We start from the raw sequence: 137,213 nt of genomic DNA, 5'->3' as shown, positions 1-137,213 counted from the left end.
CACAAAGTTAAAATCAAGTTTGTGGTAACGTGATCCGTACGACGGAGTTGGATGACTAAATTGGAAAAAGTGGTCACTAGTTAATTAAAAAAAGCTAATGATCATTGAAAATAAGGACATTGTGAAGTCACTATAATGTAAAAATATAAGATAATTGCGAATAGTGACTAGTATTCTATTAACTTCACTTTAATTGCGGGTGTGAGTATTCTTCGGGTTGTACTTTTGGGTTTTGTGTTTTTCGGGTTGGGTTCCAGGTTTTGAAAATTTTATATCTAAAACCAAAACCAAACCCGAATCTCTCCCAGGTTTTTCGGGTTATTTAGGTTCGGGTTTAATCAGGTTGACAAGTAAAACAAATAATAATAATAATAATAATAATAATACTTGACCGAGTATTGAGAACGGAGATGGATACGATCGAACAAAAACTTGTAGAATTCAACAAAAACTTGTAGTATTGTTGAAGATAAATTGAAAAGTGTAAAGTTCGTAGAATTAGTAGAATAGATTAGCAATTAGAAGTATAATAGTTAACAAACTTAAATCAATTGAATGCCAATTGATGCAACCAATGAGTCGAATGAATCTATGATGAAATTCTAAGCGTATGAGCGCGCACTACTAGGGTATAAAACACATAATGGGTTTTTTCCTGTTGACGCAAAACTCATAAACATTTAACGAATAACTGAACCGAATTAGAACAGCTTGGGTTGCGGGTAGCGTGAATGCAGGTTTGGGTTCCATTAACACGAGTACTTTCAAGTTTGGGTAAATTGTTTTCTCGAGTTGCGTTTCTAGTTTTGGATAAAAGTTAAAAGACATAATTGTGGACATCAAACGTTCAGCATCAAAGGGTATTTGATGTAGCGTATCAAAGTGTTTAACTTTATATTCTCAAATGATGAAGATTGTAGTCTATAAATTATTTAAGTTAAAATCCAGTTTGCCAACTTTGTATTGTATAAAGGCTACTCGAGTTTGTTCAATTAATTTAAAAAAAATTCTGTAATAAATTATTCTGATTAAAGTTAGATGTTTCAACCTAAATCTTTTAAAATGATATTAAATCTCAACTTTTTTCTTCAAATAAAAGGTTGATCAATATAAAGTCTTAGTTATGAATTGAATGTTTTTTCAAGACACACAACAACCATGACAAACATGCTTACAACATTTTTCAAACAAATACCAAACTGTGTTGGAGAAAAATTAAACCAATATAAACACACAACTTTTAGTTAAATAAATTAAATTTCGTAACTGATGTTGAATTAGAAAAAAATCAAATAATAAAGAACTTAACAGAAAGCATAATGTTGGATTACAAATAGAGATATATAGTAAAAGTATTATTAGTTGAACCAAGTGACTTAAATTTTTTTTCTTTTATAATTGTTTTTATTTTCCATTAAAAGGATAATTATAATAAAATGATTCAATTACGATAGAGAGGCAGGTAAGCGGGCAACAAGTTGCGTCTGTTTTGAATGGCAAAATCGATCCTACTGAAAACAAAGTTGTTGTTCTTCGGCACCATTGAGTTACTATGCACGACCTGCTGAACTTTTTTCATAAACGTAGCCGCATCGGGGGCAAGAGACCCAAAAGTATCGAAAGCAAAAAGAATGAAGGCGTGTTGCTTCTCAACATACGTCTTCTCATGCTAAGCAATTTTTCCTGATTCTACTTTTAGCACGGCCTGTCTAGCAATAAACTTGGTGTTCCTAAGCCCGACAAGATGGGACACCCCATTAAGGTCCACACAAGCATGCCGCCCATCCAAACACAAGAATGTCCGCTGGTTGGAGAGTAGACATTCCTTCAAACAGATTCGACAAGAAATTTATCGAAGCCTCTTTTTTGTCGAGATTCCCAACAGTTTTAATACATAACAAAGAACATCCATGACCAAATCATATCTATATTTAAACCTCGGGAATTCTTTGCAATGAACCACATGTCTATATTTAACTGTTTTGTTTTTGTTGCTAGCTTTTGCTAGTTTTGCTTCAATAAAAGCCGAAAAAAACAGAAAACATAATGTTTATTTTTTATATTACATTCTCTAAAATTTGTAGTAAAAACAGAAAATAAAATGGTGTAATTAATAAAACGCGTTTAAAAGTTTGTCACGTTTCATTAATTCTCAACAAATAAAAAGAGAAAAATAAAAAATAAAATTGGATTCTGAATGTGATTGATTTTTAGGTATGACCAACACTAGAGACACCCATGTGCACATGCCGTGTTACATTACATTTATTAGAAGGTGTCTTCTTGTCGAAAAATAGTTTTCATATACAAAAGCCACCCACATAACACGTTACAAGAAAGGAAAAAGAATACAGAAAATGAACGGCTGATTTTATGTTTTCATGTTACTTCCAAGTTTTTTTTTTCATATGTTTGGTACAAGATAATGCATTAACATGTTTTGTGCTTAATATCTTTCGACATATAAATGTAGCGTCAATGTCTGGTATTATTGTTACATATGATTAGTTAACAATCTATTCACTCTTGTGATTATATGCTTGTGAGAGAATATTTGGCTATTTGAAAGGCGTATAGGTGTATCATATGATATTAAGATATGATATGAAATGATATAGTTTATTTTATGGCCTAATCACATAGTGTTATCTATACCTTTCGATTTTGGATGCACTAGGAGGTGTATATCTAGTGTGTCGTTTTGTATATGTGATGTTTTGGCATTATGTGTGTACACTTAAAATCTTTTGTTTGTAAGGTACTAGATACGATATAACCACAACCTCTTGGTGCTTCATCTAGCATCTTTGTTTCTATTCAAATGTTACAATGTTAGTGGCGAAGTTTCAAGAAAATTTCTGAATATCAATATACTCACAAATTTTTCGAATGCGACTCAAATTTAGCATTGTTTTATTAAATTTATTTATTGTTATTAATATTACGAGCGCACTGAGCAACACCTCATTCTTCTTCGCAATATGTAATCAAGTTGAAGTAGTGATGATAAGAGTAGTGTACAAAGTATAAATTTTGTGCATTAAAGATATAGTTTTTGTTTCAGTTAGCTTCATTTTGATGCATGGATATACTTTATTGGCAAAGCTTGGTTTGTTTTTATACTTCACCAATTGAACACTTTATTTTAAGCTAGTCTTATTGGTGTTTAATGTCACCTTCCATTGCACTAAAAGAGTAATAAATTACAAAAAGTTTCAAAGTTTATGTCATGACTTTATATACCACTAACTACCTCTCTAGTTGAAATAAGTTTCACATTAACTACCTACTTTTTAATCTTTAGTAGCAACTAACCAAATAATATTTTGAAACATATATATTTTATACAGTTATGCCAAACGGTATTCATGAACATGTGACAAACCATTACATATAGTCATGTAGCATAGTGTTTTAATATCCTATAGAAAAAGAAGAAAAGCATCATAAAGATCACCAAGTAGTAACTTTTATTGAAAATAAAAATTAGTGTCACATTATATATCCATTGTGAATTGAAACAAGACATCCACCTATGTATTATGTCATGTTCTTAGGGGTTGTATGAAACCCACCACCTTAGCTGATTCAAAGGCTCTTTTCAACATGTTTCTTTTAGTAAACCAATTAAACACACTTTTGTGATGACAGATTCAAAGATAGCATCATAATAAACAACCCTTTATACAATCATGTTCGTTTTGTGTTTTAGATGCGACATTGCGTTAAGCGATATATCACATATGTAAATACGCAAGTATCAGCTAAAACTACGTAAAAGCTTGTAAGCAGTACTAACTAAATGTAATACCAAAAAAAAAAAATAATAAGTAAACTTAAAAGCAAAAGAAACAACTAGCAAACAAATTATCAATTTGTAATTTAATAAATAAAAGTGATATTACAAACTTTATAAGTACAATATGAGACGCCTTTCGCAAGGGTAAAACGGTAATAACACTATCTTCAAATATATAGTTCTAAGCGGGTGCTTACTAGTCACCTCAGCAATAGAGCAAGTGCTCATACCACCATCACAAACCATACAATAAAAACCATATACAAATTACAAAATTATAAAAGTTTTAGTTCTTTTAAACTTTAATTCTAAATTTGGGCTCTCTCTTTTTTTTTTTAATAAAAAGGAGAATTTAAAATTGCCCCCCTTGAAACGTCTGACCAAACTGCCAACCAGACGGTGCCACGTTATAGCTAGTGATGGTCCTTCCGTCACTGGTCGTGACTTGAAAAGATAGACTTTGACCGTTAAGGTACGAATTGCTTTGCTAATTTTGACCCCAGTTTCTTGACATGGGTTGCCACCCTGTTTTCGACCCTTTAATAGAAACCGAGTGGACATCCCCTACACCTCCTACGTTTGTGATCAAAACCAAGTTGAAGTATGAATGACCATTTATTGTAAACCGCACTCCCCCTTTCTTTACACAAGGCACCCTATATAAAAGAAAACCAATTTAACAACTTTTAATTGAATATGTTACAGAATTTGACTTTTAGTTACATTAATAATTAATAATCAGACGATAAGTTTTATACGCTACCTTTGAAATGAAACCGGTACAATTCCAGCTCGATATTGTGCAATTTGCAAGAAAGCAGGCTCAGCCAGATCAAAATGTTGTAGAGGAGGGTTACACCACCCGCCATTGTCATTAGACAAGCTAGGGTTAGGCGGACAAAAGTTGGTCGCGGTCACTACTATTGAACCGGGCAAGCACCATCTAGGGTCATCATTGCATCTCATTTCATAACAAGACCCACAACTCAATCCATTATTGAAAAGAGCCGTACTCAATGCAGCAGTGTTTGTATCGTATCCTTGGCTATACAAATTTCCATATCCACAAGCAAGGCCTACAAGACAAAATAAAAATATTTTAAAACAATTATAAACGCGTCTATTTTTTCTTTTTTTTTCTTTTTTGTGTGTGTGCTGAATTTATCGTGCATACCCATTGTTCCGGAGGCGTCTCCACCGCCGTAAAAGGTAGCATGGGCATTTTCCCAACCTCCAAAGACAACATTGGAGGAGCATATACAAGTAGAGAAACAATGATAAAGGATGAAAGAGCCATTGAAAGAAAGATGTGGAGTGGATAGATGCTGAGGACTTAACTACCTTATATTTATAGGGAAGTTACAAAAGAATTGGGACCATTTGCACTAGAAAGTGACAAATTCAGCATATGTTGAAGATACCATATCTACAGGACTGATCAGTATAAAAACAAATGTAATCATTTATTCTAGTTGAATACATAATTTATCAGTATATAATAAAATATAATAAATCAATTAAATTTATTAAAATATAATATCATTTTAAAGAATATTTAAACAAACTATAAAATATGAAACAACAACAGATAAATATCTTCTTAGTAGATTAAATAAATTATAATTTTTTTAGGTAGTATTGGTGAGTGTATTTAATATTTTATGACTTTTTAAGAGATATGAATACAAGTTGAACACATGCTATTGTTCCTATTGAACGACCAAATTGATTGGGCCCACCAGCACATGCGATTCTTCTAACTGTTTCTTTCATTTTTCCTTTTATGTTCTTTGTTTTCTATATTTTTATTTGTTATTAATTTGTTTTGAATAAGGTTGGTTGTTATAGATGAGCTTTAGGTTCTATTTATTTTTGCTTAAAAAGTCTGTAATGAGCTTTTGTTTATGGGCACGTAGACATAAGTCTATAGACACACAGACATAAACCTATGAAGACAATTTGTTTTTATTTTTAAAAAGACATGAAAAGTATTTTTATGATCTTAAAAAATAAGCCAGCATCCAACTAATTCAAACCTATTTACACACTAACACCCACTGTCCACCACCACCGCCCTCAGTCCGCCACCACCGTCCACCCATTGTCCGCCACCACCACCACCACCCACCATCTATTACCACCACCACCACCACCTACCACCACTACCGCTGACCACCACCATCCATCACCACCTACCACCATCTTCTACCACCAATCGTCCACCACCGTTATCATTGTCCACCACCACCACTCACTACCATAGTTCGTGCACCACCACAAATTATTTTAGCATTCTAAAAAAAAACAAATAGTCTTCTTTTTGCATACTATAGAGGTTTGGTCTATTCTTCTTCTACAGATATCTGCAAACATTTTACATCTGAAAAAACAAATAACACCTAAAAGTTAAAGCGTCATGTTACGTTAAGGGCGTGTTTCTTTAACATCGTGTTATGGTTTAAAGTTCCGTTACTACGTTAAAGCCCCACCATTTTCTTAGTAGAACATTTGGGCTTCACCAGTTTCTTCTTTTTCTCCTTAGTCATCTTGTTAACGTGCTGAAACCACGAGTCGCCTAATAATAACATGCTTACTTCAAATATTTATTACATAGTTTTATTAACAATCTTTTTTTACGGCTTAACATTAAATTTAGCAAACTCTAATAAAGTCTAATAAACATAAGAAAATATTTTAGGTTGCGTTTGGTTTAAGAGATTAAAATTTGCCAATTTCAGATCTCCTTTTTATTTCATTTTTATTTTTAATGTGTTTAATAAAGCAAGTATCATTAACTTATATTAACATTTTTTACAGTTTCCATAACATTAACAACGTCTCATAAACATGTAATAATACTTAGGGTGTTTAATTCAAGAATTGTTTTTTTTCCTTTAAGGAAATTAAATATTATTTAATGAATTGAAATTAAATATCATTAACTTATATCAAAGAATTTCAATTGGTAATGCATTTGGTTTATAAAACAATGATGCAATTTATCACTGTAGTCACCACTCACCATCACCACTAGCGTTGCCTACCATCGACGCTGCCCCACACTATTGTCGCCACCTTCTATATGTCGTTGCCACCTCCAATCTATCGGGTGCCACTGTCATCATGCTTACCAATCGTTATGTTAAAATTCTCTCAGATATTTCATAGTAAGTTTTGTTGAAAACAAAGTTGTATTAATAATAAAAAGATTGTTTTAGTATCGTATGATATACGAATATCAACATCCTTTTGGGCATTCACGACTTTATATTTCGGTTTTATCTTTCATTTTCTCTAGCATGTGCCGGTATTGTAACGAACCGAACCGATAATGCCTGAATTAGTAAACACATTAAAAATAAAATTCAGATTTTAATTTCAAATGTTTTACCAAGCACACACATTTAAAGATAGACTTCATATTAGCTCCACTTTAATTCATGAACCAATGCCACCCTTAAATCATAATATTCAACAAATGTTCATCAAGAACTCCATTAACAACAAAATAGATAAGTTATAACCTGGCTAATATAATGATATTATTTAATTATTGGTTGCTCATCATCTTTTTATCTATAATATATATAAACGAAAATCCAAAAATCCTACGTATCGTGATGTGGTCACTCCCCCCTTTTATAGAAGCCACCAGATTGCTTGATTTTTAAATGAATGTCTCTCATTGATTTAACCCAAATTTATGGGTATGGGTCTTACCAAAACCAGATAACTCTTAAACGGGTTATAACATTTCATTAAATTAAAAATTAATCTTACCAATTATTTGATATGAAAATTCTATAAAATAGGGATATACTAAAATTTAAAATTCAATTTAAAAAGAAAAAGATATTTAAGTATATTATTAACTTTTTTAAAATAAAAAAAATTAAAATCCTCATATTACATGAGATAAAACCTAGTTATCACGTAATCCTACTTGATATAACCAAGCGTCCTTTCTTATCTGGTGACAGTGTATTCACCTAAAATATTTTACAACTTTTATTGTAAGCTATTTATAAATGGAGATATATATTGCTAAAATAACGTTATATTAATTTCTTTGTATCAAGAAAAACGTGCAATTCTTCCACCGTTTTTTTTTTAATTTTTTATATTTGGTGCAGCAGTTGAAGATTGACTACCAAACATGAAGATTCAAGAAGATGATTCAAAATTTTAAAAAAAGTAAAAATTGAAAACAGTAATTAAAAAACTCCTGGTTGTTTGATGATGTTATGTATTTTTCTTTCTATTGGTTTTTGAGTAGAAATAATAGGTGTAAGGTTTTTTAGAAAGAGTGGATGAAAGTTTCCATGCTTTTCTTGTAGTTTTTTTTCCTTGCTCGTCTAGCTTATGGCTAGTCTGTGCTTTATAAAATTTCGCCGTTAAAAAAAATTAGATGATCATTATAGGGACGGTGGTGAAATCTTAAGCAAATCTTATATTTATTATTATTTTTTTTCAAACGGGATACTAGGACACAAGTCATACTCTATCTTAAATTTAATTAGCAAGTTTTGAAAAATTAACTAAGGAGGAAAGAATAATTTCACACTTAAGTGTAATAATTGGATTAAGAATTGAAATTATTTGACCTCTAGAGAAGTGTCATCTACAAATTTAAAGATAGTTTCAACAAAATATACCTATGTTAATTATGTTAATGAAAGTTTTAGCGTGAGCAGGCTCTCTATCTCAGATATAATAAGAGTCAAGGTTTGCCCGTATCACATCTTTTTAAGACCTTTAACATTAGCTTATTGCTTATGCCATGAGTGGGATTATACTTTGTATGTATGTTTGTTTACACCCATGCTTACGAATAAATGGAAGTTGTTTAGTTGGTTGTATAATTTTTGTAGTCAATAAGTACGGTCGCCTCTGAAAATCATGAAAATTTTTTGGGTCGAAGACGAAAAAAATTTGGGCCATAAATGAGTTGAGTAGGGTTTAAAAATTGAGAATACATATTTTTTTTCCAAAAATTATATATATTATTTAAAAACACAAAAATTCGGGCATATCGAAGTGTCGAGCCGGGGTCCGTTGACCACCCCGCCCTGCCTCATAGCCGGCTCTGACAATAAGCTAACCTCAATTTGTTATATTTTATACCCAAATAAACACAAAATAGATTTAGAGTAAACTGCGGTTTTCATCTCTGTGTTCTTTCCAAATTTGCGGGTTCAGCCAAATAGTTTCAGATTTGCGATTTTTGTCCATGTGATGTCATTTCACTTACAATTAAACTCGAATTCACCAATCCCGTTAAATCTGATCGTTAAACCCATCAGCATATACTTTATGTGAGGATTGTCCTTTCTTTCTCCCCCAAAATCTAAGTCTATAGGCCACAAAAGTCCAAGAAAATTAGCGGTGGGGTGCCGTAAAACTGGTGGCGGGAAACAGTGCTTCTCATACTTTCTTTTTCACACTTTATTGTTGAAGGATAATATATTAAACTATCTTTAAACTCGTGTGTTAAACAGGTGAGAAGTATGAAAAACATATAATTCACAAGTCATGTATTCTGTATAAGATATTAAGAGGTTGTTTGACAACTTTGTTCCTAGTCATTAAAAGGTTGATCCGTTAAGAACTAAATTTTAAATCGCTCAACATGCTTCCAAAACTTATCCACTACGAGATTTACGAACTAGTAAGCAGTAAAAGGTGCTGTTTAAATAAACCAAACATATTTTAACCCTGACCAAATCAGAGGGAGTCTAATGCATAAAAGCTACCAACCCGTAGTAATGTTTTTTTTTTGAACGACTAATTTAACCCGTAGTAATGTTAAAGAAAACTTTACGATGATCATTTACAAATACGAAATGACTTATTTATAATTCATATACAATGATGAGCTTTCAAATTTGAAAATACTTATTCAGTTATTTTATTTGAATATAACATTTGACGTAATATTAAATTTCATAGGTATATATCTATCTATCTATATAATTGCCTACATAAAAATCTTATATGTCACGATGTGGTTGCTCCACACTCACTCTCGGGCCACTAGATTGCTTCATTCCTGAATGGTGGCTTCTTATGCGTTTGATCCGAATTCGCGGGTATGGGTCTTACCAAACCCGGATAATCCTTAAACAGGTTATAACATCTCATTTATTTATAAAACATTTCATCATCAAACAATAATTTTCACAGGCCATCATGAAACCCAGATAATCCTTAAACGGGTTATAACATCTTATTTATTTATAAAACCTTTCATCATCAAACAATAATTTCCGCGGGTCATGGGTCTCACCAAGAATAATTCTTAAATGGGTTATAAGATCTCTTTTATTTGTGAAACCATTTTAACATCAAACCTTAATAAAATTTTTCTCATCTATATATTCTCGGTCGCCGGTCTATCCTCTCAATCACCGGTTTACTTATGATTACCACCCGCCGTCATCAACCTCCCTTCTCATGCATCAACCACCATCGTAACCTACATTAAGTGACCTTTTTTCATAAGACACATATTTGTGGTTATGTTTGTTCGTTTTAAAAAAAATCAGCATATTCGTTTTCATTTATGTTGGTTCATTAAAAATCCAAGAAATGTACACATCTCAATTGAAAGAGCCCTAACGTTAAATAAATATAATTAATGTAACAAATTAATATATACGTATTAAATTAAAACAAAGCTACATGATTAAAAAATAAAACAAATCAGTACAAAATATATAAATAAAACGATTAAAAACAAAAGCCTAAAACAACCATGTAACACCGGGGCTAAAACCTAGTTATATATAAAAAAGTTAATAAATTGAACACTCTAATGCATAAAAGTGGATACAAATAAAATGAAAAATTATGTTGGATTTTAGTTTTAACCCTAAAATAAATATTATATTTAATAAAATTAAAACACGTATATTTTGCACCAAACATGTTTTAATTTGGTTATGTTACAAAAATCTATGGATGATGACTGTTTTAACTTTAAACTAACAAACTAATACTGAAAGGTATGAGGTATCAAATGTTTGAGAAGATCACCCTCTAGTGTTTGTGTTTTTTTTTAAATAACAATTTAAATTTCATTCTGGATACATAAAGTATATTATTAATAGTTTTCTTTAAGAAAAACAACGGTCTCTTATATGCATCCAGACCATTTACAAATTTATGTTGCAACTAAATTGTTTGCATAATATGTCTAGGTTGTCAGGTCCCTTCACATCTACACTCTAGCCATTAACCCGTTCATCCAGCATTGCGTCTTTGCTTAGCCTATGCGTCCAAGTAGTGATTTTGATCCATATGCAAGTCCAAGAAACTGTGTATCTAAGACATACATGCGTTATGTACCTTCATGTTCACGTAATTAGATGGACGAAACATCCCTTGCCCTAAAATACATACCACCAGCCATCGTTTTAAATTGTTTCTCGTGTTTTTTAAGAATAATCATTTCACATATACATATAAATTATATAATGTAGCACATGACATTGTTGTAACATGTTATTCTAAAATAAACACTCTAAAGCGAAATGACATTCTCATACTCCTTTTCAAAGTGTCATTCCCTTTCAAAAAGCTTTAGAGTAACATGTATATAAGTTTTATTAAAAATAAATATTTACATATATTTTTAAACATAATAAAAACACTCTCACACACACATATTTAATAACTTCTCTAAGAGGACTTGAACCTATAGGCATTTAGATCATTTGAATATAACTAGACCAAAAGCTTGTTGGTAATTTTGCACATAGTTTAGGGCAGTGTTGCAAAAATCATGACTAGGCATCGATTAATCACCGATTAATCGCTAGTCCCCACTTTACTGATTAATTTTGGGCTAGTCGGCTAATTAATCGGTCACCGATCAAATCCGGTGAGATTCTGACCAAAATCAGCGGTTTCCGGCGAGATTCCTACCAAAATCAGCGGTTTCTAGCAAAAAACTAACAGTTTCCAGCGAGAATCTAACCAATTTCCGGCCATAATATGTTTGTGTATATATAAAACTAAAAATTACATATAAAAATGTGTACGTGCATATATAAAGCTGAAAAATATACATTAAAGTCGATCAAATTAATCCCGATTAATCGCCAACCCCCCCCCCACCGCCCAACTACCGACTAGTGATTTTTACAACACTGGTTTAGAGTAAGTCTGGTTTTAATATTTCTTTATATAAATATTACGAGCTTTTTCAAAGGAACCTTTATGTTACATAATAAAGGCTCCTTGAGCTATCAATCCGAGATTTAATTTAGCCTTAATGTTGAATTAGCTTGTACTGGAGCTATGATTGACTTATTTGGAACTCTAGTTGACTTCAATTTTCAATTATTAAGTTAAGTAATTAAGCCATGAGTTATGTATCTACATTAATAAAGTCTATAGGTAGTCTTGAGCATTACACTAAAATTTTGAATTAAGTTTTATTCTATCTTCATGTTGCAAAAACCAATCCAAGATATCATTTTTAACATAACTAATATACATTATACTTGTGTAGGTGATTGTAAAAGTTTGAGAACTAAATTATAAAAAAAATAATAAAAAAATAAAAAAAACAAATAAATAAATTGAACAATGTTTGGAACCCTTAATTCTTTTTGAGATAGGTTGTCAGCCATTCATACTGATTTTGACGCTTCAAGTCCGACTCACCCAGAAACACCATTAAGAAGGAAATCCAGCATTATGGAGAAACTCCTTAAGTCAGGTTTCAAACCTAAGACCAAAAAGAACCCATACTTCAACCGTCAACCCCACATCATTGAATCAGAAACCAATTACTAATTAATATGTATCTCAAAATGTGTATTATCTGTCAACCTCCCCATAACAAGTTAATATGAAGGAAACCAAATAATTTAATTTTCCAGCAATATGTCTACTTTAAGCTTTTGATCAAATACTAATTACATAATAATCTTATGTGACAATGAGATACCACTCAGCACCTCTATTTGTTGACATTTAACAATTGGTATATTGATTTTTATTAATTTCAACTATCGTTTTTTGGTCACTATCGGTTCCAACTTACGGATTCGCTGCTCACGGCCCCAACTTTTAACGTATTTGTTCCTAACGGTCGCGACTAACAGAATCCTAACGTCGTTAGTTTCAAGTCGCTGGAAAAACGCTTTTGGCCCGAAAACTCAATTTTTTCCCGAAACTCAACATTTTCGTCCCAAACATCTTGGTAACTTTGTATCGGACCTTTAGGAACCTTTTTCTAGTAAAATCCCCAATTATTAAAAAGAAAAAAAATCGGTTTCTATTCAGGTTGAGTGGTCAAAATTATCATTCGATTGGAAGCCTTCAACCTGAACCCGGATGCAAACCAAAATTTTCACAGTTGTACATATGACACCGACAACGAGCTTACTAACCGACAACAAATATTTGGGTATGCACTCACATTTAAAAGTACATAACAGAATATCTTTCTTTTAGTACCACATCACTTTGATACGCATGTGATGTTACATCCATTTTGTTATGTACTCATATTTTTTATTTCATGTTATTTTTCTGCGACTCTAAAAATATGTAAACTGATGCTGCAAATGCAATGGATCTTCAGATTATTCAGCGTTTGAAGGAAATGTTAGATTCACAAAATGTTTTAGTTAAGGCATACAGAATGGCCAGAGATTCATTTCAAGAAAACCCTCACAATGATTTGAAATTACGTCTTATCGCAAACCGACAAAAAGATGGAAGAACTTACAACCTACCAACAACATCTGAAGTTACAGCATTAATTGTGGGAGACATTTCTGACTCCCTTCAGCCTCGTGATGTTCTTGTAACTACTATGGGCGGGAAAATTATACTTATAAGTGAACTACATCCCTTATATGTCCCTTTTCAATATCCAATCATATTTATCCACAGTGAAGATGGCTACCGAGTTGACATATATCATAGAGGTGTTAGCGAGGGTGATGGCAGCAAACGTCCTTTTACTACAATGAGGGAATGGTTCGCCTTTAGGATTCAAGATAGGCTCAATTGGTTATTAATTCTTTTAAACTCAAGGAGGTTGTTACAACAGTTTTTAGTTGACGTGTATATGATGATTGAAAGCGAAAGACTTTTTTATATACGTAGTAAACAAACAAAACTAAGATCATCAACATATGAGAATCTCATGAATCTAAGAGATCAGGGAACATCCAGTGTTTCAAAAGTGGGACGTATCGTGATATTGTCTTCATCGTTTACAGGAGGTGCTCGGTATATGACTCAAAACTACTTGGATGCTATGACACTTTGCAAATGGTTTGGATACCCTGATTTTTTTATAACAATAACGTGCAATCCAAAGTGGCCCGAAGTGACAAGATTTCTCAAAGACACCACTCTAAAATCAGAAGATAGGCCTGACAATTTGTGCAGATTGTTTAAAATCAAGCTTGATGCACTGTTAAAAGACTTGAAAGATAAAAAGGTCCTCGGCAAAGTACAAGCAGGTATGAATACTTTACATATGCGTCTTTCATCATATTTTATAATATATGATTATTAAGTTTTTGATAAAAACATATAGCTTAAACCTGTTAATGCTTTTACTTATAAATAAAACTTTTCATGCAGTTGTTTATACAATCGAATTTCAAAAGCGTGGTTTGCCCCATGCTCATATGTGCTTATTTATGCATGCCGATCATAGGTTTCCCGATGTAGAACACGTTGATCCTTTTATTTCTGCGGAGATACCTGATAAGAATGAAGACCCTGAATTATATAACCTTGTAAGTGAATTGATGATTCACGGTTCATGTGGTGCCCACAATCCTACCTGCTCGTGCAGGTTTGACAACAAATGTTCAAAAAATTTTCCAAAGAGCTTTCGTGACTCCACATCTGTCGATTCACAAGGTTATCCCCTGTATAGAAGACGCGATTCTGGTCAGTATGTTCAAAAAGGAGACATTCAGCTAGATAACAGAAGTGTGGTCCCCTACAACAAATACCTATTAAAAAGATATCAGACACACATTAATGTTGAATGGTGCAATCAGGCGACATCTATAAAGTATTTGTTTAAATACATCAACAAAGGACCGGATCGAGCTACTGTTTTTTTCAAATAACGACACAGAAGCAGGCGCCGAGCAGCGAGAAGTTGACGAGATAAAACAATTTTATGACTGTCGGTATTTATCAGCTTCTGAGGCCGCACCGCGTATTTTCGGGTATGATGTTCATTACAGAATACCTTGTGTTACCCGACTGCCTTTCCATCTTCCAGGACAAGAACATGTAGTTTATGGTGCGGACGATGATCTTGATAATGTCTTGGACAAAGCTGAAAGTGTCTCCCCTTCCATGTTTAATGGTTGGATGCAGTGCAACAAAGATCATGCTAAAGCGCGTAAATTAACTTATGTTGAATTCCCTACTGAATTTGTTTGGCATCTAAATACTCGTTGTTGGGAACCAAGGAAGTCGGGATTTTCCATAGGTAGAATTCATGCCGTGTCTCCTGCTGCTGGAGAAGCGTACTTCTTACGAATTCTTTTGAACAGAGTTAAAGGTCCTAAATCCTTTGAAGAAATTCGCACTGTTAACGGTCGTGTTCAACCTTCGTTTAGAGACGCTTGCTATGCTCTTGGATTATTAGAAGACGATCAGGAATACATTGAGGCAATTGAAGAGGCAAGACAATCATTGTTGGGTCACGCACTGCGCACGTTGTTCGCTATAATGTTGTCAACTGATAGCCTTTCTAGACCAGATCATGTCTGGATAAATACTTGGAAATGACTTTCTGATGACATTCTGTACAACCAACGACGTCTTTTAAAGTCGCCAGGTATCAGTATATTTCAAGTTAGTTTTACAATCTGTATATTTATATATATAGTGAATAATATTACCCTATTTTTTTTCAACTTTCACAGTGTTATCGCTAACTGAAGATCAAATCAAGCAGCTCACTCTATTTGAGATTGAAAAAATCTTGCTGCGCAACAACTCAAGCTTAAGAAAGTATACGACCATACCTTTTCCTGACGACGAGTACATATCTATTGCATCTAATAGTTTGATTCACGAAGAGTTGTCATACGATCAAAACTTGCTAAAAGTAGAGTTCCAAACTCTATTTGATTCAATTACTCATGAGCAGAAAAATATTTTTGATCGTATAATGATGGCTGTTCAGCAGAATAAAGGGGGTGTGTTCTTCGTATATGGTTATGGTGGAACAGGGAAAACGTACTTATGGAAGACCTTGTCAACTGCCATAAGATCAAAAGGCGAAATCGTCCTAACTGTTGCTTCAAGTGGAACTGCTTTGTTATTGTTAACCAGAGGTCGCACAACACATTCTAGGTTTCATATTCCTATAAATCTGAACGAGGATTCTACTTGCTACATGGATCCAGGCACAGACGGGGCATAATTATTAGAAAAAACCAGATTAATAATCTGGGACGAAGCTCCAATGGCTCACAAACATGGCTTCCAGGCTCTTGACAGGTCTTTAAAAGATGTCTTATCTTCTAATTTGCTATTTGGCGGAAAAGTTGTTGTATTTGGTGGAGACTTTGACAAATCCTACCCGTAGTTCAAAAAGGCACTAGACAAGACATAGTAAACGCCTCTCTATGTTCTTCTTACATTTGGAGTGAATGCAGTGTCTTGAGATTAACAAAAAACCTAAGGTTAAGTATGGGTAGGCTAGGGTCTGATGTTGAAGAAACCAAATCATTTGCAAAATGACTTTTAGATATAGGTGAAGGTAATGTTGGAGGTCCTAATGATGGTGTTGCAACTATAGATATACCTGACGATCTACTTATAAAAGATTCTGTTGATCCTCTATCTAAACTTTTTGACTTTGTGTATCCTGATATTCTACAGAACTACAAGAAACAACATTACTTTCAGGATAGAGCCATACTTGCACCAACAACCGAAATTGTTGATGAGATTAATGACAGTTTGCTCAAGTTTTTTCCAGGTGATGAAGTCGAGTACTTAAGTTCAGATACCATATGTAGTTCAGAATATATCAATGACACGGTTGATGCGGCTTTATACTCGCCTGAACTGCTTAATGGTCTAAGAATATCCGGACTACCAAACCACAAGCTTGTGCTAAAAGTTGGTGTTCCTGTTATGCTCCTTAGAAATCTTAACCAGAAAGAAGGCTTATGTAACGGCACTCGACTACAAATTATATCTTTAGGTACTCGTGTAGTTGAAGCAAAAATGATTTCTGGAACTAACATTGGACTTACAGTTTTGATCCATAGATCACACTGACTCCAACAGACAACAAAATAGCATATAAATTTCAAAGACGACAGTTTCCCCTTGCAGTATGTTTTGCGATGACCATAAACAAAAGCCAAGGTCAATCATTATCTATGGGTTGGTTTGTCCTTGAAAGAACCCGTGTTCTCACATGGACAGCTCTACGCCGCCTTGTCAAGAGTTACAAGCAGGTTTGGAGTCAAGATTCTGATTCTTGATAAACAAGGTAATCTGACCAATACAACCACACATGTAGTGTACAAAGAAATTTTTTCTTATTTGTAAACTCATTGCGTAATGTTTTTCTTTCTAATTCCTATAATTTTAATGAAAGTTGTAATTGTATTAACAATATATGATAATTGTGTTATTAATTGTATTTTGTTTAACGTTTAAATATTGTAATTTTCATTAATTCCCCGTGTAATAGACGGGTCTCCAAACTAGTTACTAATTAATATGTATCTCAAAATGTGTATTATCTGTCAACCTCCCCATAACAAGTTAATATTTTGAAGGAAACCAAATAATTTAATTTTCCAGCAATATGTCTGCTTTAAGCTTTTGATCAAATACTTCCTAATTACATAATAATCTTATGTGACAATGAGATACCACTCAGCATCTCTATTTGTTTACATTTAACAATTGGTATATTGATTTTTATTAATTTTCAACTATCGTTTTTTGGTCACTATCGGTTCCAACTAACGGATTCGCTGCTCACGGCCCAACTTTTAACGTATTTGTTTCTAACGGTCGCGACTAACAGAATCCTAACGTCGTTAGTTTCAGGTCGCTGGAAAAACGCTTTTGGCCCGAAAACTCAATTTTTTCCCGAAACTCAACTTTTTCGTCCCAAACATCTTGGTAACTTTGTATCAGACCTTTAGGAACCTTTTGACTTTTCCAGCGACTTGAAACAGATGGCGTTAGGATTCTGTTAGTTGCGGACCATTAGGAACAAATATATTAAAAATTAAGACCGTCAGTAGCCAATTCATTAGTTGGGAACGGCACTAACCAAAAGACATTGGTTAAAATTAATAGAAACCAATATACCTTTAACAATTTTACATTAATGAAAATCTTGTGAACATTCCTACTAATTTCACTATAATTACCACATGAAGCTTTATTTTCTTGAAAAGGACAATTCATAATTTCATACGATAAGGTTTTAATATTTATAAGTTATTTTAACGTGTTGGTTACTTAATTTTGAACATGGGCTTGCAGGTTCATAAAAAGGTCGTTGGTACACAAATGGAATAGTTGGTAGATAACGATTCTTTTCTCATTTGCCTGTTCTTAAAAAAGAATTCATGATACACTTGTTATTTTTGCAGGATTATTATTATTATTATTATTATTATTATTATTATTATTATTATTTGAAGAAAAATTATTCAAATTAGATAAGTTAATCATTTACAACTCCAAAATATATATCAAAATTCATATTTCAATACTAGGCGCATCCAATGAGAAAGCGACACATACCCCTCTAGGGCATGTGCAGTTATGCAAGCTAATGGACCAAGTTAAAATATCACTTCAGTGTCATATAAGCAGTAAGGCTTTAACTCATAATTTAATTTAACAATGGTACAATGGTTTTAACTTGAGTTGTTTAAGTCTCCACACCCCACCCTAACCTACTGCATTTTATTCACCTTGACGCTCAATAAGGGCTTTGCGAGAGGAAGACGGTGCCCTAGGTTTTGCGACTATGTAATGGGGGTGGTACCCATACATTGATGCTACTTGACACCACCATAAAGTGATATGTGTCACACATAAGCTATAGGAGAAACTAAAAAGATTGATAAGGGAGCCAAAAACGATGTCTATGTGCTGAATTGTAACACCGATTCGCTGCCTACACGCTAGAAAATATGTTCCTTTAAAGTCGACCAAAGTAGACATCATAGCTGACAGCACACTAAAAAGAGGCGCTTGTCTATTTAAAAGTGTGTGTGTGTTTCTTTAATCTACTTGTGTATTTTGAATATTTTCCCTTGTATTTATTTATGTAGAGTCGTGTTTTAAATATACTTAATAATAAAACTATTGGTTAGCACACGTGATCTTCATCATAACAATAAAAATAAAATTTGTTCCTATGTTTTTAGCGTATGAAGAAGATTGTCCTTTAGTTCAAAAAATGTAACATCGTTTTTAGGTTTCGTGGGTCGATTATATTATTAAATGATTTTGTTAACGTATTCCAAATCCAATGATTAGGAATTTTGATTATGAATCTGTGTTGTGAGTAATTGTCAAAAATAAAGTGTCCTACCACGTTACTAGCACATGCAACTTCCAGTTATCGCGGCAGTATTTCTTAAATACTATTTAATAATTCATTGACTCACTAATAAATTAGTTTTATGTTGGACTTGGACTTGCATAATAAACTTTTTGATTTATAAAAAAACGGGTAAGATGTTTAATTTTAATATTCATTTTCAAAATAAAGATGTTTAATTTTAATCCAATATTTAAGTTCTATATTTTTCAGATAATTGCGAGATTCAAACTCTTACCATTCAAACTCTTAATAGCGCTAGGCCAAAGGCCTTTTGACGTTATTTTGAATATTAAATACAAATTTATTGTTGTAAAACTAATATACAATTTCTTAGTTATTTACATATCTTTCATTGCTTTTAAAAAAAAAAAAACAGTGTAGACTTTATAAGATACAAATTATTGGGTTTACATGTAATTAAAGAAGGTTGTTTAGGTGTGAACCGTGTGATACAACGGAAAACCCATATATTACTTTAATACACAAAAATTTACATAAAAAGATATAAAAATGAAATATATATATATATATATGTCATAAAATGCTAAAATATTGTCAAAAAACAGCCATGGAAATAAGAATAAAATCGGTAACGAACTGGCGAAAATGAACAAGTGAGGGCATGCAAATAAATACGGTCGTTTATCACTAGAAATTGGAATACATGGAATTTATAAAATGAATCATTGAAATAAATATCAATGAAATTGTAAATTAAATTACGTGTAACTTGGGCTGGGCTTGATTTCTGCTCCCAGTAGTTAGTTTCAGATGCATCAGGGTGATGATGAGAGACTAGGCGAGTATGCGACTTTCACTAGTTGGATCTTTGAACTGAACGTGTTTTATCTTACCACACAGTCGCGCATTCGTGTAAGTGTTCATGGGCGTTGGCATTATGTGAGGTTTTTTCCAGATCAAAAGACGAGTATATCCTGATTTGATGAATTTAGTCAATAACCTATTTGAAGGATACGTTAGCCGTTCGGAAAAAAATTTACATTTTCCATAACATATAAATATGTGGCTTGTTATTTGGGATATTTTAATGGATGGACAATAAACGTTATTCCATATCTTTAAAGAATATATTTGTGACGAAAAATATATTGAGACAATGTGAGAAAAATTGCAGCCACAAAGGAAAAAGAAAAAGAAAAAAAAAAGTAACCGAATTGTGCATGTTCAGTTGTATTGAGGGTCCAATGAAAGCCTCTTGTCAGCTTTTGGAATATTGCATCCATTTGAAGAAAGTGAACTCATTTTCCTTTTTTATTTTTCATGTTGATACACCCCTTGAATGTTTTAGGTACAATGCATATATATATTAATATATCTATAATATATATAAACGAAAACTTTAAAATCCCATGTGTCGTGATGTGGTCGCTCCCCCCTTTTATGAAAGCCATCAGATTTCTTGATCTTTAAATGGAGACCTCTTATTGATTTACCCAAATTCATATGTATGGGTCTTACCTTACCAAAACCAGATAGCTCTTAAACGGGTTATAACATCTCATTAAATTAAAAATTAATCTAACCAATTATTTGATATGAAAATATCCAATTTAAAAAGAAAAAGATATCATTTGTAATTAATAAACAATTTTATAGTAAAAAAACCTAAGCGGGTCATGGGTCACCAAATCCAGATAGCTTTTAAACGAGTTATAATATATCATTTATTTATGAAACTCTTTCATCATCAAACCCTAAGTATATTATTAACTTTCTTATAATAAAGAAAATTAAAATCCAAAAAATAAATATTAAAAAACGAAAAAATGTAAAACAACCATTCTCTCAAGCCATCAGATTGCTTTATTTGTAAATGAAGGTTTCTCACGCTTTTGACCCGAATTCACGGGTAAACGTCTCACCAAACCCAGATACTTCTTAAACGGGTTATAACATCTCATTATATTAAAAAATAATCTAATCAAATATTTGATATGAAAATCCTATAAAATAGGAATATACTTAAAATTAATATCCTTTTTTATTTAAAAAAAAAATTATTTATAGTTAAGAAACAATTTTATAATTAAATAAAATAAACGGGTAATGGGTATCACCAAACTCAGATAGCTTTTAAACCGGATTATGACATATAATTTATTTGTGAAACCATTTCATCATCAAACCTCAAGTATATTAATTATTAACCTTCTTATAATAAATAAAATTAAAATCAAAATATACATATATAAATATTAAAACAAATAACGTAAAACAACCCTCATAATACGGGGGATAAAATCTAGTATAGTATAAATGCATAATTTATATGTTTTATAACCTATGTATAAATAAGGTTGTGTGGGATTAGTTCTTTATGAGAGCTTTTTAACAAGCAAATATGTGTTTAAATTGGACCTAGATTTCAATACAATCCTACGTTTGATATCTGATGTGAGAGCTTTAGTATTAAATAAAGAGTAAATATGCATAATCCTATGTTGGTAGTAAATATGCAATCGAGAATGTTTAAATTCTAGGTTAATCAATAAGAGTTGGTTCTCATACTTCGGTATTTTGAGTAGTTTATTTATCTGGTAAACAAACATATATATGGGCGCTTGTATCAAATTAAACAACTGTGATTTGTGTTATATTAACATGGTATTATTATTATTATTATTATTATTGTAAGGTTCCCTAATGATTTTTTAGAGGTGACTAGCTTTAGTGACAAAAAGAAGTTTATCTTAGTTATATTTTAATTAGATTAAAATGTAAAATAATTGTTTAAAATTATTTTTTCCATATATTTAAATTTCATATATATTCCATTATACTCAATATATATTGATAATCCAACAAAATAAATAAATAAATAATTACTCTTTTGTCGATACTCAAACCACCCATTTTGTCTTCTTGTTATATTCCTTTCACATAAATTTCCAAATTATCCAACTTTAACTTTTAGAGCAACAAACGATCAGTGTTTTTATTTTACGTTTTTGCTTTAGCTTGTGAAAATCGTGGCTTATCCAAAATACTCATTTCGAGGATGAATCTAACCAACCAATTGTTAATTTAGCGGGATAAACGAGCTAAGCCGAACTCAACTAGGCTCGAGCTCAAGTCATTTTGACTTACATGGGCTCAAGCATAGCGCGTTTCAATCTCTTTTTCAAAAGGTCGAGTTTTGCTCGTAAATTTATCTTTCAAGCTCGGGCTCGATAACTAAACAAGCTTTAACTGAAGCTCGGTCTCAACTCGAGTTCGAAAAAGCACAGCGCGTTTAATTCTTTATCGATCCAAGTACGTGCACACCTTGTTCGCACCCCTAACTGTTACTGTTGTTTTAAATAAAATAAAAGATAATTCATTTCAAATTAAAATAATATAAAGTAAATAAAGCGTTTTGGTTTCATTAAATTAAATATAAAAAGGGTCCAATAAAGTTTACATAACAATAATAATAATAGTCATTTCCAATGTGGTGTAATATTAGAGAGAATAGGTTTCTCAATGGAAACTTAAGTTCAATTCTCACTTACAAACATGGATGGCTCAATAAAGAAAAACTAAAATCTTTGTGATTTTCATTTCAATCATGAGTCCATCCAGGTATTACTACCAGTGGGCCTTCAGGCGAGTGAGTTTTTCTTGGAACCGGAGATTACTTGGAGGCGCTTAAGGGCTCCGTATGGCTTGGTTGGGCCAACTGACGGTGGCCTTTTGCTATTGGGTCACCCCGTACGGAGTACCTAGGCATTCTATGTTTGCTGGCAATTCAATAACAATAATAATAAAGTAGCAACATGGTGGGGAAACAAGAAACAGTAGCCATCAGACCATCTAAGAGGGGTAGGGTAGTTAATAACATGGCCTTGCTTGTATACTAACCACACCCAAGACACCAACAGCCCAGCCCCCACATGATCTTTCTATGAAGGTTCACCCTTCACATCACTCTTGGATGGTTTGTGTTGGTGTGCCATGTGCATTTAAAAGGTCTGTTTTCTCACCCTCATATGGTCCATGTCATGTGTATCAAGTAACTGTCAGTTTGGGATTCAAACACTTTCCTAATATTATTAACAAAAAGTTTATAGATAATTATGTTTTAATGAAAACATTCCAAACATTTTGGCTCTTTTTTAAAGCCAAAACCTTAGCTCTGTAAATGAATTGAACGAAAACGAATAAGGAAATGCTTGTGTTCGTTCATTTAACGTTAAACGAACACGAAAACTTAATCGGACAAACATTTTTGCTCATGTTCGTTTATGTCCGTCAATTTAAAATCTAAACGAATCGTTCACGAATATAAACAAACATAAATTGAGCAATGATAAACGAGCATATATGAACTAACGTAAGTGAACACAAACGAACCAAAATGAAGCATTAAGTAGATGATTAATCCAAAGTTTCATCCAAATATGAATATTAAACAAACATAACCGAACGTTCACGAACATAAATGAGCGAATGAAACATGTGTTCATGCTCATTCGTTTAAATGTTTAATTAAATACACACAAACTTTTTATTCATATTTGTTTGTTTATTATATGAACAAACATAAACAAACTTTCCGCCGAACGGTTCACAATAGTTCACCTACGTTCGGTACGTTTACAGGCCTAAAAAAACAGTTTTGTTTAGAATGTAAAGAAAAAAATAACTAAGTAATTATGAATTTATGACATTAAAATACCCGGCCACCGGATGGATATAAAACTAGTTTAAATGGTCGATTTTCGACCCTCATATGGACCATGTCATGGGAATCAAGTAACTGTCATTTCGGGCACCCTCAGTTCTAGATTGTAACGCTTTCCTAACATTATTATCAACAAAAGTTAATAGCTAAATAAGTTTTAAAATCAGGATTACAGGATAATAAATAACAATGTAATTTTGGTTACTAACAAGGTGTTAGTCTATGAAAAATTTCAAAGAATTTGGTGAAACAGAATATGATAAATATAAAAACAATGTGAATTAAAATGTACTGCTGGTTTTACCCGCGGAGATTGATGGGCCTTCGGATTTGATATGAAGATTGCCTCGGGAGCTGATACCGAGCCCTTGAAAGTGGCCAAGCGGGTCTTGTTGTAGTGTTTCAGAATACGCTGCAAGTAGATTGTGGTGGTGGTTTGACATGTTGGACTGGTGGAGATGGTATTGTGGTGGCTCGGGTTGTTGATGGTTTGCGAAGAAGTTTGATTGGTTGTAGGGGACATTGTGCATTCCCAAATTGTAGCCATCGGAGGAGGTGGTTATTTCTCCAGTTGCCATTCGGAGTCTTTCAACTTCCTGCTTCAGTGCCTCATTTAAAGCTGTAATTAAAAGAATGTTTTATAAGAATTTAGACATTTAAAAAGTCGTATATAAAATGAAGGTTTAAAAATGTTACCATCGTGTAACTGAGCTTGTTGTTCCATAGCTTGTAATCGAAGCTTGAGTTCAGTGTTTTCAGAAGATAAACCGGTTGTATCTCTCTGTTTAAGGAAAACCGACACGTCAATTTATTAAGTTTCATTGTCTTTGTTGCATAAAACTGTAATTTGATAGTCACCTGAAAAAGAGTTAATTGTGCTGAAAGGGTGGTTGCTTCTGTTTGCAAGGTCTGAGCTTTTCTTTCAAGCTCAGACATATAACGGGCCTTCCTCTCCTTAGAACGAGCTGCAGACTGTCGGTTAGCCAAAATCCTGTATACTACAAAGCATAAGATTTACGGAATATACAATTTCTCAATGGGTGGATAACTGATAACCGACTACATAGAGTACTAAACCACCAAGATGTTACACAAAATGCTCTATCTCAATTCTCAAGCACTAGAATCTTATGCTTCAACTGCACTATTGTGTCAACTGTCAATATTCAACTTATGATGAGACTTGCAGACATAATTGAGTTCCATGATAATTAATTAATTACCACAAAGTCTTTGCTTACATAATGCATTATTAACTATTAGTACAAAAGTGTTCATGTTCAATGATAACATATTGTCTTGGCAGCCAAGTAATACAAAAAATTAAAATTCAGATATGCATTTCTAATCCATTCATACAGAATTCAAATCATAATCACTAATATTGAGGTGAGCAATAATCTAACCGAAAAGACGAAAACAGATAAAACTGAACCGCAACTAACCGAATTAACCAAAAATCAGTTCTCGGTTTTTCTGTACCCTCGGTTAACCAAAACTAACCAAACCATTTATATTTTCATATATTTCTAGATACCTCTATTTCATGTATTTATAGTATAAATTTTATACCTCCGCTTTCTAGTTTTTCTAATTTCTTCCCTAGCTGAGTGTGAACGACCTTTTGATATAATAGATTGAGTGATTGACCGATGACTTCGGCTTCAGTTACTGCTTAGGCTAATAACTGAACCAAATTGTGCACACCTCTAACTAACAACTATGTCATGAGTTATTATTTCGCATCGATTTATGCTCTTAGCTCGTTTCAGATTAGCTTCCTACATTATGATACATTTGATTGCACACCTCAATTATACTCAACCAAATCATTAGATTTGGAATATCCACATCAAATTAGCTTCCTACTAATAATACAGTAAACCTAATCATCCATATCTTAAAACAGTTCTACTAATTACTAATTGCAAATACTTCATCATAAGTCAAAAATAAAATAAAATAAATATGATAATACTACCTCTTAGCTCGTTTCGGATCCAGCGTCCACAATTCAGCCAGCTTCTCAGGCGCCATAGCCTTCTTAGCTTCAATACTCTCACTCAGCACATCAAAACTCGAACCATCAACCGAATTACTATGCCGATGCCTAGGCCTAGTATTATTATTATTATCATCAACATTATTATTATTATTATCCAGAACAGCAGCAACGGTATCAGTATCAGTTAGGTTAGATCCGAGCTTCTCAATGTCCATATACGTGTTAAACAAATGATGATCCTCTTCAGATCCTAACTCCTCGAAGCTTTCGGACGGATCTGAAGCGAGATCCAGGTCGTCCGGCAGCCGGAAGTGCATCTCGGAGTGTGCTCGCCGGTGGTGAGATGGCCGGAATGAAAACGGTGATCCATTGGAATTTGGATTGGATGGATCTTGCATTTTGAATAATGAATACAGTTAGCGTGTAGACTATAGAGTATAGGTTATGTGTGGTTGGATCTGGTTTTGTAATTCGGGTTGACGCGTTATTCCTGTTTCCTTCTGGTGGGTATGGTTTAGTTGGATTTGATATTGTGAAGCGGGTTCGGGTCAGTCTGGAAAAATATAATTGGGCTTTTATTATTATTGGGCTTTTGGGACAATGTTCTGGGCTAGCGTATATTTTGGAAGGAAAAGATTTTGAGTTTACAAGGCGATTGTGGTCAGGGGTGTTCAAGAAATCCGAGATTCGAAAAAAACCGAAATCCAAACCAAAAAAGAAATAAACTGATCTGAATTCTTATTCGGATATTCAGATCGGATCAATCCGAATATCAGAATAACTAATTCAGATTCGGTGTGGTATATTTACCAGGCTACTATTTGAAGTTTGAACTTTAAATTTGTGTTCAATAGTAATCCGTATTTTCCAGTTTGTATATTTATTGTGATTCTAAACTATTAAATGCTAGAAAAAAAACATTAGGAAAATCTTTTAGGTTTATTTCGGATTATTCGGATTGGATAGGAATATTCATCGAATCAGATTTTGGATAGGGTCCTAAAATTTTCAAATCCGAATAACTCGAACCGAATAAACCAAATAATCCGTTATCCGATCCGATGAATACCCCTAGTTGTGGTCACATAAAATGAAACTATAGTGAGGAAAATCAAAAAATCAAATTATACACTTAATAGACTGAAATAACAAGTTTAAACAAACCACGTGAACAAAAACCGCACCTTTGCGCTATAGACAATGTTTTGGAAGAAAAAAATTTATAGTTTACAAGGAGATTATGATCGCATAAAGAAAAAAGTGGCGATAACTTTTGCCGTTGTGGGTAATATATGTAAATCGACAAAACATAGAAGGAAATATCTTATGAAGACTATTTGAGCATATTTAAGAGTTTGTTGAACTGAAGGAGGTACAGCTATTGTTGCAAGCCATGGCGGCATAGAGGCTAGAGCTCTCAATGAAAGCATCATTGATAGTAGCCGAATTCAAGATTCGGAGTCTGCCAAAGAATTCAGACAAGGAAACGAGAACCATTTTTCATTTATACCAAAACAATAACTCAGAAAAGGAAACGAGAACCGTTTTTCTAATTTTTCATTCATACCACAACAATAACTCTAATTTTTCATTCATACCACAACAATAACTCATGGCCGAATATATAGACTCGCTTATATAAAGACCGACTACTAGCACTCACCCGCAGAACCAATAATATACTAACTTAACATCTAATAATAACTAAGCAGATATATAAACATTAAGAAATATAGCGTGTGCAGTAAACCAAATCTCTAGTAAAGAAACAACGGCGATGCAAAGGTTTATGTGGGTATGTATCAACAATCCGTTAGATATATACAGCGAGACTTCGGTCAGAAGTAATATTAATAAAAATCAATCAAATTACTACATATGAATCGTATTCACTTTCCATACATTTATACACTTCACACGCCGCATAGCATAACGATCGATTGATTGACAAACACACACCATCACTAACATAACCTCTCACAATATCAAATTTTGATATTTCAGAACCTACAAATTCATCTCTAAGCATATATAACACTGATATGCACACCAAGGCAAGGGTCAAGATCCTTTACGAGCTACAGCCAGTTTGGTGGTGTGATCTTACTTGAAGCTAAGTTCACGGCCCGGGAATCAGGAATCTTGGATAGAGACCGATACTGCAACTTAACACTCTCTGCGTTATCGAGTGTCTTCACAACATACCTGCATTTTAACTGCTTTTTATACGATTTACTTGAACAATGTATCAAATGACGTGTATCATGCAACATATGGAATAATAAAAGAAAGCATAATGATATGTTAGTACGTGACTGACCATCCGTTTAAGCACTGAGTTGTTACAACAGCTTCTCGACCAACAAACCGTGGAGGTGTCCTTTTATTTCCCTAAGAAAAATATTTTAAGTTAGAAACTATATGCACGTAACCAGGGAGGTAGGGACTACACTATAAATAAGTAGAAAGCAGATTTAACGGATAACCTTGATAATAACGCGTTCGGCCACACAAAATGGAAACGGAACCCCCCTGCCGAGTGCTGAATCGCCATAATTAGTTTTATCCTGCAGAAATTGACAACTTATTTTTAAGAAAATGATCTTTGAATAAATCCATAAATTAAAAGGAAAAAAAAAGACCTGATATAATCTATTTCTTCTTTTGGATGCACAGTGAGTTCGTAACTCTTCTTCTCTAAGAAATGCCTGAACTGCAGATTGCAGAGCTACACAAGTAGACAAAAATAAAACAAATTACAGATATAAAAAGTTATTAAACTTGAAAAGATCACATACAGCATCAAAGAGATAGAAAGCAAATCTTACATAAATTTGGAGCAGCCGAGCCCTCTGATACAGGGTGTGAACAAGTGTAGCATGCTTTCTAGAAAACCGTTACCGTTAAAACACACATTATCACCCATAAAATCAGGAAAAAAGTTATGTAAAAAGTTGTATTCTCATTCATTAAAGAATACATAATTGTGGACTTCTATATATATATACAACGATAGAATCCAAGTGCAACTAACAAACTCAACCAACTAATATAACTGAATGTAAACTGCGATAGCAAACTATAAGAGCTACTTACCATCCTCATAACATGCTGCATTCCATTGCTACCAAAAGAATGCCCACAAGGCAATATCATAGCATCATCCATCAGAGCTCCTCTGTATAAACATAAAAATAACAAAATGATATTTTATCGCGCATAAACTACAGTAAATTGTCATGAAATATAGCTCATAGTCGCATATGCAAGAACTCACGTCAAAGGATCGGATAGTATCCTCCTTAATGACTCCCCTGAACCACCTGCATTTGAAATATCCTTTCTTCCGCTGAACCCGCAACCATTTTCACCCAACATATCTTTAAACCTTGCATCCGAACCCTCCGCACCGTTACGGTATTGAGAGTAGTATAATTCACTGTTAGGGTCCGCAATGGCGAGAGCATTCTGGTACTGGCATAATTGCCCTTGTTTATGACTCTCAATTGGACTCGATCTTACATCATTCATATCATTTCCTGGTATCATAATTGAACCTAAAATCCAACAAATAATATTCAATCACACATGGAAATAGGAATGAGCATTTTTTTACCAAATACTGGTACCGACCAAACACAATCGGTACCGGTACTCAATTTTCATGTTTTCAGTATCGGAATTTTTAATGATACTGATACTGATTTGTATCGAACAGCAAAAATCAGTACGGTATTCAGTACATGGTTCCACTCGTTTTTGGTATGGGTGCAAACGAGCCAAGCTGCTCGCAAGCTACTCGAGATAGGATCGATAAAAAGCTCGAAATGAACAGGGACTTGACAAGCCCGAGCCGAGCCAAGCTGCTAGCGAGCTACTCTAGATAGGATCGATAAAAATCTCGAAACGAACCGGTACTTGACAAGCCCGAGTCGAGCCTCAAATCAAGCTTGTTTAGTGATCGAACTCGAGCTTGAGGGTTGTATGGTAAGATTGTTTAGCCTCGTCGAGCCTTATCGAGCTTACTGTATTAAAAAAATTTTACTCTTTGTAGACATCTATATATTGGTTTCACACTGCACTGCGAGCTCAAGCCAAGCTTAGGCTCTTTAAGGTTTTTCTCAAAATAAATTAGAAATAATTAAGACCATATATAAATTAATTAATAAACAATAAACAAGTTGAGCCCGAGCAGAACCCAAACTTAAAAAAAACGACTCCCCAGTCGAGCTTTAAAAAAAGAGCTCGAAATGAGCTGAACTTGAGCTCAAGCTCAAGCTCGAGCCTAGTCAAGCTCGGCTCATTTACACCCCTAGTTTTCGTTATCGGTATATTTATTAGTTATCAAACCCGAGCTCAAGCATTGTATGGGAAGATTGTTTACACACCCCTACTCTTGTAGACTTCTATATATTAGTTTCACACCGCACTGAAGCCGAGCTTAGGATCTTTAAGGTTTTTCTCAAAAATAAATTAAAAATAACTAAAAACGTATATAAATTAATTAATAAATAATAATAAACGCGCTAAACCCAAGCGGAGCCCAAACATAAAACAAATAACTCACGAACCGAACTTTAAAAAAAAAGAGCTCGAAATGAGCCAAGCTCAAGCTCCGGTAAGTCAAAACGAGCCGAGCTCAAGCCTAGTCAAGCTTGGCTCATTTACACCCCTAGTTTTCGTTATTGGTATATTTATTAGTTATCAAACCCGACCTCAAGCATTGTATGGGAATATTATTTAGGCTCGTCAGTCGTCAATCCTTAATGAGCCTACTGTATCATTAAGTTTTCACTCTTGCAGATTTCTATATATTAGTTTCACACACTGACTGCAAAACGAGCTCAAAGCCGAGCTTAGGCTCTATAAGGTTTTCCTCAAAATATATACAAAATAACTAAAAACGTATATAAATTAATTAAATAATTAATTAATAATAAATTAAAAATAAAAAAAATAAAACAAAAGCTCGAAATGAGCCGAGCTCGAGCCTACTTTAGTTTTCAATATCGGTATAACGAATAATCGCTTCAGTACTTACCAATGGAAGCCGGATGATTCCTCTTGCCATTACAATTCTTCTCACTAATCTCCAATTCAGCATCCTCATCATCATCCATGACGTCATCCGACCCATCATCGCTTGGGGAGCTAGTAGTTTGGTGGTGATAGTGGCGGTGGTTTTGGTGTTCGATAAAGCCGGTGAGTTCACGAGTAGTTTTGTTGTGGTTGTTGTTACTGAATGTGTGATCGGACGGGTGGTGGTGGTGGTGGTGTAGTGGAGTGCAGCGGAATGGTAGGTGTTGGTGGTGGTGGGAGAGGACTAGAGATATGTCGTCGGAAGACATGGTTGTGGACAGACAACGGTAAAAAAAACCCTAAATTTTGGGCTAATTGTGTGATTTTGGGGATTACAAATTTTGAGTTTGAAGGTGTTTGACTATGGCACATAAGAGGGTCACAACCCGGTTTAAAACTCAAAATCTATTCATGATCGATTTCGTTTGTGGTTTAAACCGGTTTTTTACCACGGTATGATAGGTTTTGGTCGGGTTTTGATCGGTTTCGGATAGGGTTTTGACCGGTTTTTGCTCTGTTTTGGCTGGTTTCGGTTCGGTTAACCGGTTTTGGTTTTGGTGAAGAAAATTACAAAACGTTCCGAACCTACGATTTTAGTCGGTTTCAAACCGGTTTCTACATAATCGGTTTTAAACCGTTTTGGTTTTGGTTTAGTTTTCGGATCGCCTTGGTTAACTAGTTTATTTGCCCTTATCTATGGTAGAGGTGGCCAAATAAACCGATTAACTGGTTTATTCATTGTCTTATTTTATGACAATTAGGGAGAAGTTTTCTGATAAATTTATATGAGAGATCATTTAAATCACATATTGAACAACTTGACACACATAGAGGTGCACAAATAGGTTAACCGGCTAACCAATAACCGGTTAGACCGGTTAATCGGGTTGGGTACTGATCAGTTTTGATAAAATAATTTTAGAAAGTTGGTTAACTGATCGGGTACTAACCGGTTAAAAACCGGTTTTTAATAAAATAATAATAAAAAACCGGTTAACCGGTTTGATTAACTGGTTTGTAACCGTTTTTGAAATCAATAATATAAAAGTTACTAACCGGCAGATAGGATCAGTTAGTAACTGGCTAGGATTGGACCGGTTGGACTTTCGGGTACGAACCGGTTAGAAACCAGTTAACTAGTTCTGTGTGCACCTCTAGACACATACAAATAATAGAAAAGATTATTATCAAACAACAAACTGTGTGGGTGGCCTTGTTTGAATAAATAAGTGACACATTTCTATTTGAGTATAGAAAATATTAAGTAGATTTATCATTTATCCACTTTACAAAGAAAGTTATCCTCATGTTTGAATGTGTTGGTTCAGACTTCAGACCCATTTATTGGGCTTGAACACTTAAACCCATTATGTTTATTGGGCTTGAATATTAGACCCACTGACATCATCAGCAGACCAGACACGTTGTCTTTTTAAGGTTTGTAAATTTGAAGGAAGTTGTATACCAGACTACAAGTTGTCTAATACTTCAAGTTCTCTCAGCCCCCCTTTAGAATTACCATTTACCCCAACTGATGTGAAATTTCAGTTTTAAATCATTTCTTAGGCTCTTATTTAAACTATAGTTTTATTTTTCTTGCCTAACTTATATTGTTTTATATGCATCTAAATGCATCATTGCAATGTGTTTATTTTATCTATATTTTGATATAAATTTGTAAAATAAACTTAATCATATTTAGTTTCTAAATTTTTATCGAACATGACTCAAAAATTATATCAACAAATAGATAAAAATAAATATATTTCAACGACATATTTGAATCTATATGTTTAAGGTGGTAAATCCCTAAATAGTTAATATTGGTGCTGCTAAAAACCAGCCACAATCTTTCACATGATCCCTTCAACTATTAGATAATTACAATTCTTGCTAGTAATTCATGATTGAAAGAAAGTAAGGTTGTGTTAAACAAATAAATTAAAATGGTTGGAGAATAAAGAATACCATAATTACCCTTGGATACTCTGTCTTTGGTTGTATCCATAATCATGAAGTGGGGGGTTTATGGACTGTTGGAAAAATCCCGACTAGGCGTCGATTAATCCACGATTAATCGCTAGTCTCCACCCCATCAACTTGTGGCCAATTAATCCTCATTTGTCCAAAATCGATCAAAATTGAGAATTTTATACATAAAATTAGGAATATATATGTATATTTGAAAACTTACATATAAATTCCAATACGATTAATCCCGACTAATCCCTAGTAATCCTGATTAATCACTGGTCCCTACTCTACCGCCCGACTAACCTCTAGTGATTTTTACAACACTTGTTTTATGTAATGAAATAAAAAATTGTCCTTCCAAGAACAAAGCAAATCCAGATTCCACTACAAAAAGTGAAAGAAAGAAAGAAAGAAAGAAAGAAAATGGTGGTGTCCAAAGAAAAGTAAAAGCAAGCATGAAGGTGAAGGGATCATGTTTCTTTGCATACTTTCTCTTCATTACATCATATTTCATGCATTTTATATTCTTTTCTTCTACCTTTTATATATGTATTCCATAAAATCCAGCTTTTGTTTCTTTTTATAACAATTAGATTTTGACTCATGTAACAAGATAACTAGTTGATACTTCATAGAGAACATTTTTACAATAACAATTTTAAATTACTAGACCGCAACATTTTAACCATTTATTTTTATGAATGAGCATACTTAGGTTGTTTACTATGGAGGGGCTTCGTCACGTAGGAAACGAGGCTTCGAAGATCTTTTACATAACGTCACGCTATGGTTTAAAGTCCTTTTAACGTCCCATTATATATACATATACCTGCGTGTGTATGAGAGGGAGAGATAGAGAGGGCCCACGATCTCCCACTATGGCGCCGGTCTTGGTGAGGCCGCCCCCTAGACGCCCCCTTCGGGAGTGCCCCTCGGCGGTGTACCAACCTGAAGGCGCCCCAACGCCGTCCCCAAACCTGCCCATAGCGGCCTGTCTTATATGCATACATTATCCGGGAAAATTCTCATAATAACCCTTTTAAAGAGAGAAAATTCCAAAATAGCATAAAAAAATTCAAAATCCAGAAATAACCCTTCACGTCTCGTCTGGGGCGACGCTTAGGTAATCGAGCCGACAAGATTCAAAAATGATTTGAATCACGTCGGCTCTGTCCAAATTTCAAGTTATCTTGTTTCCCTCGACCAAATTTTAAGCAATCTTGCTGCTTCGTCCAAATTTTTTGATAAAATATTTTGTCATTTTCTTTAACATTTTTTGCTCTTCTCTAACCTCTTTCGTCCCACACTTGCTCCATTGTCATTATATCCCTAAACCCCTTCGCATTTTTGGCCACTTTTGATTCACTGTTTTTGTTATGTCATCTAGCTCTAAATCAACTGATATTATAATTTTTATGTTATAAAGATATTGTTTTCTAAGAAACTTCGATGCGAACAAATAATATCAACTATATATATTCAAATACAGAACAAATGATATCAACTATATATATTCAAGTATTGTAGACGGGAAATATAATTTTATATTAACACAATTTTGCCAATCCAGCCTTAAGAATGGTAAAGGCCATTGTAAAGTGGAGATCAAGGTTCAAATCCTAACATGGGTAGATCGGTACGTAAGTTATCGTTAAAAGAAAAGATTTAACACAATTTTATTTAGGGGTTTTCAAGAGACCCCTTTTTTTACTAAAACATCCCCCAATAAGTCCCGTATAGCCCTATACATGACGTATTAGTCCCCCATATACCCCGTAATATGCCCCGTATAATTCTATGTGGGACATATTGACATGTGTTTAGATGTCCATAGTATAACCCATTTATTTATTTTACCAACCGAAATCAGTGTCAGCTTTTAACTTCATAACCTAGGCATATTTGCATGGGCAAAACTAGCCACAAACTTCAAAAAAAGCTGGATTATTCCACTCATGTCCATTGGAGCAATTGATTGTTGCTTCCATCAATGTCCATGGCCATTAATGGCGGAAACAAGCAATTTACCCCATTTAAAATTCAAATCTTCACAACCCAAAATAAAATATTTTCTAATGTTTTTTTTTTTACAACTATCATTATCAATATCTCATGCAAATGTTCATATGGTCTTTGTACGTAAATTCATTGTAATGTAGAATAGAAATGATAAAATAATAGAGAATATTAACATATCTCTCATTTTAGTCTTTAAAGTTTTTTACTAGAATGTGCTTTAGTATATTGAAAGTATTACAACTTACAAATGCACTTATTCTATCATGAATTATATAAAAAAATATGTAATATACTAATCTATACTAATTAATTTATACTCAATTAACTCGCTAAGGATGAGGAGTGAAAGTCGTTGAGGTGGTCGTTAGTTGGCAAGGCGGTATCGCCAGGGTCACCGTCCCCACCTCTATATAACACAAAACTACACCGATGTGGTATCTTTTATGTTAGTCAGTGATAAGCACAAATGAAAACGTATAGCAAGGGCGAAGTATAGTTGGGGCCAGTGGTGCCCCCCACCCTCTTGTTTTTTTGCCAATTAGTGTAAATTTATCTGTTTTCGTCCGAAAATTATAAGTCTGATCCCCTCTGTTATTAAGATTTTTATACGTACTAAGTCCCCTGGGCGTTTTTGTCCAAGCTTGACGTGTAGTAAGAGGAACACCGCCTTATCCATATTGTATTTACGGAACACTTCTACACTACTAAGGTTGTTCGTAGGGTAAACGACAATGGGACAAAAGCATGCTTCTTTCTTTTTTCTCAATTTGATAAGAGAATTGGTAGTGGTAGTTTCACTAGGATTTTAAAGCTGATGATGTGAAATTGCATCTTTGTACCTTCCAATTATAAATGATGATCAAATATTAATGGGACCTGCATACCTCACTTTTAGTAATCAACTTTTCATCATATTTTTTTTTGAAATATTAATGTTTTCAAATATTGGTTTTATTGTTATTGTTATGTTATACGTCTTTTACATGCTTTTATTTTTGAAACTTTGTTTTAATTTTATGGAATTGTTTAAAGAGTGAATTGCGGTTCTCGTTTATGTGGTTTGTCCAAATATGCGGTTTTAGTCTAATAGTTTCAAATTTGCGATTTTTGTCCATCTGGTTTCATTTCACTTGCACTTAAACCCGAATTCACTAATCCCGTTAAGTTTGGTCGTTAAGCCCATCAGCGTGTCCTTCACGTGAGGGACAGTTTTGTCTTCTTTTTCCTCAAAATATACCCCAGCCCCTCACGTGAGGGGGCTTGTGAATTTGGACTGAGATTTATTTGGGGAGAAAAATGATAAAATTACCTCTCACATGAAGGGCACGCCGATTGGTTTAACGACCAGACTTAACGAGATTAGTGAATTCGGGTTTAATTGCAGTAAAACGAAACCACATGGACGAAAATCACAAATTTGAAAAAACTGGACTAAAACAGCAGATTTGGATAAACCACATGAAAAAAACCGCAGTTACTCTTGTTTAAATTATATATTTATATCGATAAATGTTTGTTTATACTTATAAACTTTTAATAATTTAGTTTACAAGATGGTTTTAATGTTACACTTGTTATTTGTCATGTTATAGCAAATTTAGTTAAAGCAATTTTAATTGAACAAATAAATTAAATAATAGTATACAAAACAAAATCAAGAAATGTGAATGAGGTTTCTGATGTAGAATAACAGATACATTTTTTGTTTATTTATTTCTTTAAATTTTGAGTATAGATATAACAATGGGGTTTATGACGTGAATGCTCTTACATATGACTAAACTAAAGTTGCGCTATTGATTTATAAGGTCAAATTATTCCAACATTTTAATTAACATGCATACCCTGTAATATTTTTATAAATATTTCATCATCAACCATTCATATTATATGCTATCAACACCATTAAAAGATTCAACTCAATTTTATCTTATATTATATGTGCTGTAATTCAAATCTTTCCCACAATTAGTGCAATAAAAGATATTGTATTAGTTAAGATAATTGGAACAATAAACATATTTAATTTGTAATTTTGGAGGGTTTTGTGCATAGATGTTGTGTTGGGTTGTCTATCTAATGATAGTGAAACTCTAGGGTGGCTCACATCTGGTCACCGAAAAGATAATACAAATTTATGAAGCACACATGTGGTGGGTGATAATGAAAATGACTATACACACCTTCTTCTTCATCCTTTAGTAAGTGTATATTAATTCATGGCCAAACAAGATATGGAGTGAAGGACAACTCATTTTTACTAACTTTTGCACATGGTTTAATAATAATAATAATAATAATACCACATATTTGCCATTATTTTAGTTTTTTTATTTCCATAGTCAATCATATTGTTAATATTTAATGCATGATATATATGTTGTTAATAATGAATTTTAAAATATTGACTTGAAACTAGGATATAACCCGTGTAATACACGGGTGGTTAAAAAAATACAGCAAAAAAATTAAATATTACACGGGTGGTTAAAAAAATACAGCAAAAAAATTAAATTTTATAATATACATAATAGCATATCTTATGAATCATAAAATAAAAATAATGATAAATAAAATTTAATAATTCATAAATATTTAAAGCCTCATTTAACACAATATTTAAAGTTATATTTGTTACTTTATTATTAATTCTATAAATGGTAATAGTAGTAATTGGCATCGTAGTTGCCTACTCTAATTAAGTGACATGTGGAAGAACGTTTTGCTTTAATAGTATAAGTAGATGACATGGTTAGATAGTTAAGGTTTCAAGCATAAAACCTGACTAAATAGGGTTTTCTTACAGTGATGGATTTCTTTTTTAATGACGTTTCTGAACAAATCTTGATTGAAGCTTCATAATCATAAACAATTTTCATCCCGTTAGACTTACTTGAATTTCAGAAATAGCTACACTAGTTTAGAGAAAACATAGATTTGAAAAAAGAAATCAACTTTTTATGTACTCAAGTTTCCACTTTGTTTTATCATGTCTTGGGCCAGTTTATTAGGGGGTGGGGGTGGTTTAGTGATGATCACTTGCATGGACCAATCACGGTGTACCACCTCATTCCATCACTAATGATGAATTTTGGTGGGGTGGTGGTGTGATGGAATTTTTTTTAACTCCTCAATGTTAACACGAAAAGAGTTGTTTTGCGTGATGGCCATCACGGCCGGCCCCCCATCACGCGTGATGGGAGGACCGGCGGCGGTGTTCGTGATGGTGGCCTATCACGGACCACCCCGTCCCCTCTTACTTTATACACCCCACTTGGATCATATTTGCTTCAAAGTGGGTGCCAGGAATCTTAGACCCCTCTACATCTACCAATTTCACTTTTTGACTTCTAATCTTAAAATAATAAAGTTCACCTGTCTTTTTTTTTATTTTTTATATTTCACTCTCAAATTAGCATTAACCTCATTACTTTAATTTATTGTTTAACAATTATTCGCATTTTCCAAAAATAATTATAAACAATTTAATCTTCTATACTGACTCATTTTCTTCACCGAAACCTCATTACTATTTACTAATCATATAATTAAATATTATATAATTAAATATTTGTGTTAATTAAAAGACAAACTAACAACAAACTGCGCCGCTTTTTTTTTAATAGCAAAACAACGTTTTTAAAAACTACGCTCGTAGATCTGCTAATTAGTATACTAATAATACAAAAACAAAAAAACATAAGCATAACAACAAAAGGAAGAAAGATAGTTTTTTTAAGTTAATAATAACAGGACGACCCGAACCGGACCCGGTGAAAACGAATCCGGTAACTTAACACCACAGGCAAAAATAATAACCAAAAACCAACATGAGCAAAAGAATATTCTCTCTGCCTGAGAAACAAAACATTAAACTGGATTCATTTTCACCAGAATTCTTGGATACGGTCCTGAAAACCAATACCTAAATAATATTATCCGATTCCTCTTGGCTTTCCGACGGGCATTTGATAAGACTCAAAATATTTATCACCTTGGCCATATCAGGCCGGTTCGAAGGCACCTGCGACGTGCATATTAACCCGAGTTTCATAACCGGAACCACTTCCTCGGCCGCAAACTTCCCTTGCATCCGCTCATCGATACACTCATCCACCCGCCCTTCTTCCAACGCGCCACGCACCATGTCGCAAAGGATCACCACATCATCCTCCATATACTCCACGGGCCGTCTACCGGTCACAATCTCAAGAACCAATATCCCAAACCCATACACATCACATTTTTCGGTTATCTTAACCGTCTTGCACGCAAACTCTGGCGCCATGTAACCGAGTGCACTTTGTATTTTGCTGCTGAGAACGTACCGATCCAGCATTGGTAAAAGCCTAGCTAGCCCGAAATCTGCTACCTTCGGCTCGCCCAAACCGTCGATTAACACATTGCTAGACTTCAGATTGTAATGTATGATTCCAAGAGTATGCAAATGAGCTAAACTTTTAGCTATGCCAATAATAATATTAAACCTTTCATTCCAAGTGAGTGAGCCTTCAGTTTCATGCAAATGCTTGTATACATTGCCACCAGAAACATATTCATATATTAATAGCTGCAAAGATGGAGTCCAATAATACCCTTCAAGAGGTACCAAATTCTGGTGATGAATCTTGCCCAGTTTCTTAACCTCGCGTTCGAAGTCTTCTTGAGACTTAACCAAACTCGAAACAGTAAGCTTCTTAATCGCTACAGACCGACCGTCTCCAAGCACGGTCCTGTACACCGTCCCGAACCCCCCACGACCGAGCTCACAATCCTTGTTTAACAACGCGTGTGCGCCAGTACTGAAGTCGGGCTCACCCGAAAACATAACGAGTTTGCCAGAATTCGTATCGGTGGTGTGCGAGCTGCTGAAGTAGCCTGCAGACAATGCCACTCCAGCTGCTGACCTGGACATAGTGGACCGGACTCGAATGTTTAAAACCGTGATGAATATAATGCCGATAACGATCACTGCAGCTGCACCGATGGCGACAAGAGCTGAAACGCTGAGAAGTATCTTTTTATGAGTTATGGTTTGAGGGACCGAGTCGGGGTCTGAACCGGGTGAGTTCGGGTTTAGGACAATCGGTTTGGGTAGGACGACTGCGCAGCTTTGGTTAACGGCTGCACCGCAAAGACTCGGGTTGTTGGATACAGAATATGGTGATATGGTGTTAAAGAATGCACCTGCAGGCAGTTCACCTTGAAGTTGATTATGTGACACATTAAATGTTTTAAGATGTACAAGGTTTGCTAAGGGTTTTGGTAAGGTTCCATTGAGTTTGTTAAATGACAAATCTGCATATTCAAGAGCTGCAAGTTTTGACATTGTTGCAGGAACTTGACCCGATAGATTGTTTAACGATAATATCCTGCGAAAAGGGTAAATCAGATCATGAAATAACAAGAAAGTAATTAGGTGTGTGTGTGGTGTGATTCGGTGCGGTTTTTGGCTAAAACCAAACCGAAAACCAAAACTCGGTTTTTGGAGTTTTTGAAACCGTTCGATTTCGGTTTTTGTTTTGGTTACGGTTCGATTTCAGTTTTTGCCATTTGAGCTTGAAAATTTTAGGCCGAAAAAAAAGTTTGCAAAAAATAATAATAATGAATTAGGTATAAATAATTTTGTTAATTGTAAAATAAAAGAATATTATACATTTAACCAAAAATATTTGAGTTGCATATTTATTAAATTCTTATAAATTACTTAATATAAAATATAAAAAAAAACAAAAATTTAGGAATCCGGTTCGGTTTTTCAGTTTTTTCGGTTTTTATTACATGCAAAACCAAAACCAAAACTTGATTTTTGCACACCCCTAAAAGTAATTAAAGATTGAAACTTTTAAACATTGTCAATAAATAAGAAACTTACATAGACGTTAAAGATGAACACGCTCCGACCGAGCTTGGAATGCTTCCATTTAACCGGTTTTCACTCAAATCAAGACTCGTTAAAGCGTGTAACTTTCCAACAGCTTCCGGGATTTCACCAGTTAGCGAGTTCCCAGACATGTTTAACAATCTCAAGCTGCAAAATTTTTCAATATCAGACGGGATTTGGCCCGTTAACTCGTTGTGTGACACATCAAGAACTTGAAGATTCTGGTGTGACACACCACTAGCAGAAGTAACAACATCATTAACACTTCCAGTCAGCTTATTTTCTGCAAACCGAACGGTTTGCAGCCCTAACTGGAACACCCAAGTAGGAACAAACCCTGTTAACGAGTTTCGACTCGCATCCAATATCTGAATATTTTTGCAGTTAACAATGGATGCTGGTAAGCTCCCGGTGAAGCCATTGTCGGAAATATCCAATATTTTCAACGATTTGATATTACCAAGCGCGTCTGGCACCGCACCAGAGAGCATATTCTTCGAAAAATCAACAGTTTCGAGTCTTCCCAATTCTCCAATCCATTCGGGTACCTCACCAGTAAGCAAATTACCACGAAAATTTAACTCATTACATAATGAAAGCTTCTGCAACGCGGTAGGCAACCTTCCAGTAAACGAATTCTCACTAAAATCAACCGCTCTCAACAACAAACATGCTCCAATCTCTTCAGGAACCGAGCCCGTAAACTTATTCCTACTCAAATTAATCTCTCTCAAATTAAACAACCCTTCAACTTCCTTCGGGATCTCACCTTCCAAACGGTTATCCGACACATCAAACACTCTAAGCCCATTCAACGACCACACACCCGACGGCACCACGCCCGAAAACCCATTACCCGAAAAGTTCACAACCCCAAGCGACGAACAGGACACCAACCCATCCGGAATCCGACCCGAAAACCCATTCCTAGCTAACGAAACCGACCTCAACGACGCCCCACATTCGTCAAAAACCCCATCCGGAATCACCCCACTAAACCCATTTTCACTCAAATCAATAATCCTAAGACTACTCAACTCACCAACACTAACCCCAACACTCCCACTAATATTATTCCTAGCCAAAGACAACTTCCTTAACAACTTCAACTGCATCAACCCGCGGCCCATCTTACCCGATAACCCGAAGCCATCAAGCACAACCTCACTAACTCTATTGGACCTTGGGTTACACCTAACACCAGTCCAATTACAAGGACTATCATCATCTTCGTTCCATGAGGATAACTTCCCATAAGGATCCACTAAGTCTGCTTTAAACACTATTAAACCCAACACATCGTCATCTAGTGTTGGGTTCAAGGAGTTTGTTACCGTGACGTGTAGGACTAATAATAATAATAATAATAGTAACAAACAGGTAAATGAGATAATATAAGTCTTTCTCATCTTAGTGTTTATCTTTTACTCAAAATAAACCATTAATTTTTTAATAAAGTTAGTTGTAACAAACTAATAACAAACTCACACGAGTTTAACTAAATGTAGCAAGTATAAAATTGAAATGAAGTTATTTGGAGTGTGTATTTGGGTTACCAGAAAAGTGACCGGTGACGGAGGAAGTGAGGATTCCGGTGGGTGTGAGAGAGTGTTAATTTTTTTTTTTTTTTTTTATGTTGTAAGACTGGTTGGTGTTGTCTTGGACAGAGAATATATACAGGCTTTATTTGGGAAGGAGGTTAAAGAGGTTGGGTGTGGGACCCACATGGGTGACACGTGGATGTGGGTTAGTGGGTGAGTGTTAGTTGTCGTACACGTTGGAGTAAATGGTGTTTTGTGGTGTCATGGTTTGAGGGGGTTTGGTAAGTTTAGTAAAGATGAGGGGTTGGGTTGTTGTAAGAATGTAAGTTGGGTGTAAAAGTTGGTGTTTTGTCAGGTTTTGGAAAAGATAAGTTGTTTTGAGTAAACTAGAGGTTGCAAATAAATCGGTAATCAAATCGATCAAAAAAATCGAATCGAAATTGATTATGAAGAAATCAGTTTGGAACTGATTGAAACCAAAAGTTTAAAATATGTTTGTATTTTCTCCATCAAAACCGGTTTACCAGTCAAAAGCTGAACCAAAACCGATTAGACTCCGAATCGAAACCAATCGTAACCTAGTCAAAAAATTGGTTTCAACCCGAGCAGAAACTGATCGTAAACCGGTGTTGACTTTTGTTGACCAAACCGAACCGGTTTCAATTAAAATTATTTTGAGTTTTAAACTGGTTTGTGCACTTCTAGAGCAAACTACCATGTTTGAAAGCAGTTATTTTTAAGTTTTAAACTTTTAATTAGTGAGCTGATGTTTGTTTAGTGAAATAGAAGCGTCTCCGCGTGATGTGGTCGAGAATGCAAACACTAATACTCTTGTAATATGATTATAAATGTATCACTTGTTTTTTGTTTGGGAAAATCCCCAAAATGATATATTTGTTTGGTTTTAACTATATATTTGTTATGCTTTTTTTTCTTTTAAATGAGTTTGAGCTCAAATATTTCTTTAATTTATATGTGTTTTGTTCTTTGAAAGGTATCCTTTCTTTTATAAAGTCGTCCCCTCTTTATAAAGTCGACATATCTTTTATATGTCGTCCGGCAAGAAATAAGGTGGGGCCGACAGTAATTGCATGGATATTGTTGAATTTTTTTGTAGTCTTGAATATTTCTTTTTAAGTGACTTGTAAGGAATGGATATTTTGAGAATTTTCTCCATTTGTTTTCTTCATATGATTTGTGGCCAGTGTAAGAAGATCATTAAATGAGATAAGATGGGAAGATGGAGGGGTAGGTAGTAATTTAATAAAAAGGTATACGATAAGCATTAAGATAGATAGACTTTTTGGTATTTTGCTTTCTGAACCTTTATATTCTTCAATATTTGCAGTCAGTGGTCCCTACACTCTTCTTCTCTGTGCTTTTAAACCTTTCTTGTTGTTTTTATCAAAAAAAAAATGAAAATAAAAATTTAAGCTTTATCAAATATGTGCAAACTTTATAATGTCTTATCATCATGTGACTTCATTGTATTGTCCAAAATCCCAGTTTCAGTTCATAAACTTTTATTTTGCTTATGATTCTATGTGGTTTTATGATCTATATGGTTTTCAATTTATGTAACCTTGGTCCGTGACGCTGATTTCGTTATATTTTGTCATTCATTTTTTTGTAAGCTTATCAAAATATCATGTTTCTTATAAGGCAAAAACGCCCACACATTCCGTTATGTTGACGCCACCAAATTTTCACCACCACACCGTCATCTCATCCCTCGCTAACCAACACCATCGTTGTCCGTGGAAGACCACCTAGGTAGTTGAACGTGAAAACTACTTCAATCTATTTGTAAGCATAGAACAACGAAATGAGCCAATTTCATAAATGAAAAACTGTAGATGAACAATTAGGATACAAAAAGAGTATAAACATAATGGAGATTGGAGAAATGTATGTTATCACAAATAAACTAACACAAGAAACCTTTTGGGATCTTTGAGGTCTCGGGTTCGATACCTGATTCAGTGGGTTCTCCTACAGTGGTGTGTTTTCTCCCTGATGGTGTTTTCAGGTGAGTCAGGCCTGAAGCGTCAAAAAGATTTAGTTTCGTCAAACAAAAGCTATGCAGCTAGTGACATTTGATTACGCAAGCAGATCATAAATACAACTATGTTGTAACTTCGTATATTTCTTTATGTGCTTTTGGATGGAGATAAGCAAAACGGGCACTGGTACCGATATTTCCCGAATTTTGCCTTCAATACCGGTATGGAACTGAACATTTCGGTAACGTTACCAAGACTTTGGAAAATCGGTATCGATACCCGTTCATCCTACTTTTGGATATGAAGAGACTGTTTTCTTTCTTTCTTTTTTTTAATCTTTTTTTATGTTTACGGACTATCATTTTTATAATTTATAACATGTGTTGTTAAGTTTACAATGATATAATTCGTTTTTAACTCTTTTTTCGTCGTTATATATTTATTTTCAATTATGAACATTATTACACTAGTAATGTATAAATACTGTAACTCGCAATAGTAATATGTTGTATCTAAACGGACCCACCCTACACCAAGCATACATAAACTCTTAACGTTAAATCACAGACCATGGATCCTATCTCAAACTATGATTTTTTTAAGAAACATGCTACACAAGTATGTGAACGACATCTTATTATAAAAATTATCTAGTAGGAACCGGTTCCGAGTCAGATACACCGGATAAAGGTGCACAAATCGGTTAACCGGTTAATTTTCTACCCATTTTTTTTTTGGGCAGGAAATAACCTGTTAGACCGGTTAATCGGGTCGGGTACTAACAACTAATAAAAAAATCGGTTAACCGATCGGGTAATAACTGGTTAAAAAACCGGTTTTTAATAAAATAATAATAAAAAAATCGGTTAACCGGTTAGTAACCGATTTTGAAATCAATAATATAAACCCTAATCTAACGCTGGCCTTATAAGGAGCAGCTTGTATCGGCCCAGGCCCATGAAATAAATAAATCTAAGCCCTAAATCTCAAAACAACTGACTAACTGACTTGCTAAACAACTAAACTCTCAGCTCTCGAGTCTAACAATGGCGTCTGCTAACGGAGGCGTGCCTTTGGAACGGAAACGAGCAATCGTATCTGCTCTATGCAAATCGCGATCTCTCGACGCCGTAAGCTAGCTTCAATTCAACCTTCTTAATTTCATTTCAATTCAGTTCATTCATTTCCGATTACAGTTTTGATTACTTGTTAGTATAATTGAAGAAACACTAATCGACCCCGGCAGATTACGAATAATCTGGGGGTTAAGTAGATGTTTCCCACGAGGGTTAGGTCCGGCAAGATGGTTATTCTTCTGATGACCTGCAAAACAGACACCGTGAGCTCGTCACTGAGAAGGGGGGGTACTTCCTTGTGACCACCCTCAGGCGTGAGAATCAGACTAGATTGCTCTGAATATAAGTGTATATTAAGAGAAATAGCTAGAGCAGATATCAGATAATATATGAAGATATAAGATAAGATAATGATACCGTTCCAAGGTGTTGGAGTATTTATAGCCGAAGGTAGGTTTCCAAGCAGGTACAGCCAGCTGTATAATATTCCTTTTCTACCAACTGTGGGCTACGCACGTGCCATGCTGGTGGTTGGTGGGTAGGCAGCGGCTGATAGTGACATGGCCGGCTGTGTACTATTCCTTTTCCACCAACTGCAGGCTATGTACGTGCCACGACAAGGGTTAGTGAGTAGGCAGCGGCTGATAGTGACATTAAGTACTAGAGCGTGCTCCTCGTCGTACTGTTGTCAGTGAGCTGTCGCTGCTTTGATCAGATCTTGTCTATTTTGTCCATACATTGGCAGGTATAGTACAAAAGATCCTCCAGAAGCGTACGGACTGGCTCATTTGGGCGGGAGTAATCCCGGCTTGCTCATTCCTTCTTCAGGTGACATTACTGAATTATTGAGAGTTAGTACCTTGTGCGTGTAGCCTTGCTATTAGTGCGGGTAGCCTTCCCTGATGACTAGTATCCGCAGCTGCGGGAACAGGCGGGGTACGTCACCATTGGGAGGCTTTTCCTGCGGGAACAGCTGGTCGTACTGCGCGTAAGGTCGTCATCTCTCTGAGCATGGTGGGTCCTGCGGAACCAGTTGGTCTTTGCGCAGACGTCCCTCTTCAAGGTGAGTCTTGCGGGTCTTTGCGCAGACGTCCCTCTTCAAGGTGAGTCTTGCGGGTCCAACTGGGCTCTGCTGGGACCTACCTCTTCAAGTCCCCCCAGTCCAATGTTCTTCTCATGAATTGTTAATAAGTGAGGTGAACTTTTGGACTTAAGCAAGGGGTTTTGAAAAGGGTTTTTAGTTTTAAGGTTGTCCGTGGGGATTCTTCCCGCGGTTTCCCTAATGTCACGTGCAAAAATTCTCGACTTTTCTGCTTGATCTTTGGGTATGATGCGGGCAGGTGTGTAACCTCCTCGCAAGTCAGGAGCGTTGAGTTTCACTTGTGTAGATTCTCCACGAGGTTTTGGTAGTTTTAGACATAGTGATCAATTATGTTAAACAACCAATTTCATCTTGGAGCTTCAAACAATCTAGTTCTCAACGTTCCCGCTATGCGGGGATGTTATATCCCTTTCCACAAGCATGACCCAGAAGATCCTTCTTGGTTTTAATTCCCTGCGAGTGCTAAGTATGTGAAGGGTTTCGGCTTGACACTGTACCCGCACTCGTCTTATAGTTACTTGACTTCCAAGGTATTCTTGGCTTCAATTCCCTGCGGGTGCTAAGTATGTGAAGGGTTTTGCCTTGACACTGTACCCGCACCCGTCTTATAGTTACTTGGTTACCAAGGTAAGGGGGTGTAGTCCCTCTTATTTTGAATCTTTGTTTCACGCATATTTCTGTTTCCTGCAGGTGCTAAGTATGTGAAGAGTTTCGCCTTGACACTGTACCCGCACTTGTCTTACGGTTTCTTGGTTACCAAGGTATTCTTGGCTTCAATTCCCTGCAGGTTCTAGATATGTGAAGGGTTTTGCCTTGACACTGTACCCGCACCCGTCTTATAGTTACTTGGTTACCAAGGTAAGGGGGTGTAGTCCCTCTTATTTTTGAATCTTTTTGAATCTTTTTGACTTGCGTTATAAACGTTATATGACTTGCTCATGCATATTATAGTTTAATTTGGCACTTGTTTTGCCTTATAAACAATATATGATTCGCTCATGCATACTTTAGTTTTAATTAGCAATTTTCCAGGTGTTTTGAATAAGTTAACCTTTCGACGCGTGGTTGTTAATAGGTTAGTGTTTAGTTTCCTCTATCATGATTGTGCGGGTAAGACCGTCACTTTCATTTAGTGGGATGACCAAACTTTACCTATAACTGACCTGCGCGAAGGTTTTCCTCATCTTTTCCTTAGAAATTTTTACCGTTTTTTGTGTTTATGCGGGTTTTGCCGCCTTCCACACGCGACGACTTACTTCTTCCCATACTTATTTATGCGGTGAATACCGGCATATCAGTGTGTAAAGTTCATAAGTATAAAGGTAGGGCTATCAGCGTCAATGTGATAAGGAGAATCATTTCCATTAGAAGTGGCTCTAGGCCTTTTCTTTACAAGTTTTGAATTGATCTACATGCAGCCTGTGTAATTGAGCTCCCTTCCATGTTCTTGGGATGGGAGTGTCATCGAGCCTTTCGAGCCGATATGCACCTGGTTCGGAATCTCGTTGTTTACGCAGTATGTAGTCTCCAACATTGAAGCTGTAGTTTCATTCGTGTTTTCCCCAACTGGGGTTCTACACGCATTAGTCTGCTTAGCATTCATTACGCCACGAGGTGTGTGAGCTTCCCATCTCTGACAAATGCTTCGACGACGTCCTTCAAGTCTATGCATTCCTCCGTGGTGTGGCCTTTTGTCTTGTGGAAGTCACAGGATTTGCTCTGATCAGCGTTGTGACGCTATCGGATTATTGGAGCCTTTGGCCATGGGAGCCTCTCGGTGGCAAATATTTCGGTGACGCTTTTGGTGAGTGGCGTCCATCTGGAATTCCGGTTCGACGACTGCATGTTATCCTTTCCGCCTAACCGAGGGTGCGAGCCGGATGAGGTGTCAAAGTTTACCCTTGACTGCCAAATACCAAGCTTCCTCTTTTTGTTTTGTCGGGCGGTAAGGACGTTGTTTTCTCTTGTTTTCTGAGTGTAGAGGTTTGTGTTCTGGGGAAGGTCTCTACCCAGTTGCTTTTCCGTTTCCGCGAAGCGTTTAGCTGCTGTCATGATGGCATCCCATGTGGATGGCATGCCGTCTTTACCCGTCAATGTGCGGATAAGCTCTGGGTATTCGGCGCCTTGGATGAAAGCTGCGCGAACAAGATCTTCGCTTATGGTGCCCAGACTCAGTTTCTTTGAGTTGAAGCGCGTGATGAAGTCTAGTAAAGACTCATCTTCCTCTCGGATGCAGTTGAGGATCGTCCATTGCTCTTCGGTATACTTTCTTTGTTGACTGAAGTGTTGGCTGAACTTTTACTGGAAGTCAGCCCAATCGTAAATGTGGTGGACCGGTAGACTGTCGAACCACGCTCTGGCTGCCCCAACAAGCGTCATTTGGAACATATAACACCACGTGGGTTCCGTCCAATTGCTGACGGTTGCCTTCGCTATGAATCTGTTCAAATGATCGTCTGGGTCAGATATACCATCATAAGTGCCGATGTTGGACATCTGTTTAGCACTCTTCGGGGCGATTGCTTCCGCAATGTCCCTTGCAAACTTGGACGTTCCCGCATTTGCAACAGTTGGTCTGAAGGTTTTAGAGAAGTCACGTGGGTTTCCACCCGCGTTTTTTGGTTTGAAGGTTTCTCCAAAATTCCTTCTCGGTTGGAAGTCCGTTTCTTTGCGCTTCCCTTTCGTCCTATGATGAGGGTTTGCGTCGCTGTCGGACTCCTCCCGATCATCGTCCCAGTACTCGCACTCATTGCTCATGTTGAGCTGTTGTCGAGTGCTTCCGAATTCGTCAGCCTGTTGGAGTGAACGCGAGCGTTCATCCAGCTCGGCTTGGAATTCCTTCTGACGTGCTTCCGCCCACGCTTTAACTTGATCAAGTGTTTGGCGGGGGAGCCTCGTCTGTTCTCTCTCCAACTGGGTATCGGTGAATCCCAGTGAAGGATTGTTTACTGCACTTGCCCCGGCTTGGGTAACCGGGGTAGTGTTCGTAAAAATTGTGTATTCGCCGGTGTTCCCCCCAGTAGCTGGGGTTGTGGTTACCGGAGTTTCTTGGTCACTCGTTGGCCTTGGCAACGGAATAACCTTAACCATCTTTCCAGAAGTTTTGAAAAAACTGAAAAAGAATTAGTTCTAGCTTTTATGCACGAATGGCGCCAATGAAGAAACACTAATCGACCCCGGCAGATTACGAATAATCTGGGGGTTAAGTAGATGTTTCCCACGAGGGTTAGGTCCGGCAAGATGGTTATTCTTCTGATGACCTGCAAAACAGACACCGTGAGCTCGTCACTGAGAAGGGGGGGGTACTTCCTTGTGACCACCCTCAGGCGTGAGAATCAGACTAGATTGCTCTGAATATAAGTGTATATTAAGAGAAATAGCTAGAGCAGATATCAGATAATATATGAAGATATAAGATAAGATAATGATACCGTTCCAAGGTGTTGGAGTATTTATAGCCGAAGGTAGGTTTCCAAGCAGGTACAGCCAGCTGTATAATATTCCTTTTCTACCAACTGTGGGCTACGCACGTGCCATGCTGGTGGTTGGTGGGTAGGCAGCGGCTGATAGTGACATGGCCGGCTGTGTACTATTCCTTTTCCACCAACTGCAGGCTATGTACGTGCCACGACAAGGGTTAGTGAGTAGGCAGCGGCTGATAGTGACATTAAGTACTAGAGCGTGTTCCTCGTCGTACTGTTGTCAGTGAGCTGTCGCTGCTTTGGTCAGATCTTGTCTATTTTGTCCATACCTTGGCAGGTATAGTACAAAAGATCCTCCAGAAGCGTACGGACTGGCTCATTTGGGCGGGAGTATTCCCGGCTTTGGGCGGGAGTATTCCCGGCTTGCTCATTCCTTCTTCAGGTGACATTACTGAATTATTGAGAGTTAGTACCTTGTGCGTGTAGCCTTGCTATTAGTGCGGGTAGCCTTCCCTGATGGCTAGTATCCGCAGCTGCGGGAACAGGCGAGGTACGTCACCATTGGGAGGCTTTTCATGCGGGAACAGCTGGTCGTACTGCGCGTAAGGTCGTCATCTCTCTTAGCATGGTGGGTCCTGCGGAACCAGTTGGTCTTTGCGCAGACGTCCCTCTTCAAGGTGAGTCTTGCGGGTCTTTGCGCAGACGTCCCTCTTCAAGGTGAGTCTTGCGGGTCCAACTGGGCTCTGCTGGGACCTACCTCTTCAATAATCAATCAATTGTTTATTATAGTGTCTACATATTATAAACCGTATCAGCAAGTCTATGTTCAATTGATATTTATAGTTTATTTGTGACTTGTAACCTAACCTAACCTTCTGCATGCATTCAGCTCAGTCAAGTAATATCTGATTTAGTTTTTGCTGATTGATTTTGCTATCGGTTGATTCAGTTCTGGTGATTATTCTCTTAAGTATTTGCTTGGTAACTTGTACAATGTATCTGGTTTATGAACTTACTAGCTTTTGAACCCGTGTATTACACGTGATTTGTCAAATAACAAAAAAAAGTGGTTCAGTTCGTTTGTTTTTGCTAAAAAAAGTGGCTCGGTATTTTTGTTAAAAAAGGTGGTTCAGTTCGTTTATTTTTGTTAAAAAAAAGTACTTCGGTTCGTTTATTTTGTTAAAAACTGGTTCAGATCGTTTACTTTTGTTAAAAAAAATAGTTCGGTCCATTTAATTTTGTTATAAAAGTAGCTCGGCTCATTTATTTTTGACCACAAAACTAAGTAAATGGGAAATAAAAAAATTATTATTTTACCCCAGCTTAATGGAAAAAACAATCAGAGTTAACGAAAAGTACTAAAATATCATGATTTTGGAAAAGTCAGGTGCTGATTTGCAAGAAATTTTAAAAAAATGTACTAAAGTTGCATAGTTGGTCAAACCTTAGGTATAAAATGACACTTAAGTCAATAAGGAATAAAATCCACGTTATGTTATAACCCAATTGACAAAATGGTTTTGACCCATGGATAGCTAGAATGAATGAGATAAGAGATTAGGAATTAGGAGAAATGTAGGCTTGACACCTAAGTTTCAACATTTTCTTTTATTAGTACGGTAAGATGTTTAGTTGAAGAAACAAGTGCCTGTGCTACTGTTTAGTATTTCTTTTCTTCAGCAGATACACACATAGACTGGATGCATAATTAAATATTAATTGTAGTATTTAACTATCTTTTGATTTTGTCTACATTCGTTGTTGCATCAGCATATATAACTAATCATGGCTGCACTTTTGCTTGTGGTGCTTGATTAGGATTTTGATAGTTATTGTTCTAAGTATTTGATTGATTACTTGTTTGTATAACATTTGTTTTGCTATCTACAAATTGTAAACAGTATGCATTTCATTTTAACTTTGATTCGTTGCATCAGCAATTCTATGATCAATTGATATTTTTTATTTGTTTATAATCTGTAACCTGACCTTATACATTTCAGCTCAGTCAAATAGCAATGGAATGCCAATCCCCGGGTTTTATTTATATATGATTTAAATTTTTGCTACTTGATCTTCCTATCAGTTCTGGTGATTAACTGATTATCATTTAGGTAATTGCTTGGTAATTTCAATAACTCGTAGTTGTACAATGAACCTGGTGTGTGACCTTGTGTTTGTTGAAGAAGTAAGTGCTGGTAGTGCTATGCTAATATTTAGGATTTCTTATCATCAGCGACGCACACGTTGGTTTGGTGCATAATTAATTTTAACCGTGGAATCTAACTATATATGTATTGTAACTTTCTGCATTTGTTACCTATGGCTTTTGCTAATTTGCTATGACGAGTAGTTGCCTCGGCATATAGTAGTAATCGCCACAGCATTATTACTAGTTGAGCTGGCTTATTACGATATGCACTTCAGCAAGTTTGTGTTATTCTATTATAGCTTTAGCTTGTTCATAACATAGTTTATGTCATAGTATGAAGTTGGAGGTTTTTATTTAGCTTTTGATTTTCTGCATTGGGTTTTATAATCAACACATAATATCAACTGTGCTGTAAGTTTTATAACTTATGCAAATTTGGTCTCTTAGACTTCTATGTTCATTTCAATCTTTCATATAAAATGGCTCGTGAATTGTTCCTTCTTGAATATTCATATATCAAGTGTATTCTGAAGTCTGAACACTTATTTTACTTCTTGTACACAGACAAAATTCTTGGATGACGCAGGGAATGACATCAAAAGCTTGAGTGTTAACATCATGAAGACTGCTTATGAGAACAATGAGGAGGTTAGTGAATATCAGTTTTCAGAATGTGATATTGCATTTATAAGCTAAAAGTAAGAGCAAACATGCGGAATGTGCTGCTTATTTTGGATAGCTTATATGGCTGTTTTCAGTGTAATCTGCGTTGTGAAATAAAATAGCATTTATGATGACTTAATACTCGCTTTTGGCAGTTCAACAAGCGGGTGGCGTTTGCAGAGAAATTCCCTTCAGATTCTGAGGCATGCTTAAAGAGTCTAAGCCAATTAAATGAATACTTGACTGATTATTCTGTTCTCGTTGGTGGTGGATCCCGACCTTCTGATGCTGATATAATCGTTTTCTCAACTGTTCATCAATATGTGGTATGCAATACTCATTTTACAGCTCAGTTTTTACATGTAATACATTTAGAGCATGGGCTGAAATCCTTCATATTATCTAGTGGGATATTCTATTAATTTGTGGCATAAGTCGAGTTAGTTTGAGTGGTTTAATATGTGTACCATACATGGTTTTTTTATGTGTACGATACACGAGCTAGTTAAGATTGTTTATCATGATGTCTTCTGTTATCTTTAATTTGCTTAGTTTTTATTGTCTTTTTCGCCATGAACTTTGTAAAGTTATTCTTTTCTTATGCTTTATTCATATCATTATCTAATATTTGATGTTTATTGATGGCAGGCTAATCTTCCAAACACAGACAGGAATAAACTGCCAAATCTGTTGAGATGGGTGGATTACATCCAGGTAATGGATTTTATTTTTCTTGAGCCATCATGTACTTTTTAACTTTAGTTTTTAGCACCCATTTTTTTTAACTCTATAAGTTACAACTTAAGAAGCTAGCTTAATAAGATGACTTAAGTTAGCATCCTTATTTTTCACCAATTTATCATTATTCATCTTGCAGAGTACCCATGACTTTGGCGAGCTATTTGAAAGGATTGTGCTGGAGAAGGCCCCTTTTGATCCTCCAGTGAGTAGAATCTATATAACTTTTACTTTTTAAATACTTGTGTTTCTTAACTGTTCTATAAAATTTTCATTCTACTTATGCTGAAAGGTAGTAACGGATACATGGTATTATGACAATGAGGCTGATAATATACTATTGTACTCTATGCATCTTCAGTGATGTGTCTCATATTTTTATTATCGTGTTCGCATAGAGTCACTTAATCATGGCACATAACCAAAGTGCAAGAAATTTTAAGCCCTTAGAACGATGGTTTACTGTCTCATATATTTTCTTTCTCTTTACAGTTGGCCAAACAGACAGCAAAGGTGAACGCTGAGTCAAGTACAAAAAAGGGTGAGTCAAGCACAAAAAAAGCTGCCCCGAATGGAAAAGCAGCAAATTCAGGAGCTGACTCAGAGAAAAAAACCGACTCGGTATGATCTCTTTAGGTTCTGATGCATAGCATAGCAACATAGTTTGGTTGGTGATCCATTTTGGTAATTATACTTACATAATATTCTGTGTTGGTAACTATACACTTCTTTTTTATATAGGATAATTTGGTAGTTATGTAATTTTTGATAGTTACTAATTGTTTTGCTTTTTAAACCTTTAAAAAGTACTTTTATAACCAAATAAGAACTCTGTTAGGATTGTTACAAATTGACACATATAGGAACAAAATTTGATTACACAAGTTATTAAGCTTGTTACTGTAGTAAACTTACATCACACTTTTTCTTGAAGTCGAAGAAACAGGCATCAGGAAAACCAGAAGCCGCCACAGAGAAGAAAAAAGTGCCTGAAAAGGTACCAGATGACAAAGAAAAATTGAATTAAGTGTCAGTTTATTAAAAATCCAGGTTGGACTAATTCGTAAGGCTTCCAAACATCCCTCGGCTGATAGGTAACTAACTGACTTCTTTCATTCCATCTTTTCTATTTGGTCCAAACTCACTTCTTACACCAACAAGTACCACATGCTTAGCACATGGTTCAACACCAACTAAACAATGTGGTGTACAAATCACCTCCCATATGTAGTAGCACCTTCAGTTCTGTATATAAAAGGCGGCAATGTGGTTGCGAGCATGGTCAAAACGGGCTAGGTCGGGTTGTGTTGATCCGCAAACACTTGTTTTTTATTTAAGATTTTTTTTACAAGTTTTACGTGTTAATTATGATTACAAAAACAGTATTATTGTTATTGTTATTGTTATTGTTATTGTTATTATTACTATTACTATTATTATTATTATTATTTTATTATTATCTAAATGATCTAAACCTAGTATATGATTTAGGAGGTTGACTTGTTCCTCCTTTAACTAAATTTTATATTTGACCCATTTGAGATAAAACACAACCCAAAACCAACCCATTTGCAAAAACAATATTATTGCAATAACGATCTTCGATTTAATGTTTCAGTTTATTGGTTGAGGAAATAGATGTCGGTGAGGGCAAATGCCGGCAGGTGGTCAGTGGTCTAGCAAAGTTTTGCAGTACAGAAGAGTTGACTGTAAGGACATTTTATAAAATTTATATCTTTTCATTCATAATTTTCAAATATTTAACACTTGTTTTTATGCTCTCTTTAACCTTGCAGAACCGTCTTGTAGCATTAATCACAAATGTGAAACCTGGAAAGCTAAGAGATGTTGTTTCAGGACTGGCAAGTGATAACCAACTAATTTGGGGATATTTTCTATTTTAAATAAATTTTTAAGGTTTCGTTAGGTAATTGTTGGTTATGTACGTGTACATTTTATTTTTAATGTTTTTACTTTGTTATCTTGCAGGTGCTATGTGCTTCAAATGCAGATCATACAGTTGTAGAGCCATTGATCGTTCCCGAAGGGGCCAAATTTGGTGAAATTATTACATTCGCTGGGTATGTATGTATATTGTATTAAATAACATATAATATCTGTCTGTTTATGGTCAATAATATTTTAATCACGATAACGACCACACAACTTTTCATATGCAGGCATGAAGGAAAGCCAGAAGATGTTTTGAACCCGAAAAAGAAACAACTTGACAAGATAACACCGGTAATAATCTTTAAAAAAAACCATATATTGATCCTTAGTTTTCAAGCATTTAAAGTTGCATATGACTGATAACGGGGCCATGGCATGCATGCCATGTTATTTTGTTTTGTTGTTATATTGATTTATTATGTGTGAATGTCATATACCATGGTGCATGAATCTAACTCAAGTTGTTGATGGATGCAGAATCTTTTTACAGATGATAAAGGTGTGGCTACATTCAAGGGTGTCCCATTTATGACATCTGCTGGTCCATGCACATCTACCATACCGAATGCGGGTATCAAATGATGCGCGTGATGATGGTGATGCCCATTGAGATTCACATCTTTTTAACATTGTCATACATTAATTTATGTTGATGTTTAAGATGATGATCGTTGGCGGTTTTGTATGTGTAATCGTACTTTTCTTTCATATCAAGGACCAAAAAAATACGTAATATTGTTGAACCTAGACGAGGATATCCAGAAAAAAAAGATACAAATGTGTGTGCAAAACCGAGTCTAGGTTAACAACATTGAAATACGTAATATTGTTGAACCCGACGAGGATATCCGGAAAAAAAGATACAAATGTGTGTGCAAAACCGAGTCTAGGTTAACAACATTGAAATACGTAATATTGTTGAACCCGACGAGGATATCCGAAAAAAAAGATACAAATGTGTGTGCAAAACCGAGTCTAGATTAACAACATTGAACTATTTAATTAGGTTTACCTTATGGCTTCTGACCGATGGGTTATGTTTTTCTTGCACTATTTAGTTAGGGTTTTGCTTGATTAGTTGCCGGTAAAAGAAGTTGATAGAAGACACCAATGGAGGTGTGCAAATCGGGTTTTTTTTAAATAACCGGTTTTGGAGAGAATTGGTTCCGGGTTTGCTCAACGAAGTCAAAGAACTGGGTCAGGTAGGAACAGGTTACGTGTATGGCCAGGTTTTGGCCGGTTTGGCAGGGTTATTATCAGTTTTTTGGCTGGGGTGGGCCTGGATTTTACCACGCAGAGGTGGAATTGGTTCTAGTGGTTCAGGGTATGATTTCTCTGAAAAACTGGAACATGGTTTGTAGCCGTGAATTGGGAAGGACGGGTTGGGTTTGCCAGGTCGGGTCTGGAACCCGGGTTTTATGCTATGTCTAGACACCCATAGTGCTTTAGGAAACTTCAACTAACACACTCATATAATGGTACATTAGTACGGTCTAGAATGCATCATGTGTTCAAACTATAGATTATGGATTGTGGTAGATTGTGCATCATGGGCTTGTACCTGGTTGTGGAGACAGTACCCATGTGGGAAGTAGATAATATTGAAATATTGAAATCCAATCTCTATTGTAGTTTAAAGAAATGTGAGACTATCCATCTCCATGTTCTATGAAAGCCCACCACTTTGTCAATCATTTAAGAGTAAATTTTGGTTTACGTTCTTATGGTTTGTTCAAAGCTGCGGTTTTAATCCAATAGTTTTAAATTTGCGATTTTTTGTCCCTGTGGTTTCATTTCACTTGCAATTAAACCCGACCCCCCCATCAGAGTGACCCTCACGTGAGGTACCGTTTTGTCCTTTTTCCCCAAATACACCCCAGCCCCTTACATGAGGGGGCTTGCGAATTAGGGTTGGGGCTTATTTAGGGAGAAAAAGGACAAACTGCCCCTCACGTGAGGAGACGCTGATGGTGTTAACGACCAGAGTTAACGAGATTAGTGAGGTCAGGTTTAATTGCAAGTGAAATGAAACCAAAGAGACGAAAATCACAATTTTGAAACTACTAGACTCATCATTTAATATGATCTCTATCCAACCATCCAAGAGATTTTGTTTCCCATGAGTGCACAATTATTTTCACATTTTTTTCAAAGATTTGAAAGATTTTGTCCATTCTAGATTATTTAGATTTTGTGTCATATTGTCTGTAGATATGAGATTTTCATATTTTTGTCCTTGTTTTCAAAGAAAGAGGCCTTTGTTGGTGACATATTTTACACATTGGTCACAGTTTTTGAAGCCTCATCAGCGGGTCCCCCCCCAGGTTCTGTTGTCGACCACTATCTTGCTCTCTCGTCTCATTTACGTTTCTCTTCATGTCAGTTGTCTCTCTTCCACTTCAGCCTTCTCTATTCCACATATGTGGTCGATGTAGCTCAAAACATGTATTGCATGTGTTCATAAAAATCATGGTTTTTTACATTGTTGTAAAAATCGCTATTAGTCGGGCGGTGGGCCGAAACTAGCGATTAATCGGGATTAGTCGGGATTAATCGGATTAGAATTTTATGTAAATATTAAAATATACTTATATATTCCAAATTTTATGTATAAAATTCTCAATTTTGACCGATTTTGGACAAATGGGGACTAATCTGCGACAAGTCGGTGGTTTATTTATAACACATTTAAATAGATTGATTTGTCTTTATTTATGACACATCAAATCAAAATGCTAACAAAGAAAAATATGTTAAGCGTGTTCAGATTTATTTGTTTGTCTTTATTTCATCAAGACATTAATTTAAAATGGCCTAAGTAACTATCAAACGTGCAACAAATGGAACACATTGAAGTTCATCTCAGTCACCACTGATGACCAGTAACAACTTACTACTGATGTTTTAATAATAACTAATGATTATTTCCATGCAATTTGGACCCGTAGGGCTATTGTTCCTTGGAACCCATCAGGGCCTTGTTCCAATTTCCGAAACAACTGAAAGAACTAAATAAATCACATTTCATATATTTTAAGTGACCATTTCTCGTCATTCTCAAAGTAAATTGCTTTGTAGATATAAATACATATAATGCTAAATGACTATACTTCTCTCTACTTCAAATCAATAGAAGCCATCAAGATTTTAAGTGAATACTTATTATGACAAGTCTAGTGATCATTATAATATTTTTTCATAATGTACATAAAAACAAATGACCGACATTGTATGTTTTTTAATAATGTTGTGTTTTGGTTCTTTTGAGTGTTTAAATCAATTCATTCGTACAATTCAAATCAATGCTTGAGGCCTGGAGTCTTCACGGGTATAACCTGACTTTGACTTAAAACGTAATAAGGCATAATCAATAAATGAGAGTAAATGTGAAGAGTATTGAATAAATGTATATATGTGAGTTATTATTATTTAAAGAATCACTATATTGGTTGTGAATGATATAATCTTAATTTAAAAAATAAACGAGGTTAGATATGAATAACCGAGAAGTAGACTGGGTGAATCAAATAAATAGTTTAGAGACAAAAGAAGATTAAGATTAGAGAATAAATTAAATGATTAATATATTGTTATGAGATAATTGCCTAGTTAGAGTTAGAGATAATATATAAAGCTTATTATATTATGTGCTTAATTATATACATAACATTAATAATTAAACAAATATATATTAACATAAAAATTATATAAACTTGCACCATAAGTAAAGTCTACGCTCATTGACTAAACGAGTTTATTTTTAAGCTCGATCTCATTTAAACTCGACTTGATGCAAGTTTTTTTTTAAAACTGATTTCAAGCAGCTTATTTCGTTTACACCCGTATGACACCTTGATATAGCTGGATAACAATACGTTTGGTTGAGTATACGAGTATATCCATTCTTTCAAAATATATATGTTCTAGAATTTAAGACATAGTTAAGAGATCCCAAAATATAAATTCTTACAATTTGAGATAAGCTAAAATCTCATTGGAAATTAAACAAATTCCAAAGGATTCCAACAAAATCTTTTGCTCTAGAATCGATATGCACAAATATATGTTATAAATAAACCATAGAGAGAGAATAATAATAATAATAATAATAATAATAATAATAAAGAATCATATGAATTGGATATGTGTGGGCCAGTGCATCGAACCAAGATAAACCAAAAGAAGATACGCAATATTTGTGACTTTGTATTTGATCCTCTATATATACACACATATATTCTATTGTCCTCATGCTCATATTCATATTACAAATCATTGGTTTAAAATTTGTACCAAGTCTCAATTTATTTTGTTTAGCCTTTTATTATGTCAATGGAGTATTATGAAGAAGATGTGCCTCATGTGCTTGCGGTCGATGATAATATCATCGATCGTAAGCTCATTGAGAGGTTGCTCAAGACGTCGTCATGTCGAGGTAATATAACGTGCATGCGCGTTTTTTTTTTGGCTGTTAATCTTTATGTGATTATGTTATATTATATTATAGTACTTGTATAGTTTTATTAGATATGCATGTGGTTGGTGTTAATGTTTTGTTGTTGAAATTGGTTGTAGTGACAGTAGCAGAAAATGCAATAAGAGCTTTGGAGTATTTAGGATTGAAGGAAAATCAACAACAAAGTCAGTTTAATGGCAAGGTAAGCCCAAAGTTACAAGCAGAGCAAGCTTAGGCTCGAGCTCGAACTTAAATGAGCTGGATCGGGTTTGGCTTGTTTATTTTATCGAGATGAAAAATCGAGCCCATGCTTGGCTTGTTAGAAGCTTGAGGCTAACTCGTTAATTTTTTTAATTTTATTTTTTTTACAAATGTTGATATATTAAAGATAAGAAAAGAATATAATTTTTAACATATATGATATATCTGGTACAAATTTTATAAATAAGGGAATTTATAACAATATGTCTATTGTTTTTGTTTTTCCTTTATAAATTTTTTAAAGCCAACGACCCAAGCAAACCTCAGCCGAGCTTGGCTTGTTAGAAGCCACTAGCCGGCTCTTTTTAATTATTTTGACAGCTATTGATATATTAAAGACAAAAGTATAAATTTTAAAATTTTAAAATACATTTAATACAGCATTTATAAACAAGAGAATTATTTATAACAATATATCGTTATTTTTGTATATATATTCCAAGCTCGGCTTATTTAAATACGAGTTTTTTTCAAGCGAAGTTTGAGCAAGCCACGAACCTTTTAAGCAACTCTGCTATTTGTTTGTTTTGTAATTTTTTCACTAGTTGGTGTTCAAAACTGGATGGCTAAAATTGAAAACGTTGAATTGTGGCAGGGTGCAAAAGTAAATATGATAATTACAGATTACTGCATGCCGGGAATGACAGGATATGAGCTTCTTCAGAAAATCAAGGTAATATTTTATTAATGTAAATAATTTTTTTTGTAAAATATATGAAAAATATGTTTTTTTAAAACAAATTTATTTGACAATTCTAAACAGGAATCATCCATGTTGAAGGATGTTCCCGTGGTGATTATGTCTTCCGAAAATATACCTAATCGAATAAACGAGTAGGTTTCTTTTTTTCGTTATTTTTATAATTTTGTATAATGTAATATGTTATAATAATAATAATAATAATAATGTATCTTTTATGAATGATTAGATGTTTAGAGAAAGGAGCAGAAAGGTTCATTTTGAAGCCATTGAAGTTAGCAGATGTGAAGATGTTGAGATGCCAATTAACAAAATGCTAAAGTTTAAGAAGGATATGATGATTTGGGTGTAAATAGTTTTGGGTTTATGTTGGTTGGGTTTTATTTTTATATTTTTGACTGGATCTTTGTTTAGCATTTTGTAAGACTATTATTTTAAATAGTTATTTATTTATTTTTATAACAAATTTTGCCTCCTCTTTTAAGTGTTGAAGATTAACTGAATATATTTATTATTTATCATATCTTTTAAATTTATAATTAGTATGTAAATCACAAAACAATAAAACAATAAGCTATATTTTTATAAAATTCTATTTTTATTTGGAATATGATATGATTGTGTGCATACAACTCGAATAAATAAATGTTTAAAGTTTAAACAATTTTAGGCTTAGATCCGGACATTATTCTTGAAGTTTAAACAACTATCGCACTCGTTATTCTGCTCAAATCTTCGCGATTCTCACATATATCTCTATTTTTTCTAAAATTGTCTTTTTAAATCGAATTAGCTTAATCATTGGAGAGCGGATTTTGTTTATAATTAATTGAATAATCTTTACATATTCATTATTATTGTGGACAGTTCATACGATATCAGCTGGTTTGAAAATATAACTATTAAATTTGAAATACTCAATTACATGCATCTGTTCCGCCTAAAATGCGGACATACATCCATGCCACAATTTAACAAGATGGAAACATCCCAAAGCTTGTAAACCACCCTTGACTTGTGCTAAATATGATTGGGATCGAGCGTATCCAAGAGTTGTTAATACCTTTAATAAAGTTGGATAGCGGAAAAACATGACCGGAAAAAAAGGGCTAAAACTTCAAACATGCATAACTTAAGCTACAACCAAAGCTACAAGGACTATAACCTAGACTGAAAGGTTTTGACGTGTCGATAATTGACAGACTACTAAAAGTTAGCACAACTGTCAATTAAGTATAGTCAAGTATCAATTAACAAAATACAAAACTTTATGATTATTTTATATGGTTTGTTTTTTATTTTAAGTCCAGGCTCGTTTACTAAACGGGCTTGTTTTTAAGCGCGTTCTCATTTAAACTCGACTTGATTCAAGTATTATTATTATTATTAAACTGATCTCAAGCAGCTTATCTTGTTTACACCCATATGACACCTCAATACAGCTGGATAACAATACGTTTGATTGATTATATGAGTATATCCATTCTTACAAAATATATATTCTAGAACTTATAATATAATTAAGACAGATCCCAAAATATAAATTCTTACAATTTAATTTTGAGATAAGCTAAAATCTCTTTGGAAATTAAATTCCAACAAAATCTTTTGCTCTAGAATAGATACGCACATATATATATATAAATAAATCCTGTAGATAATAATAATAATAATAATAATAATAATAATAATAATAATAATAATATGAATATGAATATGAATTGGTTATGTGTGGGCCTGTGGATCGAATCAAGTTAAACCTAAAGAAGATATCAGGACATATTTGTGACTTTGTATATATACATATATTCTATTGTGCTCATATATTGCTCACATTATAAATCGTTGCTTTAAAAGTTTAAGAGTATGTTTGGCAAAACTAGCTGGTGGCTGGAAGCTGGTAGCTGGTACTGGAAGGTGTAGTTTTTAGATATATTTAGGTGTTTGGTAGAGTAGCTGAAGCTTTTAATAAATGTATAAAATGACCAAAATGGGCATAACTAAAAAAAATAATATTAAATATACTTATTTTGAAAGGTTATTTAAGTAATTAAAATACTAAAAGCTTGTAACTCTTTCTAAACACTACTAGTTGGAGCTTTAAGCTTTTTCTCATTACCTAAAAGCTTCAAGCTCCTTCCAACAAAACAAGGCTTTTAATAGAGTATGAGCTTTTTCTTAAAAGCTTGAAGCCCCTAAAAGCTCCTTGCCAAACTTACCCTAAGTCTTAATTGATTTTGTTAGCCTTTTATTATGTCAATGGAGTATTGTGAAGAAGATGTGCCTCATGTGCTTGTGGTCGATGATAATATTATCGACCGTAAGCTCGTTGAGATGTTGCTCAAGAAGTTGTCGTGTCGAGGTAATATGATGTGCATGCGTGCTTTTTTTTTTTTTGTAATTATATTGTATTAATTTGCATGTTGATGGTGGTGTTGATTTTTAGTTGCAGTGACATTAGCAGAAAATGCAATGAGAGCTTTGGAGTATTTAGGATTGAAGGAAAATCAACATCAGAGTCAGTTCAATGGCAAGGTAAGCGCAAAGTTACGAGCGGAGCGAGCTTGGGCTCGAGCTCGAACTTGAATAAGCTTGATCGGGTTAGGCTCTTTTATTTTATCGAGCTGAAAAATCGAGCCCATGCTTGGCTTGTTAGAAGCTTGAGCCTGATTCGCTAAATTTTTTGGTTTTATATTTTTGCAAATATTGATGTATTAAAGATAATAAAATAATATAATTTTTAACATATATGATATGTCTCAGCCGAGCTTGGCATGTTAGAAGCCACGAGCCAGCTCTTTTTAATTTTTTTGACAACTATTGATATATTAAAGACAAAAGTATAAATTTAAAAATACATTTAATACGGAATTTATAAACAAGAGAATTATTTATAACAATATATTACTTTTGTTATTTTTGAATATATATTCCTAATATTATTATTTTCTTTATATATGTCTGCTGTTATTTTTCAAGCTCGGCTTATTTAAATAGGAGTTTTTTTCAAGCGAATTTTGAGCAAGCCGCGAACTTTTTAAGCAACTCTACTATTTGTTTGTTTTGCAATTTTTTCACTAATTGGTGTTCGAAACCGGATGGGCTAAAATTGAAAATTTCGAATTGTGGCAGGGTGCAAAAGTGAATATGATAATTGTACTGTATGCCAGGAATAACAGGATATGAGCTTCTTCAGAAAGTCAAGGCAATATTTTATTTTTGTAAATAATTTTTTTATAAAATATATGAAAAAAATATTTTTTTAAAACAAATTTATTTGACAATTGTGAACAGGAATCATCCATGTTGAAGGATATTCCCGTGGTGATAATGTCGTCGGAAAATATCCCGAATCGAATAAACGAGTAGGTTTCTTGTTTTCACTATTGCTATAATTTTGTATAATGTTATTAACTAAATGCTGAAGTTTATAAAGGATATGATAACTTTGTATATTGCATTATAACATTGTTATAATAATAATAATATATCTGTTTATGAATGATTAGATGTTTGGAGAAAGGAGCAGAAAGGTTCATTTTAAAGCCATTGAAGTTAGCAGATATGATGATGTTAAGACGCCAATTAACAAAATACTAAAGTTTATGAAGGATATGATGATTTGGGAGTAAATGCTTTTGGGTTTATGTTGGTTGGGCTTTATTTTTATATTTATTTTAACTGGATCTTTGTTTACCATTTTGTAGGACTATTATTTTAAATTGTTATTTATTTATTATTATTATTAGTTATTTTTATAACAAATTTTGCCTCCTCTTTTAATGTTGATAAATACAAATAGTATTTACATAGATGAAGATTAACTGAATATGTTTATTATTTATCATATCTTTTAAATTTATAATTAGTATGTAAATCACAAAATAGTATGCTGTATTTTTATAAAATTCAATTTTTATTTGCAATATGATATAATTATGTGCATACAACTCGAATAAATAGATATTTAAAAACAAATTTCACCTCCTCTTTTAAGTGGTGATAAATACAAATAGTATTACATGGATGAAGTTAATTGAATATATTTTTTATTTATCATATCTTTTAATTTATAATTAGTATGTAAATCACAAAACAGAATGCTATACTTTTATAAAATTCTATTTTTATTTGGAATATGATATGATTATGTGCATACAACTCGAATAAATAGATGTTTAAAGTTTAAACAATTTTAGACCCAGATCTGGACATTATCCTTGAAGTTTAAACAACTACCACACTCATTTTTCTGCTAAAATCTTCACGATTCTCACATATTTTTCTATTAATTCTAATAAATCAAGCAATTAGCTTAGTCATTGGGGAGCGGATTCTGTTTATAAGCATTAATTAAATATATTCATAGTTATTTTGGACGGTTCGTACGATATCATCTGATTGAAAACATAGCCATTAAATTTGAGATGTTCGATTGCATACATCTGCTCCGCCTAAAATGTGGACATGCATCCATGCCACAATTTAAAAAGATGGCAACATCCCAAAGCTTGTAAACAACCCTTGACTTGTGCTAAACATGATTGGGATCGACTATCGAGTGTATCCAAAAGTTGTTAATACTTTCAATAAAGTTGGATAGCAGGAAAATGATCGAAAAAGAAGGGCTAAAACTTAAAACATGCATAACTTAAGCTACAATACTTTTAATAAAGTTGGATAGCAGGAAAATGATCGAAAAAGAAGGGCTAAAACTTGATGCATAACTTAAGCTACAACCGAAGCTACAAGAACCATAACCTAGACTGAAAGGTTTTGACGTGTCGATAATTAACAGATCACTAAAAGTGAACACAGTGAACACACCTTTCAAACAAGTATAGTCGAGTATCAATTAACAAAATACGTTATAACATATGTAACTTGACGTGACCCCGTTATCCACATGACCCGCCATCTACATTACATATCACATACGTGATTTAACATCACATTTCACACCTCCACAACACCATAACAAATTAACATGTCGCATTTCACACCTCCACAACACCATAACAAATTAACATGTCACGTTTCACACGACTCATTTAATTATTGTTAAATTTGTTACAAGTCATAACATCTAATATATGAATATTTACCATATCTTCTAATTCTATAACTAGCTATGTAAATCTGTAAAAATTGAAACAAAAACTTAACCCTATTTGATCTCATTTGGTCACCCAAATCTTCATGATTGTCACATATATGTTTGCTCCACTATTTCATAGCATAACCATTAAGATTCAAAAGTCTTAATTATTTCCACAATTATCAACACAACACCTTAAGTAAATCAAACAAAACATCCTTAACTTCTGCTAACACATAAACAATGAACATCTTTGGTTCGGTCGATGGCTATCAGTAACGGCGATAATGTGGCGGGGGAGGAGGATAATGACGATCCAAACCGAAACAACGAAGAACGGGATAACAAAAACACGAAATGCAACCGCCCAATATGGACGTCACCGTCATGCAAGGCCAGCAACAAAACATACATATATTATCATGTGGACCTTCATGATGATGGGGATAATAACCCGGAGGTGGTGGTGGAGGCGGACGGCCGTGGTTGTACATCTTCAATTCCTCTTTAGTTAGTTAAACCTCAAGACTGAAAATGAATTACAATAAGTAATAAGTGAAGAGCAGATTTTACTCTCTATTCGTTAATTGAGAATAACGTACGACTGGCAAACGAGTCGACTATAGGTTCGGGTCACAGGTCAGAACGGGTTTGGGTCAAACCCGGGATCGTTTAGTCCGAATGGGTCAACTCAAAAAGAGTTATTTTCGTACCGGGGCTGGGAAATGCATGCCCACAAGGCCGGCCATGAGCAGGGCCAGGTGGTCGACCGACCCGGTCCGACACCCCGATAGGGGTGAATGTCTAAATTTTAAAAAATTATATATATATATTTTATTGAAGAAAAATGTATTTTATTTTTTTAAGTTTAAACACATTAAGGCCCAATTTTTTTCTTCTCCCAAAAAAATTTTTACGACTCTCAAAGATGGCCCCGGTACACAATTAACCCAAAATTCCGCAAAAAAGTAACTAGTATCGTTTAATCGCGTACCAGAACGAAGGTACACGCTTACTGGCACTGGTTACGATAATTCGGGTTACACACGTACCGACACCGGTTAGTTACGTGCTTACCGGGTGCCGGTATGTGCATAACAGTTTTAGGTTGGTGTTATTTTTCTAACGCGCCGATATGAGACATGGCATTTGAAAAATAACACCAACCTATTCTAACCAGTTTCATTAAAATGGATTGATATGGGACATCATGGTCTCAATTAACCGACTGTCATATATGAGAAATAGCAACCCACAACAACCCAGAAATTTTGAAAACTACTAATATTAACACAACACAGTATTTAAATGACTAGTCAAAATTGCTAGACTTAATACCTAGCATCAAATTGATCAAATCAAAACTAGAATAAAATAAAAGGGCAACTTCATAGAATAGTAACCAACTTTTAAAAGTGTTCCAATTAGGTCACTTAACTTTAAAAAATGTTCCAATTAGGTCACTCAACTTTCGTGTTTGATTAAATTAAAAGTTTTAACATAGTTTTTTAGCCAATTTATTTTCTGTTTCACATAGGAAATCTTTTTATCTTTTTTTTGAAGTTGACGTTGAGTGGCGACGTGAATTTTATTTTTTATTTTTAAATTTTAATATAATTAACGTTTTTTAAAAATTTTTAAATTTAACTACATGTATTGCAAATTCTGACACCCACATCTTATCATCCATTTCTTTCTTGACGTACACAAAAATCGGTGAGACTTGATTTGAAGATTTAGTGACCCGATTTGGGGAAAATATGCATCAGTGACCTAATTGGAACACTTTTGAAAGTTGGTTACTATGAGATTTTCCCTAAAATAAAATACTAGCTCAAATTAACATAAATTTAGTTAAAACTAATAGTTTTATTGAATTTTAATAATCCTGTTGAATGGTATCGACTGATAATAATAATCCCTATTTATTTTATCGCCGTTGACGGTCCCAAATTTAAAAAAGTTGGTCCCTAGTCCCTCGTTAAAAATGACTTAACGTCGTTATATATATATTTTGATCGGAAGGAAAATACGAAGGGACTATGTAAAACTTAGTTCAAAACTGTGGTTCAAAACGACGAACAATTCTTCAATTCGGGTATTTGAAGTTACAATTAACAAAAATCAAGTAGTTTGAATCAAAGTTTCGAGCTAAGTTTTACATGAATCGACTCGTATCCTCCTTTCGATCAAAAAGACTAAAACATTAATTTGAAATTCGAAAAAAAAGTAGTCGTTTTTAACAAGGGACCATTGGTGTCAACTTTTTAAAATTTGGGACCGCCAGTGATGATAAAATAAATAGTGATTATTATCGGTCAATACCATTCAACACAGAAATTATTAAAATCCAATAAACCAAACTAATAACCGAAATCATTAACACCTAATTGCAAAAAGAAATGATGAGGGTGATGAAAGTACTTACCGGTAGTTTTGCTTTGCATGAATCTAATGGAGTGTGGAGATGAAGAAAAATAAAACTTAAAATGGGAAGCAAATGTTAGGATGATCAGCATGACCGTCTGGAATGTGATCTAGATACATACGTGGCACTGATATCAGCCGTTGAGATGCGTCCTCATTAAGTTAATGTTACTCAATAGTCATACGTGTTGGTCATGTAGAAACCTTAGCTCATGACTTTTGTACCTACTCTTTTATCTGTTTGACTTTTATAATATAATATAAAAAGTGGTGTCTTTTGGTAATTCTTTTTTTATTTATATATATTACAAATTTAGATAAAAGACAAAATACAATAATCTTTATGACAACATACGTTTACGATTTCAAAAACACACGATGGCATAATTGTAAATGCATTCAATTTCGTTTTCATCCTAATTAAGCATATGCGTGAATCAGTTTGATTTAGAACGTGTTAAATCAAACCTCGACTCCGAATTACCTACCAAAATATGTTGAATCTGAAATTAGTAAATCTAACTGATTAATTGGAGTAGTTGAAGCTTGCGAATTTGATTAATTGATCAATTGGAGATAACAAGCACTACATTTGATTCGGAAAGATATATCAGATCATCTGCAAACTGAACGAAAATTTGAGCGTAGGACTCTGAACCCCAATTAGAGTGAGCGTTTTATTTGAGTGTTTATTTTATTTGAGCGTTTTATTTAAGTGTTTTGAACACAACTTTATCAGTAAATTAATATTTGAGTTGAACCAAGTGTAATTCATTGTTGAAAAAAAAATCACTAACTGTGTGATCGAGGCTACACAAATAATTAATATGAATATGTGAATCAAATTCAATAAGTGAGTTATGACAAATTTAAAAGCCTGCAGACATTTGAGCGTAATTGAATTCCTTTCACGCTCAATTATTTGAGCGTAATTCATTGAATTATTTGATTCCATTGAATAACACCAATGAGTGTGATTTCAATATGTATGTATGAAATTAAACACCAATCGGTTAATGGGATGGATATGAATTAAATAATTTGTTTCTAAGTAATTCAATTAGCTAATTGAGCATAAAGGACATAAAAAGCTCTGTTGTAACTAGAAATAGAAGATCGATTACACACATCGATGTGTAATTTATATGGCATCTGTTCAATTGAAATTGGATAATAAGGATCTGAATGTTCAATTGATTTGTTACACTCCTAATTTTTGTCGATTGTAATTTTAATTGGCACAAATCAATCGTATTTAGCCAATTTGCAGGTTTGAATTACGGTTGATTTTGATATGCAATTTGTATTATGCTCGATTAATTAGTTGAATCAATGAATTAGATAGCGAAGAGATTTTAAGTTATTTACGTTAATGCCACAGCACGGTTTGAGCGTGATTCACGCACAATTTTATACGTTAAGAATTATTGTATAATAAATTAACTCTACAAATTTATATGGACTTTTATAGTTCACTGATGGATTAAGCTCTACAATATCTTCTATCAACTTGTATTTTTGAAAGTTGAAAGGCTTAAAACACTACTTTGAATTCTATTATAACTGAAACTTATGATATACAACTTGAATATCAGTGGTTTGACTATAAAAAAAGACTTGTAATATCACGTTATGGTTTAACTAAAAAAAACAGGTGATTAACTGAGACTCGGGAACACAACGTAAGGGGGTGGCGCCTCTATGTTTTGACCCTTCTTTACTCCACACGTTTTAGTGTTCCAAGGACGTTAAAGGCTGATTTGATTTGGCTTTGACGATGGTGGGTTTAACGCTCACAACAGGCGGTCTAAAGAATCTAGTATTATTATGGTGTACAATAAAATTAGCATCAAAGTCACACCACCCAAAATTAAAAAGAAAAAAAAAACTTTCGTCGAAGAGTCATGACAAATGATGATTGAGACGAGATTTTGCATGATTGAGACGAGATTTTGCATTTTTGAACCACGAAACGCTCGGATTCCATTTCAGTTGTAGGTGTAGCCAGCCCGCTTACATAACTAAATCAGTAGCCGAGTCTCCATCATTGGTTCTTGATACATGAAACATACAACTGTGTTACAAGCATGAGATCTAACTTGTATTCATGTTGAATACTTGTGTTAATCGCGTCGTCTCTGACGTGTTAACACATTGAGAATGTGGTGTTTGGTTTTAACCCATTCAACTTATATTTGTTCGTTTCACGGCAAACATCTTTTAATCACTCGCATAAAATAATTCCGATTTTCAAATAGTGAAGTTGGATGAGAAAAAAATGCAAGGATACACACATTATTTTCCACAAATATACAACTATGCAACCTAAATGTTCAAATAAATTTCAACTATAGATAAAAGTATCACTTTCCTGTCTCAAAACTTCTGAGTCGAAGACGCCCGGTTTATCCTCTGAGCTCCCAATTTCAGACCAGTAGGTTTAGATCCCCGGCCTCGACCAGCTGATAAAGGCTTAGCCTTAGTGGTTGGTGCAGGTGCTGCAATAGCAGCCCATGGATCATCATCATCAATAGTAGTTGCACTCGCGTTCCCATTTAGAGGCTTTGCATCCACTTTTGGAGGCGGTGCTGCAATTGAACCCCATAAATCATCATCTGCATCTTTCCCGACATTTGATGAAGGCCTTGGCCGCGGAATTGAAGCTGTTGCAAAATAATAATAATAATAACAACAAAAAATAAATAAATAAAATAATAATAATAGATAATTGTGGTTTTTGTTTGTATACTTACAAAGGAGAATTATGGTTTTGATATTATTATTAGCATTACCTGGTGGTTTTGACTGTATGACGGGCCGTTTTTGAGCAGCTTGAATGTTGGCAAGAGCGGGTGCGGGCTTTTCGTCTTCTAGTGGCAACATATCATCCCACCCGTCCTTTTCACTTTCGTGATCTTGAATACCATTCTCGAGTTCACCCCAACCGTCAGTTGAGGTAGGTGAAGCGGGTGCGGGTTGATCATCCATGTCTTGATAAACAGTATCAATACCTGAACTTGCCCTACTGACTAGTGTTGTAGTTTGGATATCCGATACTACTATTATCATCATAATGAAAGAAACCAGTAATCGGTTATATGAGAAAATACAAGATAAAAAATAAATGCATAAAGTGATGTCACGAGATGTTAGTCTGTTACCAGAGCTGGCATCGGAGGCAGCAGAAACGAGAGGTGAGGTTGATTTCGGGGGTGCGTGTGCAGCTTGTTCAGAAGGTTTGCCTTTCATTGTCAAAGAGCTCATAGCCCATCTGCGTAAGGTGATATTTAAAGTTTTTAGAAATTAAACAAATATTCTTGATCTATGTAAAAATAGGCGTACGGCGTACCCAAGTATACTGGAATTTCCTGGAAGTGATGTACTTCCTGAAGCTGTAGCCTCGGTGCCATCCCCTGCGTATGTCTACAACGTATTCGACACGTCGGTTTAAGTACTTTAAAACATGAGGAACTTATAAGAGATTGTTGAAACATATACAAACCTTTTCATGGTACTGCTTAACTATCTGCAAAAACTGTTCAACTGCTTGAAAGGCCTTTGATCTAACGTCACTGCAGTACAGAGGCAAAACAAAATTAGTCATTTCCAACAGATGTTACACTAAAATAAATGTTTTTCCGTTTTTTGCTTTCTGAAAATATCCATGATAAAAGAATTATAGCTACACATTTTGATAACAAAAGCCCAAAACTAGAACCATCATAATATAAGATATATGTTCATAAGATATTGCACATGCACTCATGCAGATGAATAAATTCACATACTGAAGTAAGAATAATAACCTGTCGGGATCAATAGTAAGCACAACAACGTTTGGCAGTATGCGAGCTGCGATCTCTTGGGCATCATAATAAGAACTGGTTGCACAAAGAGCCATTATACCTGCCACAACAGAACTTATGTTCATTTATGGCCATTAAGAAAAAGATGAGAGCATAAAAAAGTTTCTAAAAATTAAACTGTCAACTGTTTCAGCAAAAGAATCAGAAAATAGAAGTTAATGATTTCACCTGCTCCTCGTGCTGAAGGAAATGTATCACGCAAAGCACGAACCGTGAACGCATTAATCAGAACTCTCTTTCGTGTCTGCAATGAACCATAAAATGCATTCATTTCCAGTTATATACTTATATTACTTATCAAGTGTAACTAAAAAAAGATGGAAAAAAATGCAAACAGGTTTACTAACCCCTTCATTAAGGTGGCTGGCAATATTCCCAAGTAAGATTGTCGTATTTGTTCTGATTGCTGGTTCTTCATCCACCTTCAGTCATTAAAAGAAACATAAAAAAACAGAGGAAAGTTACATGCTGAATAAATGGACATAATTTATAACAGAAATGCTATTATTAAGATGAGCAAAATATCAGCAAAATAAGAGTGCTACCTGGAGCTTTGAAAGATATTTTAAAAGTGAGCCAGACAAAGTACGCTGAGACAACTGCAAGTCAATAGTAAACACATACATTTAGTAAGACACTTAACAAAACAAGCTCAGATATTCATATACATAGAGAGAGAGAGAGAGAGAGTAAAATACCTTTGGAGCAAGAACAAGCATGGATTTTAGAGTCAACTCACGCAGAAAAGCAGATGTATCTGAAAAACCGGTAGCGACATGTGGATAGACCTAATCACAAGCATTAACAGTTAAATTTAAATAACGAAAACAGGGTGAGATCATTCATCTTTTTGCCAGTGAATATGTACAGCTAGAATAAATAATTCTTACTTGCTCATCAACAACTTGAGCTGAAAAAGACTCCCCATATTGATCAATATGCTGCAGGAGACCAACTCGTATAGCTCGATCATTGGAAGCAAAAAGTTTCACAATTGTTGGTAGGACCTACATTAACAACCAAAATTCAAGATAATCAATATATGAAAACAATCACAGAAGCATGTCACAACATCAAACACCAAGTGTAACAGAAGACAACCTTTTTATTGAAGTCCTCTGATGAAAGCCAAGCACCCATTTTTAAAAATGCAGTCAAAGCAGGCGCGGCAGCTGAGCCAAATTCTAAGGCAGAGGCTAGCAAAGGAAGTAACTGCCAACCCAAAAGATAAACAGCATATTGAGAGATGGCATTGCAGCGTTGTAGTAAAGCATATATAGCATTAATTATTATAAAAATACCTTCTTAAGAACAATCTCACGAGGTAGCTGCTCTGCTAGAGTTGGAAGCTTGCGGAAGAATGTATCCTTCTCGACACTGTCCTTTAAATTAAGTATTTCCATAAAATGAATCGTATCCACCAACTTGTTCTGAAAATACTCTGCCATAACAAGTTTGAAATTTAAGTATTATATTTACAATCTGTAGTTTGAATAAAAACTTTTCATTTACAATAAAGTTCAAGATGAGCAATAGAACTAACCACAGTTCTCAGCAAGCTTTGATGAATTCAACCTGCGAGAAGGCATAGAACTCAAGAGTCGCTGATAATCTGGAAGTAGAGACTGTGAGACAGGAAATAGAGAACCCAAGATGAAAATGAATATTAAAATTGCCAAAATCTTAAAACAGACAAGGTGTAAGCAAACACAGACTCATAGTGTCACACATTCACAGGAAGAAGAGAGCATCTAAAAGATACTCTCATCAACGATGATGGCATACTGACCTTTGGTATTGAACCTGTATTCCTCAGCTCCTCAGTCTTGCTCAGTTTCAAACCCGCAAAAATCTCATATATGAGACAGCCTGGCAACAAACCCCACATCAATAGTAAATTATATGCGCATATTATTCAGTTTCCAATAATATACTCCCTAAAGTTTATATCTCACATATAACAAATCGATCCAACAAGAGGTGGCAATAAGTTCATGAAAAGAAAGTCATCTTTAAAAAGAAATGAGGCACTAAAAGCATACCTAAACCCCAAGAATCAATTGCCCACGGTGGAGATTTCCTGATTGTTGCCCAGTCTGATTTTGCCAACTCCATTGGTTTGTATTGTGAGCTAACAATCCATTCATATTGCTGGATTCACAAATGAAATATGGTTCAGAAATCAGAATATAAAGTATGCATTTGCTATGCTCTATTTGCCCATTTAAAAAAAAAGGAGCCGAAAAGCTCATCTAAATAAAAAGAAGAGCCCACTTCCACTTTAAGCAGGATGCTTCTAAAAGGTATTTTAGTGTTATGTTGTATTTTAAAACAAGGATTCCATCACACAAAGCAATGCGTACGTAGAAGATGAATATATGTGAGTCAAGGCATACCAACATAGGTCCTGTAGAGACTTCATTGTTCCCATCAAACTCTGAAAGAGCGTCAAAAGCATGCAATTTCCAGTCTAAAGTTGGAGTAACCACCACACTTTCCAAACAAACGTTACCATGCACCTAGATGGAAACAGGAAACAAGAGAGGTGTAAGTTCTTCAGGCATCTTAAACAATGTTTTTGCGAGAAACCATAAAGTTCCAAACAACATAGATTATGTCCATATCTTGATCAATTTTAAAATGCAGGGACTTCTAAGTATGCTCAAACAAACAAAGACATGCCATCTTAATAATGAATAAAGAAACTATGCATATCCAATTAAGCTGACATCATGAAGCATCAATCTGGCAATCTGCTTAATATATCATTAAGAATAACCATACTTACAAGTTTGCAATCATTATTAAGAAAGCTCACAGCCTTTGCTATGCGATACAGGCCCCAAGCATAATATTCATTCCTGTTGTAAAAAAAAACAGTAAAATTAGAGGCAGCTGAATGCACAACAATAGCGGAGGCCACAAAAAGGCATAAAGATGACTAAGAAGATGTAATAGCAGTCTAGCTTATGACAAATATGTGCTTTGGATAGCACAACTGAGTGGTTAGATTTCATGTGAGCAAGTTCAGTAACTGACTATATTTGAAGTAGATTAAACCGAACCACAGTCAAAAGATGACAGAACATAGAGTCATGGATGAATATGAACGAAAGAGACAACATGTGAGCATCTGCAACAATGCATATCAGATGGAATTGAAGGCTTAATTACTATATTCATGGTAGACCTCAAATGTTAATGTTCCGATCCTCCCCTTAAGGCTATATAACTATAAAGCTGTTATATGTCTATATTAAGCAAAATGAAATAATACAAGAGCGTTAACAACACGATCACATAATAATCCACACCGCACCTTACAAATAAAAGATTTAGAATAAGAGAAAAAATTAAAAAAGATGAAATATATCCAAACTATCAAAAATTAAAATGAGGTGAACCAATCCTAGGACTTAAGAACAAGAGTAAAGATACAAAAACCAAGAATCCAGCTGAAAAATAAGACTGTGTACCTTTGTGTGCCTTTTAATCCTAGTTCCTTAATCTTTTCCGCCAGTGGCATAACAGGTTCAGTCACGATATAAATAACAACCTTTATGGATGACCCATCAGATATCTCGGTCTCCGTACTATGAAGAAATGACAATATATTTGGGTGTCTGACCTGAAACATAAAAAAGTTTACAGGTTTACTTAGGCAAAGAGAAAACAATTACAAGAGTTGCAACGAAAGTATTCAGCCCCCCACCCACCGTTTTCAACAATAGCTTTTCAGTAAAAAAAAAAAAAAAAAAAGCTCGGCTATGAATTGCAAAATTTTATAATTTGACCCAAACATACAAACCAAACAACTCAGATTAAAAGCAAATTAAAATAATGATACGTGAAAAAAAGCATTGATGCAGTTGAAATGATTAAAATTCATATATACACCTCCATAATGATAATTAATAAGATATAAGGAACTTGATATTGGACTTTTATGCTGGAGCTAAAATATGTAACTCATCAGATAACCCAGTGAACCTCAAAAATAGATCTCGAGTACAAATGAACATGAAAAAAATCTATATGATTGCACCATGGTGTCAAATTACCAAAATATCAAAAATTCTCACGAAAAATAAATGATTAATTAGCATTATCTTCAATGACCCTCAAAATTATGATAGCATTACTGATAAGAGTTAACAATGAAACTCTATGATATGACTCCAAAAAAAGGTTCACGCCCAACTACGAGCCAACACAAATTTCATAAAAATTAACTTGTGACAGGTAACTTACTGTTCGAAGCCGTTTGACACCATTACGTGCAGCAGCTAAATGCCCATCATTGGCACTGCTTCCTGTAATAGAAAATATTGATACCGGTGATCCATCATCCTGGAGAAACAAACACCAAACAATAACATTAGAATACATGCTTATGTTATGATCCATATCAGTTAATCTCATTCATATCAGTGTGCAATTGTTAATCAATATATATGTCAGACAAGTTCAATCGAGCATTTGTAGTTTGGTGAAATTAAATGTAGTGTTTACCGTTTACTCCTTCAGTGATTGTGAACTTATCATTTAAGTAGAATGGCCGAATGAGTAGAATGTTCTTTTCAGTTGGTATTTAGTAAAGCCAAGTAATTAATGAGACGTGACAGAACTATCTTAAAAAAATAAAAGCAGATTATTGTCTTAAACAACATTAGAATGCTAGCTTTCTTCTATTTTAACCTTAAACACGTTACTAACATAAACTCAATGCTTAATTTTACTCCATAAACCTACACACCATGTCCTAAACAACATTATAATACTTTAATATATACTACCACCAAAGCCCTAAGAAACTTTCAAATCTCACATTTATAATGCAACATCGTCCCTCATACCACCAATATTGTCCGCTTTGCCCCGGGCCCCAATAGGCTGCCCATCCAGAAACTCACGAATTTGTTATTGGTTGCCCCAGTGGAGACTTCCCAGGAGATCAACCATCCTAGTACTACTCCTACCTGAGCGCGCTTAGCCATGACATTTTCATATGCTCCTCAACCAACATAGCCCATAGCGCGTTGGTTAGATTTAAAGTGAAGTTACATATATGTTCAGAAAATTCTAATCAAGTCCATAATATATGCTAATCCTATAAAACTTCTGCCCCATATCTATGCTTGAGAAGAGATCCAATTGCATAACAATTAATATAAATTATATAATCTTAATATCCTATCATTATCATGATTCCTTGTTCCTACTGTCTTAAGATCTCTTTGAGCTACATAAATATGCAAAAAAAACCTTTATAATCAGTAATCACATATTTCCTATCACTAAATTTCAATCTAATCCAGCAACTAACTAACTCTAAAATCAGCTACACTGACATAAATCACAAAAGCAAAAACCTAATCCTAACTAATCACCTCACTCCACAAACCTACAGACTAAACAGTAAACACTAATAAGCAATATAATCTTAATATCTTATCATGAATCATGATTCATCTCTTGGAGCTACTACAAAACAGTTATATGCAAAAAATTTCTAATCAGCAAACACATATTTCTTTTATCACTAAATTTCAATCTAATCCAACAACTAACTCTAAAATCAACTACACTAACATAAATCATAAAAGCAAAAACCTAACCCTAACTAATCACCTCACTCCACAAGCCTACACACTAAACAGTATAAACACTACACAGATTCAATACAAATCAACTAATTCAATAATAACTTCAGCAACACAATTAAATCCGTTACGCAATCGATACACGTAATATCATACACTCATCCACAATTACAATTACGCGCATACAGATCAATATAATAGATGTGAGATGTTACTTTCGATGTGCCGCGAGAGTGCGTCCAGGAGCCCCAGGCAGATGAATACGGTTCGCCAATGGTGTACGGCAAATCCTTCACTCCGGCACCAGATCCAGACACCACATCCTTCAGGAATTTGAACATTTAGACTGATTCGATTCGAAGATCAATCGATCTGAAGCTGTAAGAGTGAATTGATTGATTCGTTACAGAGTAGACACGAGCAAGTGGAGACGAAATGGAATGGAAATCGTAGTATTATTATTATTATTATTATTATTATTATTATTCGGTTAATAACTTGGTTTTCGGTTAAACTATTGCGCGTTTGGGTTCGTGTCTAACGTAACAATGAAAAAAGTTAGTTACGGGTTAGATTAGAGCTCTTGTGCCTACGTGACACTGATATGACATGACATGACGCGTTTGGGTTCGTGTCTACGTGACAATGACGTAATTGAAAAGTTAGTTACAGGTTAGATTAGAGCTCTTGTGCCTACGTGACAGTGATATAGCATGGCATGACGCGTTTGAGTTTGTGTCTACATGACAATGACGTAACTAAAAAGTTAGTAATAGGTTAGAGTAGAGTTCTTGTGCCTACGTGACAGTGATGTGACATGACATTACGCGTTTGGGTTTGTGTTTACGTGACAATGACGTAAATGAAAAGTTAGTTACATGTAAGATTAGAGCTCTTGTGCCTACGTGACAGTTATGTGACATGGCATGACGCGTTTGGGTTCGTGTCTACGTGACAATGACGTAACTGAAAACTTAGTTACATGTTAGATTAGAGCTCTTGTGCCTATGTGACAGTTATGTGACATGACATGATGTGTTTGGCTTCGTGTCTACATGACAATGACGTAAGTGAAAAATTAGGTACAGGTTAGATTAGAGCTCTTGTGCCCATGTGACAATAATGTGACATGACATGACGCGTTTGGGTTGGTGTCTACGTGACAATTACGTAATTGAAAAGTTAGTTATATGTTAGATTAGAGCTCTTGTGCCTACGTGATAGTGATGTGACATGACAATTGACATATGATGTGTTTGGGTTCGTGTCTACGTGACAATGACGTAACTGAAAAGTTAGTACAAGTTACATTAGAGCTCTTGTGCCTACATGACAGTGATGTGACATGACATGACATGACGCGTTTGGGTTCGTGTCTACGTGACAATGACGTAACTGAAAAATTAGTTACATGTTAGATGAGCTATTGTGCCTACGTGACAGTGATGTGACATGACATGACGTTTTTTAATTTTTAGTTAAATCATTGTGCATGGTTTTATGTAGGTCTGTAAATGAACACGAACGCTTAATCGAACACGTATTTTGTGCTCGTGTTTGTTTATTTAAACAATGAAAATGCTCGTGTTCATTTATGTTTGTTCGTCTAATTAAGCGTACACAAATTTTTTATTCATGTTTGTTCATTTATTAAATTAACGAACTTCCTATTGAACTGTTCACGAACAATTCACCGATTTTTGGTTCATTTATATGCCTAGTTTTATGGTTATTAGTTAGGTAGTAAAGTTAGATAAGTGCGTAGTTATTTAGTTAGTTAGATATATGAAATGTATAAATACTAAGTTAGTGATGAACCTATCATCATGATCATGAAGGAATTTCATGGCTTAATTAGTAAAAACTTTCGGATATTGGATATTTTGAATATTCTAAAATTTTTAAAATCACTATTAAAATTTGAACCAAAGATTCAAATAACCGAATTTTCAGATAGTTTGTGAGGAGGATAGAAAACTCTTTGTATATAGACTATGGTTAGTGAAGTATCCTTTTAATATTTAGTGTAATTTATAGGTTTGTGAGAAAAAAAAATGTAGTTACTTATAATGACATTGAGGATATAAAAGTAAATTCAACTTTTTTTCAAAAAATTCCATAACTTCTAACAATTTATTATTTGATTGATAACGTAAAACATTTTACTATTTATTATGAACGTGTGGATGAAGATATGCATGTGTATGACACCAAATTTTAACTCCAATTATATGGCATTGTATCCTAAATAGTATTCTAGTAGTGTGTATATATATGTAACAACGTGAAATGCACATCAACAAAAAAATTACATATTTTCGTGTCTTTTTTCATTATCCTTTCTTCAAAATTCAAAGATTATATTATTAATCTTGTAATAATTGTTGTAAAATCATAACACCATTGTAATACTCAGAACTTTGCTATTATTAGTATATCACACATCTATACAGTATCTATATAGTGGTACAGTTAGATATGCCCAACAAATGTATCAGAGAGAGGTTTTTGTCAAGGGTTTTTTCTACGGTTCAATTTCAACGTTTTTTAAGGTATCAAAAATCAAAACAAACAGCTGAAAATAAAGTCAAACCAAATCGAACCATTAGTAACTGTTTGGTTTTACGGTTTGAAATTATGGATACTACGCAAACATCAAAAGAATAAAAGTAGGAGCAAATGCAAAAATCCTAAAACTAAATAAAGTCAAAATATACCGCAAGAATAAGAATAAGCAAGCACTTTTGAAACCCTTGTTGCCCATAAATGAAAATATTGACAACAAAGTATGGTATGGCTGGATTCATGTAGAGGTGCACATCCAAATCGGTCATTAACCGGTTTCTAACCGATTAATCGGTTAGTAACCGGTCATTCTCTAACTGGTTACTACCTAGAAAAAACCGGGGTTAGTATCCTGTCTTTCATTTTGGCCCCGGAACCGGTTATCCGAAACTGGTTTTAGGTTTTTAAATTATTTTTTAAGCCGGCTATTTCCCGGTTAACCGGTTCAGGTATACCGGTTTTGGGTTTTGTGCTTGAAAACCGGTTACTAACAGACCCGATTAACCGGTCTAACCGGTTTATTCATGGTTCAACTAAAATCAACATAGTCATAAGTTTACTCGTGCACTTTCGAAGTCCAAAGTCCAAAGACCGACTCCCATTGGTGGACTACTTCAGGGTGCCCAATTTTAAACAAAGCCCAACTAAAACACATACAGCCCGGATAATCTGTATACCCAATTTAAAATAGACCCAACTAAAATATACATTTTATTAAGTGAAACCGGATTGAGTCAAATCGGAGGTGAGCAAACTTGGTTTTTTCTGAAACCAGGTAGAAACCGATTCTATGTATGGTTGGGTTTTTGACTGGGTTTTGACCAGCTTTCCCAGGTTTGGTTGTGTCAGGTCTGGGTTTTGACCGAGTAGAGTTGGAATCGGTTTCATGGGTCCAGCATGACCGTCGAGAATCGTAAAAATTTTTGGGCCGAAGGAAATTTTTTTTTGGGTCTTAAGTAAAGGGGTTTTTTTGTTGGGTTTAAACAATTAAATTTTTAAATGGACTTACTTGGTTATGATCTGGGTTGTGCAAGTTTTTTTGTATATATAAAAAATAGGCTTAAATGAGTTGAGTAGTTAAATTTAAACATTAAAAATACATATTTTTTCACAAAAATATATAAATTTTTAATTTTCGGGCTTAGCGGGGTGTCAGGCCGGTGTCGTCCGGCCTTGGGTTTGGTTCGGTTCTGGATACAGTTATTTTGAGAAACTGAAAAACCTAATTCATATCCGCATGTCCAGCTCCGAGTCAGGTCCGAAACCAGATTTTATGCCCACAATCCCACATCTAAGTCAAATAAATCACAAGTGACGTTTTCATGACACAAAGACACGTTTACATTCTTCATGATTAAGTAAGAAAAAAAATGCTTACAGTTGTAAAAAAAAACTGTAAATTTCCAAGTCATGTTTTTCAAAGTTTAGGAAATCATCCACCAAATACCAAGTCGACATGTAGACAACTTAATGAGGTAACAAATGACCCAGTCAACCATGCATGTTTCTTCTTCTCCAACAACGTATCCAATAAATTGCAAATACTTTGAATTTTTTTTATTCTTTTTTGTCTTAACCCCTTTTACCCATTTTTTTATAAGAATAAAATCTTTACACCACCAATATTTTTAGTTATAAAAGGAACCCATACATTAAATTCGTAACCAAAACATTATTACAAAAAGAGAGACAAAATAAATGGAGGAAGTTGTGTCTTTGATATTTCATGGATGTATGTTAGTTAAAGGCCTTGAAGAAAGCCTACCCAATATAGCAAACCAGCCACATTTTCTCATGAATGCATGTGATGAGATAGGTAGGGTTTTTGGCAATGTGAGGGCGCATTTGACGTCGCCCGTGCTGGAATATGGCCAACACCATCATGAGGCGCCAGATGCAACGGATATGGTGCTACATGATGGACAACTGGCTTTCCATCAACATGATCACGGTGGTAGACAAAGCGTGGAGATGGATCATGTAGCCCGTTCTACATTGAAACAGACACGCAAAAGGTAACGGCAAAATTAAATTTTGAGAAATGATGAATATGTTAGGTTAAATTCTATTGTACATTATTTATGTTTTACTTATGTAGGGAACAGTTAGTTAATTTAAGACAGAAATCTACTTCTATAATGAAATAGTCGTTTGTAAAGTAGTGCAAATAGAGAGATTTGGTTAAAGATTGAATGAACATAATTCTAAAGATAAGTAAATTAATAATTCTAAGTTAAGAACTAATGGTTGGCTACTCTAATTTGTTAGTTATATGTTTTTTTAAATGCAGAAAACATGAAGTGGTTAGACGAACATTTAGAGTGCGTGCAAATGTTATTAGAATAAGGAACACAGAAGTTCCACCAGAAGATGGCTACAGTTGGGTCAAAAAGAAATTATCGGGTCGAGATTGCCAAGGTGCGTAGAACATTATCTTCGAAACTCTTAGACATCCACACCATGAAGGAACAAATGCCTTCACTTCAGTATTGCCCGGTTGACCAGACTTCTCTCTCCTTCACTTACTCATCCTCTGCCTGAGCGGCTGGGCGCACCCATCCAAAAGATTTATCACTACCCTCCCCTTTTCATGTCCTCTCCACCAATTTCTCTTCCTTCCACACATGGGGAGCGCTAAAGATGTCCATACTAGGTTCTTTGAAAACAATGCCAAAACATTAAATTGTTTCATCGTATAATCAAATTTCATACCTGGGTTTGCACCAGGGGGATCCGTTTGCTGTAAGACCTTCGTTAGTTAAGAAAACATTAGTTTATCCTTTAGTTATACACTTTTATTTAACATAAACGTTTTTCAGTACCGGGCCGAACCAAATTTCAAATTTTGTGTTTTTCTTCTTCTAATCACCAATGTGTCATTTAATGATCTTTTCACTACTTTAAACTCCATATTATGTTCACCCAAAGCCTTATTAATATTGAAATCCCACATACAAAAAATAAAGTTTTTTTTTTCTCTTTTTCAAGCCACTGTACATTTTTACATTTCATTTTTAAATTATTTATGACGTCATCTGATTTTTATAACCAGCTCAACCTGTGACTGTGAACAAGTAAGTTAGTTGGTTTAATGACCAGTAAAGTTATAAAAGCATTGGTCGACAGATAAACTCATAAGGGAATACAAGATGACACTTGATCAAAATTTCTAATTTCTCGATTGTCCACGTTGTTTAGAAAGTGACAAACTTGTATGTGTTTTCTCACTTAAATGTTACACTCGTATTGAACGTTTCTTGGCACAAGTCTTGAAAGTCCACGGTTCCTATGATTAATGCAACGCGTTAAAAATGACCTTTTATTAATTATTATTGGTTGAATTCAATGGTTTTGTAAATGAGGTGGTCTTCTAGCCACGACATATGCTTATTGTTGTCCTTTGAATATTCAAACATTCAAATATTCATTGCATTAACTAGTTTTTCTACCCGAAACGACAGTTGACAAAATCCCATAGTTGAAACACGGACGTTGGTAAACCCGAGTCGACACGAATTCGGTCAGCATCGGCTGCGTTCGTTACGATATAGACACCATTGGTAAATTTTAAGCGTAAAAACCAAAAAAATTAATCCGTCAAATTAACATAAAAAAACATTAACAAATAAGAAAACAAAATATTTAAGACGATGCTTATTTGGTTGGCAAACCCATGCAGCGGTAAAACCCAATCGTTGTGGTCCTGAGCATTGAGGCGGTAACTTGATATGAATTCTGTCGGTTTTGATTACCAACGTTACGATACCAGAACTAAAAAACGAAACAAATATAAAAATTGAAGTGGACTAACGACCAGTTTTTATTGGGGGGGGGGGGTTCGGTCGGTAAACTTGCGCATTGGTAAACCCGAACGTTTTCGGTCATGGGCTTCAAATAAGGCCGCGAGTCTGCGCGAAGTCGATCAATTTCTTTTAGGTTTGTTATGATACAAAAACTAAAACAAAAAAAAATTGACGCTTGGTCAATTTCCATAACGTTTATTATTGTAACTAAAGTAGAAAACAAAAAAGAAAAAAGGCCACTTGTCGCACCAAAATCCTTTGTATATATAGTTATTGTTGATGAAATAGTCTATAATATATATTCAACTTGACATTAATTATGGTCCTTTATGTTTTAGAGGTTATTACAGATGCACCCATCAGAAATTAAACAACTGTCCGGCCAAGAAACAAGTTCAAAGGCTCTACGACGATCCCTACACTTTTGAAGTAGCATATCGTGGTGATCATGCGTGCACGATGTCCTCCACCGCAGCCTCCATGAGCCCGCCTCCACCATCAGAGGCTATGACCGTATGTTCTTCGTTGGCTTCAAAATGCCTTTCTCAATTGTTATTAAAAGATGTCAAAGAGTTAGATATCAAAGAGTCATCCGGAGATCTTTATGACATTACACATCATTGCATGCGACCCTATAGAAACCAGCCCGACATTGTTAATGGGTCGGGTTCGTCATCACAAGCCAATTATTTTTACTGTCCGAGGGTGACAGATTTAGTAGGCACATTGTTTAGTTATGACATTAGCAACAATAATAGCATAAATTTTATTTTTTCTTCGGAAGAAAAAGAAACGATGCTTGAGAAAGAATAATAAAATGACAGTAAATTTTTTTTTCGCTCAAAGGATGGCTGTTTGTAGGTTTCTTGTACACCTTGTTGCCATAACTTATTAAAAAAAATAATAATAATAAAAATTAAAAAAAAACCCTCAGCTATACATTTTACCTTTTTTATTGCTAACTTATTAGTATTCTTTATATTTTTACATGTTGGTGTTTAATAAAAAAATTAATAGTTTTGTTTTATTTTATTTTCATGGACATGGACATAGGCAAGCTCAAGACATGTGGTGCTAAAGAAAGTAACAAATGATGACAAAATAAACATGAAACAACTTAACTCAAAAAGAAAACTAATTATACTAAATAAATAGTATTATTCAAGGAACAATTTCCAATATGACCTTAGGGTTTATAATCGTGTAAGGCCCCGAACCCGGTAGCCCTACTTTAGCGTCGGATTTACTCATAAACACAGTCCTTCAAATCAGAGTTTATTAAAATTTTTCGCGGAATATAAAACATCAATCATTTGTTACAAAACATTAAATCTTTTCTTTGATACCATAACACAAAACTTTATATTCAAAACATCTTTACTTCTTTCTTCATATGCCAGCCGTTCAATCCATGCCATGCGTCATCCTCTTACTAGCTCTGTAATCGGCTCACCTGCGTGCATACTAAAAGTCAGCTACGCTGAGTGAGTTCTAGTTAATCAGTTTTATCATACAATTTATTCCCATATATTACTTCCCGTATCCGAAGACACATATTACTACCTTAACCTTGTATAAATATCCATAAGAGGATCGTCACGTAATATTCATTAAAAGAACCATTACCATTACCCTACCATATATAATTTCCATAGGAGGAACACTATACTATCCATAAAAGGAACACTATACCTTCCATAAAATGAACACTATACTTTATTATTTAATATCCATGTGGGGAGCTAGTCACTTCCCTTGACGATACGTGCAATATCCGAAGATCGTTCACGTACCATCAAGCAATCAATCATATCGATCACATATACCATACACGGCATACACATAAAATTATATCCTTTCGTTCATACTTTCTTACTTTCTTTTGTAATATCTTACTTCCATATCTTACGTTATAAAGAGCATTACGCCCTACATTCCTCGAGTATTACTAGGGCTCGGTACCCTCTTCGTAACCATACAACCATACGTTATCATTTCTTTCTTCTATTATCTCTATCATGTTCATACACATAAACATACATAACATACTTACCTTATTCTTAGCGCTGCAACCTGACAGTACGTGCAATATCCGAAGATCGTTCACGTACCATCAAGCAATCATTCATATATTTCACATTATCCATATAAGGCATACACTTATCTCTTAGGATAAGTGTATTAACAAACATATTGAGTATGCACACAGCCCCGAAAACGTAACACATAAATGGGGCTAGAAACTCACCTGAACACGGTTACGTTCTCCGTTGATCGTAATCCCTTTCTTCAGTTGTGCACGGCTGACTGTATAACAAGTATACATATCAATTTAACTATCACTACTTATAACATCTTTCTAATCTTAATTACTACCCACAACGAACGGGGGTCCGGGGGCAGCGCCCCTGGCAGCGGGGTCTAGGGGCGGCAGCCCCTAGCAGGGTCCAAGGGGCAGAGCCCCTGGCTGGGGTCGAGCTGCCAGGTCAGCTTGGAAAAATTTTATTTCCGTTAACCGTCTTAACACATTTTTCATTAGATTTTTAATTTATTTTCTAATCGAACTTGACTTTAGGCGAAGTTAACCTTAGGCGAACTTAGCTTTAGGCGAAGTTACCAGCTAGGCGAACTTAGCTTTACAGCGAAGTTGCCATCAGGCAAACTTGGCTTCAGGCGAAGTTGTCATCAGGCGAACTTGGCCTCAGGCGAAGTTACCAGTTAGGCGAACTTAACTTTACAGCGAAGTTGCCATCAGGCGAACTTGGCCTCAGGCGAAGTTACCAGTTAGGCGAACTTAACTTTACAGCGAAGTTGCCATCAGGCGAACTTAGTTTGCAGGAGAAGTTCTTCAGGCGAACTTAGCTTGCAGGCGAAGTTCGTCGCTTTGAAGGCGAAGTTGCCCAGATGAAGGTGAAGTTGCCCAGACAGCCGCTGTTTTAGTTTCTGATCGGCATTTCGAGCGATTTTAACACCCTTGCTATGGTTCAATATCACCCACTACGCTACCCGACTATTTTTGGTCGTTTATACACTAAAAAGCTTGGATCTTTAAACTTCAAAGATCAAGAATCATACCTTTTTGGGCTTGTTTGGATCTCGTTTACTTGCTTATCACCACTAATCGCTCTCTCTCTCTCACTCGGGTCTGCCGGATCTGCCCGGATCTGCCTTCGGTCCGGCGGCGGTATATGTGTGGTGTGTGTGTGTTAGGGAGTTTGGTGAAAATGAAGATATTTTGGGATTTTGGGGGGTATTTATATCCCTGAAATCCCATTCTCATATAACCCATCTCAATTAATCCAAATCCATAACCAACGTCCATTACCCGACACTAGCCCGACCCATACCAACTCCTATTCTTTTATTTATTTCCTGATAACCCGAGTAAACTTTCCCTCTATTATTAAGTAATATAATTAATATTATCTTGAAATTTCGGGATGTTACAAATCGGGGTACCTGTTTAATACATAATAAGACTTGTTAATAAAAAAGGTGTGGTATGAGATTTTTATTTTCTTAAATAATTGAAATTAGTAGGCTGGACTCCATTATTTACCCTTATTGGTACATAAAACTTAAAAAATTGTCTTATAATCGTGGCATATAACGTGGTTAAACGAGTTGTATTCATGTTTGTTAATTGTGTTTAGCGCTTCGTTTTACAACTACGATACTTGTCCAGCAGTTACTTATAATTCAAATCAAACTAAATGGTGTAAACTTTAAAAAATGAGAACTAAATTTCGAAAATCATAAATAATTATCATCTATGAGCTATGTGTAAAAATCTGTCTTTCTGGTTGGGCTTATACTGAGTTTTATTTTATATAAGAATTTGTTTGGGCCTGGGGAGGCCTGTCTGACTGCCTCTCTGATTATGTTGGATCCGTTTATTCTTTCGGATTATGTAGTTATACTAGCACACAAATATATGAATGCATATATGTAGAGGTGTAAAAAAAACGGTTTGGGTCTGCCAACCCAGTTTATAGCCCGATCCACTGCACCAAAAAACCAGTCAGAACCCGACCCAACCCGCCAGGTCATATTCGCTTTGTAGTCACGCTCCCTCAAACCGGTTTGGACGCGACCCAATTTAAAAAATGCCAAAAAGAAAAACAGGATTTTTTGTCCCAAACCGGTTTAATCTAATCCAAATCGGTCTGATCAAGCTGGACATTTTTTCCTACAAACTGGTTTCCAACCCGATGTAGTTCATCCCAAACCGGCTTTGACTAAGAGTTAACTAACCTGACCCGGACCGGCTTGTACATGCTACACATATGTATGGTTGTAGTTTTTCTAGAACCACTAACACAAGTTTATTAAATTACTTTTAATTTTAATATTATTTATCATAAGACCAAAACCTTCAACCACTTGAGTACACATTTTCACACATTTTAGTATCGATAAGCTACAAGCAGGGCCAACTCAACGAATGTGGAGTCCTAAATCGAAGTAAAATTTTAGGACCTTCTTATGATAATTGTTAAGAAAATAAAATTTGCTTATTACAAATTTTGAACTCATGGCCTACACTTTATTAATAACCAAACCTACCAGTACCTCCAGACCAATAAATCATTTTGAATTTACTTTATCTATTATAATATACCTACATATAATTAATATTTTTTTTGCTTGGAGGTCTTAATTAAGTATAAGCTTAAAGGCTTAAAGCCCTAACTTGTTTTCGCTGACCCACGGTGAAGAGGTAGGTCCCAGTAAAGCCCAGTTGGACCCACAAGACTCACCTCAAAGAGGGACGTCTACGCAGTTGAACCCGCAAGACTCACCTGCAACAGGGACGTCTGCGCAAAGGCTAAACTCGCACACCTTAAAGAGAGACGTCTGCGCAGAAACCAACTGGATCCGCAGGACCCACCATGCTCAGAGACGTGACGTCCTTACGCGCAGTACGCAAGCTGTTCCCGCAGGAAAAGCCTCCCAATGGTCGACGTACTCCGCCTGTTCCCGCAGCAACGGATACTAGCCATCAGGGAAGGCTACCCGCGCAGCAAGGCTACACGCACAAGGCACTTAACTCTTAAATAATTCAGTAATGTCACCTGAAGGAGTGAGCAAGCCGGGAACACTCCCGCACAAAGCCGGGAAAACTCCCGCCCAAATGAGCCAGTCCGTACGATACTGGAGGATCTTTTGTACTGTACCTGACGAGGTATGGACAAAAGATCTGACCAAAGATACGACAGCTCACTGACAACAGTATGACGAGCAGCACGCTCTTGTACTGTATGTCACTATCAGCCGCTGCCTACTCACCAACCTGTCGGAGGACGTGCATAGCCTGCAGTTGGTGGAACAGGAATAGTACACAGCCGGCCTGGTCACTATCAGCCGCTGCCTACCCACCAACCACCAGCATGACACGTGCGTAGCCCACAGTTGGCAGAACAGGAATACTATTCAGCCGGCTGTACCTGCTTGGAAACCTACCTTCGGCTATAAATACTCCAACACCTTGGAATGGTATGGACACATTATCTTATCTTATCACATCTTATCTTCTCTAGCAATCTCTTAATATACACTTATATTCAAGAGCAATCTAGTCTGATTCTCACGCCGGAGGGTGGTCACAAGGAGGTACCCCCCCTTCTCAGTGACGAGCTCACGGTGTCTGTTTTGCAGGTCATCTGAAGAACCATCTTTGCCGGACCTAACCCTCGTGGGAAACATCTACTTAACCCCCAGATTATCCGTAATCTGCCCCGGGGTCAATTAGTGTTTCTTCATTGGCGACATCCGTGCATAAAAGCTAGAACTTGAATCTTTAAGTTTTTTTTTCAAACTTCTGGAAAGATGGTTAAGGTTACTCCGTTGCCAAAGCCAGCGAGTGACCAAGAAATCCCGGTAATCACAACCCCAGCTACTGGGAGGAACACCGGCGATCACACAAATTTTACGAACACTACCCCGATTACTCAAGCCGGAGCAAGTGCAGTAAATTTTACGAACACTACCCCGGTTACCCGAGCCGGAGCAAGTGCAGTAAACAATCATCCCCTGGGATTCATTGATACCCAGGCGGAAAGACGACAGACAAGGTTCCCCCACCAAACACTTGAACAAGTTAAAGCATTGCGGAAGCACGTCAGAAGGAATTCCAAGCTGAGTTGGACGAACGCTTACGTTCCATCCAACAGGCTGACGAATTTGGAAGCACACAGCAGCTCACGAGTAGTGAGTGCGAGTACTCGGAGGAATCCGACACCGACGCAAACCCTCGCCACAGGGCGAAAGGGAAGCGTAAGGAAACGAACTTCCAACCGAGAAGGAATTTTGGAGAAACCTTCAAACCAAAAAACGCGGGTTTTAAACTCACGTGACTTCTCTAAAACCTTCAGACCAGCTGCTGCAAATGCGGGAACCTCCAAGTTTGCAAGGGACATTGCGGAAGCAATCGCCCCAAGAAGTGCCAAACAGATGTCCAACATCGGCACTTATGATGGTATATCCGACCCAGACGATCATTTGAACAGATTCATAGCGGGGGGCAACCGTCAGCAACTGGACGGAACCCACGTGGTGTTATATGTTCCAGATGACGCTGGGGTTGGAGCAGCCAGAGCGTGGTTTCGACCGTCTACCGGTCCACCACATCTACGATTGGGCAGACTTCCAACAGAAGTTCAGCCAACACTTCAGTCAACAAAGAAAGTACACTGAAGAACAATGGACAATCCTCACCTGCATCCGAGAGGAAGATGAGTCTTTACTAGACTTCATCACTCGCTTCAACTCAAAGAAGCTAAGTCTGGGCAATATTAGCGAAGATCTTGTTCGCGCTGCTTTCATCCAGGGCGCGAAAGACCCAGAGCTCATCCGCACCTTAACGGGTAAAGATGGCATGCCATCCACATGGGATTCCATCATGACAGCAGCTAAGCGCTTCGCGGAAACGGAAAAGCAACTGGGTAGAGATCTTCCCCAGAGCACAAACCTCTACACCCAGAAAACAAGAGAAAACAATGTCCCTTACCGCCCGACTAAACAAAAAGAGGAAGCTAGGCATTTGGCAGTCAAGGTAAACCTTGACACCTCATCCGGCTCGCACCCTCGGTTAGGCGGAAAGGATAACATGCGGTCGTCGAACCGGAACTCCAGATGGACGCCACTCACCAAAAGCGTCACCGAGATATTCGACACCGAGAGGCTCCCATGGCCAAAGGCTCCAATAATCCGAGAGCGTCACAACACTGATCAGAGCAAATTCTGTGACTTCCACAGGACAAGAGGCCACAACACCGAGGAATGCGTAGACTTGAAGGACATCGTCGAAGCATTTGTCAGAGATGGGACGCTCACGCACCTCGTGGCGTAATGAACGCTGAGCAGGCTAATGCGTGTAGAACCCCAGTTGGGGAAAACACGAATAAAACTGCAGCTTCAATGTCGGAGACTACATACTGCGTAAACAACGAGATTCCGAACCAAATGCATATCGGCTCGAAAGGCTCGATGACACTCCCAAGAACATGGAAGGGAGCTCAATTACACAGTCTGCATGTAGATCAATTCCAAACTTGTAAAAGTAAAGGCCCAGAGCCACTTCTAATGGAAATGATTCTTCTTATCACATTGACGCTGGTCTTACATTTATACTTATGAACTTTCCACACTGATATGCCGGTCTTCACCGCATACATAAGTGGGGAAGTAAGTCGTTGCGTGTGGAAGGCGGCAAAACCCGCATAAACACAAAAAACGGCCAACCTTCACGCAGGTCAGTTATAGGTAAAGTTGGGTCATCCCACTAAATCAAAGTGCCGGTCCTAACCGCACAAATCATGATAGAGGAAACCGAACTAACCTATTGAAAACCGCGCGTCGAACGGTTAATTTATTCAAAACACTGATATGCCAGTCTTCACCGCATACATAAGTGGGGAAGTAAGTCGTTGCGTGTGGAAGGCGGCAAAACCCGCATAAACACAAAAAACGGCCAACCTTCACGCAGGTCAGTTATAGGTAAAGTTGGGTCATCCCACTAAATGAAAGTGCCGGTCCTAACCGCACGAATCATGATAGAGGAAACCGAACTAACCTATTGACAACCGCGCGTCGAACGGTTAATTTATTCAAAACACTGATATGCCGGTCTTCACCGCATACATAAGTGGGGAAGTAAGTCGTTGCGTGTGGAAGGCGGCAAAACCCGAATAAACACAAAAAACGGCCAACCTTCACGCAGGTCAGTTATAGGTAAAGTTGGGTCATCCCACTAAATGAAAGTGCCGGTCCTTACCGCACAAATCATGATAGAGGAAACCGAACTAACCTATTGACAACCGCGCGTCAAACGGTTAACTTATTCAACACACTGATGCCGGTATTCATCGCATAAATGTGAAAAGTCGTTGCGTGTGGACGGCGGCAAAACCCGCATAAACACAAAAAACGGCAAACCTTCACGCAGGTCAGTCATAGGTGAAGATTCGTCATCCCACTAGATGAAAGTGACGGTCCTACCCGCACAATCATAATAGAGGAAACCGAACACTAACCTATCGACTACCGCGCATCGAACGGTTAACTTATTCAACACTTGGAAAATTGCTAAGTTCAACTAAAGTATGCACGAGCGAATCATATATTGTTTATGCGTCAAAACAAGTGCCAAATTAAGCTATAATATGCATGAGCAAGTCATATAACATCTATAAAGCAAGTCATCCAGTGAAAGTGGTGGTCCTACCCGCACAAAGATTTATAAATTCCATAAAAATTCAAGTATTACAAGAATGGCCGGGTATCTACCCGCCTAAAAGAGTGTAAATCTATACAAAAACAAACCTATCCTAACAGTGGGAAGGGATCTAAAGGTTGGCTGTGGCGGTTCAAGGAAGGTCTTGAGAATGTTTAGCCCATCATCAGCAGCAGCAACTTCGTTCACCTTCTCCACCACCGGGTGCGGGAAGGCGGCATACTGGTTCACTGCTTGGTCATACGCAGCTTCAGTATCCACATCATACAGAGGGAAGTTGGAAGGCGGGATGCCCTTCTCAACAAACCCCAGACCAAGCAAGAAGCTAGCCTTTTCCCCATCCTCATGAGAAGCGTTGAGGGCTGCGCTCATGGCATCGTCGTAAGATGTGTCCGTGAAGACCCGATGCACAACCTACAAAACAAAAATACAAGTGTCAAAACCTTTTCTAAGTATCAAGAAAAGCGTAAAGATATTATGAAGCTATGCATACCTGCGACAACGCTTCTCGTAGAAACCATTCCTTGGTAACCAGAGCCTCATGGAGGGCAGCTTGAGCTTCATTACGGGCGCGTTCGGCTTCGTTTTTTGTAAGGTTGGCAAGCAACACATCTTTGGCGGCAGCCTCTTCGACGCCCTTTAGCTTACGCTCAGTGTGGTCAAGCATCCCCCTTTGGTCCAAGATCTCTTAGAGCTTCTTGGCATCTTCCATGGCCAAGGCATCATAAGCCTGCTGGAGCCTCTCTAATTTGGCTTTGAGCTCCTCATTCTCAGTGCGTAGAGGCTCAGCAACAGCTTCAGCCTTGGTGGCCCTCTCAGTTGCGTTCCGTGCAGTTTCCTTAGCCAACCGAAGCTGTTCGTTAACAGCTTGGGCAGCCTTGGAACGGGCCTCGAGACGGGCCTGAACTTCAACCTCGAGGGCCTTGAAGGCCTTCTCCTTCTCCGAAGCAACAGCGGAGAGTCTCCTGTTCTCCTCCCGGATAGCCCGCGCCTGAGCTACTTCTTGAATACGAGCCGCCTTTAACTTGTCATTTTCACGACAAAGCAGCTCGACGCTCGGCTGCATCCGGGCAAGGAGAATTCGAAGCTCGTTAGTCAGCCTACCCTCCTGGTAGCTCGACATAGCTTCCCCCAGCGCCCCACTTGGAGCGGCGTGGCGCGCCCACTCGACGCAGTCCACAGCCGTCCGAAGGGTTGTTCCTCGGTGAATGTTCCAACGTGGAACATACACTTCATTGGAATCCGACACTGCAAAAACAAAAAGCAGTTAGGAAAAGATTATAAAAAACAAAAATAATATAAAAAGGCCAAATTCACCCTACGCACCTGTAGGGTCGACAACAGGCCGGTAGCCGCCGAACCCATCACCTGAACCTAACGGATATCCATCCAAGAGGTCAGGCAGATGGGAATGAGGCAGAGATTGGATAGAAGCCCCAAACATACCTGCTGAATCGGCCGGGGGCGAAGTAGTCGCCGGTGCCAGAGGCACGGTTGAAGCCGCCGCGGTAGAGACCACCGGTGGTGAACTCACTGGAGGTGAACTCACAACCGTGGTCGCCGCTGCGGAGGAACCCGCAGAAAAACTCACCGCCGGCTCAGTGAAGGACGCAGTGAATATGGCACTGACAGCCGGCGGAGACGTCACAATTGGAACAGTTGCCTCAACCGGATGAGCAACTGAACCAATGCTGCAAACAGGCGCAGCAGCCTGGGTCATCGCCTCGGGTAGGTTGACCAAACCTACCGTCATGGGTCCAGAGCTGCTCCTCCCCGCATCACCTTGGAATGCGGTAGCATCCACGCCTGCATGAAGACAAGATATTAAAAACAATGGCGGAAAGAAATTGCGGGTAAGATTACTTTATACTTACGAGTTCTCTTCAACTTGAAGGTTCTGACCGGCGGGGACGAACCCGACAGGGCCGGCCTCTTCACGCCGGTCACCGTCGTAGAACTTGGTCGCGCGGCAGTGGCAGCTGTCTCAACCTCCGAGACTGTTGTCTCACCACCACCAGGGTTCCCCGCCACCTCCTCGCTTTCGGTCTCTGAGTCAGACCGATTCACCGGATCGGCAGTAGAGGCAACCTTCGCCTTGCCCTTCGCGCCAGCAGCCATCTTCTTCCTCACCAAGGACCATCTGCGGATTCCTCATCAGAAGATGACAAGATTAGAGGAACTCCAGCAGAGGTTTGAGCATGGAGAGGGCGGGGGTTAAAAAGTTCCTTACCTGGCCGTGTGGCACTCAAAATCTCGTGGCATGGCGGGTAGACCTCCACAAACCGATCCGCCGTTTGCTCCAAGATGGGCAACTCGTTCTCATCAAGAGCACGGGTACCCATCCGAGCAGGACCATCAGCTTCCCGCGGATGCAGGAGCGATTGCAGGTCGTTTCCCTCTGAAAATAAAAAGAAAAACAGTTTAGCGGAAAAACCCTAAATCAGCAAGAAGATATGAACCATGCCGTAAGGGACAGAGTTCAAACCGTATTCGAGGACAATAGGAATCTGTGGCGCCTCTGCCCCAGCATCCTTCCACACCCGGCTCATCCCGAGCATCACCATCCTGGACTCCGCAAAGCGGTAAACCGGAGTCTGGATGCGGGAAATCTTGGAGAACCATTCCGCCTCCTGGTAGTTGGAGGCGTGAAGGTTCGGGAGAGCTCTCCCGTTCTTGAACGTCATCGCTATCGGGACAACGCGAGCGGAGATATAGAAGAACTCCCGCTTCCAAGACCGAAGACTGCGCTCGGTAGCGCATATCTTCAAACCCTTGATCTGAGTGACCAAGGTATACCACCCCTGGATGCACCTCCAGGAATAGAAGGTCATCAGGCGGTCGACATGGGGCTCCACGCCCAGAATGAGGCACACCCATTCAAAATGGCAAACCTTAGCGATCGCCATCGGGTGCACCCCCGTCAGATGTACACGGTGTCTTTCCAGAACACGGTAAACAAACTTCGTCAATGGGAACCTGAGATTCCCATAGACGAAGAATGCGGCATACACCCCTATCTTGCCCTTGGGGGCATCGTACACCGTCTGATCAGGCTTAGGAAACTCAGGCTCGAAAGACTCGAGCATGAACTTCCTGACAATGTACTGATATAGCTCAATGGGAAGAGCACACTGGCATTCGCCAGCAGTGCTCTTATCGTCCCTATCAGACGTGGACGACGGATTCTCGGCATACACGTCCGACTCTTCAGCAGTCACTTCAAGATCATGAGTAGACATGTTTAGGAGGATGGAAAGAACGATTTCAGGAGAATGCTTGACGGAAAAGTTAGAGTATTCGCCGGAAAGCGCTTAAGAAGAAGAAGAAAGTGAAACTGTGAGTTGAGATGCATCCTTTCCTCCCTTTATATACTCATCGCAATAAATGCGATGAATTTAATGCGGAAGAGAGAGGAAAACGCTGGTGCAATGAAACTATGACACGTGGAAAAAGCAAGCTGGCAACAGCTGTTGACAGGACGCGCGCCGTAAACTTCGCGGCCACGCGCCTGAAAACTCGCGCCCACGCTCCTGAAAAAGCGTCTGGATTGACCATATACTGTCACGTCGCCATAACTTCCTGCACGTCCTGAAACTGTCAGAAGAAACCGTCGGACTACGTAACCGTCCCTTCAACAGTTTGGACTGTTCTTATCCTTTCACCAACTCTTCAAATTTCAAAAAAGATTCAAAAAGATTCAAAAGTAAGCGGGACTATACCCCTTACCTTGGCAACCAAGTAACTATAAGACAGGTGCGAGTACAGTGTTAAGGCAAAACCCTTCACATACTTAGCACCCGCAGGGAATTGAAGCCAAGAATACCTCGGCAACCAAGTAACTATAAGACGGGTGCGGGTACAGTGTCAAGGCAAAACCCTTCACATACTTAGCACCCGCAAGGAATTGTAGCCAGGAATACCTTGGAAGTAAAGTAACTATAAGACGAGTGCGGGTACAGTGTCAAGGCAAAACCCTTCACATACCTAGCCCTCCGCAGGGAATTGAAACCAAGAAGGATCTTCTGGGCCATGCTTGCGGAAACGGGAATAACATCCCCGCATAGCGGGAACGTCGAGAACTAGATTGTTTGAAGCTCCAAGATGGAATTGGTTGTTTAACATAATTGATCACTATGTTCAAAACTACCAAAACCTCATGGAGAATCTATACAAGTGGAACTCAACGCTCCTGACTTGCGAGGAGGTTACAGACCTACCCGCATCATACCCAAAGATCAGGCAGAAAAGTCGGGAATTTCTGCACGTGACATTAGGACTTCCGCGGGAAGAATCCCCATGGAAAACCTTAAAACTAAACCCTTTTCAAAACCCTTTGCTTAAGTCCAAAAGTTCACCTCACTTATTAACAATTCATGAGAAGAACATTGGACTGGGGGGACTTGAAGAGGTAGGTCCCAGCAGAGCCCAGTTGGACCCGCAAGACTCACCTCAAAGAGGGACGTCTACGCAGTTGAACCCGCAAGACTCACCTGCAACAGGGACGTCTACGCAAAGGCTAAACTCGCACACCTTAAAGAGAGACGTCTGCGCAGAAACCAACTGGATCCGCAGGACCCACCATGCTCAGAGACGTGACGTCCTTACGCGCAGTACGCAAGCTGTTCCCGCAGGAAAAGCCTCCCAATGGTCGACGTACTCCGCCTGTTCCCGCAGCAACGGATACTAGCCATCAGGGAAGGCTACCCGCGCAGCAAGGCTACACGCACAAGGCACTTAACTCTTAAATAATTCAGTAATGTCACCTGAAGGAGTGAGCAAGCCGGGAACACTCCCGCACAAAGCCGGGAAAACTCCCGCCCAAATGAGCTAGTCCGTACGATACTGGAGGATCTTTTGTACTGTACCTGACGAGGTATGGACAAAAGATCTGACCAAAGATACGACAGCTCACTGACAACAGTATGACGAGCAGCACGCTCTTGTACTGTATGTCACTATCAGCCGCTGCCTACTCACCAACCTGTCGGAGGACGTGCATAGCCTGCAGTTGGTGGAACAGGAATAGTACACAGCCGGCATGGTCACTATCAGCCGCTGCCTACCCACCAACCACCAGCATGGCACGTGCGTAGCCCACAGTTGGCAGAACAGGAATACTATTCAGCCGGTTGTACCTGCTTGGAAACCTACCTTCGGCTATAAATACTCCAACACCTTGGAATGGTATGGACACATTATCTTATCTTATCACATCTTATCTTCTCTAGCAATCTCTTAATATACACTTATATTCAAGAGCAATCTAGTCTGATTCTCACGCCGGAGGGTGGTCACAAGGAGGTACCCCCCCTTCTCAGTGACGAGCTCACGGTGTCTGTTTTGCAGGTCATCTGAAGAACCATCTTTGCCGGACCTAACCCTCGTGGGAAACATCTACTTAACCCCCAGATTATCCGTAATCTGCCCCGGGGTCAATTAGTGTTTCTTCACACGGACTAGCCCATGCTACAAGTCTTTTGAATGTTTATGTGTATAAATTAATGACTACCAAGAGGCATGAGTATTTCTAGGCCTTTGTTTAGTAGTATGTTCAGATTATGGGTTGCTTATCTCGGCTTTGTGGTGGGTTTGGCTTGCACGTCAATATTGACCACGATGAAGATAATTGTGGACGACGTCTCAATCAATATACTCTCTCTCTTTATATTATAGTAATTTTTTTGTCAGTATTTAAAGGTCATAGTCTCACAACATCAATGTCTTAAATATCTGTATTTTATTCGTATTGGATTTGGTTTACAAACAATATAACTGGTAGAACTGGATTGTATCGGAAGGTTTAACCGGGTTGAACAGTTTACCCTGTAATTTCATATAAATACAACCTCAACTCAAAAAATAACCTAAGGTACATTAATAAACATTACATATGAACCTAACACTACACATGAACAATGATCGAGTCAAATATGAAGTTTGCATTTTGTATATTAAATTAATCAATTACAAAAGATGTAAGAAATCCAATCTTGGATTTGCAAGATACAAAATTGGTTGATTAACGAATCAATGTTTACTGTGCTTACTCGTTGTAATTTTATTCATTAGGTTAACAGTTAGTTTTTAAAAAATATCGGCTGCAAAAAATATTAAAAATCTCTTTGTTTTAAAATCTGCGGCAAACCGGTATTTTTAAAAAAATCGGTGGTACACGATGTTACAACAAACTGCCTAAAATACTGGTTGTCTTACTGAAATCCGGTATAACTGGCCGGTAGGTACTGGTTTTTAAAACATTGAACGACATTTTTTATAGTTTATATGGAGTAATGGACGTATATTTATTGTTATTATTTTTTTATTTTACGAATGACTAAATTTTTGTATCTTATGGGGATCGAGCCCCATGATCACCTACTTTACACCCTAATAATATATTAAACTTTTACGTCAAACATATAAATTTTTAAATAAAAGAAATAATTATTTAAAATTTGCCATTTAACTATTTACTCATCGCCCTTTCTTACTGTCTCCGCAAGTTAAAATCCTTAGATCATTCAGCCTGAATCAATCATTCGCAATTATGATTTTCGAACATAAAAAATCAACTTAAACGGAGTTTTGTTAATCGCAATTATAATTTATACATACAAATTTTTATTGATCATGACTAAATCATTTAATATCAAGTGTATGACTTCTGTCCTTTGCCATTTATTGCTTTCCAAGTTTATTACCCCATATTGTCACGTCACTTTCTAGTTTCCTCCTCGAGCTTTAATTCCCCTTCGTTTTCTAGTCAATAAAGTTTTGAATATTTGCTCATTTCAAATTCGGACCATGAAATTCACAATAATATTAAAAAATAAAAACTAACAAAATTTCTAGAGTTTTTCAATTAATTTTAATGTTAAAAAGAGAGAGAAGAAGAAGCAAAACCGGCATAATTTGAAAAAAAAATGTTTTTTTTTTCTAGAACTCACTCCGGCTATAATATATATGTGTTATTGGGTGCTTTTTAGAAGCTGTATACAAAAATGCTTATTACAGACTTACAACATTCCTACGTGTTTAAATTCTCGTAGAAAATTATCACTTTACGAAAAGGGTTCCGCGTTATAAAGTACACTTTAAGCTTTATATATTTTTAGATACTTTTAGATACTTATTATAAAATTTAATACAATGATATCTTATGAGCAGCCACATGGTACATAGGGTACAAGAGAAATAAGTGTGCAACTTGACAATTGCCACCGCTTGTGAGAAGAGTTGGTAGCTAGGTAACATGTATGTCAGTTGTCATGTACAAGAAGTAAGTATGGTGTATTTAGATTGAAGTAGTCAGATATTGAGTTATGAAAATGCCGGAAACTTTACGTATCTGTCGAAGCATGAAATGAATCTGACCTGATCCATGACGATGTTTCCACGGATTTCGAGATGAAACGAACCACGCCTTTATCTTCTTCTCCGGTTGCTTGAAATCTGCAATGGCTTTTTGGGGGTGTGGAGGTGACTGCTAAGAAATCTCAAGGATCTCTTGTTTACAGACACAAAAATATATGATGGCAGCTCTTACTGAGCATCCCCCCCCCCCCTTTAATAAGGAGGTGAAGACCTCCTTATATAGAGAGCCTCATGGCCACTATCATGGTACCCTAATGGGCCTAGCCCAGTTAGGGTTACCTCCACAAAACCCCCTCAGCCCAATAACATTGTATTAGTCCGTATGATAAAATAAGCCAAATATAATAAATTTAGGGTCGTAAAACCGGGTTTAGTACCATACCCCTACAGTATCTAAGCTAAATTAACTCTTTTTTTTAGTGAATTATTGCAAGTTTTGTGGCTCTAACGTAGAAGTTGTTTTATGTTATGCGGACCTAGAAAGTCTTTGAAATTTTGATCTTGGTACGCGATTACTAAGAGCGGGAGACTTGTATACCAAATGGCTGGGTTGAAATTTATATCTTTCGTATTGATGTAACCAAAATTAGGATAAAAGATCCTCCTCGTGGTGCAAATGATCCAACTTGAAATTGAGTATGTTTTTATGATGGCTGTACGTGGTTGGTATACCGTATTAATATTAAGAATTTAAGTAATCGTAAGTTGAATAAAAATACCTGAGGGTCCGTGTCATATTTACTACTGACGTTGAATGTGTCTACGTCATGTTTCTCGTGACGTGGAATCCTTGGACATATAGATCACCCCTTTACTAGATAATGTAAACCAGCTTTCAATCATTCAATTATAATCTCCTTATCCATGTCTTCATCATTGTATGTATACAACTAGGATCCAAACCTTTGCAAAGTTTACCCACTAGGCTTCTTCTCTTTCACTAAGGATTCCAACACAGTAAAATGTTGTGTCATGTATGCTAAGTTGACTAGACTAAACAAACACATAATTAAATTATTTGATTTAATATTAGTTATATCTAAGTTTGTATGAGGAGGTTGATGTGTATCGAAAAATGTAAGATATATACTGTTATAATAACTTTTTTAACCATTTAGAGTTATGTTAAAGGTAATTACCCGGGTTTCAAAGGCTACGCAATGCTAAATAAAATAAAGCTAAATCGACTTAATTATGAGCCTGAAAGAGGCTGAAAACGTAACATATTTGACAAGGCATTCCAAGCCCTGGAGGCAGCGGAATCAAGTTGAAAAATCATGTGTAAGAGATCGTTTGAGATGGCGTTATAAACCCATTACACGCTAGGCAATTTGCTTTGATACGTGCACCACATGTTTTCCTTGGATTTGTCCATATGATGAGTCCAGTTGGGCACCATGGTTCGAGAATGATGCAGTCGAACACCTGAATATCACGACAATATATTTTGAAGAGTTCTTCCTAGAACGAGTAATGTTCATTCTCCATCTTGAGGGTGATCGGGATATACTTACCGATGCTGGTAAGATGATTTGCTGATTGCTATCACGTAATCTTTTGACCCCTAATTTATTTTCTCTATAAAAGTCTATTTTGTTACAAGCTTAATCAATGTATTGCAGTTCTTCTAAGTTTTTTTTTCTTTTTCCTATTACTATTTCAAATATGATAAAAAAAGTGACTTATACAAGGCTAAACAATTGACATGAATGCCGAGTAACATGTTCCGATGTACAAGGTTTTTTTCCCACAAATTATTGGTTTGTTGACAATGATATTTTATTGTCTTATAAAATCAACTTGCCACGTTACAACCAAGAGTGTAATGAATAAGAAAAGTCATATCCAAAATTTATCACCACCAACTTATTAGATACCGACGCAAAATAAAAATTGAATGTCACGTACTGAAGGTTAGTACATATTTTTGATAAAATACTTTACTAATATATCTGGTTAGAATGAGTATTATTACAGAACTGTTAAATTATTTAAAAATTTGAAGAAATTCTTAATAACGTACTAACATTTTTTTATAAAAAAAATTGTATGTTAATGTTATTCGAGTGTTATTTTATCACTTTTTATATCTATATTTACGATTACAATTATGAAAATTAATTTTCACACATCTATTTTTTTCCATATATGTAAATTTGTTATTACATAAATTTTACACATATATAAACTTGTGATTTATATATATAATAAAAAATTTATATATTAAATATGGTAAAACTAGTCTCAAACAATGTTAATATATGATAAAATAAAAAAATGTTTTGTTCTTATGAGTTACTAGAAGTTTTTAATTTTTTTGGAATTCTGAAATGATACTAACCCTGGCCGGTTAAAGTGGTAAATAAATATAATTATTTTTTTTATTAGAAAAACCGCAAGAACCATATAAACATACTATCTCAGCAATTGTTATCATGTCTTTCAAACACTATATACAAATATATTATATGTTTCTTATATGTATCAACTCAAATTGCTCTCTAAAGGTATTGATGTTCATTTGGTTTTATGGTCGTGTGTTATATCGTGTGTCATCTGCTCATTTGACTTGTAGGTGTTGAAAGATCGAATTCCTACTTGCTCTAATTTGCTGTTTTTTTATAGGTAAAAAGAATTTAAATAATCTAAACTGTGAGCTATATCAAAAAAAAGATTTTTACATATATTCCCTTAGTGAGACTATATAATAATAACAATATTAATAATATGTGAATAAATCTGATGTATCATATTCGAAGACTTAATCGGTCTTAGATGAGTCAAAGTCAATTATTGATTTGATTGATGATTCAAAGTCGTGCGATGAATAATTCATGGTTGTGATCAGTCAAAGGGTCCGAAGACCCAACTTTTATTTATTATTTAATTTATAAATAATTTGTATAAGAATTTGATAACCCATCAGGCCATCACGAATCTTAAAGAAAACAACATATATGAAAAAGATGATAAACCCATTTAAAATAAAATTAAAGATTTAGAGTAGTATAAGTAAAGAAAATAAGTTGGAGATTAAGAGTAGTAGAAGTTTGAAGAAAATGTGTTGGTTTTATTGGTATTTAAACATTTATAATTAACTAATTGAAAATAACTTTTTTTTTAATTTAATGGTTTGAGCCGTTGTTATCGGTTTCCAAATGTTAAATTTTCTCTCATTACCGTTATACCTCTCATGACACACACATGCACATCACATCACGTTTTGGATGGGCGGTATTCCGCACCCAAACAATCAAACATGCCACCGTGGCTTTTTATCGTGCCTAGTTACACCCCCATAACGCATAACCATGTAACAAAGTTTGAAATAGTTATGATATAGCAAAATGCCAATGTATACAATAAGAAAAGTTACATTATACATAAAATATTTCACCCTTAACATTAACTATTAAGAGAAAACAAGTTGGAGATTAAGAGTAGTAGAAGTTTGAAGAAAATGTATTGGTTTTATTGGTATTTAAACATCTACATTTAACTAACTGAAATAACTTTTTTTTATATAATAGTTAGAGCTGTTGTCAATTGGTTTCCAAAACAAGCCAATTGCCAAATTTTCCGCACGACCGTTATACCTCTCATGACACACACATACACGTCACACCATGTTTCGGGTGGGCGGTGTTCCGCGTCCAAACAATCAAACATGTCACCGTGACTTCTTATCATGCCCAGTTACACCTCATAACATATAACCTTATAACAAAGTTTGAAATAATTACGATATAACAAAATGTCAAGGTATGCAATAAAAAAGTTACATTATGCATAAGTTATTGCACCCTTAACATTAACTATTAAGAGAAACAATATCATCAAATGATATGTCACCAAAGCTTCCATTATTCTTGAAACACTCAAATTCATCTAGCAATATCTCTTCCCAAACCAAAGCAGATTGTGTTGATGAAACATTGTTGGATAGATCTTCTTGTTTTATAGAGGGGTCAATGTGGTCTTTTGCAATAGTTGAGGGGGTGCTTGACATGTTGTTATGGTTATTGGAGTTTTTGCAATCAAGATCAAGTCCTCCAAGGTGAGAAGAAGTAGTTGCATGTGGGCAAGTGTGATGACCAAAATAAGTTATGCGGAACATGTTTGATCCATCTTCTAACTTCTGAACCTGTTTTAATGCTTTGCACCCATGACCTTGTTTGTGTGTGCATCTAAAGTAACATCTGCAATCAATCAAACACATGTATTAAAATACAAACTAACATGACAATATTGATAACAATGGGCGTTTAATGTATAACTAATTTTCTAATTTTAAGTAGAAAACTATAAAAATCGTATAAAAATGTAATTAATTTTATTGTATATTTAATCTTAATGATATGTATAAGTATACGTCTATACAATTTTTATATTTTAGATGGTTTATACTTTATAGGCGTATTTTGGTGTATGTTAGTTTGCCATTTAACATGAAAAAAAGGTTTTGATACACAATTAAGATGTGTTTTTACCCGTCTCTCTTACTCTTTCCCACTAAATGTGATTTTTAACGACGCTTTTAACACCTAAAAACTGACCTTACATTGTACATGTAAGGATTTGAACCCAGAAGGCGAGAATCACATTTGTGTTGGGAGGATGAGAGCAAATACAATATCACTAAATGCAATTATAATAAACATTTATAGATTAATAAGAATAAAGTAAACCTTGGGAAGTTAGAATTGAGAATCCTTTTTTGCCCATATTTCCTCCATGCATAGCCATCTTCAATGGTGTCACTAACTTCCATTCTAGAATCTATTGTCTTCCTGCAAAACCTTAAATTAGTGAATACCTAAGATCTTGTGTTGAATCAAACAAATTACAAAAAACATCAACTACTTCTACAATCTACATGTGTAACAAAAGTTAAGTTTCAACTAAAATAATAATAATAATAATAATAATAATAATAATAATAATAATAATAATAATACGTGTCCTAGAGTAAATCAGGCTAGTGTTAGGGTTTGATCTTCGTACCTTCACAATTAAAATTTTAACTATTAAATACCTTCTCTTGTAACATCCTCTCCGTCCCTTAGCCAGTGCCACTATCTGGTCACCAGAACAAGGAGAATTCACCGGAACCCTACTAAATTCACCGGAATTGGAAGAATTCAACACCAAAAGGCCACCATAGAACGATTGCGATATTTCGGTCACAAGATCACCAACAGAAGCCAACCCATCATCATCAACTTTGTGGCTAAGTAAATTCTGTAGCTTCTTTGCAGAATCTCTGCCTTTGGTTAAGGTTTCCACCAATTCTTTCTTGTTAATGTCCATTTGTAAGATGTACGGACAGTTTTAAGATATGCACTGATTAAGGTATAATGTTGTAGGAGTGTGATATATGTTACATACTTACAAACATATATATAGGAGGAAAAAAAGGGTATTATGTACGCCATCAATTTGAGTGAATGTGATCTCATACTAATCACCATTTTATAAGATTTTTATTAGTCTTAATCAAATCCGAACAAAATTGAATTTAATATTGTAGAAAAGTCAATTATGTGTCTTTAAAGGACAAAAAGTAGGGTGTTTTCAATATGTTATGACAAGGAAAGTTTTGTTGATTATTTGGCATGCTTTGATAATACCGAGTGTAATGGAATGGAATTGGTTAATAAAAAGTACCATAGGTTACGGTTATGTATGTGGATGAGGATTAACTAATATTTGTAACGGTCATTTGTATTACTGTTGGACCACTGACCCAAATAATCATCTCCATTCCATATATCTTCAGGAGAAAACGTCAAAACGTGTCATTTGTGAGAAAATCTCATGACACAACCTAGAAGCTGAAACCCTTTATTTTTTATTACATATAAGACTTGAACCCACCCCTCCCCCCTTTGGGATTTTAACCAACTAAGCTCGCAAATGGTGTAATAGGTTTTTTTTTTCCGAACTGTAAACTTTTATAAACAAATGCGGAAAAATGCCAAGAAACACCGGCACCCTCTACAAGTCAGAGAGAGCCGCCAACCACCAAACTTGAACAATTACACCAACTAAACCAATCTATCGAGTTTCTTTTGGAACTATTCTTGTACCAAAAGAAATCTAAGGATTTGATCTCACCTATAATTTCTTCTATTTTAATGTCTTTCCTTCCGTAAAGTTAACCGTCCCTCGCTTTTCATAAGCTCCAAATGGTGTAATGGCTTAACCAAAAAACAATTATTTTTTTAACATTTTAATTTGTTTAATAAAAATGTGAATAAGGTATTTGATTGGTTGGATTTATAGTTGGTCCCACCATTTGAAGCCCTTGCTTCGTTGTAGTGGCACCTAGAAGGGCATTCGCTACTTTAGCGCCCTCAATTCTTCATGCATAATAGTGTTCGGCGCTCAAGTATGGTGACATGACAATCGGTTAACGCTCACTACACTTTGTTTGAGGCAAAGTGGCAAACAAATATTTGACTTTGGTTTGTTCTTTTTACTTGTTTTCTATTGTTATCATAGCATCATATCTATTTCTCTTTGCACATTGTTCCTCATGTACACTAGAGAGCAACAAGTTATCAGCTGCCTCCCTCACAATAATAATCCAAGTTTTATTAAAAAAAAACAAGATAAATGGATTTAAACTACCACTTTTTACATATCATATTGTCGGCTTCATAATTGACTAAGTACATGCTTGAAACCTCACATCTCAATACGCTTTATGTCGCACTTCTTATCGGTCTGGGTTTGAGATACTTCTTATCGGTCTGGGTTTGAGATAGGTTTCAATGTGTATATGTTGTGGTTGCTTTGAATTGAAGTCATGACATTAGAATATGCACTTGCAATAAAATCGATTATAAACCATTTTTTCTTTTTCTAGAAATTCCACTTTGAAGACAATATATGATGTATTTGTAAGATTAATATGTGCTTGCACGGTCCCTACTTTTGTGCTTGAGTGGAATCGCTTGATTCCCAAAAAGGTTGGGTTTGTGGCATGGCGAGCGGCTCTTGCTCGGTTACCAACTTTCGATGCATTGGAAAAAATGAACATTCCAGTCACTTAAAAAATGTGTCCGTTTTGCGGCGATATTGAGGAATCAGTGGAGCATATTTTTATCTCATGCGGCCTTGCACAATCTTTGTGGAGCGTGATTTCTCAATGGTGTAAGGTGCCCTCTTTTTTCTTGTTTAGTTTTCGTGACTTGTTGGGGGTACATGATTTTTTGTCGTTGTCAAGAGGTAAGGCCAAAGTATTTCAAGCGATTTGTCTTATTGCAATTTGGTGCCTATGGGAAAAAAAGGAATCTCTTTTTCACGAGGGGGTGCCGATAACTATCTCTGGTTTAGCTGAGGAAATAAAGATTATGGGATTTCTTTGGATTTAAAATAGAGGGAAGATGAGAGACCTCACTTGAGAAAATTGGTGTCGCTTTAATGTGTAATTGTTTGTTTTTTTTTTGTTTGTTTCGTCTGGTAGTTGAGGTCTTGATTGTGTTGGTGTTGGTGTTGGTGTTGGTGTAAGGTTACTTATAGCGTCTTGTTGGCAGAATATAATTTCTTTTGTTGGTCGTTCAAAAAATATATATATGCTTGCCATTTATTAATCTATAAAAAAAATTTTGAACGAGTAAATATTTGCACAATGTGGTATGTGGGATTTAACCACCTTGCCACCCACCAAAGTGGGAATGACTATTAATCTATTAAATAGCCTTCAGGTTTGTTTATTTAATTATAATGAACAAATAGTAATATCCTTAAAAGGTAATTATTTGACGAACACAATTACTCTTACTAATATAACATCAAGATCATGACGAGTTCCATAACCGCGTACACTGGATTCGTGAGGTACTCCCAATGCCAGTGGTAGTACTTAACCACCAATGCAACTAAAACAAGAAAGCAAACAACACAATGAACCATCATAATAAGGGTAGACGGGGTGGTGCGTTATAGCCGCCTATAACGCGTGACCATCACGGTAACACCACCGCCGGTCCTCCCATCACGCGTGATGGGAGGCCGGCCGTGATGGCCATCACGCGTTCAAAACCATATGACCGTTGGAATGTTACCGTTGAAGGCAATAAAAAAAAAACTTAATTAACCTATATAAATATAATCAAATCCAACTCAAATCTAACTCAAATCCTCTACTACAAACAACATTCTAACATCACACAAATGGAGGGTTCAAAGAAAACCCAATCCCGACCAAAGGTTCGACAAAATCTTGGCGAGCCAGCGAGATTCCGATTACAAGATGAACCCGACACAACCCAACCATTCCAACAACAACCTTGTCAACCACAATCTTTTCAACCACAACCGTTCCAAAACCAACCATTTCAATCTCAAACATTTAATTCACCGTTTTCATCGACACCGTATCAAAACCAACCGTTTATTCCACCTTTTTCTAGCCAAATATATCAAAATAATCCTTTTGAAACGTTTCAATCTCAACCGTCACATACGTCCGTCGATCCTTTAGAGGATAACAATGTTATACATCAATTTGCACGTGCTTTTCGTGATGAAGACGATGATGTGGATGAAGACGACGATGAAGATGAACCCGTGGAGGAGAATTCCATCGTCCGTAGACCTTGGTCGTCCGCGGAGGAGGTCGCCTTGACCAAGGCTTATTTACACGCCTCCGAAACAAAAAAAACCCGGAAACCAACAAAAACGAGATACGTTTTGGAGACGTGTTGTTGCACATTTCGAAAAACTTCCCGGTGCAACCAATCGAAACATGGATAAAATGACTTCCAAGTGGGGAGATTTGAATAGAAAAATGTCAAAATTTAATGCTTGCTACATCCAATTGGTAATTGATTTTTTAAATTTATTAGTTAAATTTTTTTTATAATTTATTACTTTATTTTTACAATTTTGATATATATATATATATATATATATATATATATATATATATATATATATATATATATATTTTTGAAATGTTTTGTAGAGCCGAGATCCACAAAGCGGAGCGAGCGAGGCGACTATCATAAAGAACGTCTTGAGCAATTATACCAAGATTTTCCGATCTAAATCCTTTCCCCACTTGGATGCGTGGGAGATTGCGAGACACCACCCGAAGTGGGAACCGGTTCCGGTGGTCGACATGGACGGACCGACGGCTCCAAGGAAAAAAGGATCTTCTTCAAAAAAGATCAAAAAATTCCGATTCCGGGAACTACACAACGTCTACCGACGGCTTGTCAATCAACACGCCGAACATGAACTTGAACGATCAACCTGGAGACGATCCCGATGAAGACACACCCACACCCACACGGCCGCATCGCAAGAAAAGTGGGGAATCGTCAAGATTAGGAAAGGAAGCAGTGGCCGAGGACTTCAACGAATACAAGTCGGCTAAGTTGGCGGAAATGCTAGAGACGAAGGAGCGAAAGCAACTAACTCTTGCTTCAAAATTAAAACGTGACGAGGCGTATATCAACCATTTGAATGAAAACCAAAAAAACGCCGATTTAACATTCATCCTACAACCGCACGAACATCTTAACGAACCCTTTAGATCGATCCTACTTCAACGCAAACACGAGCTATGCGAGAAGTGGGGTTGGGAAGCGCCATAGGGTTTTTTTTGTCGGTTTTTTTAATTATATTTATTTAATCTTGTTTTATTTTTTATTTAATTTAACCTTGTTTTAGTATTTATTGTAAAACAAAAAAAAATTCCATCACACCACACCACACCACACCACCACCCCTACCAAATTCCATCACTAGTGATAGAAAGTGATGGGGTGAAGTGGCACCCCACCATTGGTGGGAGCAAGTGATGATCACTTGAACACCCCCACCCTCCAAATTGGCCACAAGCTGCAACAAGCTTTATATCAAAATTGGTACACCCTACCCCAACCCTTTTTTATTTAATCATTACTACCCAGTAGAGGTGCACAAATCGGGTATTTAAAAAACCCGGAACCGGGTAGGAACCGGTTCCGGGTATGGTCAACAAAAGTCAAACCCGGTTCGGTTCCGGAACCGGTTCCGGGTATGGTCGGGTATTTGACCGGTTTTGACCAGTTCCGGGTCGGGTTTTGACCGGTTCCTCCGGGTTTTTTTCGGGTTTTTGACCGGTTCCTCCGGGTTTTTTCCACCGGTTCCGGGTCGGTTCCGGTTCCGGAACCGGCTCCGAGGAGAAATCCTATACCCGGTCAGGAACCGGTTCCAGGTATGGGTTAGAACCGGTTCCGGGTCGGTTCCACCGGTTCGGTTCCGGAACCGGTTATTTTGTGCACGTCTACTACCCAGTACTCACCTTATCTTGGCATCACTCATATTTAGTGTCCTTTTTATTTAGTTTTTTTTTTAATTGTTGGCCTACATCATCATTCTCATATTTAATATAATCATTTGTGTATTTATAAGTTCTAATGAGAAAACATATTGATACAACATTTATGAGTAGATTAATAACTTCATAATGTGAGCAAAGGCGTAGTTGTGGCAGGACGATCGTGCTGATAAAGTGAAATGAAACGGAGAAATGACTCACACCGTTTATTCATGTTTGAGGTTATGATCGGTATGCATCTACACAACGTGAAACAGAAAACCAAAACTATTAATGATGTCACAAGTAGGGAGTAACATGGGGTAGATGTGTGTTAATATATACATTTATAGCGAAACTAACTATTTTTAACAGCTAAATATATGAACTAAAATGGTGATTGGGTGGTGGCGGTGGTCAGGTGATGATGTCAAGAAAGTATGGTGAAAACAAAAACAACCACACACAGTAAAATCCCACCCAATTAATAGGGTCTGGGAAAGTTGAGACGTAGGTAAACTATATCTCTATCCTAAAAGATAATGAAGTTGCTTCCAGTAAGATCCTCGAGTCAAGAACCACTTACCTACAAAGCAAAATATCATAAAAATATAATGCTAGTGTGCTAGTGATGGGTTCCAAACTTTTAGAATATAAAACTACAAATAACATATACCCAACATCATAGAACAACATACAAACACAATGGTAGAGGACAAAGACTATTATACGTCAATACAAAACACTACCTAAATTAATAAAATGGATAATGGATTGTGCTTTTTTCTATATTTTTTATACTGTTTTTAAGCTAGATGGCCCCATAGAGTTTCATGGGCCATAATGTAAAAGTAAAACAAGTTACAACCCATTAGGAAACCTTTTAGGCCCAAACGTACTTACAAACCTCCCGGCCCAATGAACCGACCGATTAAGTAATGACCCAGTCTTAATGTCTTATTCGATTTACCAACGCTGATCATCTCTTCTGATTTTGTATATTTACTTTTTAAAATATATAATACAAGAAATGATTCATGATAATCAATTAATTACATAACGTAAACTAGTATGACAACAAAAATTACCAATTTAAATCATTTTATTTTCTTTTCACATACATGCATACATACATATAATAAACCATGGAATAAGATTCGTGATTCATGTGTTTTTTAATAACCTACACACGTATAGACCGTTTACATAAATGAAACTCCGGCGTGCAAATTAGTATTCTACATAGAAATAATGCTTAATCAACCCTTGTGATCTTACTTTGGACATGCTGATATATACTATAATATCGCAATATCCTAGCGCACAAAACTAACCCTTGTTTTTAGTTTGTTACTTGTGGTCCCATAATTTGTTATGGAAGGATCATATCCTTATTATATCGACCCACTCTTTCGCATTAGATCATATCCATGGACAACATCAGTCATATCTTGTTATATATAACTTACATATATCCCGACTACACCTATTAATAATTTTGATCATTGCATATTTGCATCTATCCGTATGCCTCCTTGGGTTTAATCACTTTCTTGAGTGCCGCCCCTTCATCTTTCTCTTGATGAACAAAAACAAAACTAAAACATAAATGTTCATCTAGCAAGAACTAAGAAACAATCAACCTACTAGCAAAGTACCAAAAAAAATTGTACCAGACTTTGTTCCATCATCCATGTCTATTATAACTCTAGGTTCAAGTCAAAAGCCCGTGATCCCATTTGTGTTCCGTACAACCTTTTTTTTTTAATCCAAGATATGTACTAGTTAAATTATTAATAATGGCCTTATTAAATATTAATATTATATTATGTAACCTATAAGGCTATAAGTTGTTTAAATGGTAGGCGTTTGGACCTTTGTAGTTTGTAGGTCCAAGATAGAGTTTTATATATTAAAAAGATTAAGTTAATAGTCTCTAACAAGGTCCTTTTATTCGTGGGTGGTTGTGGTAATTAGTCTAAAGTTTTCAAGGATTATAACTGCGTTAATGATGTTCTCTTAAGTTTTTGTAATATAGTATATCCAAAAGAATTAACTATATTTTAAATTTTAATTAGGGGTAGCAAATGCGACCCATTAGGTTGAATGAGTTGTAATAAAATGTAATTGGTCAGAATGAGTCAAACTAAAAAAAAGAAATGATTGAACGTGTCAAAATGGGTTGACATTTCTCGAGGTTTTTTTTTTTTTTTTATTTTTTAATGGAACAAGAAAAACGGAGGAAACTTTTTTTGTGTTTTTACTTTTTAGTTTTTTGATTTATATTTTGAGTTATGATTTTTTAATTATTTTTTTTTGAATTTTTTAATGAGAGGTTTTGAAAATGAGTTAAAATGGGTTGAGATTTCAGAAACCCCTCAGTAAAAAATTCAAAAAAAATAATTAAAAAATCATAATTCAAAATATAAATAAAAAACTAAAATAGTAAAAAATAAAAAATAAAAAGTTTCCTCTGTTTCCTTACATAAAAAAAATTCAAGAAATGTTAACCCATTTTGACCCGTTTGAATCAATTTCTTTTTTAGTTAGATCTATTATAACCCATTATATACATTTTATTACAACTAATTCAACTCAATAAGTCACATTTGCCACCTCTAATTTTTAATCTCCTTTTTGGACCTAATATATAACTTTGCAATGCATAAAAACCAAGGATGAGATGTGATGATAGATTTATTTTAGTGGGTAGTTTGAAAGCTCAACGTATCCACACCATCATCATCATCATTACACATTAAAGGTTTAGCGGTGACGGAACCATAATATTTTAATTAACGTGATAAAAATAAATAAACTTTTATCCCTTATTCGGTACCACCCTAACCTTCGGGATGACACTCCCTACCTAAACTAGTTAAGATTTATGATTCCTTGCTAACATGTCCTTCTAGACGCTAACAAAAATTAATATCATTTCTTTATAATCTTTCACTATTAACTTCAAAGTGGTTTTATCAAGCTAATTAGATGAACATGTTGGAAGAAGGGGTTAGGGGTTCGTCTAATAACCCATTTAATTCTTGAAATCATAATTACATGGCATAGGCTCTCTGTTGTGGAGCATGTGAAACGGGTATGGAGCAAACACCATACCACTACACTTGGTCATGGGTTTGACCTATGCTACCTCATTTTGTTTTATCATGTTTTCATATGTTTAGAACATTATAAAAGATCACAATTTGGATTTACCTGTGCTTGCTCTTTCATATACCCATGTTCTTCTCGCTATTAAATAGGCCCCAAAACTCCAATCTCCTCTCCTTTTTTGTACAATGATTTTGTCCATTTTGGCCTTTTCCTACATTATTAATAATAATTGATACAAACAAAACTATCAAGAATATGACCAAAGTTACTAACCTTATCAACTCAACTAAGTACATGTCTTTCTTTTATATGAGGTGAGAAAAAAAAAAGTTCTCTCTCATAAAAAGACCTCCAACATGGGTTTAACATGGTAACGCCGTCATGTCGATATCGAATGTGGCAATGTGATAGCTTAATGAATTTTCTTGTTGCAACACTAAGCTCGACTTAAAAAAAATGTATGTATATATATAAAGACCTCAAGCTGGCTTGAGTGTATGAATCACAATATGTTGAATGAAGCAAATTGGCCTATTATAGTTATCATAGAGGGTTATGGTATTTAGAGAAGTAAGATGTGATATTAAGTTACTTTGGCAATGATATCATAAAAATCTATGCATTTCCACATGTTTTGTATGATACAATATAAATAGAGACAAACTTTAAACCAGGTTAAAACTATAGGACCCAATTAGATAATGATAACCATAATTGAGTTAAGTATGTCCATACTCCATACAATTGAATGGCCTTGACATTGAAGCAAATCTATGTAACTTTATTTTTTCTTCATATTATATATAGTCACAAGTTCAATAACTGAATTCTAATTGTATACTTATCTAGAGAAAAAAAAATACACTTTTTAATGTGAATTGAGTCAAATATAACTCGAATCGGTTTTTAGCAACTGAGTTTTGGTTCAGACTTTCAAAATTTGAATAACTTGATTTGATTAACCGAGTAACTCAAAATTTAATTAGTTGAACACTCCAGCTACCATAATCATCTATTTATCTATATAAATATCTACTAAAAAAATTCTATGTGTTCCTCTTTGGTTGCTCACACCGCATCTTACCAGATTGCTTGATTTGTGATTTGTGCCTTCTCATGCGTCTGACTTGAATTCGCAGGTATGGGTCTCACCAAACCAGAAGGTCCTTAAATGGGTTATAACATGTCATTTATTTGTGAAACCCTTTCATAATCAAACAATAATTTTCGCATGTCATTGGTGTCTCCAAACCTGGATATTCCTTAAATGAGTTATAACATCTCATTTATTTGTGAAATAACCCCATAATCACCAAACAATAATTCAGTCTCACTAACCGGAATAGCTCTTAAACGGGTTATAAGTTATAACATCTCACTTATTTTTGAAACTTTTTTAATCACCAAACCCTAATTTAATTTCTATTCTCTACATATTCTCCGTTGCAATCTCCCATCTCACTCTAATTATTTTAAACCCAATAAATGTTTCTAGCTCAGTCTTATCATTAAACTTGAATTTCATGAAATCAAGTTGAAATGAATATTTGCAATTCAAACCACTTGTTGAAAGCTCGCTTGTAACTAGTGTAAACAAAACAAATGGCACCCACTTGTGTGGCAACTTGGCTGTTGGCACAGTATCGTCAATTACTTCGACGTAAGGCAACTTGGTCTCGCTAGCGTAGTACTAACAATCACTTTAAGTTGTGGGTCAGAATAAAGTATTTTTTGTAATTATATGAAGGTGCAACAATTCAAGTTGTGAATAAAAGATGTTGATCAATGTCGAATGTTGCAACAGCTGTCAGGATATTTTGTTACCATTGATGAGCATTATGTCACGATATGCTGTTGTCATACTTGTGTAACGTTACCTAGTATAGCATTATAACGTCACGGTTTACATCTCAATATAAGAGTTGAATGAGTACCAATCGACTAGACAATAATCGATCATTTAGTCAAAATGATTTATTACGTATATTATCATTAGGATTTGTTGCAGCTTTATAAAAATGCATGAGAATATATTTATAACATTCAATAATGTTAATATCATAGTTAGTCATTTATGTATTTATAAGATAAACAAAAGTACTATATAGATTTATTGTTAAGTTGGAAATGGTTTGATTACTTTCGTCACTTTCACTCAAAATATTTTTTGCTTGCGTGCCTATCTCTAGGATTTCATTTTCTTGTCATTTTCACTCACTTCGTTAACCCCAATGTGTGTGTGTATGCGCGTGCGCGTGTGTTTTGGATGAAATTGACGAAAGTTAAACAAACCATAAGGACAAAAACAACAGTTTACTCGTTAATAGAAAAATAAGAAAAAGAAAGAATAATTAGTTAATCATGGGATAATTTGTACTAGTTATATCTTAATTAAAATTTTAAAAGAAGTTTAATATTTGTTAAAGAATGATTATTGGATTTTCATGTAAATATACATTCAATTCAAACTAAACAATCAATATCCTAATTCCATCTCCATTATGAAAATAAAACCAAGGCCAAAGGTACCCGAACGTTGATTTTCAAGGTTAAGGTTTGTAAACCTTCGTTTGCTAAGAATCATGAACTTTGCGAGAGGACTTAATTGCGGTTCTTTGGTGTTATCTAGCACACATCGAACGAGTGACTATGTCATTTGTAGATACATGGAGTAATCATAGTTGGGATTCAATACATGTTAAAGTAAAAAACTTTGTTGTATTGTTCTTGCTAATTATTAGAGTTTAATATCTGATGAAACTTTCGGTCACTTTGAAGCTAGCGAAGGAGAAAAAACAGTTGGTCGAAGATATTATTGTAATCATATGCTGGATCATTTGAAGAGCAAGAAACGAAACTTTTTCATTCGTAAAAATCCTACTATGTGTGACAATCAAGCAATAAACATCTGGATTAAAGCGGAAATTTTAACCAAACTACCGGGACGGGAAATAAACCATTTAGAAAAGAAAGGAAAGACATGATTCACATGAATAATAATAATAATAATAATATAAACCATTTAGAAAAGAAAGGAAAGACATGATTCACATAAATAATAATAATAATAATAATAATAATAATAATAATAATAATAATAATAAGAGAAGGTACATGTCTTATGTACCACTAAACTAATATGTCCACTGTCCATGTCCGACACCGCATTTGATTAGAACTCGGCCGGCCGGCCGGCTAGTCATGCTGTCATGGACCTCCAGTCCTCCATGTCATAATAGCACATTAATTCATTTTAAAAATAGTTCATTTGAAAGATACTTAAAATAGCCTCTCTTTTTAAATTTCATAAATGTTCTTTCAAAACTGTCGGTAAAGATAACTTTTGAACCAAATCCATCTAGACCGACAAGTTTTGAACCAAATTCGTCTATCAGACAACTTTTAAACCAAATATGTCGGCTCAGACAATTTTCAGACCAAACCCGTCATATCCGACAACTTCTGAAAAAAAATCCGTCGTTTTTGAAATCCGTGTTTCTAAAAACGATGATTTTGATTTTTTTTAATATTTCATTATTATAATTTTACTCGTGTTTAGTTTTCCTTTAATACTTTTAAAGTATAAAGTTTTATAAAACATCTAATATACCGGCGAGACAAGCTTATTTTCATCTACGTGCCGTCATAAATTTTACTTTAAACCGAGCTAGGTCAGATTTATGTCGAAATGCTCAATAAAAACTTGACTCGGGTTTTGAATAACATTTATATCGGCATGTAGATAAAAATAAGTTCGTCTCAACAGTATACTCGAAATTTTATAAAACTTTATATTTCAAAAGTTATAAAAGAAAAACAAAATTGAAATAAAATTAATTATAATAATTAAATATTAGAACAAAACTGAAGATTTTGTTTGTGCAATTTAAGTGCATGTTATATGCATGTTTGTGTGGTCATGATTTAAACTAATTTAATTAATTTCATGTAATTTTTTTTAATTTATTATTATTATTATTATTATTATTATTATTACGTGTGGGTTTGGGTTTGAAAATCTATGGTGGTGGAGAAGATGAGGTTAAGAATAAGATGAGAGAGATTGTATCGTGACCAATTTGCCTCGTGTGTCTTGCAAAAAGCTCAACAAAACTTTTTAATAGTGGTCTTAATAATTGGCTATGTTAAAAGTTAGAAAAGTTAAAATAATGGGTGTGGTAAGTAAAATGATGAAATTACTTATATCATAAAAGTGATTAGTGTAGTATACATAATATGTATTCTTGAATTTACTATCATAAAAGTGATTTGTGTAGTATATATACTAGTATATATATGTATTCTCTTTTGATTTATCAATAACAACGGAGACAGATATTACTTTTCCCCGTTACATATATATGCACTCTTGAATCTTACATCTTATCTTACATCTTATCTTATCTTACAATACTAATAAAAGAAAATGCTAAAGCTTAGGTGTCAAGCCTACATTTCACCTAATTCCTAATCTCTCATCTCATTCATTCTAGTTATCTATGGGTCATGGGTCAAAACCATTTTGTCAATTGGGTTATAACATAGTGTGGATAATATTCATTATTGAATCAAGTGTCATTTTCATACCTAAGGTTTGACCAACTACACAACTTTAGTACTTTTTTTTTTTAATTTCTTGTAAATCAACACCTGGTGTTTCCAAAATCATGTTATTTTAGTACTTTTCGTTAACCCTGTTTGTTTTTTCCATTAAGTCTACATTAAATTAATCACAAGTATTTTGAGAATCACAACTAAAATAACAAACTTTATTTATCTTTATAATTTTACAAAAACCGTGTAATACACGAGTTCAAAAGCTAGTTTATTATATACGCTAAGTTAGTGTAATTAAATAAAACAGATGTGAAAGAAGAATAATAAACAAATGGTCTTTAGCTTACTGTTAATGCATGAATAATTTAATATTTATCCAATGGTCTTTAGCTTAGCGATACCAATGCACTAGATAATGCGTTGTCTTTCCCGTGGAAGAGGATTTTAAGTCTTATCGTTGTTAAAAGAACATGTAATAATTATAAATGGAGCTTGATTTGCCGTTAAAAAGTATAAATTAATGCTTAACTAGAACGTCAATGAGTTTTAGCTCAACTGTCATTGGAGGGAAAATGAAGATTTGGGTTTGGTCTCAAGTTCGAATCAGATCTTAACTGGGTTTTACAGTAGTGGGTCTTCGGACGGTGGGTCTTTCCGAAAACAGGAATTATGGGTTTGGGCTACCCAGCACTGTCTATGATTATACAAACGTATGAAGTTGACTTTTGTCATTAGATTATTCTAGATAGTTGGCTATATTCGTTGGCCGTTCAAGAAAAATGCATAACTAGAACAACATTATCTTCATACCCGAAACTAAGGGGGTGTTTGGGATTCCTTATTTTTACCTTCTTATAACTTATGACTTATGATAAGTTAAAAAAAAGTATTTGAGTTTTCTTATTATGTGAGAGAAAATGTTCATAAGTTACACATTTGTAACTTATGACTTCTCCTTATAAATTATAAGAAGATGAAAATAAAGAATCCCAAACAGCCCCTGAATACATCCTAATAATTTAATTGTGTGATAAAGAAACATGGAAAGTAATAATATATTAATATAATGAATAAAAAGTTAAAATAACGTTATTTTCAAAAGTTCTTTATCGTTCTAAAGAAAAAAAGTTAGGTTCAAAAAGTTATGGAAGTGCACCAATGATATATGCTTTGTAATTTTTATATTTTATATTATTTACTCAACAACTTATCATAAAATACTGTTATTTCAGAACCCTTAACTATAAACGAAAACTTTCGTACACAAAAATGTTTTTAACTAGAAAAATATTGTATATTTCTAAATTAATAAAGTTATTATACATAATACTGTATTAACTAATTAAGAGGGTTCTATGAAACTCTTTAAATATTGCAATCATATCATTTTGTTGTTAGCTTAGTTTTGTAAGGATTTTATTATTTTCGAGTTTTATAAAAATATATCTTGAACTTTTTTTATATGCTTTCTTAATTTGGCTAAAAATCATATCTGCATTTATTGAATTATCTTAACAGTTAACATACTAGATCCGACATAGCATATTATTGGTATATGTAAGGCCGAAAGGGGGCATACAAAGCTAAATATAATAAAAACGGCCTACATACTTGTGTCTTTTGTTTTACTTCACAAGGCGATTATGCAAACTTTTGCTTCATTCACTTTCTCTCTCACATTAAATCAGCAAAGCATAATGTAAAAGGATATTATGTGGTTAGCACAATACTTGACATGAAAGTGAGTTTATGTTGGGCATGTATCTAGAGGTTTGTTTATTACATAATCATATATATATATAACTGGGACAATCACATACACCATTTTACCTTTTCATTTCATATGGTTTTGTGAAGAATAGCATATATGTGACACACTGTTACATATACACCGTATATTCTTCACGTATATGTGACACACTGTCACATATACGCTATTCTACACATATACGCTATTCTTCAAAGTTCTAAACAACAGTTATTTGATTCATTTAAGTGTATCACAATCTTTCTAACTCTTATTATCAACCGCTATGGGGAAATGTATTATTCAGGTTTTACACTTATATATTTAAAGTTGCTTCTCATGGTTAGTTTCTTATTTTTTTTATATCGTTAACCATTTTCTACCTCATAATAATAGCATAACAAATTATGATATGCTAAATATAAATAAATATAAATACATGTATATATACTAGTATAGATAATATATATTATTATCCCCACTTGTGGCCTAGTGATAGTAGGTTTGGGTTCTCCAATGGAGACTCAAGTTCAATTCCCACTTATGTCATTTTTGATGGATATTGTCAATGAATGATTTAAGTTAAACCTTGTGTAAAGGTTATACGTTTGTACCCGAGTCCACTAGGGTTTTCGCCCCACCGTGTGTTACGCTAGAGAGTTTTGCTTTTGTAGTGGCACAATAACTGTTAAGTGGCAGCCGGCTGTATAGTTTCCCAGGAGAATGCCCAAGCCAAATTCTGAAGCCCTCATGGACCTAGTTAACAAAACATAGTCTGGCCAAATTAGAGTAACGGATCTCCCCAAAATAGAAGAGTGCGGTAGCCTAAATACAAAAAATCAATAAACGATAATGTATATTATTCATCTGTCCACATGTAAATAAATGATAAAGCCAATATATTTGCAAACGAGTCAAACTCGTGCTTTCTATGCCTTTCCCACTTTACAATTGTTTACTTATGGTCCCGACTCCCAACCGCGCTTTATGTGTTCACACAATGATATTTAATGTTTTTATTTTATACACAACTTGATACAAAATTGTATCATCAGGCAATAAAAAAACATATGGTTGATCTCATATGTAATAATTAACTTAAAAGGATAGGATTCTATATTATATTGTATATTGTGCATTTGGTGTTGTACACCTCTAAAATCAAGGTCACATTAAACCCGAAAATGCACTTTAATTTACAAAACAAGAAAGGAAAACTTTGTAGAAGAGTAAACGAAACAATCGATAATGACTAGATCTATTTACAAAACTTCAGTTTTCTTAACGATTGCTTCTGATTCAAGGACATGAAGAACATATATAATGTTCTGATATACAACCCCACACCACCGCTACAAGAAAGTTCATATGGTACATCGATCCTATAACGACGCAGACCATTTGCTCAGCAAATCATCACTGCTAAAAAAACTCATGAAGTCATGTGAGCTAGTGGATGCACAAGAATCTTCATGGCCAAATCTCAATTTGTCATTCCACCTTAAAGCTTGGGATGAGTTGTCATCATTGGCCGATGAAACATTGTCAGAAACATCAGCACTTTGGTCCTTGGAGTCAACAACTTCTTGTTTCACAGAGGGGTCAGTGTGTACATTTGTGATAGTGGAGGGGCTATTTATGGAAACCTGGTAGTGGTTTTTGAAATCCTCAAAATCTAGGACAACTTCATGGTTTGTGAAAGTAGGGCATGTGTGATTGCCTAGGTATGTGATGTGGTACATGTTTGATTCATCTTCCAACTTTTGGACTTGTTTAAGTGCTTTGCACCCATGAACATTCTTGTGGGTGCACCTAAAGTAACACCTACAACACACAAGAAAAATATATAATTAGTGGCAGGAATAATATAATTAGTTTGCTATAGGGGTTGGGCTAAACCTATTAATTATTATCAGTTACCCTATAAAACATTAAACTTAAAAAGGTTTTACTTTTGTCTACTCATGCATAATGTATGGAATATTAGTATATTACTGATGTTACAAGTTAAATAAATTATTTTAGTAAGTAAAAAAGATAGTTGTTGATATATGTTTAACACAATCTGTTTGGCTAAACATACAACCCCGAAACTTTGATCAGTTAAAAAGACTTGTTTTATGGGTTTTCTAAGATAAAAAGTATAGAATATTATTGATTTAATAAGTTAAAAAGAGTTAAGCACCATATTATATATTTTAGTTAATAAAAAAATCAAAAATTAGTGTTAAAAGTTAAGAAAATATTAATTAGTACCTTGGGGATTTGGAGTTGAGGATCTCTTTTTGTCCATACTTTCTCCATGCATATCCATCTTCCATTATAGCACTAATTTTAACACGAGAATCTATAGTCCTCCTACAAATATTAAACCAAATAAACATATTAAAACTTATTATTAATTGTACCACATACAATATTAACAAGGATGAGCATTTAGTATTGGGTACCTGTACCCAATCGATAATATTCGATATCAGTACAGATAACAAATATTTCCAAATTTCAGGATCGGGAAAATAAAAATTGATAATATTATTATACCTTCTCTTATAACAACCTCTCCTCTCCTTCACCACCGGCGCAGGCCTCTTCCCAGCGCAAACTTCCGGTGTATTTTCCACCGGAGTCGCCGGAATCCCATAAATCTCGCAATTCACCATCGAAATGCCACTCGAGAACGACCCGAGTATCTCCATTAGCAAATCTTCAGCCGAAACCAAGCCTTCAACGTTAACATTCATTTTAAGTAAACTTTGCAACCTCTTTGTAGACTCTCGTCCCCTAATTAAGGTTTCAATCAGTCGAGTATTGTTCGTTTCCATTTCGGATGTTGTGTACGGTTAATTGGTAGAGTATAAAGTGAAGTTGAAGCTAGGGGCTTATATATATATATACTATAGAACTATAGATATACATGAAATGAAATATATGTGTGATAATTATAAATAGAAAGTGAGATAGTGAGGAACCAGGAACCTTGTAAATCAGTTCCACGAAATTTCCTTGAAGAAAAGAAAATCTAGAAAAACTGAAGTGACGTCATGTGAATGATGTCATCATGGGATCATTTTTGTGCTTACTTGGCACCAACAATAATTGAAAAATACTATGATCTGATCCGAACAATACGGGTGTCGTATGTTTAGGTTCCGAATATGATAAGATGTCCATTTAAACCGCTAGTTAAAGTAAACAAAATGTTGTGAAATAATATTTTTAATTAAATATATAGAACTGGAAATACGATGATTTTGTAAGAACTTCTCAAGATTCTTTAACTAGTAAAAAATGATTTTTCTGGACGGTAAAAGTCTTTTTTTTAGGCGGTCAAATACCTAAACCTTTTAAATTAATGTTTCGATTATTTTCTCTATTTTGAATATATCTTTTAGGCGGTGTATAGTTAGTGTGAACCGCCTAAAAAAGAGAAACAAAGTTAAATGGTTAAACAAGAACAAAACATAGTAACATGATTCGTATAACAATTAAAAAGTGTAAGGATTAATGAGACTGAGGATGGACATTATGGAGAAAGGCTGATCAAATATGAAGGGTTAAAGTTGATAAAGTTTTGAAGTTTTAAAGAGTTTGAGTTTGAGTCGGTTTAATTTATTTAATTAAGAGTATTGGTAAGCAAGTTAGAGTTTTGGTATAAATTATGTCTATTGTATTATTAGTGGTTGAAGTTTTTAGCTCTTAAACTGAGTAGTGAAAAGTTTTCACAAAATCATCGTGTTATCGTGTTTTTTAATTCGGTTGTTTCCAATCAACAAGATTCTGTCACGCGCTATAAAACTTAGTAGTTTTTTTTTAAATCTTTGGAGCCATCAGGATTTTTAGGCGTCAAGTGAGATATTTTTTGGTGTCCGATGAGATTATTTTTTGCTTCTGACAAGACTTTTCGTTATCTGACAATATTTATTTGGCTTACGAGGAGACTTTTTAGACAAGTGGTAGAATCTAGCTGGTTAAAATCCTATCGAGTAATAACTAAAAACTATGTGAGTCGACTTGATTGGGAATGAACATTATGAAAGAAACCTGCTTAAATAAACATTTTTCTGACTTTAACTTTAACCGTTAAAATAGAACCCCCCCCCCCCCCCGGGTGGTATTTGGACCCGTCTAGGGTAGTGATGAAGTCTGGACATGAACGCCAAGGGGGGCATACTCAAAATATATTTAAAAAAAATCATAAACGATAGGGGACCGGGCTCAAATTTTTGGTCAAAAACGGGTAAATTTACACTATGTATAAAAGTTTTTGGACGAAAAACTACTAAATTTGCACTGCTGCAACAAAACAGGGGACCGGGGCCACCCCTAGCCCTCAATATCCTTTGCCACTAGAGGTGCGCAAACCGGTTTATACTCAAAACCGGTTTGGGTTAAAATCGGTTCGGTTTGGTCAACAAAAGTCAAACCTGTTTATGATCAGTTTTGGTTCGGGTTGAAACCGGTTTCTTACAATGTTACGGTCGGTTTCGGTTCGGGTTTCGACCGGTTTTGGCCGGTTTCGGTTCGTTTAACCGGTTTGGAACCAGTTTTGGTAGAGAAAATTACAAACCTGTTCCGAGCCTACGGTTTCAATCGGTTCCAAACCAGTTTCTACATAATCGGTTTCAAACTGGTTCGGTTTCGATTTAGTTTTCGAATCGGTTCGACTAACCGGTTTATTTGTCCACCTCTGTTCACCACTAGTCTAGGGTAAAGTTTGTTGGGGCATTTATGGAAATATTGACGTTCTAAAACTTAGCTTTTTACATTAATGAATTAGACACATTGAGGAGAGTGAAAATGACATAAAGATAAGGAGTTAGTGTTCATTTAACCTGCATTCGAATAATTTGTACCTTTTAATTTCCAACTTTGCCCTTTTTCATCACTGCTGACGTAGTAGTATATGCCAAAATCTGAAAAATAGATCTTAAGAATAAGAAGTCTATTGATTTGTGGAAAACTTTGGTGGTTTAATTACGGAAACCATTGACAAGTGAGTGGGTTAACCGCTGACTTTTAAGACATATGTTAACGGATTTTTATCTAGACAACACATTATTTGAATTTTTTGTTGTAGCATGATTTGATGATATATTAGACTTATTAGTTTACATAAACTTATAATTTATCATATTATTATTAGTATTATTACATTTCAGAATCAAATACATTTTATTCTTAATATGAAAACAGTGAGAACCGATTTGTTGTTATTATTAGGTTTGTTTTTATAATTGTTTGTTGTTATTTTTTGTTCGTATTTGCTGATTTCCGATTATGAGACATTATAAGTATTCTTTTTATTTACAATTTTTTTTGTTATTATTAAGTTTTTTTCTTATGCTATTATAAGTATCTGCTGTAATTATTTGTTGCTGATTTTGATTCTTTTGTTGTTATTATTATGTTTTTTTATTTGTTATTATGAAATATTGCTGATGTAGATTAGTATTATAGTTGATATTGTTTATACGCTCTCATTTTTGGTATATTGATATCGTTTCCTACGTTCACGTGTTAAGATTATTTTGTACATGGACATTCGCCTTATTATTACCACTCTTAATATATTACATCCTTTTTTTTTTTGTTTTTTTGTTTTTTTTAGGGTGGGTGGGGGGGGGGTGGGTATTTCATTGAAACAAACTAGCAAGAGGCTAGAAGTCAAAGCAAACAACAAAAGTTCCAACAATAAATTATATCAATCCTTCAACATAAAACTTTTATTCAGCAAACGATTCTTGATTCAAGGGAACCCTAAGGATTTTATATATTCCACGGTTTTAGAAGCACTTGTTGGGTTATTGGAGAAAGTAGTTTCATTCCTCGCTTTCCGAATGCATAAGCACAACATAAGGACAATCCTGTATAACACCTAATTCTTCTGGTGACCCAAGTTGCATGTGCATGAACCAAAAGCAAATCTATCACCAAGTGAACATAAATGGAAGGAATTTGGAATCACTTGTTAACCTATTGCCAAACCAAGGTAGCAAAGTAGCACGAAGTATGCAAATGATCGTTTGTTTCTTCATATTTTCCGCACAAATTGCAAACCACCAAACCCAGTTGAATGTTTCTACGCCTTAATGCTGCAAGAGTCAAAAGTTGATCCATCTCACATTCCAAACAAAAATCTTAATTTTCTTTGACACCCAATTATTCCACTTCAAAACGAAAGGGGTATGTGTGATCGAAGAGTCAAACAAAAGACATTTCATAGAGGTAATCCAAAGAGCTAAAAAGTTATCAGCTCCTAGGAAAGAAGGTTACCAAGCCACAAATAAAACCAAACAAGTATGCCAATATCAAACAGAACAATATAAGAAAGGTTACCTATAAGGCTATAACATGATTAACATGTTTGAACAAGTGTTGGAAGAGTTATAGGACTAAATTTTAAATAATATATAATTAGGTACACAAACAATAATTTAATCATACACTTTCCAAAAACACCATGTCAAATCCTACACACGACTAAACACTCCATACAACCACATCAATATCAACAAAGGAAAAACATACTAATACAAACAAAGCACGATACACTTTTTGTGTTGTAGCACGATAACCCGTCATAAATTAATTTTATATAATTTTTTTCAATAAAATTTCTTTTGAAACTAACTATAAAGAATGAAAATTTCCATCTCAACATTAGAAAATAAAATCTCCGGTTATACTCTTACTTAAGTTCCTAATCCTTTTATGTCTCAGTATTTACGTGATAGACGCTCTTAAAAGTAAAACTTAAATCAGCATCACACAATAACATTCAAATCAAAAATTTCATCGACTTATGCTCAATATTATAGTCAATTACGATGACAATAAGCATACTTTTTTTTATTCGATTGTCTTTTTCGTTTTTATGGTTTTCTAGTTGAAATAAAAAATTTAATACGGGTGGACTGAGTGATAAGCTTGCTTTGAAAAAACGAATTTGTATCCTTTATAAGTCAAAATACAATAAGTATCTCTCCTTTTCCCTTTAGATTTCCTAATCTCATTAATTTATCCATGCCAAATCACTTATCTTTGACTAATATAATTAATTAAATTATTAACTAGTTAATAATGTTCATAGACTTGCTTAGAAAGTCTGTAACCTTATCACGATCACCATCAAAGGTTGTTTGATTCATTTTACTTTCTCTAACATAACGTGTAACTTTTGTTTTTATACATTTTTTAAATTCAATGAATATATAATCATCTGGACACTATCAAACAAACTACACTGACAAAATTTTATTATTGTGTGCCAAAAAAGCGTCCCATCTAGGGCCAGTGTCGTATCTAAAAGAAAATTTTAAGTGTATTCTAAAAAAAAAAATTAAACCTAGGGATATCTGAATACATAAAACGTAGAAGAAAAAAAAATTACACTAATTTTGCATTTCTCTGCCCTTGTCTAGGGCTCAGGTGGATGTGAAGGGAGGCAGCACGAGACGAGTAGCTGGCATTAGATGGAAGGTTGTGATTATTTATTTATTTATTGAAATTATTAATTAGTAATTTATCTCTAGCTCACTTAACAATCATAGTTTCACAGTTCACCCTATCATGACATATTTAACTTGATGTGAAATTGGAAACCCAACTACTTATGTGTCACATTTCACACCGCCCATAAAACATAGCTAAATATAGACGGATTACCTTCATATCCAAGCATCATCTATTATTACGATACAACATCTTTTTTCTTTTCTTATTTAATTTCGAACTAAAATTACACATTTTAGAAAAATTTCGAACGTTCTTCAACCTAAGTAGTGATATAACCAGACGTTTTTCACTATATAATGAAACCATCACAATGCTCTTATACGAAAAGAAGTTCTCCCCCTTTTTCTCACTTCCACCTCACCCTTCTCCCAATCTAAAAGTACCTAAAACCTTTAACAATGGTGATTGTGAACTTTTGAATGAGGACAAATAACTTTAAAACATACTACAATTGACCACCTATACTACAATTGATCGCCTACATGACTATATCCACAACCATATCAATATCAACATAGGAAAGAAAAAAAACATACTAATGAACATAAAGTACGAGATACTTTTTGAGTTGTAACTGATAACCCGTCATGAATTAATTTTATAATTTTTTTGTAATCGAATTTCTTTCGCAACTAACTATAACAAACGACATTTCCATCTCAACATTAGAAAACAAAATCTACAATCCTACTGTTTCTTAAGTTCCTAATCCATTTGTGTCTCCACATTTGTGTGATAGCGGCTCTTAAAAGGAAAACTTAAATCTACAACATCACACAACATTCAAATTAATGACTTCATCGACACTCAATATTCCAATCAAGGACCTGAAAATCCAATCGGCATGTGGGAACAAAGGACTTTTAGCTTAGCGACACCAAAATATGCTTAAAAGTTATTCATCTCATGAGTTTAAGGATTGAAATCATATGGTTGACAAATATATAGATTTATAAGAGGTTTAGAGGGTTAGTGTTAGCTAAGTGAGCGCGTTTCTAAAAAGTAGTTATTTACTAACTAAATACATTAAGATTTAAGATATCAATTCTAAGAGATTCTACCTTTCTTCACATCAAACGCACAAAAATGGAATTAAATATTTCTTAAAACACCTTGTAAACGAAAGTTTCACCATTGTGTAATGTTTTCCTCCTATTGATATATACATACACATAGGCCAAACTTCGTCATCTTAGTGACATACACTTAGGTCGTCATATTACATATACAAACTGTATGCTTTGATACTAACCACATGAATTATTGGTGTAGTGATGATTTGCTAGACATTCGAACAATTTGCACTCAATATCTTCATCCATTATGTTTCACTCACTTTTGTATAATGTCAATAAAGATATGCTTATATATTGGTTTTATGATAAGAATTGCGAGAAGCCAAGAACCATATAAAAGCTTGTACGTAACGCGTAGATGGGGTAGGCGGTTTTGTAATAGGTTAAGGAACGATACCTAGCTATCTTAAAGTTCCAACAATTAAGTACAAACATCCATTTGTTTAGAGTGCTAGAAACGAATTAGATCCGGTTAGGGCTTATCAAACTATGATAAAAGATGATTAGTCACTTAAAGAAAACGCTAACAATCTAAGGTCATAAAGCAATCTTTGCAACTAATTTATTAAGACTCTGGACCGTTGAAATACACCGACCTACCTTGGCTTTATATGCCCTCGACTTAATAACATCAAACCTATCAAAAGTCATCTTACAACATCAGTGATACAAGTAATTTAGCTATTCATAATGAAACGAATAACAACAATATAAAATCATAAGGCAAACTCCAGTCTTCAATCATCAATCCCGAGCACGCTATCTAACCTGAAAATACGGAAACGGACTCGTATCGGAAAAACACACCTATGAAAACATTTAAACTTTTTAACAATTCCTTGAACGACTAATTATATAATAGGAATAAATTAAATTTTAACAAAAAGCATATAATCACTCAAAACAATAAATTAATCAAACCCTTAGCAGCAAATACCAAGTCAAACCGAAGACACGACTCACTCCATTCCACAACCACATCAATATTAAATATTAAGAATTATTAACAAAGTAAACGACCTTAAATTTAACGATAGATTTATAACCGAATTTGTTTGTTTTGTTTTATTTTTCTTCATAGTTTTATGGGTGGTTTGCGATCGACATTTTAATTTTTTGTAATTGGAAATAAATAATCTCACATTTTATGTATTGGCCGATAATAATTCAATCTTTAAAAACTCTGCCAACGATCTAACCTTTCGACTATTTTTCTCTCAATTAATCTCCGATAAAAAACACTTAACGTCGAATTTCAAATCGATGTTTTAGGGCTTTTGATCAGAAGAATGATACGAGTCGACTGATGTAAAACTTATCTCGAAACAGTGATCCAAACGACGAAACGGTGTTTCATTTCAGGTGTTTGAATTTCCAATTAACAAAAATCAAGCCATTTGAATCACCGTTTCGAGATAAGTGTTATATCAGTCGAATCTTATCGTTATTCTGATCAAAAGTCCTAAGAAAACGGTTTTAAATACGGAAAAACACTTAACGGCGTTAAGTGTGCTTTTTAACGGAGGTCCACTGAGAGAAAAATAGGCGAAAGGTTGAACAGATTTTTTAATTATGAGATTATTATTGGCCATTTATTTCCAATTTGTCGAAATTATTTATTCTATCTTTTTTATTTCTTCTATCGCTTTGCGAACGAGTTTGTAGCAGTCGTCAATTTTACGGCTTTTTCATTACAAAACTGGTCAATAATTTGCGACGTTTTTGGATCGTATCATCGTAGTGAAGATTCATTTGTGTACTAGTTAACAAAGCTACTAGACAACTACGGTTACTAGGACACCATTAGAATTAGAATATAAACTTTATTGACTTCGATCACGTTCAATATTTTGATCAGTTATCTATTCAACATCAAAACTAGTTCTTAAGTTACTAAGAATGCACCACATTTGTCTTGGGTTTGAGTACCACAGACAACAAATAAATTTGTCTATTAAAAACAAATAAAAATGTATCACATTTAAGTCAGAATTAAGTTATTTTACGAAGTCTTCTAAATCTTGAAAGGTTACAAAGATACAATAAATCGCAAAATATAAAACAATGCTGAGTAATATATTACACAATGTTGAGGAAAAAAAATACGGAATGTTGAGAATGAAAACACAATGACAAAAATAAACAAAAAAACACAATATATAAATAATAATACACAATGATTTTTACAAAAATTATAGAATCTACAAGCTAGAAATCGAAAAACAAAAACTTAAAATCTAATATCATAGAGTTCGACGAGACGATTCCAATACCGCCAATTTGAGTTCAACATAAGTTCCTTTGATACTATCCCTACGATTTCCTATTTTTAAAAGATGTATTTTAACTCAATCCTTTTAAGTCAATAGCAAGTACCTCTCCTTTTCCAGTTAGGTTTCCTAATATCATTTACCCACTCTAAATCCCATATCTTTGACTGTAATAATTGATAATTTAATAACGATTTATGTTATATAGGAAATGGGCTTATCAGGATCGCTATCAAAGTCTGTTTATTTTTTATTTTTATTTTTTTACTTTCTCAAATTCATTAATATTATAATTTTTGCCATTTATTAACTCAACAAATTGTTGGCAAGTGGCTTGATTTTATTGGCTTTACAATTTAGATGGCTAGGAATTGTAAATCGTGCGGACCATTTTGGGGATTTTTCAATTCCACGAATGTTCTTAGAAAGTGGACAATCAAAATGAACATTTTGGAGATTTCTCCAAATTTAAAATATACGGTAGAGAGGTATCAGGTATGTACCTAATTGGGCCTTAACCGTATTTGGATCTAACATATACAAGCTTGTTAAATAGCAATGCTTTCCCTATATAAGTGACATCCGTCATCCAGTATATGTTCCTGGACAATCGGTGTATATGCTCCCAGAGGATAAAGGAGAGATGACCATACCTCGCATTCTCTAAACCACACTCCGACGCTCAAGTAAGTTAAATTCATCGTAAAAAAGTACTAGTATGTAATGTATCGATAGAAAATACGACATGTGATGGTGAATGCGAAATGCCACTTATATAGGAAACACAAGGCTAATGTTGTCAAAATCATGTATATGTTAGGCCCAAATACAGTGATGTCCACTTTAAAGACATACATACACATCTAATTTTAGAAAGAATTGAAATAACGTATTGACGTTCGGTTTATTTGTACATATTTAATTGTGTTAACGTACTTGTTTTACGTGTTTAGTTTAGGAACTTTGGTACTTCATACGTGTTTGTTGTGTTTCAGGTCACAGGTACTTAACGCGTTTAATTTGGACCTGTACAAGCATGGAATGAAGACCCGGGATGTCCAGCACGCTTACCGAGGCAATCATGTGAAGTTGCTGAGAAAGGAGACCCATCGCGTAGTGCGATGGACCAGGAGAGGAGGCCATCGCGCTACGCGATGGTCCCCAGAATCGTGAAAGTTAAGGTTTTGTTTTATATTACGTTTTGACGACCCGAGACGCATTCTTCACCTTCCAGGCGATTTCCAGAGCAGAAGAGCAAGTCCCGATCATCCCCAATCATCTCTAAGTGTCCTACATGGCCTACCAGATCATAACCGAGGCTCGAGAGATGCCGATGCGCGGCTAGTTTCTTCGAGTCATACCCGGGATGTAAAGTATTGTATCTTTCATTTTTTCTCATGTATTTAGAACGACTTGATTGTAATGATCTTTGATTAATCTATAAGTATTGATGTCTAGTATTATTGTACACTCAGTCAGTTTAGGTTTATTTCGATCAGAACGATTATTGTGTCAGTTGCTATGATAATTGCTTATAGGATTGTTTTGACTAGTTGAAGGTGATGAAGCATACGCTTTCCCTTAGTTGAGTCACACTGGCCGGGACTGTTTGATAACCAGTGTCGTGTGTTAGTAAGCGTTGATGCCTAAGGTTTATCTAGTTAGTCAATCGGTATTGATCAGTGATTGTTAATCTGTTAAGTTACATGAGTTTGCTGTTAGGTTAATTACTTGGATTCCCGGGTGTGATTTGTTTTTGTTAATTGATTGAATACATGATTACTTGTTTGCTTGTTATAATATATAAACCGTTTGCTAGTGTGATCAGCACTTTAATTGAATTACTTCATAAGTTTAGGAATTGATTTCACTTCACACTGACCACATACTCCTGGTGGATACGATACCTGACTTACCCTAGCTGCTTAGGTTAATTAGGTTTTTGCATGACTCAAACAACGGTCATCACGTATAAATATATATTATATAACATTTGTTGATGCACATACATAGGGCAAACTAGGTCACATTTGGTCATATGAATGACAACACATGGGGAGTCATATTACATACATACACTGTATGTTTTGACATACACTATATATATGCTTTGATAGTAACTACACGAATTATTTGTCAAGTTATCACAAGAGTTGACACTTAATGGTGTGCTAATTATTTGTTTGCTAGACAGTAGACACAATTTGCATTTTGCACACAATTTCTTCTTCTTCTTCCATTATGTTTCACTTTTGCTTGATGTCACTATGACTACATATATGTCATTGTTAATTACGTATTTTGTTTTAGTGTTTTATTTTTCATAGATTTTGTTTTATGTTTTAATGCATAGCAATGGTCATTTTAAGTGCATAGCTAGTTATGTTCGGTCATTTAATTGCAAATGAAATAAGGCTCTTCTACGCACGTTCAGATGTTTGCATAATCTGAAACCCGAACATGAAGTAATAAGCAGGAACTGATTGATGGCTTCAGTTAAGGATTGATCAAACACTCACATACAGTGCCTGCAATGAGTCAGGGTTGGGTGGTTGACCGACTCTGGCCCGACACCCTGATAGGCCTGATTTTTTTTTTAATTATGTATAGTTTTTTGAAAAAAAATATGTATTCTTAATGTTTAATTAAACTCAATTACTTGACTCATTTAAGATCCCTATTTTCTTTTTTGCATTCAGTCCAAAAGTTTTTAAAGATCCTCAAAAACGGTCCTACTTACATACCATTTGATTTCTTATTTAGGTCTCCAATTTCCGGTGAGGGTGTGTTTTAAGTTCAACGAGTTTAGCATATTTTAACTTTAGATCAATTATATTTGAGGGATGGCATGCATTTGGAGTCCAAACTTTGTTTCTACGCAATTAAAGTGCAATATCTCAATCTCCATCAGAGTTAATTTTCAAATTAGCAATCAAGTGCTCTTAATTTCAAAAGTAATAATATATATTAGCTTACCGTCAAATATAACGACGCACGATTGCATATTTGTATTCAACCATTCATTATGTACACGCGTAACTATCAAGGACGTTTTAGTTCCTTTGTCATGTCTCATTTATCTTTTTTATCGTCTTTAATGATAGGTAATTAAATTAGTCTACAACATATTATATTCGACCACGACGGTAAAATCAAAATATCTTTTTCTACTAAACGTAAAACATAAACACAACCTACATCGGAAATATTTTATAATTTTATGTCACTTCTTCAAATGCATGTAATGATATATTTATTAGATTTTGAATTCATATAGTTAAAAAGCCAAATATCTTTCGGAAGTTTTTAAAATAGAAACACGTAGAAAGAGTGAATTGTATAACATTATTTTCAAGGTTTAGAGGAGTTAAAAAATAAAATGATGAGTGAAATTGAAAATTGTTTATCTTAAATATATATAAACGAAACATTTAAAAGCTCTTTGATTGTAAATAGAAGCTTCTTATTTATTTGACCCGAATTCACGGGTATGTATCTCACCAAACCCAAATAGCCCATAAACGGGTTATAAAATCTCATTAAATTAAAAATTAACCTCACCAACTATTTGATATGAAAATCCTATAAAATAGGAATATACTAAAATTAATCCATTTAAAAAAAAAGATATTATTTATAATTAAGAACCAATTTTATAGTGAAAAAAGTAAGATCATGGGTCTCACAAAACCCAGATAGCTTTTAAACCGAGCATCTCATTTATTTGTGAAACCATTTCATCATCAAGCCATACTATATTATTCACTTCATTATAATAAATAAAATTAAAATACAAGAAAACATATAAATATTATAAACGAATAATGTTAAACAAATAAAGTTAAACAACGCCCGTAATACAGGGGGATAAAACTAGTATCATTATATTATGGATCAAAAGTTGGATCCAACATTACTTTAAGGCGTTGATGGATCCGAAATGCTAGCTAGCAAGTAGCAATCGAACTAGTGAGTGGTGGTGAGACTGTTATTACTTATTAATACCAATAAGTCCAAGTTGCATATGATTATTTTCCATAATGGAATTGGATCCGATAAACACATTCAATTATAGAAACTTAACATCATACAAAAGATATTAACTTATAATAATGTTTCTGTATTTGTTGATCTCTTGCCTTCTTCTGGTTTTGGTTTGGAACCTTGTGAATGCATGGTGCGAATTCCATTGGTCGTGGGAAGCTCGGTGAAGGAAAATATATAAGAAGTTGTGGCTCAACGTCATTTTGGTCACTTTGGATGTTTTGGAAAGCGGAAAATGAATGGGTGCTTAGCAACATTAAAAGGGACACGGACAAAAATTTGGAAGAAATTGTGGCAAACTCATTTTTATGGTTAAAGAATAGAGATAATTTCCCAGAGGTTGATTGGAAATCAAATCAGACCTAAAAACAAGAACATGAAATTTGATCTCAACCAAAACCAAAGCTTTCTGCTTATCATAACTTTTGACACCCTTAGCTATGTATTATGCTCCAGTGTTCAGTCTTCACTCTTGACCACTCTAGATCATGCTTCACATCAACTTTCCTTCATCCTTTAACTCCGCCATTCAACCTAAGTTATACTCAATTCTTCACCATTATATTTATTTTTATTATTTATATACAAAAGAAAATGAAAAAGAAATTGTAAAAAATATGAGTGGGTGTGTTGAAGAGTTGTTTGTGCGAGCTAGCCTATTGAGACCACTTCACTAGTGACTATTGGAAGAGTTGTTGTGTGTGAGCTAGCTCTATAAAGTATACCCTATGGCCTTATAATTACCCATACTCTTATCGAACTCATTTTTATGGTTAAAAAAATAGATTAGATTCGAGGAGGTTGATTGGAGTATGAGGTGTAACTTAGATATTAGAATGCAACTTGCTTTTCATTTCTACCTTCTTTGTCAGCTAGTTGTGTTTTCTTAACAAAATCTAACTCTGTTGACTAGAGGTGCACATAAACAAACCGAACTTAGAACCGGGTAGTTTTTATGCACGGGTTTTACTATCTGAATTCGCACTCGACTCTACCCGTAGGGTACGGATAGGGTATACATTTCGGTATCAAAACCCATACTTGGAACTGAACCCGATTTTTACTTGGTAATTTCAAAAAACCGAAACCAGTTCCATACCCGTTACTGGGTTTTTCCAATACCCAAAACCACCAGGTTTTTCAAATACGTGATCTAATACTCGAAATTACCCGAAAGGGTTGGTATCCTTTCAGAACTCTAAAAAAGTTAAGAACTTCTATGAACTAATAAGTCATAACAGCCAAACATTTAAATGTTTTTTTTTTCATGTATTAACATTGCTTGAGACTAGTTTTACCATATTTTATATATGTATTTTTTATTACATATATAAATCACAAGTTTACATATGTGTAAAATTTATATACTAACAAATTTACAAATATGTAAAAAAATTAGATATGTGTAAAAACTAATTTTTATAATTATAATCGTAAATATAGATATAAATAGCAATAAAACTACACTTAAATAGCATTAACATACGAATTTTTTTATAAAAAACGTTAGTTACTAAGAATTCCTTAAAATTTTTAAATAATTTTAATAGTTCTGTAATAATACTTATCATTACTCAAAAAATACCCCAAAAAAGTGTAGGCTCTTAAAAAACCCAATCGATACCGGAAAAATACCTGAAAAAAACCCAAACAAAACCCGAAAACTTTTAATACTCGAAAATAAGTGTAGGCTCTATACCCGTCCCGAACCCGATGTGGTTTTTAGAGATAATACCCGACCGGGTATTGCCAATATCGATTTTCCAATACTTGATCATGCATAAATCCGGTTCCATACCCAGAACCACATTAGAAAAACCCGATTTGTGACTAGGGGTGCAAATGAGCTGAGCTACTCGATATAGGCTCGTTAAAAAGCTTGATCGAGCCGAGCTTAATCGAGCCCGAGCCCGAGCTCGAAAGCCTAAAAATAAGCTCGTTTAATAAACGAGCCCAAGCCCAAGCTTCAGTTATCGAGCTCGAGCCGGCTCGCGAG

At 35.2% G+C, this 137,213-nt stretch overlaps 10 protein-coding genes and 3 pseudogenes across 12 annotated transcripts; 6 read left to right on the top strand and 7 right to left on the bottom strand.

Moving 5' to 3' along the window:
* Positions 1 to 3,937: 3,937 nt before the first annotated feature.
* LOC143576540 (expansin-A8-like) lies at positions 3,938 to 5,096 on the bottom strand (annotated as a pseudogene). Its single transcript, XR_013142968.1, has 3 exons — positions 4,974 to 5,096; positions 4,563 to 4,875; positions 3,938 to 4,455 (listed from the first exon to the last, which is right to left on the bottom strand). The product of XR_013142968.1 is annotated as an expansin-A8-like (transcript).
* An 8,286-nt stretch (positions 5,097 to 13,382) lies between these two features.
* On the top strand, positions 13,383 to 15,583 carry LOC143576556 (uncharacterized). Its single transcript, XM_077060620.1, has 3 exons — positions 13,383 to 14,286; positions 14,411 to 14,725; positions 14,985 to 15,583. The coding sequence occupies exons 1-3, from the start codon at positions 13,383 to 13,385 to the stop codon at positions 15,581 to 15,583; spliced, it is 1,818 nt and encodes a 605-aa protein (XP_076916735.1).
* Positions 15,584 to 15,971: 388 nt separating this feature from the next.
* LOC143576555 (uncharacterized) lies at positions 15,972 to 18,355 on the top strand. Its single transcript, XM_077060619.1, has 3 exons — positions 15,972 to 16,206; positions 16,551 to 17,065; positions 18,320 to 18,355. Exons 1-3 carry the CDS (start codon positions 15,972 to 15,974, stop codon positions 18,353 to 18,355), a joined length of 786 nt encoding a protein of 261 aa, XP_076916734.1.
* A 5,850-nt stretch (positions 18,356 to 24,205) lies between these two features.
* On the bottom strand, positions 24,206 to 26,481 carry LOC143576562 (transcription factor RF2b-like). The gene is made up of 4 exons (XM_077060626.1): positions 26,060 to 26,481; positions 24,937 to 25,069; positions 24,775 to 24,859; positions 24,206 to 24,697 (listed from the first exon to the last, which is right to left on the bottom strand). Exons 1-4 carry the CDS (start codon positions 26,479 to 26,481, stop codon positions 24,360 to 24,362), a joined length of 978 nt encoding a protein of 325 aa, XP_076916741.1. The 3' UTR covers positions 24,206 to 24,359.
* A 1,660-nt stretch (positions 26,482 to 28,141) lies between these two features.
* On the bottom strand, positions 28,142 to 31,431 carry LOC143576553 (U-box domain-containing protein 62-like). The gene is made up of 8 exons (XM_077060618.1): positions 31,125 to 31,431; positions 29,361 to 29,622; positions 29,180 to 29,261; positions 28,912 to 28,969; positions 28,726 to 28,811; positions 28,570 to 28,650; positions 28,404 to 28,474; positions 28,142 to 28,288 (listed from the first exon to the last, which is right to left on the bottom strand). Exons 1-8 carry the CDS (start codon positions 31,429 to 31,431, stop codon positions 28,162 to 28,164), a joined length of 1,074 nt encoding a protein of 357 aa, XP_076916733.1. The 3' UTR covers positions 28,142 to 28,161.
* A 7,649-nt stretch (positions 31,432 to 39,080) lies between these two features.
* Positions 39,081 to 42,448, bottom strand: LOC143576552 (leucine-rich repeat receptor-like protein kinase PXC2). The gene is made up of 2 exons (XM_077060617.1): positions 41,031 to 42,448; positions 39,081 to 40,527 (listed from the first exon to the last, which is right to left on the bottom strand). Exons 1-2 carry the CDS (start codon positions 42,446 to 42,448, stop codon positions 39,081 to 39,083), a joined length of 2,865 nt encoding a protein of 954 aa, XP_076916732.1.
* A 3,142-nt stretch (positions 42,449 to 45,590) lies between these two features.
* LOC143576551 (putative methionine--tRNA ligase) lies at positions 45,591 to 56,409 on the top strand. Its single transcript, XM_077060616.1, has 13 exons — positions 45,591 to 45,713; positions 52,900 to 52,983; positions 53,154 to 53,324; positions 53,647 to 53,712; positions 53,876 to 53,941; positions 54,229 to 54,357; positions 54,677 to 54,721; positions 54,763 to 54,830; positions 55,355 to 55,445; positions 55,533 to 55,598; positions 55,726 to 55,817; positions 55,917 to 55,980; positions 56,167 to 56,409. Exons 1-13 carry the CDS (start codon positions 45,630 to 45,632, stop codon positions 56,269 to 56,271), a joined length of 1,131 nt encoding a protein of 376 aa, XP_076916731.1. The 5' UTR covers positions 45,591 to 45,629; the 3' UTR covers positions 56,272 to 56,409.
* A 3,565-nt stretch (positions 56,410 to 59,974) lies between these two features.
* LOC143576561 (two-component response regulator ARR17-like) lies at positions 59,975 to 61,490 on the top strand. The gene is made up of 5 exons (XM_077060625.1): positions 59,975 to 60,124; positions 60,265 to 60,347; positions 61,002 to 61,079; positions 61,170 to 61,240; positions 61,336 to 61,490. Exons 1-5 carry the CDS (start codon positions 60,016 to 60,018, stop codon positions 61,424 to 61,426), a joined length of 432 nt encoding a protein of 143 aa, XP_076916740.1. The 5' UTR covers positions 59,975 to 60,015; the 3' UTR covers positions 61,427 to 61,490.
* A 1,845-nt stretch (positions 61,491 to 63,335) lies between these two features.
* Positions 63,336 to 64,706, top strand: LOC143576550 (two-component response regulator ARR16-like; annotated as a pseudogene).
* Positions 64,707 to 70,849: 6,143 nt separating this feature from the next.
* On the bottom strand, positions 70,850 to 78,505 carry LOC143576539 (uncharacterized). 2 transcript variants are annotated; one of them, XM_077060606.1, is made up of 21 exons: positions 78,316 to 78,505; positions 76,749 to 76,847; positions 75,974 to 76,125; positions 75,286 to 75,358; positions 74,894 to 75,016; positions 74,540 to 74,648; positions 74,287 to 74,366; positions 74,041 to 74,122; positions 73,799 to 73,938; positions 73,599 to 73,709; positions 73,388 to 73,504; positions 73,196 to 73,285; positions 73,043 to 73,096; positions 72,845 to 72,919; positions 72,666 to 72,741; positions 72,438 to 72,537; positions 72,134 to 72,203; positions 71,981 to 72,054; positions 71,793 to 71,902; positions 71,424 to 71,690; positions 70,850 to 71,294 (listed from the first exon to the last, which is right to left on the bottom strand). In XM_077060606.1, the coding sequence occupies exons 1-21, from the start codon at positions 78,439 to 78,441 to the stop codon at positions 71,008 to 71,010; spliced, it is 2,415 nt and encodes an 804-aa protein (XP_076916721.1). In that variant the 5' UTR covers positions 78,442 to 78,505; the 3' UTR covers positions 70,850 to 71,007. The 2 variants fall into 2 exon arrangements, with proteins under 2 accessions (XP_076916721.1, XP_076916722.1); XM_077060607.1 differs by having other exon boundaries at positions 71,424 to 71,687.
* A 3,858-nt stretch (positions 78,506 to 82,363) lies between these two features.
* LOC143576549 (WRKY transcription factor 55-like) lies at positions 82,364 to 85,281 on the top strand (annotated as a pseudogene).
* A 19,106-nt stretch (positions 85,282 to 104,387) lies between these two features.
* LOC143576548 (WRKY DNA-binding transcription factor 70-like) lies at positions 104,388 to 105,889 on the bottom strand. The gene is made up of 3 exons (XM_077060615.1): positions 105,612 to 105,889; positions 105,265 to 105,366; positions 104,388 to 104,775 (listed from the first exon to the last, which is right to left on the bottom strand). The coding sequence occupies exons 1-3, from the start codon at positions 105,884 to 105,886 to the stop codon at positions 104,388 to 104,390; spliced, it is 765 nt and encodes a 254-aa protein (XP_076916730.1). The 5' UTR covers positions 105,887 to 105,889.
* A 15,802-nt stretch (positions 105,890 to 121,691) lies between these two features.
* On the bottom strand, positions 121,692 to 123,134 carry LOC143576547 (WRKY DNA-binding transcription factor 70-like). The gene is made up of 3 exons (XM_077060614.1): positions 122,854 to 123,134; positions 122,566 to 122,667; positions 121,692 to 122,133 (listed from the first exon to the last, which is right to left on the bottom strand). The coding sequence occupies exons 1-3, from the start codon at positions 123,132 to 123,134 to the stop codon at positions 121,692 to 121,694; spliced, it is 825 nt and encodes a 274-aa protein (XP_076916729.1).
* Between the last annotated feature and the right edge of the window lie 14,079 nt (positions 123,135 to 137,213).

This window comes from Bidens hawaiensis, unplaced genomic scaffold (assembly GCF_021521415.1).
Source record: "Bidens hawaiensis isolate Kalapana, Puna unplaced genomic scaffold, B.hawaiensis_p1.1 tig00028238_1, whole genome shotgun sequence".
NCBI lineage: Eukaryota > Viridiplantae > Streptophyta > Magnoliopsida > Asterales > Asteraceae > Bidens > Bidens hawaiensis.
This window is presented reverse-complemented; position numbering and strand designations above follow the sequence as displayed.

Bases quoted from the DNA above. Each gene is read 5' to 3' on its own strand.
- LOC143576556 (XM_077060620.1), top strand. From the start codon at position 13,383: ATGGATCTTCAGATTATTCAGCGTTTGAAGGAAATGTTAGATTCACAA. The intron at 14,287-14,410 runs GTATGAATACTT...CTTTTCATGCAG, and splicing joins CCTCGGCAAAGTACAAGCAG to TTGTTTATACAATCGAATTT. The intron at 14,726-14,984 runs GTCAGTATGTTC...GGTATTTATCAG, and splicing joins GTATAGAAGACGCGATTCTG to CTTCTGAGGCCGCACCGCGT.
- LOC143576555 (XM_077060619.1), top strand. From the start codon at position 15,972: ATGGCTGTTCAGCAGAATAAAGGGGGTGTGTTCTTCGTATATGGTTAT. The intron at 16,207-16,550 runs GCACAGACGGGG...AATGACTTTTAG, and splicing joins TACTTGCTACATGGATCCAG to ATATAGGTGAAGGTAATGTT. The intron at 17,066-18,319 runs GTTTTGATCCAT...ATGGGCTTGCAG, and splicing joins GAACTAACATTGGACTTACA to GTTCATAAAAAGGTCGTTGG.
- LOC143576562 (XM_077060626.1), bottom strand. From the start codon at position 26,481: ATGCAAGATCCATCCAATCCAAATTCCAATGGATCACCGTTTTCATTC. The intron at 24,860-24,936 runs GTGACTATCAAA...TTCCTTAAACAG, and splicing joins CACAATTAACTCTTTTTCAG to AGAGATACAACCGGTTTATC. The intron at 24,698-24,774 runs GTAACATTTTTA...TTTTAATTACAG, and splicing joins ACAAGCTCAGTTACACGATG to CTTTAAATGAGGCACTGAAG.
- LOC143576553 (XM_077060618.1), bottom strand. From the start codon at position 31,431: ATGTCTTCCGACGACATATCTCTAGTCCTCTCCCACCACCACCAACAC. The intron at 28,970-29,179 runs GTAAGTAGCTCT...ACGGTTTTCTAG, and splicing joins TGCAGCATGTTATGAGGATG to AAAGCATGCTACACTTGTTC. The intron at 28,651-28,725 runs GTCTTTTTTTTT...CAATTTCTGCAG, and splicing joins GAAGAAATAGATTATATCAG to GATAAAACTAATTATGGCGA.
- LOC143576552 (XM_077060617.1), bottom strand. From the start codon at position 42,448: ATGAGAAAGACTTATATTATCTCATTTACCTGTTTGTTACTATTATTA. The intron at 40,528-41,030 runs GTAAGTTTCTTA...CCCTTTTCGCAG, and splicing joins TGTTCATCTTTAACGTCTAT to GATATTATCGTTAAACAATC.
- LOC143576551 (XM_077060616.1), top strand. From the start codon at position 45,630: ATGGCGTCTGCTAACGGAGGCGTGCCTTTGGAACGGAAACGAGCAATC. The intron at 54,831-55,354 runs GTAACTAACTGA...TTAATGTTTCAG, and splicing joins AAACATCCCTCGGCTGATAG to TTTATTGGTTGAGGAAATAG. The intron at 55,446-55,532 runs GTAAGGACATTT...TTAACCTTGCAG, and splicing joins GCAGTACAGAAGAGTTGACT to AACCGTCTTGTAGCATTAAT.
- LOC143576561 (XM_077060625.1), top strand. From the start codon at position 60,016: ATGTCAATGGAGTATTATGAAGAAGATGTGCCTCATGTGCTTGCGGTC. The intron at 60,125-60,264 runs GTAATATAACGT...AATTGGTTGTAG, and splicing joins CAAGACGTCGTCATGTCGAG to TGACAGTAGCAGAAAATGCA. The intron at 60,348-61,001 runs GTAAGCCCAAAG...GAATTGTGGCAG, and splicing joins AAAGTCAGTTTAATGGCAAG to GGTGCAAAAGTAAATATGAT.
- LOC143576539 (XM_077060606.1), bottom strand. From the start codon at position 78,441: ATGTTCAAATTCCTGAAGGATGTGGTGTCTGGATCTGGTGCCGGAGTG. The intron at 76,848-78,315 runs GTAACATCTCAC...TTGTTTCTCCAG, and splicing joins ACTCTCGCGGCACATCGAAA to GATGATGGATCACCGGTATC. The intron at 72,742-72,844 runs GTTAGTAAACCT...GGTTCATTGCAG, and splicing joins CCAGCCACCTTAATGAAGGG to ACACGAAAGAGAGTTCTGAT.
- LOC143576548 (XM_077060615.1), bottom strand. From the start codon at position 105,886: ATGGACATTAACAAGAAAGAATTGGTGGAAACCTTAACCAAAGGCAGA. The intron at 105,367-105,611 runs GTATTTAATAGT...AAGGTTTTGCAG, and splicing joins AGAGGATGTTACAAGAGAAG to GAAGACAATAGATTCTAGAA. The intron at 104,776-105,264 runs GTTTACTTTATT...GATTGATTGCAG, and splicing joins CTCAATTCTAACTTCCCAAG to ATGTTACTTTAGATGCACAC.
- LOC143576547 (XM_077060614.1), bottom strand. From the start codon at position 123,134: ATGGAAACGAACAATACTCGACTGATTGAAACCTTAATTAGGGGACGA. The intron at 122,668-122,853 runs GTATAATAATAT...TAATATTTGTAG, and splicing joins AGAGGTTGTTATAAGAGAAG to GAGGACTATAGATTCTCGTG. The intron at 122,134-122,565 runs GTACTAATTAAT...TGTGTGTTGTAG, and splicing joins CTCAACTCCAAATCCCCAAG to GTGTTACTTTAGGTGCACCC.